The sequence below is a fragment of the Xenopus laevis genome, chromosome 3S (assembly GCF_017654675.1).
Source record: "Xenopus laevis strain J_2021 chromosome 3S, Xenopus_laevis_v10.1, whole genome shotgun sequence".
NCBI classification, from domain to species: domain Eukaryota; kingdom Metazoa; phylum Chordata; class Amphibia; order Anura; family Pipidae; genus Xenopus; species Xenopus laevis.
In genome coordinates, this window is record NC_054376.1 from 1,655,265 (window position 1) to 1,799,443 (window position 144,179).

General features: G+C 43.7%; 4 protein-coding genes and 2 long non-coding RNA genes across 17 annotated transcripts; 1 reads left to right on the forward strand and 5 right to left on the reverse strand.

The window, feature by feature from the left end:
* Positions 1-1,772: 1,772 nt before the first annotated feature.
* Positions 1,773-28,109, reverse strand: pacsin2.S (protein kinase C and casein kinase substrate in neurons 2 S homeolog). 5 transcript variants are annotated; one of them, XM_041587522.1, is made up of 12 exons: positions 27,957-28,109; positions 11,143-11,272; positions 9,459-9,615; positions 8,716-8,951; positions 8,026-8,181; positions 7,526-7,701; positions 7,303-7,423; positions 6,525-6,530; positions 5,602-5,726; positions 5,238-5,336; positions 4,541-4,731; positions 1,773-2,556 (listed from the first exon to the last, which is right to left on the reverse strand). In XM_041587522.1, exons 2-12 carry the CDS (start codon positions 11,200-11,202, stop codon positions 2,444-2,446), a joined length of 1,440 nt encoding a protein of 479 aa, XP_041443456.1. In that variant the 5' UTR covers positions 11,203-11,272; positions 27,957-28,109; the 3' UTR covers positions 1,773-2,443.
* A 2,505-nt stretch (positions 28,110-30,614) lies between these two features.
* On the reverse strand, positions 30,615-38,987 carry ttll1.S (tubulin tyrosine ligase like 1 S homeolog). Its single transcript, NM_001097727.1, is given in 10 exon segments — positions 30,615-30,837; positions 30,922-31,085; positions 31,434-31,520; positions 33,630-33,773; positions 33,949-34,057; positions 35,195-35,329; positions 35,662-35,842; positions 36,888-37,096; positions 37,232-37,348; positions 38,941-38,987. Coding segments are annotated over 9 exon segments (1,272 nt in total). The 5' UTR covers positions 37,345-37,348; positions 38,941-38,987; the 3' UTR covers positions 30,615-30,707.
* Positions 38,988-49,022: 10,035 nt separating this feature from the next.
* On the reverse strand, positions 49,023-51,068 carry mcat.S (malonyl-CoA-acyl carrier protein transacylase S homeolog). The gene is given in 4 exon segments (NM_001095465.1): positions 49,023-49,634; positions 49,974-50,191; positions 50,403-50,490; positions 50,574-51,068. Coding segments are annotated over 4 exon segments (1,167 nt in total). The 5' UTR covers positions 51,012-51,068; the 3' UTR covers positions 49,023-49,211.
* Positions 51,069-51,260: 192 nt separating this feature from the next.
* On the forward strand, positions 51,261-53,286 carry LOC121402085. Its single transcript, XR_005966527.1, has 2 exons — positions 51,261-51,610; positions 51,694-53,286. It is a non-coding gene; the product is annotated as an uncharacterized LOC121402085 (long non-coding RNA).
* On the reverse strand, positions 53,142-70,192 carry ppara.S (peroxisome proliferator activated receptor alpha S homeolog). 7 transcript variants are annotated; one of them, XM_041587555.1, is made up of 10 exons: positions 69,844-70,187; positions 65,714-65,818; positions 61,862-62,058; positions 60,058-60,101; positions 59,325-59,579; positions 58,877-58,951; positions 58,231-58,369; positions 56,637-56,836; positions 55,693-56,140; positions 53,142-55,110 (listed from the first exon to the last, which is right to left on the reverse strand). In XM_041587555.1, exons 5-10 carry the CDS (start codon positions 59,409-59,411, stop codon positions 54,863-54,865), a joined length of 1,197 nt encoding a protein of 398 aa, XP_041443489.1. In that variant the 5' UTR covers positions 59,412-59,579; positions 60,058-60,101; positions 61,862-62,058; positions 65,714-65,818; positions 69,844-70,187; the 3' UTR covers positions 53,142-54,862.
* A 5,138-nt stretch (positions 70,193-75,330) lies between these two features.
* On the reverse strand, positions 75,331-110,767 carry LOC121402086. 2 transcript variants are annotated; one of them, XR_005966528.1, is made up of 6 exons: positions 109,118-110,767; positions 108,542-108,624; positions 98,216-98,676; positions 93,537-93,590; positions 82,009-82,063; positions 75,331-75,751 (listed from the first exon to the last, which is right to left on the reverse strand). It is a non-coding gene; the product is annotated as an uncharacterized LOC121402086 (long non-coding RNA). The 2 variants fall into 2 exon arrangements; XR_005966529.1 differs by lacking the exon at positions 75,331-75,751 and adding an exon at positions 77,848-79,049.
* Positions 110,768-144,179: the final 33,412 nt, after the last annotated feature.

Sequence of the window (144,179 nt, forward strand, 5' to 3'; positions counted from 1 at the left end):
CCAATGGGGTAAAGCTCCGCCTTCAGGAGGCAAATCCAGTCATGTGACTTTATCCAAATATGAGAATGGAACGAGTTTGGGATCCCCGGCTACAGGGGCCATTGGGAGACCCCACTTTACCTTTTGGGCCCCCCTGTGATAGTCGCACGGGCATCAGTAAGTGAATTGTCAGCTCCTCTGCAGCCTCACATCCACCCACCACATTTTATTCCAACTCCCCCCCCCTTTGATTTGGGAATAAATATCCAGCATGCATCTGTGCCTCTAGCTCTGCCCACTACAAGGCCTCTCCATCTCTCGGGTACATTGAGTGGCCAGTGGATGGTACAAGTGCTCATGAGTCACAATACACAGTGCACAGGAAAACTATTGATTTAGTGAGTCCTGGAAGAGGCAGTAGGACGGGTCAATGGCTGGAGCTGCTGAACAATGAGAGACCAGAGCAAAAGAACCAGGAAGTTTCACATCCAATCAAATCACTGCTCTTATTAGAACATCTGAGATACTCGACGTGGCACAACTTACCTGCCCCACAATACTGATGTCACTTATTTGTGCCACTGAATTTAATCTTATTTAATATACACCAGGGAACCTGCTAAAGCTCCGCCCATTCCTCTGCTTCACTGGTCAGCGGCACTGCACATGCTCAGTAGACTCTGGGCTGAAAACGGAGTAAATTTAGTGCCCTGGACACACAACAGGAAACAGGAAGGGCAATTTCAGTGGTGAACTGGTCTGTTGTGATCATCAACTGTGGCCCTAGTAGGGGCCACTTGGCAACAGGTGGAGAAAGTCCACTTCTGGTTTGTGCTGCGCTGCTCTCCTCAACTGGGTCACACAGCTATTTATTACACTAGGAACCTGCTTCTTGGATAAGATGAAGCCTAACCATGGGAAAGAGAACAGCCCAGAATCCGAGCTCTGGTAAGTACTGGGGGAGATTGGATTCACTTACCCAGGGGGAGGTTCCTGTCTGACCATGGGAAAGAGAGCAGCCCAGGAGCAGGAAGTGCAGAGAATCAGAGCTCTGTACCTGGGTAAGTACTGGGGGAGATTGGATTCACTTACCCAGGGGGAGGTTCCTGTCTGACCATGGGAAAGAGAACAGCCCAGGAGCAGGAAGTACAGAGAATCAGAGCTCTGTACCTGGGTAAGTACTGGGGGAGATTCACTTACCCAGGGGGAGGTTCCTGTCTGACCATGGGAAAGAGAGCAGCCCAGGAGCAGGAAGTACAGAGAATCAGAGCTCTGTACCTGGGTAAGTACTGGGGGAGATTGGATTCACTTACCCAGGGGGAGGTTCCTGTCTGACCATGGGAAAGAGAACAGCCCAGGAGCAGGAAGTACAGAGAATCAGAGCTCTGTACCTGGGGTAAGTACTGGGGGAGATTGGATTCACTTACCCAGGGGGAGGTTCCTGTCTGACCATGGGAAAGAGAACAGCCCAGGAGCAGGAAGTACAGAGAATCAGAGCTCTGTACCTGGGTAAGTACTGGGGGAGATTGGATTCACTTACCCAGGGGGAGGTTCCTGTCTGACCATGGGAAAGAGAACAGCCCAGGAGCAGGAAGTACAGAGAATCAGAGATACAGGTTTAGGGGTTTTTACCCAATTTCGGAAGCAGGACAAACATTAAAAGGGGTAGAAGTACCTTTTAAAGACAAAATAAGCCATAAAGTGCAGCCACTCCCAGCAGTAAAGTACATTATATTACATTATAGTTAGAGGGGTCAGTGCAGTCGGTAAGAGAACGTGAGCTCAGCGCTGGGTCGGCATTTAGTTCTGCCACGTGACTGCGTAACAGACCAGTGTTTATTAAATACATCATCATCATCATCAGGAGAGCCGGGGGCAGCCAATGGAAGCCCAGACACAAGCTCATCATTTACACATTTCTGTTAACCCATAAAGGCAAAGACTCAACAAAAAAAAAACCTCATCTCGGCTTCACCTTTAAATAAGACGTAAATCTGATAAAAACGAAAAAAAGAGGAAAACAAATCAGAACAAGTAACGGCAGCGCTTAAAAAAATAGAGATATTCACCTTACGGAAGGTCACTTAAAAGAAACGGTTTCCGTGGATACAGGGTCGGCGCCAGGCGGTGACCCGCCCTTCCGACAGTAACGAGGGGAGGGGGGACATTAACTAAAAATAGTTCTATTATATTATATATAAAAAATAAATTGCGTGGGGAAGGAACGGAGGCTGCGCAGTTAATAACCAGTGTTGCACAGACATGTTGGCCCTGCAGGGGTTAAACACAATACAGGAGGGGGAGGAGTCAGTGAAGATGTTGCTACTGTAGTCCTAGTGTCGGCCTCATTCCCTTACACTGTTATATATATATACACAGACACATACTGTATTGTCTCTCGCCAGTGAATACATTACAGGTTACACAGGGGGTGCAGGGTGGGGGGGGGGTACAGTTGCTCCGGTCACTGCACGGACTCCACGTAGTTTGCGGGGTATAAACCCACTTGGCCCCCCTCCAGGCGCCCTTTGCACCAACCCTGTTCATCCTCGTCTTCTATCTTCGTCAGCTCCTCCCCTGCAAGAAGCAACAAGTAACCAATCAGAGCAGAGCGATGACACAAGAAACGGATGAGGAGGGGTTAATAAGCATTACTCAAATTACCCAAATTGTTTTAGCTGCACTTCCCCTTTAATAATAGGAATAAAGGGAACACTAGAGCTACAATGAAAAATTATACGACTGGGCCGCTAAAGCAACGGGAGGGAACAAGTCACATGTCATTCACAGACACGCCCCCATTATCACTGTTATGTCGTTACTCTGGTTTAGAAGACGAGAAGCAGCAAATATTGACGTTTATTACCTGCGCCACAGCTTTTGTTTCTACATTTATACTCTACATCCTACTCAACAACACTCTTCACTCACACTCAATATACTTCTCATAATCACATGGGGTGGGAGCTTTAATATTAATTGTACAATTAGCAGTGTTAGTACTTCCCCTACTGTCTGCAAATCTACTCATGTCCTCAACCTTCTATTAGTAACTTCAATATACTTATGTATTTCCTGGCGGGGAGTGTATTTCCTGGTACTCGTGTGACTGTCTCTACTTCCTCTGCACGGGGGAGTGTATTTCCTGGTACTCGTGTGACTGTCTCTACTTCCTTTGCACGGGGGGGTGTATTTCCTGGTACTCGTGTGACTGTCTCTACTTCCTTTGCACGGGGGGGTGTATTTCCTGGTACTCGTGTGACTGTCTCTACTTCCTTTGCACGGGGGAGTGTATTTCCTGGTACTCGTGTGACTGTCTCTACTTCCTTTGCACGGGGGAGTGTATTTCCTGGTACTCGTGTGACTGTCTCTACTTCCTCTGCACTGGGGGAGTGTATTTCCTGGTACTCGTGTGACTGTCTCTACTTCCTTTGCACGGGGGGGGTGTATTTCCTGGGTACTCGTGTGACTGTCTCTACTTCCTCTTGCACGGGGGAGTGTATTTCCTGCGGTACTCGTGTGACTGTCTCTACTTCCTTTTGCACGGGGGAGTGTTATTTCCTGGTACCTCGTGTGACTGTCTCTACTTCCTTTGCACGGGGGAGTGTATTTCCTGTACTCGGGTGGCTGATGTCTCTACTTCCTTTGCACGGGGGAGTGTATTCCTGGTACTCGTGTGACTTGTCTCTACTTCCTTTGCACGGGGGAAGTGTATTCCTGGTACTCGTGTGACTGTCTCTACTTCCTCTGCACGGGGGAGTGTATATTTCCTGGTAACTCGTGTGACTGTCTCTACTTCCTTTGCACGGGGGAGTGTATTTCCTGTACTCATGTGACTGTCTCTACTTCCTTTGCACGGGGGAGTGTATTTCCTGGTACTTCGTGTGACTGTCTCTACTTCCTTTGCACGGGGGAGTGTATTCCTGGTACTCATGTGGACTGTCTCTACTTCCTTTGCACGGGGGGGAGTGTATTTCCTGGTACTCGTGTGACCTGTCCTCTACTTCCTTTGCACGGGGGAGTGTATTCCTGGTACTCGTGTGACTGTCTCTACTTCCTTTGCACGGGGGAGTGTATTTCCTGGTACTCGTATGATTGTCTCTACTTCCTTTGCACGGGGGAGTGTATTTCCTGGTACTCGTGTGACTGTCTCTACTTCCTTTGCACGGGGGAGTGTATTTCCTGGTACTCGTGTGATTGTCTCTACTTCCTTTGCACGGGGGAGTGTATTTCCTGGTACTCGTGTGACTGTCTCTACTTCCTTTGCACGAGGGGAGTGTATTTCCTGGTACTCGTGTGACTGTCTCTACTTCCTTTGCACGGGGAGTGTATTTCCTGGTACTCGTGTGACTGTCTCTACTTCCTTTGCACAGGGGAGTGTATTTCCTGGTACTCGTGTGACTGTCTCTACTTCCTTTGCACGGGGGAGTGTATTTCCTGGTACTCATGTGACTGCCTCTACTTCCTTTGCACGGGGGACTGTATTTCCTGGTACTCGTGTGACTTGCTTCAGACAGCAGTTGTGTGATGCTTTATGGCACATCAGTAGTAATGGAGTTACCTGCTTTAAAGCTCAGCTCGTCCAGTTCTTGTCCGTCGTAGTCGTACAGGGCTCTCACTCGCACTTCCAGAGTCGTCAGCGCATCTTCATCGAAGGGGTTGTTATCGCCGTTGGTGTCGCTAGGGTTGAAGGGATTGTTGGATTCGTCGTCGGACCACTCCGCGGGGTGCGTTTTCTCGTAGCTGCCGACACTGGACAAAGAGAATGAGAAACAGAATTGGGGGAGGTCCCTTGTGCAGGGGGCGGGGCTTTAGCGCTGATACAAAGTCACAAGTTAATGGAGATGTTATTGAGGCAGCAGAGAAGAGATTCCGATAACGAGTTCCCCTTAAAGTGACAGCGACGTTTCTAGAACAGATAAAATCATGTAAGGGTAACTATGTAACCAAAGAGAAAGACTGGGAGTGAAAGGGTTACAGATCTCATGTTGCTCCCGGTCAGCTGCCAAGTTGTTAACGCACAATCTGGGCTGCAGAGCTCCCACTTTATTTAGCAATGGGGTACAGGTTATCACATGCAGAGACAAAGGTTAGTTCCATTCCCAGCAGCAGAAGCGAAGGATAAAGAAACCAGTTAGTGCAAAGACTTGAGGCAGAGCTTCCCATTGTCCTGTGTTTACAGGGAAGGAGGAGTTTCTGACGCACACAATAAAGAAGAGGAGGAAATAAAAGGGAAGGGAGAAATTCGGATCACCAACTTTTCAATTTTTTTGTTCTCTGTCTCATTGATACTGCCGGTCTCTTCTTCGTCTTCAAAGGGATTGTTAGTCGATTGCGCTGATTGGACGCTAAGGTGGCTATGGGGGAGGGGAGGGAAAGAGAGAAGCAGTAACATCAGTCCTAAGAAAAATTCAAAAATGATATTAGAACACCCCGTTTTCACCAGCCCTGGGCACCTGTAACCCTTCCCCCACCCCCTGTATTACAGGTATTCACGAGTCATAACAGCTGGTTACACTGAGCCTGTTTGTTGCCAATAAGTGAGGGGAATGACACGAGTGTCAGTATTAAGCCCAGTCAGTCTCCTGCAACAGAACAAGGCACCGACCCCCCGGCACTTACCTGCTGTGCTGGTTCTGTATGGAAGACTGCTCGCCTGATTGGCTGATTCCAGTCAGGGTCACACCGTCCGTCGGCTTCTTCTTCTCTCTCCTGCTGAGGGTGCGGTTCAGATCAGCAGACCAGTCCTACAGAGTGAGAGAGAGAAAGAGTGAGAGAGTGTGTGAGAGAGAGAGAAAGAGAGTGAAAGTGTGCAAGAGAGTGAAAGAGAGAGAGATAAGAGTGAGAGTGAAAGAGTGTGAGAGAAAGTCAGTGTGAGAGAAAGTGAAAGAGTGTGAGGGATAGTGAAAGAGCGTGAGAGAGTGAGTGTGAGAGAGAAAGTGAGTGTGCAAGAGAGTGTGCAAGAGAGTGAGAGAAAGTGAGTGTGAGAGAGTGAGTGTGAGAGAGAAAGTGAGTGTGCAAGAGAGTAAAAGAGTGTGAGAGAGTGAAAGAGTGTGCGAGAGAGTGAGTGCGCAAGAGAGTGAAAGAGTGTGAGAGAAAGTGTGTGTGAGAAAGTGAGAGTGAAAGAGTGTGAGAAAGTGAATGTGAGAGAGAAAGTGAGTGTGCAAGAGAGTGAAAGAGAGAGAGATGAGAGTGAGTGAGAGGCGAGGATCAAATAGAGGGTGAGAGTCACTGCAGCTCTACATTGCTCTACTAGAGGGCAGCAGTAACCACTTTGCTCGGTGCTTAAAAAAACCCAAAATCCTTTAATTTATGGGCCCCCCAATATAGTCATTTTTATACTAAAAATCTTCATTTCAGTATCTGCCATTTATCACAACACCTCTTAAAGGGGAAGTAAAAATGGCTTCCCTCTGGACTAGATGTTCATTGTCAGAGGTCGGACTTCAATAATCAGGATTTGAATTCTATTTTTAAAGCATCATCCATCTTGTGTCGTATACCCCCCCCCCCGCTATAGGTGACAAGAGCTGACAGCCACTTACTTCATCCTTGAGTCAATGAGAGCATGGGGGGATAGAAAGGGCAGATGTTAATTATAATGCACAGAAGCATCAGCCAATGACATCAGCCCCTCATCACCCATAATGCACCAGGAGATAATGCCGGGCCCCGGGCAGGGAATTTAATCACCAACTGTAACTTTCTTTTGTGAGTGTAATTATATATAGAATACACTAGAGCCATGAATATCCTGTAAATTATATCACTATAAATGGCTCTTAGTGATGTCATCGGTTATAAACAGAACTAAGTGATGTCATTTTTGTCCCATGATTCACTAATAAATAACGTAGCCCCTTTTGGAAAGTATGAGGACATTAGAAGTCACCTCGGCCTTCAGCCTCCTGTTTTTATATGGTCATGGAACTCCTCAGTGACTTGTGATATCCTTATATTGTACAATAGGGGGTATATATATATATATTGATATAGTCCACGTGTTAGTGAGGAGCAGAGCAGTAGCCTTGCCACACACACTGGGGTAGACATGCCGGCCAATGAATGCTTCAATGATGCGGCTGTAGGTAGAACTCCTGCTCCACACGTGCTCCACCTAATGGGAAACATTCCAAGAGACAACGGCCCATATTAACCCCTCCCTGCAGGATCTGGTCCCAAATAGAAGTCCTGCAGTCAGTCAAGGGGCAACGGTGAGGCTAACAGACAAGCGATCACATAGCCGCTACCCATGTACCCACTTCTCCAGCAGCTACAGAGATATCCGGCCTTATCGTTATTAAGAGCCTCCTCTATTCTTACCTCAAACTGGGGCCAGTTCATAGACATCCCTGGACCGTGGTTGTTTCTGAACCATTTGAGATCCTCCATAGCATCGGCAGACTTGATGGCGTACTCCAACTCTCTGTAGATACTGGCATAGCTGATCAGAGAGAGAGAGGGAGAGACACAGAGATCCCAGTAAGACTCTTCTCTAGGGAACTGGCACAATACAGTAACATCAGGGCCATAAGAACTCTGGTACCTCTCTACGTTGGACAGATCAAGGTGCTTCTCCACCTCAAGCAGCACCTCCCGGAAGAAGCTCAGACGTTTATCCTCAAACTGTTGGCATTGCTCAAACACCTGCTCCATATTCTCCATGTACTGCGGTGTTGTGCCGTCCAGGTCCTTCAGGGACTTCTCGTACTTCTCTTTGGTCTGAAGGGGATGAAGAAACCAGGATGAGAATCACCTGATGCTTTTTGGAACCAGCCAACAGATTTATTACTACAGTTTGTTTACAGGATAACCCAAGAGCCACTGAGGCTCATTATAATGCCTGGGGTGGGATACAGATGGGCGACGGCTTGTTTAGACAACAGATAAAAGTGGTCTCCATGTATGACATAGTCCATGGAGGCCTGGAGGACTGCAGGTTGGACAATGATGTTCTAGGACTTGCACACTGCAAACCAAGGTTGGGCAGAGAAAGTTCTAGGTCCTTGCCCATTGCAATTCGTAGCTAGGCAGAGGGAGGCCTACCTTTTGAGAGTCCTGCTTGCTCTTTTCCACCTTGTCCTGAAGCTTCTTCAGCTGTTCTGGGTTCATGGCCGGATCGGCTTTGCTGTTGGTTTCCCGAGACGTCGCCAGTTTCTCCTCTTTGCAGGCGGCGTGATAAGACTTCTTGGCAGTTTCCACCTACAGAAAGAGACTTAAATTGGTCAGTCCATGTATATTCCAACATCTTGTGTGGAACTTATACAGGAGCTCAGCAGACTACTCGTTGCCCCACTGGGGTAGTTGTGGCTCCTCATGCCCCTGGAAGAACGACTTCTATAACATCTCTCTGTCCATAACAAAATAATTCTGTAATAAAACCTGTAACAGAACATTCTTCTAAATGCCCATGACAGAAAAAATTCTAGGTGGCCCTAAAATGTTCTAGTCAACACCCATAACAACGAATTCTAGATCACTAGGGTTCCTTATTGCATTGGTGTAAATGTCTATAATAGAAGCCGGTGATGTTCCTCTTAACGTCCACCATAATGTTCTTCTAATGTCCATGACAGAAGGGAAGTGGCCCTCGGATGTTCTTCTGATTAATTGTAGAACGTGCCTCCACAGGAAGACTTCTAGCTGTGCCGATAAAGTTTGACTATTACACAAGAGGCCCTGCGAGTCCCTATAAACTTCCACATTGGTTCCACCATGGTGACCCTGCAAAATTACCTCCTTTAGCTTTTTTGCCCATGGCTTTTGGGCTTTTCTGAAGCCATCATCGGCTTCTTTGGTCTCCTTAAAGCCGCCCATCATTTGCTTGTGGAAGGCTTCTTTCTGCCAATTCTTGATCTTCTCAAAGTCTTCGTTCATTAATGCATTTTTCACCTCGAGATGCAGTTCGCTCACTTTTTCGGCCTCTGTCATTAAGTTGTGCCAGGCCTTCTCCACAGTTCCATACTGGGGACCTATCACAGAGCAGATCTTTCAATTGCACTTTAATTACACAAGGAAATAAGTAATTATATATATATATGTATATAAATACAGGAATGCTGTGGGCACACAATAAGCTATACCCTCATACTGTAACGAAGGACGGAATGATCTGGGCTATGCCCCCACAATTAATTCAATTTAGGAATTCCTTTAATCAGGTTGGGTATATATTGTTAGTGAAAGTCAAGCAGGAGAGGTTATTGGAGTGGATTGTGACATGGAGCAGTAAGAGCTCAAGGGGAACTTACAGGGAATCTTGTGGTTTATTTGTGGATAATCCAGTGCTTAAGTAAAGATCTCTGCGTTATCTATAGATATATATATATATAGACAGAAGACACAGAGATAATGGAATAGGAGAGATTTCCCTGGGGCAGTGCCCGGCTCCCCATTACCCCACGGCACCAGCTCTGCCCCATGTCTTGAGTAACTGCAGAGTAACTGCGGAGTAAGCGCAGAGCCCGTGTGACTCTTACCCCTCTCCACCAGCTGTTTCCACCTCTTTGCCCACTCTGTGAGCTGCTGGGCATAGACTTTCTCGATCCTCGCCCGCTCGTGAATACAGTTCATCAGGTCATTGCAGAGCCTGTGGCCGTCGTCGATCCGTTTCACCGTGCGCTTGTAGTTTCCCACCTGCAGGGGGCACAATCCTTATCAGATAAGCACTGGAGGAACTGTGGCTACCTAGTCCTATCGTATTTATTAAAACAATTAGCCATAAATGAAGAGATCAGGCCTGCTCTCTTTCCGACAGCCTGGTTGCCCTGGTGAGTTAGCCTAGCAACCAGACTGCAGTTAATGGGCCAAACTGCAAAGCTATAATACGATGGATGAGCCTTAGCAAGAAGTACAGTCAGTTCTATAACACGGCAGGTAAGTGACAGACAAACAGAGAGATCCGGTTCAACCAGTCTGGGGTTATGGATGTGCAATGTAATCTCATGTGTTATTGGCACCGCCACAGACTCCTACTCCTTCTCTACACACGTGTTACACAGTGATCCCTTCTACACAACAACACATTCCTGCCCCTTAAAGCTACACACTCACAGTGTCATCAAGGGCAAGACGTGAAGTATTTGCTTTTCATTTAAAGCGGAAAAAGTGGTTAAATTATGCACAATGCTTTAGTCTCTGATTGGATATAAAGCCGAGTGAAATGTGTAAGTGAGTGTGAGTGTAAGTGAGTGTGAGTGTAAGTGTGTGTGAGTCAAGTGTTAATAAGCAAATAAGTGCCCCCCCGGGACCTCTAAAGGAAAGAAGCGAGTGTCACACTGTGACCTACATTAATGCTTCTCTCTGATTGGCCGGGAGATGCAGCCAGCCACAATATAGATGTACACAACCCTCTAACCCCCAGTCTCATCACAAAGGAGCATTCAGGGGAATATTGTGAAAAGCAGCAATGGCCGATGCCACATACAAGAGATCTAGATGATGTTGCAGTTGGTCTTCCTTGGGGTCCATGTGATGGATATTATGTCACTTCTTGGATCTCGAGACTTTGTATGAACTGCAGAATGAAGCACTGGAGCTGCCCCTCATTACCCAGGTCTCCCCCATATAATACTCTGTCCCTATATCCCCCGTTCCATGCACAGAACCCCCTCACCAGGAAACAAAACATTCCCATCGCTCCCACCCAATCAGGATAAAGCCCCTCTCCTCTGTGATTCTCCCCATTTTGTACAAGTGCCCCCCCAATATCAAGGGCCGTTTTCTCACTCTCTTGCCTTTGTTACCCCTCTCTTTGCCCCCAGACTCGGGGGTGGGAGGGTCAGCAGCAAGTTTATGAATTGTCACACTGACCCCCTAATTGGCTGCGACCCGAATGTGAAAGGCCCGGCACTTCCCGTGGGTGAGGAATCCTCTATCCCGGCAGCTTCTGACTCACCAACATGTTTCCTACACAATTGCCAGATCCCCCGGATCTTCCCGGTAGGACAATACAAACAGGAGGCTCGCGGGAACGTTCAGCTCTTCTGTAGCAACACCAGCAGGCAGCCCCCGGGTCTCCACAAATAACAGAAGCCCCCCAATAATCTGCTGCATGGAATGTCCACAGACCCCCGGCCTCAACACCAATAAGTGTGTGCGGGGGCCCTGGCGTGTTTTAAAAGCCCAAATCAGAAGAATAAACAGAAATAAAACTGCCGTTACCTCCCAAAAGCTGTCGCTGGAGACTTCGACCCCGACGGAATCATCATATGTTCCCGACATGATCCTACGGAGCAAGAGGGCCGGAATGGGTTAATTACCTTGTTGCTCCCTCCTATGATTGGCTCAGAACCTGCAAGAAAAACATGGGTCACTAATGATGAAATACCGCTCCCGGGCTCACTAGCAGAACTCTCACTGGCCCTGAGAAAGGACCTGCTGTCCCAAAGAGCATGCAGTCTAATTAGTGACCTCTGCTGGATAAGCTGGAGGGGTATTGTGTCCACCTGACTATATAAATACAGGCATGTTCTGGGCACACACTAAGCTATACCCTCATACTGTACTGTCTAAGGGAATCAATATGGTACCTCCTCCCATATGTATAAATACAAATATACAGAGAAGGAATGTTTGGGCAACAATAAGCTATACCTCATACTGTACTGTCTAAGGGATAATATACCATGCTCCTCCACTGTTAAATAAATATAACAGAGAAGGAATGTTGGGCACACATAAGCCTATAACCTCATACTGTACTATTAGGGAATAATATGGGATTCCTCACTCGCATATGTTATTAGAGGTAATATATAGGAGATGAAGGGGATGTTATTGGCACAACGAAAATAATAGCTATAAGTGTATCTGTGTACGTCTATAAGAGAGGTAAATCAGATTGATGGCACATAGGAGCCTGATTAGTGGTCCGAAAGTTAAATGAATGGTTATAGAAGGTAACAAATAATAATTCTAGATAAGATTAGTTATAAGACGATATTGATCACTATCAACTAGAACATATAACACGTACTAGCGATACATATCGAGACACTACAGTCTCCCATTATTGTATAATACAAAATATACAGAGAAGGAATGTTCTGGGGATCACAATAGCTTTATACTGCCATACTGTATGTCTAAGGGAATCAAATATGGGCACTCTCTCCCATAGTATATCAAATATACGAGAAGGAATGTTCTGGGGCACACAGATAATCTATATCCTCATACTGTGAAGTTATGAAATATGAAGAAAGAGGGTTCTCCTCCCCATATTGGATATAAATACAAATTACAGAGAATGGAATGTTCTGGGGACATAAAAGATTAAAGACGGAGTACAGAGAGAACGAAATTTGCCGCAGATCATGTAGACGGAGAAAATTATCGATTCTCTCTCAGTTCGTTATATGTATGGAGGAGGTTCACAGCTTGCATGAGAGGAAGGATGATGTCTACAAACGGTGCCGAACTATAAGATGATCTATGAATCATAAATAAAAGCTAAAAATAGAATAAGTTTCTTGGTGAGCGCACTTGGTAGGGTCCTTTATTAAAATTGTCCCCGATGAACGTGTACAGTATGAAGGCTGGAATTGTAGTAAGAGAAGGGTAAGTAGAATTGCTTGTTAGAGGGTCTGATACGCTAAAAGAAGGTGGGAATAGTAATTAAAGAAGAAGCAAGAAGAAGGCAAGAACCTGCCGGAGTAACTGTCAGAAAATGGTGATGGATAGTTGAGAGGAGGTGTCAGACTCAAATGCACATGAGCCTCAGCGTGCAAGCGGAAACTACAGGACTCTCATGTCAACGCAACAATAAGCATGTTTAACAACTGACGGGTCGCTGTTTAAATAGTAAAGGTGATATTGGCGGCTAGGGTGATCGGTTGGCCAGGTTCAGGCAAGGAGACCCGGATACGAACATGCAGGAAGGGTTAATTATGGAACAGGGTGAAATACACACACTTTATACTAAGGGCTGCATTTGTAACAATTTGTGACTAATTGATAGATGAGAGCAAGCACTATTTGGAAGCCATAGTGGGCTAATGCTTTGTTGGCTCGGGGGTCACTGTCCTGGCAAAGACAGCAGACATATCACGACATACGTAGAAGAGGCTTATTTAGAGATAGCAGATTGTTGATTTTAAAGATGGGGTCGACGTCATGGCAGCATGATGGAATCATTGACGCGTCGATCCGGAGCTGGTCAGCTGTGCCCAGTTTAGATCATCACTTGGGGGGTCCTTATGCCAATTCTGCTCAGGTCTCTGCCACCACGAGACCGAGCGGGTCCTATGTCTCAGCTAGAAAATCATATTGGACTGTTAATCGTTGACGACTGCATGGGGCAATAACTCAGGGTTAGGCCAGCGCCTTGGTCAACCGAGCAATCAGTGGATGAAGGATTAAATTGTCGACGTAGAGGTAAGAAAGTTATGAAGGTCGCTTAGGGCTGCTAGCTGAGTCGGGGGGGGGCCACAATATATTCCTTCGACATGAGCGATAGCGAGATAGCGAGCGTGTGTAAGTGTCTCGCTGGGAAGTCTAAAAAATAATGAGCGCTCTCATAATGCCAAGCAGTCGTGACGAGCTCCGTAGTGACAGAAGTGAGCGGATCATGAACCAATCAGCAGGGAGTGGACGGAAAAATAGATGAGCAATTAGCTGATAAATGTGAGGTATAGCGAAAGACTATCTACTCCGCCCCAAAGATAGAACTGAATGCTTACCTTTTATAGACATAATTTAAAAAACACACACAAAAAAAAAACAACCTTTCAAGGCTTGCCCCGTGCACCCACAATCACTGCAAACTGGGTTCACAAATAGTTCACAAATAGTTAAAGGGGAGATAAGAAGGGAATTCATATTTTGCTATTAAACTGGATTTAGTCAGGGTTATGGATATATTATATATAACTATCAGCTATGTGGACGTTTTGAGACTGTAATCAGTGGATATGACTTCATTTATTTCGTATGGATAAAATCACAGAGAATGCGAAGCGCTAATTTGATAAAGATCGACAATCTAATATAATAATAATAATAATGGCTGACATAGGAGGCTGCACTTTAGGGCTACTTACTATCAGATTCCACTAGTCCGGAATCTTCAATCATTTAGATGACTGTGGCTATGGAACAACACATGTGAATGTGCAATAGCCAGCAGCAAGGACTTTATTCCCATTGAATGTGAGAGTATGATTAAAATCATAAGTTCCTCTCCCAGAAGCACCCTGAGCGCTTGGCAAGCTTCGCCGTACAGACATAATGGCGGCTTTTCAACATTCCGAAAAAATTGCACTTCCAAATAAACTGGCCACAGATATTATATATAGGGACAACGGTAAATAATATTATGTAGGATGAATATAGTATATATATACTATAATGATAAATATATGATAATTATAACATGGATAGTAATATATAGTATATAATTTGAAGCAAGGAGTATGTTAGTAGTTATAAGTGATATCGATATATAAGGTATAATACAGATATAGCGATACGTCTATGAATTGTTAGTGAGTTTAAGTTATTACGTCGGACTATTTTATGTGTAGATGAGAACAATGATAGACATCGTGTTAAGAGCTATCAACAGAGACAGCGCACGCTCCTTCGGATGTATACAGGTAGTTAGATAATGGCTGGAAGTGCACCATTTGAGTGGGGGCTGGCGATGTAACGAAGATCAGGGATAGGGGGGAAGAGAAGTATTAGTGTACTTGGTGGTTATTTTCATCTTATGAGGCGTGCACGCGTTTCGAGGTAGCTACGGAACCCGGACCAGACACGATCACGTCTGCACTGAGCGACTAGCGATGAATGAATCCGAAGCCTCGGATAGGAATTGGAGCGGCTCACATGAAAAGCACACTAAAGTTTGGGCCCGAGCATAAAGTCATAGCGCATCAGAAGTTTTATGAAGATTGCACTGTTAAGATTCAAGTAACACGAGATCTAGATGGAGATACGTGTGTGTCCTGAGCGAGGTGACGTTAAATATATGATAGAGGCGTATGCGGTCTCTCTCCACTCTGGTTTAAAACTTACACAGTCTGAAGAGGGAGGCGATCGCCATGGAACTTGAAAAGACTGAGGACCCCACAAGCTGATAGGCTAGTGGAGAACAGTGTAACGGGGTCGATAGGGGTTGACGGTTTTATTGCTGGATGTCTGTGTGGCTTTATACTCGGTGGGGTGGTGGGTCTAGTGGGCACCCCAAGAAAATTGCATAGGGTCCTTCTCGGAGGTGGATTTTTAGTTTCATTACATGAGTAGAGGAGGCTCAGCTGTCATAGTGATATATCGCGGAAGTAGATATAGTGCGCATAAACAGAGAAGAAGGTGACCTAATCTGTATCTTAAAGTTTTGTGAGATTGTGGGGATGGAGATGATATCTATATAATGACCGATTAAACTACGGATAGTCGTAAGTAAAGTAATTCTATTCAGTAAAAAAAAAATCGAGTGCATATCGAAGTCCGGAACTAAAGGAATACTAGACACTCGCATAAAGTTGTGTAGTTTAAAATGAAAGATATTAAAAAGGGATCAATACAACTTGAAAGTTAGTCTACTTCTCTGTATGGAAACGGATTATTGTGGTGCCAGAACATTACTTCTTGTATATTTAGTATTTTATAACATAATGGGAGGAGGAAAGGTGCAATATTTGATATCCGCATATATATCGAGTAATGACGATAGTATTCGGCGGTAAGCATTCTTCTTCTGTAGAATTTGTATTTATACAATAGGTAGGAGGAGGTAGTGATTAATATAAGTTGATTAGGAACTATAGAGACAGTAACAGATAGAGGTATAATGGATTATATGTGTGCTGCCGAAAAATTGCTTCTCATGGAGTTATTTTGATAATTATATAATATGGGAGGAGGAGGTGCGTATTGATTCCTTAGACAGTAAGTATTAGGGTATAGCTTATTGTGTGCCCAGAACATTCTTCTCTGTAATATTTGTATTTATATATGAGGAGGTCATATGATTCCCTTAGACAGTAAGTATGAAAGGTATAGCTTATTTGAATAATTAGCAGGGTGATGGGGCGAGGCGATAGCAAAGTAAGATATAATCGACCAGTTGATGGACTTAGCGCATGGAGAACAAAATAAGTTTGAAATGATAATGGAGTGTACAACTGAGAAGAGAGGTGCATATTGATTCCCTTAAGACAGTACAGTATAGGGTATAGTTATTGAAACCTCAGGTAGGAATGATGTGGTGCGTCTGAGTGCAAGTAGATTTAGATGAGTCATGAATTGGGAGGAGGTGCTCATCATGTAGAGATTCGCTATAGATGCAGTGCAAGAGGACAGTATGAGGGTATAAGTGATATCATATTATAGACATACAACAGAAGATTCCTTTCTGTAAGTATTGTATATTATATATAGGGAGAGGAAGGAGGTGCAAAAATATATGTATTCGCTCTTAACAGTATCAGTATGTAAGTAAGGAGGTATGAAAGAGGCTATTGAGTGTGGCCGCAGAAGCGTCTAACTGTATATTTGATATTTGTTAGCATAGTGGGAAAGGTAGGAGGTGATTTAGATGTCTTAGACGTACAATAGTAGTATTGTAGTGGAGACTTTGGCTTGTTGCCGAGAATTCTGTTTGATGAGATATGTATTTATACTATGGCAGGAGGTGCATATTGGAGGGTGTATATAAAAAGAGGTAGGAGATGATAAGAAGCTTTATTGTGTGCTCCAGAAATTCTTCTCTGTATAATTTGTATTTATACATATAGGAGTGTGCTTCTTAGAACGTAAGGGGTATGCTGGGTATTAGCTTATTGTGGTGGCCAGAACATTCTTCTCTGTATTTGTATTTATACGATATGGGAGGTGAGGTGCATTGGGATTCTTAGACAGTACAGTATGAGGGTATAGTTATTGGTGTGCCAGTAATAAATCCTTCTCTGTATATTTTGTATTTTAACATATGGGGAGGGAGGTGCCTTATAATTTGATTCCCTTAGAAGTAAGTATCGATGGGTATAGGCTTATTGTGGTGCCAGAATAACGAAGTCATACTGTATTATTTGTATTGTTAGCATATGGGAGGAAGGTGCATATTGATTGTTGCGCGCTGTAGCTCGTGTAAACAAATGAAGGGTATAGTTGAATTGGTGTGGCTAGCCAGGAAATTTCCTTTCTCTAAGATTTGTAATTTATACATATGGGAGGGAGGTTGCATATTGGTTCGCTTTAAGGACGAAGATACAATGTATGAGGGTGAGAGGTGTTAGGTGTGCACAGAAATTCTCATCTCATACTGTATAATTGTTTGGATGTTTATAGAGTTAGTGGACGAGGCAGCGCTGATCATACGTTAGAGACAGATAACGTATGAGGAGGTAGATAGGATGATTGTGTGCCGCTATAGAGAAGCGAAGTTGAGTATGTTCCTTCTCTGTATATTTGTATTTATTACACTATGGAGAAGGAGGTGCCCATTATGATTCCGCTAGACAGTACAGTATGAGGGTATAGCTTATTGTGTGCCCAGAACATTCCTTTTGGAATTTGAATTAAATATACAGACAGATAGTGTGCAGAGCATTTATGGTGCAGATAATGGGGCACATGTTTACTGAAAGGAATATGTAAGTTTTTTCTCTAATCCGGTTTGTACCTGGGAACTGGCAATTTAGCAAAATGACTGTTTGGGAACATTGTGTCGGCCCATTGTGAGTGAGCGCTGAGAGGAGTCACCAGATTTTCATACACACCACGTGAATGTGCGTCAGGCAGTGCCAGCAGCAAATAACATCTGACCCAAAAGCTCAATACATAGGAACCTGTGGGATCCAGGGGATTTGTCTCCTGTTGGGGCAAAGTGATTGGTACTAGGGGGCTAAGCAGTGTCCCGACAACAGGCAACAAACACCGTGATGTTTATTGAATGGGGGGGTTAAAAAATAGAAAGATCAACCCAACATCAAAGGTTACCTGTATCATTCAAACTCTGCTCCTCCGGACGTGCTGGGAGGACTGGTTCCCTAGTTGGTTGAACAATGAGCAGACATCAAAGCTGGAGATGCTGACCCCCCCCCCACTATAGGGAAATGTCATGCTCAAAGCTCCAAAACACGGATCCTACCATCAGTGTCCCTTACAGAGCCCCCCATTAAGGTGGGTTGGAATAAGTCCAGCTATTGGGGGATAGGGGTTGGGTACGTTTGGAAAGTAGACCTCTCCACTGCTCCCAAAGATTCCCCGTCTTGGAACCAGAGATGCACAAAGAAGTAGAGAGCAAGAAAGAGTTCAGTTGAATTTTTCCTAACCCAAAAATCATGGGAAAATTCAAGCCTAAAATGATATTAAAACACAGCCTGCCGTTCTATTTCTTTATCAAAATCCTGCCTTTCCAACCCCTGAGCAGAGAGGTGACCTCAAATCTCCAAAGGTAATTTGTACGGAAATGAGAATTCTTCTTCCCATCAAAATAGGCCGAAGTGAGAGAAGCTGCAGCCAAAAGAAGCGGCTGGGGGAGGGGGGTGCATCTGCTACACCAGCGATCAATGGTTTGAAGGCACCTTTATCCCCCTCCCCAAGTTTCACAATTCCCCGCTCCGTGATCCACTCTGTAGAAGGTTCTGGAGCCTCCGGGCCTCAGGCGCAATTCACTCAGTACAAGTCATGGTTTGTCTTAAAGGGACAATAAAAACCTTTGTTCCGCTCAGCCCAACAAACACAGCACTTGTTACTGTTACACAGTTGTTGAGTTACACACACACGCCTGGCCCATCCACTTCAACCCTTCCTTTCCCTATGTTATTAGTGGTACCTAGAGGTCACACGCTGTACCCCAAGTCTGTAGAGTCACTTTCCAATGCTCGACCCCATAACAACTCCCTCTAACCCACAAAGCGAACTCCAGCCGGCCAATTCCCCACCTCAACTGGCCACTCACATTTGAGTTGGTAAAAACCCTTCTAAAAAAAGGTGGAACCCCTAGTGTGAAGTTCTCCCTGATCTTCTTTGCCGAGTGTAAACTATTCCATTGCAACATAGTCTCAAACCAGGAAGTTCATTCACAAGGCGGTTACTGTATATATAAATTATGTCTGCCGTTTATATCCGGCCACACCAAAACCAGCTGAAGGGCTGGACCCCCCACTTACACGTTCCATTGTAAACTCATAAATCACTCCATGATCCAAAATTGTTAGACGGAAACAATAAACATTGTAAAGAAACAAGAGCCCGAGTGCCCATTGCCGTGCAGTTTTCATACAGGTTTGCCTCTAAGGAAGGGCTTTTAAAATAAAGCTGGCCATAGATGTTGAGATTTTTAGAAGATCAGATCCTGATCGTGAGACCACGATCTTCTCGGAACGATCGTACGAATTTACCATCAACTAAAAAGACCAATTTGCCAGGAAAACAAAGGGGAGCTGATTGACCCTGCAAACATAGATACATTGCATGGGGACCGACAACGATTTTTTGACCTGGCCGATCAATTTCCTGACAGATGTCGGCAGAAAAATCGTAAGATGTACTATCGTTCGAATCCCACTAACCGCACGATAATTTTGAAGGATTGGTCGGGCTTCCCTAAAATCAGTAGTTCGGCAAGAAGAATCGTTGCGTCTATGGGGAGCTTAAAGGGGAAGGAAACCTAGTCGGCGCAAACCCCCCACTCCCCCTCCCGTTTGTTGCCCACCCTCCCTCCTCCCCCCTGGCCTACCCGTCCCACTGGGCAAATGCCCCTAACGTGTTACTTACCCTTCTGCGCAGGTCCAGTCCAGGGAGTTCACAGACGACATCTTCTTCCACGCGATCTTCTTCCTGCTGTGAACGGCGTTTTGGCGCATGCGCAGGAGGATCATTTCGCTGGTACGGATCTGCTGCACATGCGGCAAGTCACGCGCATGCGCAGTAGATCATACCGGCAAAATGATCCTCCTGCGCAGAAGGGTAAGTAACAAGTTAGGGGCATTTGCCCAGCGGGACCGGTAGGCCAGGAGGGAGGGTGGGGAACAAACGGGAGGGGGGTGGAGGGTTTCCTTCCCCTTTAAGAGTACAATTAAATTGCACAAAGGTGTTATTAATTGTGCAGGAGGCCCCTCACTTTGCCCCTAAACAGCAAAGATATGGGATATTATACAGCAGCGCTGCGGGCAGGGTAGAAACACATTGCTTAGAGCAGACACATAGTAAGAGTCCAGGTTGCCTTGTGCAGACGATTAATTTTTATAGTGCCTCCAATACCCTCCCAATTTACAGGTGGAGGGGCTGTTGGCTCAGATTAACTCAGAGGGGGAAGAATCCTTCCTTAGGAGTTACCATTTTTTTATGAAGGGGGGGGAGGGTATCCTCCAGAATGATGAAACGTAGCCTTGTAATTCAGCACATGGAAAGCGTCTGCAATTAGAGAAAGGCAGTAATTAACCGAGGTACTGAGCTTTGGCCCTAAAGACCACAGACGCAAAGATAAAAGTCGTACGAATCGAAGGGGTGTGTCCAGACATTTTTCGTACCATGGCGATCGGTTGTTTAGTCGATGGGACAGGTTCGAGGATTTCTTTTGGCTAATGATAATATCAATGGGACAATATCAATGGGTGACTGTCACTTCTACATAACTTTCATACGATCGATGTCGCACGGCAGAACATAGTCTGATTTGTTCTTTTACTACTTTATTTAATCTGAATGATTAGTGGTGGGTCGGAAAATTGTGACGTCCCAACGTTTGTTTGGGTACAAGGCTAAAATGTGCACGTCTATCATCAGCATTCAGTAACATTCCACTGAGTGAGGCAAAGACTTCTGGGTGGGGAAGTTTATACAGAGTATGAAGGGCTGCAAGATCTGCCCAAATCCCTGGTGTCCCCTACGGTACATGGGAAGCTCATACAATGCCGTTTCAATGCCACAGGGCACAGTGATACACAAAGTCAGCATGATTTTACTCTAAAAATAGTAAAAATCACATGGAGTCACAAGGCAGAGACATTTTCCCTCTGTATAACAGATCCTTACAGTAAAGTGAGATGAGCCAGTTACCCAGGAAAAGCAGGCATTAGATATGAGAGAGAGCGGCCATTTACTACTCTTTAAACCAAAGTCCACGCACTGTAGCCTACTGCAAATACATCTACATTCTGACTGAACTTTATACATTCAGTTCCCGCAGCCAAAGGGCTGCATTAAGCACTAGTGCCAGTCAGCAGAACGACTGCAGGGGTCAAAAACCTTGAAGTGACAGTAACCGGCTTTCTAATAGGGCTGTGTATCCCTTAACACAGAGGTCCCAAACCTTTTTGATCCGTGAGCCACATTCAAATGTTGGAGAGCAACATAAACAGGCAAAATGTTCCCGGGGGTGCCAAATATGGGCTGTAATTGGCTAATGGTAGCCCCTATGTGGACTGGCACCCTACAGGAGGCTCTGTTTGGCAGGACATGTTGTTTTCATACAACTAAAATGTGCCCAGAGTTCTAAGAGAAGCACTTGGTTTGAGATCATTGGGAGCAACATCCAAGGGGTCGGAGAGTAACATGTTGCTCATGAGCCACTGGTTGGGGGATCACTGCCTAAAGGTGGCCATAGACACACAGATCCTATCGTACGAATCGAGGATTCGTACAATTTTCGGATCGTGTGTGCCGACATCTTTCGTCCTGGCGGAGATCGGTCGTTTGGTCGATCGGTCAGGTTTGATTTTGACCCGACCAATCCCGTCTGAGCCCTCTGCACATCGTAATCGGATCGTTCGATCAAATTACCCCAGATATATCCATGTTTGTTAATGGCATATCCGGGAAAGATCCGCTCGTTTGGCGATGTGGCCAAATGAGCGGATCTTTGCATCTATGGCCACCTTTAATGTCTCCAGCTCCAACACAGGGCTAAATCAAAGGTCAGTAGCAGCCCAGGACAGGGTTGCAGCAGCAAATTAGGATCAGCAGCAGCAAAATACCAGAGGTTTTGATTTCTTTCAAATAAAAATATGAAAATTAATGCTCAGATAAAATATTTGCGAAAATACAGAGATTATGGAATCGGTGCATCTCTAATGAGATTTTATCTTGTCGCTGCCAGAAGTTGGCACACCCCGGGGAATTCCAGGCATAGAGTGTCTATCCCTTCTTTTAAATTAAAAGAATGCAGAAACAGAGCATTTATGGCAGAACTGATCCACAGACCGGAGCTCCAAAAAGGTGAGCCCAAAAAGGTGAGCTCCAAGCTTAATGCAAATGCTGTTTTAGATAAGCCTTGAAGGCCCGGGGGGGGGGGGGGGTTTGGGGCAGAAGGAGACACTTCTCATGCCCTAAGACCTCTTTGACAAATTGCAAACACTTCAAGGCAAAGTATCCCAAGAATGTACTTAATACTTTAACCATTAATTGAATAAGTGGGTACAGAGTGCAACACTCCACGGAACTGGCCTACACAACATCTTCTTATGGAAGTTGGAAATGTGGACAAGGGGCGGTGGGTAAAAAAAAAAAATAAAAAAAAATAAAGTGCTTCATACAAAGATTCAACGCCCCTACAAAAAATCCAGTCAGGGGTTTCAGCCCCTCGGAATTGCCCCACGCCCCAGCGCTGGGAAGTTACCTGTTCCCTGTGTTGGATCCCAAGCCCATGCTGTCCCACCCTTAGTAAACAAGGACAGCTGGGCATCACTCTCTGCTTATCTTCCCAGAGAAACAGTGTCTGCCATTGTATCAGTGTTTTGGCAACAAGAAGAAACAGTTTTTCACGCAGTCACACCCTCTGTTACAGCTAAACATCCCCAGAGTTCAAAAGCGAAAAACTGAAAAAGGAAAGAAGTTCCAGAAAACCAAACTCTGTGCTAACGAAACCAAATATATACCTTTGGGCCCAAAAGGGGTAATGAGACTTCCCTTTTACACATGAAACCATATCACATTGAATCCTGTATTAATCTCAAATGGTTCCGCAGTCAATAGGATTTTTTCGGCTGGTAATTACTCTGGTTCTATTACGTTGGCCCTGTATGAGCACCTTGACTGCTGACCTATGATCATATGTTGCCTTGGCATCACAACAGGCATACAGTAAAAGAGATTATTGTCCCTCTGAATAGAACCAGGATGATCTAAAGATGTAGTCGGGATACCAAGAGTCAAGGAGAAGAAAACAGAGGCTGTGGGTTAAAAGGAACAATATGAGCGAAGAGCTGATATATGAGAAGGACACACGGTCACTTACTCCATCTTCCCTGGAGTCTGAGCTCTATAAATTGCCCAAAGCTCATGTCCTAGCAGGCACCCACTTTCACAGAGGGGCACATTGGTCAACATTTTTTTCTTTTCAGCTCGTCCTTCGACAAACAGAAATGTTTCTCCCGCAATAAGAGGTTTCTTGTTATTTCAAATCGGATTCGCTCAGGTCTCCTCACCGAGACATTCTAGGTCATCGTACGGGGACCAGAGAATCCTGGAGGCTTCTGGAAAATTCTCAAGCTGGTTAACTATATGTGAACCTCCACAAATTAAGAAATACAGGACTTCGCTTGAGAAAACCGAAGCAGAAAAGCAAATGCAAGAAATGTAACAAGGGATTCTGAGATCGGGGGGAGGCTGGCCAAGAGAACATAAGCCCTTTCGGCCACCTCAGACCCCTGCAGGACCTTTTCCCCCTTCTGCTGAACCTCACCACCTATGTAAGCCAAAAAGGCCCTGCTCCCCTGTACCTCATCATACAAGGCAGAGTTCTATAGCTACACCACCCACAATTCTATGGCAGCCCAGCAGAACCAAACTATTTGCCCAGCATCTCCAAGAGTAGGACATGTCACAGAGCTGGGCTGGAGCGGTGGGAAGGGAATCTGCTGACACCGGCTGAATAAAAGCTGCTTGCTCATGAGAGCCTGTAGGAGATTTAATCCTAAAGACGCACAAAAGAAGCAGCGTGGGCATTTCTGGCATCCTCACCGACTTTCAAACACATTTTAACTAATGTCGATGGGCTGCTGAATATTCACACAGGAGATCAAAAAGGGCCTGGCTCACAAGAGCTTGCATTCTATAAACCTGCCACAGAAATGTTTCTGTAGCCACTGCTCCTCACTTTTACCTATGTTTGTATCTCTGGCTCCATTGCTTTTCAGGCACCTACTTCTCATTACAAAGGCAGATTGCTGAAATCATTGAACCCGAAAAAGGGACCATTGACTGGAGGGGGGTCGGCCTTCTGAGAGTGAGGTTTAAAATAGATTGAATGCCTGAAAGGCAAGAGGAGCAGCAAATGATGGGGACATATTGACACGTGTAGGGGTGATAGCTATTAGAGTGCATTGCCTCCAGCAGGCGTATATAGCAGCTTCACAGCTGTAACTCTGAGGCTTCCACGCCCAGCCCGTACCTACCCGCAGGCTACCAGGGAAAGCAAAATATTATTTTTAGGAGCTTTCTAAAGGACCTGAAGCCTGTAAGAAAGTGATAGTAAGCAGCTCAGGAATGCACACGGCTCCTTCCTATCACTCAATAGGGATACAGGGGTCAGGTGATAAACCAATACCGACTTGACTATAGCTTCAAAGTACAACGAACTGCGGCAGAATAGGGGAAAATGATGCTGCTATGTATTGGTCACTGTGGGAAACTGATATCTTCCAAAAATTCCAGCAAAATCTCTACCCATGTCATAGCTTCTACCTGTGTGACGGGACCCAGATAGAAAGTCCAGAAAGAGGCAGTGGCAGAAGTGCAAAAGTCCCGGCGCTGGTCGAGTCTTTCTGTTCCTCTTGGAAACTGTGTTATGATCTTCTTGATTTATACAAAACAACACACAAGTCAGTTCCCATAGGCGTCTCCTGTACTGGCAATTGCCTCGTGGCTATTTCACATTATAAAGCTGATCATTTTACTATTTATCCCCCCCCCCCGCCCTGTGCCGAATAGGAGCTCATATCCTTATATGCGGTTCAGACAGAGGTGGACTCAATGTCAATAATTGTGCAACACTGATGTTTGGGAGAATAATTGGCACAAGCGTAAGCACAGATCACAGGGGGCTTGGGTGCCAACTGAAGACCCCCCCCTAGAACACAGCACACTCAGTCTCTGCCCCAGCAACACAACTCACATAAGGCAGATGGCAGCTGTGGTTTATCGCTGACAAGTACCATCAGTGTTGACTTTTATCTGCCACTTGCACTAATTCCCGGGGGGGGGGGGATGCACGTTGGTTTAATCCCATCTCCGCAAAGGAATGGCTACACAGAACAACTAGACCTCCCCTGAAATAGTTACTACTGCAGAAATGCAGCACACGGCTCTGGCACATAACCAAAGCGGCACACTCAGAGCTATTAACTTTCCCTTTCATTGCACGATGAAGATTCTGTTATTGGACAGCAAGGTCAGTCCCTGTAAGGGTAGCAGTCCCTACACCATGCTCCCGGTCAGTAGAATTTTGGTGTAGGCAAAGTTACACCTGCACTGCATATACCCTAAACTTGCCCATGACAGTTGCCATGCAGCAGAACAATGATCCTAAACAAACCAAACAGCACTAGCTTGACTCAAGAGCAAAAGTACGAACGTGTCCAACAATGGCCGAATCTTGACCATAATCTCAATCCAGTTTAAGGGAAAGAGACATGTTCTGTGCCACTACACCCATTTCTGCCCCTTCAGACTGAGTCACCCAAGTCATGGGAAAAAATTTTTTTTCAAAATGAATCAGTTACTAGTGTTGCTCTAGCAGAATTCTGCACTGAAATCCATTTCTCAAAAGAGCAAACAGATTTTTTCATATTGAATTTTGAAATCTGACATGGGGCTAGACATATTGTCAATTTCCCAGCTGCCCCCAGTCATGTGACTTGTGCTCTGATAAACTTCAATCACTCTTTACTGCTGTACTGCAAGTTGGAGTGATATCACCCCCCCAGCAGCCAAACAACAGAACAATGGGAAGGTAACCAGATAGCAGCTCCCTAAAGGTGGCCATACATGGATAGATCCGCTCGTTTGGCGATGTCGCCAAACGAGCGGATCTCCCTCCGATATGCCCACCTTGAGGTGGGCAATATCGGGCAGATCCCATCGTGGGCCCTAGGGCCCAACGATCGGATCCTAGCATTCGGCAAACGGGCAGTCGGATCGCGGGACCGCATCAACGAACAGATGCGGCCGCGATCCGACGGGATTTTCTGTCCCATCCGATCGAGATCTGGCCGACTTTCGGCCAGATCTCGATCGGGGAAGCCCGTCGGGGGCCCCCATACACGGGCCAATAAGCTGCCAACACAGTCTGTCGGCAGCTTTTATCGGCCCGTGTATGGCCACCTTAACACAAGATAACAGCTGCCTGGTAGATCTAAGAACAACACTCAATAGTAAAATCCAGGTACCACTGAGACACAGTTACATTGAGTAGGAGAAACAGCAGCCTGCCAGAAAGCATTTCTCTCCTAAAGTGCAGGCACAAATCACATGACTGGGGGCAGCTGGGAAATTGACAAAATGTCTAGCCCCATGTCAGATTTCAAAATTAAATATAAAAAAAATCTGTTTGCTCTTTTGAGAAATGGATTTCAGTGCAGAATTCTGCTGGAGTAGCACTATTAACTGATGCATTTTGGAAAAAAAAAACATGTTTTCTGATGACAGGATCCCTTTAAAAATCAACAGCTTAAAGTCAGCCATAAAGTCGTACGAATGGAAGGTTTGTGTGATTTTCGGACCGTCCTGACATTTTCCAATACCATGCCGATCGTTCGTTTAGTCAGTGGGACAGGTTAGAAGATTTCTGTTGGGTAACAATGATATCTCAGCATTGACAATATCTCTGCATCGGACGATAGCAGTGGGTGACTGTCGGACATAACTTTATTACGATTGCTCAAAACATCGTCTGATTTGTTCTTTTACTACTTTATTTGATTAGTGTCAGGTCGGAAGATTGCGACGTCCGATCGTTCGTTGGATACGAGGCTAAAATCTGCACGTCTATGTCCAACTTTACTCCGTAGGCAGTCATTTGGATGTTTCGAAGCCTTTCATGGGGTATTATACTCTCCCGGACTGGTCTTTCTCAGTGTTGGGCACCATTTCTAACTGACAGACCACCCGTTTGACTGGCAATACCATCGGAGCTACGACTGGATAACAGCACGGAGGAGATGGGTGACTATTACGGACGTACGGTGGGGTCAGGCGGAGAGAACATTGTGTATTACATACCAAGGCGATTGCATCACACACACGGGGAGTCGGCTGCCAAATCCTCCCCATCAGCAGTTGCTATTCAACATGAATCACAACTTCCAGTGTTGCTGGGAGTGGGGATTGTCCCAGCGGCTCCGTCACACAGACAAACGTAGCCAAGTTGCACTTGGGTGGCTGAGCATTCCGCAGCCCTGCCATTATACTAATTAGCCCACTAACCAGCCATTGAACAACATCAGCCGCCCCAGGCAGGGAAGGAGAATAGTGATACGAGACGGATACACCAACGTTACATGAAGTGGAGCAGCTGGGACTTGCAGTTCTGCGGCAGTGGGAGTTGTAGTTCAGCAAGGTCTGCGAGTTAATAGTGAAAACTTTTTATGGAACAGGGATTAAAGGATTCTACGACCTCCCGACCCTCTGTTCATGTAGATTAACCCTTGGCACACAGGGTGGTAGTGTTTTGGGCTCAGAGCTGCCCAGTCTCTTCCAATTCAAGTGAATCACAGAGGCCTCTGGGAGCCCAATTGCCTCCAGTATTCGCCCAGACTAACCCCCCCACCCCCCTGTAATCATTTAAAGCTGTAGTTCAGCAACACCCCACTGACTTGGGTCTCAGGTTTACAGGTGAGGAGGAGTTCATAGGGGGAGGGGTTAAGCAGGAAGAAGAATGGGTTTTGTACCAATGATGTTACAGACGAGTTAGAGAGGCCAATTCACCTCAGCCCGAGAGGAGAGAGAATCCCCTGTATAAAGTGCAGCTTCTCTGTCCCACAAGCCCAATGTAACTGCACAGACACACGCCCTGTAACCCCGGTACTTACCTCCCTGTCCGTGTCCGGTTACTCACGGGTCCCTGTCAGGCTCGAGCTCCCGCTGCCTCCCGGACACTCCCTCCCTCACACCCACATACCACGACTGCTGCAACCTGATTGGCTGCCTGCGGACTCCTCCCGGAGCGGGGGAAAAGCCTCTAATTCAAGCCTCGCTTTCACCTCTTACCCTGGGAATCTGTCTGACATCGAGGCCTGAGACGCACGTGATCACAGTCGCTCATGACTCGGTGAGAGCTCTTTGGTGTGGCCCCTGTGTGGGGAAGGTCGCCGAGTAGAAACAGAGGAGCCTCTCTTGTGTTGTCTTGTTGTGTGCTAATAATTACAGGAATTCCGTGTAAATCTACCCCCACTGCAATCAGTTCCCTACTCCCACTGACATTCATACCTCTAGCTGGACTGTACCACCCACTTCCCCAACAGGGAGGCACAGCCCACAAGTTTACATAGACTTTAATACAAACTGTTATACTGTATATACCATTAGTGCTTGAGCGAAAAATCCCTTATACACGACTGACTTTAATTTCATGGGGAGTGTATTTCCTGGTACTCCTGTGACTGTCTCTACTTCCTTTGCACGGGGGAGTGTATTTCCTGGTACTCGTGTGACTGTCTATACTTCATTTGCACGGGGGAGTGTATTTCCTGGTACTCGTGTGACTGTCTCTACTTCCTTTGCACGGGGGAGTGTATTTCCTGGTACTCTCTACTTCCTTTGCACGGGGGAGTGTATTTCCTGGTACTCTCTACTTTCTTTGCACAGGGGAGTGTATTTCCTGGTACTCGTGTGACTGTCTCTATTTCCTTTGCACAGGGGAGTGTATTTCCTGGTACTTGTTGACTGTCTCTACTTCCTTTGCACGGGGGAGTGTATTTCCTGGTACTCGTGTGACTGTCTCTACTTCCTTTGCATGAGGGAGTGTATTTCCTGGTACTTGTGTGACTGTCTCTACTTCCTTTGCACGGGGGAGTGTATTTCCTGGTACTTGTGTGACTGTCTCTACTTCCTTTGCACGGGGGAGTGTATTTCCTGGTACTTGTGTGACTGTCTCTACTTCCTTTGCACGGGGGAGTGTATTTCCTGGTACTCGTGTGACTGTCTCTACTTCCTTTGCACGGGGGAGTGTATTTCCTGGTACTCTCTACTTCCTTTGCACGGGGGAGTGTATTTCCTGGTACTCTCTACTTTCTTTGCACAGGGGAGTGTATTTCCTGGTACTCGTGTGACTGTCTCTATTTCCTTTGCACAGGGGAGTGTATTTCCTGGTACTTGTTGACTGTCTCTACTTCCTTTGCACGGGGGAGTGTATTTCCTGGTACTCGTGTGACTGTCTCTACTTCCTTTGTACAGGGGGAGTGTATTTCCTGGTACTCGTGTGACTGTCTCTACTTCCTTTGCACGGGGGAGTGTATTTCCTGGTACTCGTGTGACTGTCTCTACTTCCTTTGCACGGGGGAGTGTATTTCCTGGTACTCGTGTGACTGTCTCTATTTCCTTTGCACAGGGGAGTGTATTTCCTGGTACTCGTGTGACTGTCTCTACTTTCCATCTCTTAAGGGACACAGAAATTCAAACACCCAATAAGAATGTGACTCCAAAACCTCTGCCCATAGTTTAGCCTCATTCTGTGTTGCGACTCAGTAGAGACAGTAAGATTAAAGTCCAAGGTACAAGTGCTCACATTCCCCACATGCCACTAGAGTTCAGAGCAGCAGAGAAATCTGTTGGTCAGTGTACAATCAATGGTCGCTGGAGCATTTCTGTGGGGGGGGGGACCCTGAGGAGAATGTAGGGCAGTTGATTCAATAATCAGAACCAGCAGTGCAGAGAATAGAACCAGCCAGCAGCAAGAGCAATGTGTAACAGGCCGTCCCTTTATCACCAGCACATACTGGTCATCAGTGTTCTGGGCACACAATAAGCTATACCCTCATACTGTACTGTCTAAGGGAATCAATATGGCACCTCCTCCTCCCATATGTATAAATACAAATATACAGAGAAGGAATGCTCTGGGCACACAATAAGCTATACCCTCATACTGTACTGTCTAAGGGAATCAATATGGCACCTCCTCCTCCCATATGTATAAATACAAATATACAGAGAAGGAATGTTCTGGGCACACAATAAGCTATACCCTCATACTGTACTGTCTAAGGGAATCAATATGGCACCTCCTCCTCCCATATGTATAAATACAAATATACAGAGAAGGAATGTTCTGGGCACACAATAAGCTATACCCTCATACTGTACTGTCTAAGGGAATCAATATGGCACCTCCCTCCTCCTATATGTATAAATACAAATATACAGAGAAGGAATGTTCTGGGCACACAATAAGCTATACCCTCATACTGTACTGTCTAAGGGAATCAATATGGAACCTCCTCCTCCCATATGTATAAATACAAATATACAGAGAAGGAATGTTCTGGGCACACAATAAGCTATACCCTCATACTGTACTGTCTAAGGGAATCAATATGGCACCTCCTCCTCCCATATGTATAAATACAAATATACAGAGAAGGAATGTTCTGGGCACACAATAAGCTATACCCTCATACTGTACTGTCTAAGGAAAGCAACATGGTAGCTCCAGTATACACATATAAACAGAGACAAGGGAATGCTTTAAGTGCACAATAAGTTATTTATAGAATGTACATTGAGGACTGAAGAGAAAATAAAAATGATTGGTTGATTTCCTCCCATCAGTGGGCGGGGCCAACCTACTTCCAAGTTGTAATGGCAAGTCTCCCAGAATCCCTTGCTCGGGTGCCTTTCACACCAGCTGGTTGCCCTCCTCGGCTCTTCAGGTCTCGCTCCGCCCCATCCAACTGCGCTGCCTCCTCATCGTACCTGTAAGACACCCCAACTCAAGGGTCACATCTCCAGCTGATTGTGCACATTGTATAAAATATGAACATTTGTGCTGCAACGTACAGTAAGTCGTAGTGGCCGAGCACCTCTCTGGGCGGGTGTTTGTTCATCTTGCAGTCGGGGATCTCTCCGTTGGGCACCACGATGTTTAGGGTGTCGTTGATGAGGTTGTATTTGAGGATGCGGTCGTTGGCCGTACTCGATGTCAGGGACGGAGACGCATTCACCTGTGAGATAAATAGATAAATATTTACTGCAGACTGTGCCACTCTGCTTGTTGCAGTTGGTCCTTCTGCCTGTTGTGTTATAATCATAGCCATGTTCTGATTGGCTATAGGTTGCTCTAGCCCTTTGATGCTCCCATTGCCTACAAGTGCACTATGATTGGCTACAAATTGGTCTGTGATTTTTCTAATGTTCTGATTGGCTGCAGTTTAGCCATGTGATTGTTCTAATGACAAGAAATCATATTCTCGTGTTCTGATTGGCTACGAGAAGATTCTGATCCAACCCACTCGAAATCAAACTACAGAGTGAATGTCCAGTGTATTCCATACAATGATACAAACCCTCACCTCAATGAGCCATGGCTTCAACTTGTCATCAATGATAATATCATATCCGTAGCACTCGAAGCAATGCTTGTCATTATTCATTACAGGCTGCAACACAAAATATTCATTATTATATATACAAGATCTACAGCTAGAATCTCAGCTGCCATAAAGCAGGACAGTACTGCTGCTTACAATGGGGATCAGATAGGATCTGTGCAGCCACTGGGACAGAATGTTCTGTTATACAGATAGCTAGAATCTCAGCTGCCATAAAGCAGGACAGGACTGCTGCTTCCAATGGGGATCAGATAGGATCTGTGCAGCCACTGGGACAGAATGTTCTGTTATACAGATAGCTAGAATCTCAGCTGCCATAAAGCAGGACAGGACTGCTGCTTACAATGGGGATCAGATAGGATCTGTGCAGCCACTGGGACAGAATGTTCTGTTATACAGATAGCTAGAATCTCAGCTGCCATAAAGCAGGACAGGACTGCTGCTTACAATGGGGATCAGATAGGATCTGTGCAGCCACTGGGACAGAATGTTCCGTTATACAGTACAGTATGAGGGTATAGCTTAGTTTGTGCCCAGAACATTCCTTCTCTGTATATTTGTATTTATACATATGGGAGGAGGGAGGTGCCATATTGATTCCCTTAGACAGTACAGTATGAGGGTATAGCTTATTGTGTGCCCAGAACATTCCTTCTCTGTATATTTGTATTTATACATATGGGAGGAGGAGGTGCCATATTGATTCCCTTAGACAGTACAGTATGAGGGTATAGCTTATTGTGTGCCCAGAACATTCCTTCTTTGTGTATTTGGGTGAGGTTTCCTAGAAAGCAATCATTAAATGTATCACACACACACACACACACATATATTACATGTATATGACAAAACAAGCAGAACAAATGGAATTTGGCTTGGAGTCTCCCAACAACGGATTGTGGTTAATGATCCAGACTGTACAACAAGAGACTGAGATTAAACACCAACTATCTCCTTTATCTGGTATTAGTTATAGAGCTGCCCACAATCCTGGCACAATAACTGAATCATGTTTTAAATATTCTTTGTACAAGAGCAGACACTTCTGCAGCCGGACAGAGAAATCATAAGGGGTACCCAGGGCACAAATAATCACTCACCCCAAATCTCCCCCTAACTGACCTTCAGACTGGGCCCCCTTAGCTCATAACAAGGTTACAGATATATAGAAACATTGGGGTGTCACCCTGCTATAGTTCCAGGGGTACCCAGGGTACAAATAAGCACTCACCCCAAATCTCCCCCTAACTGACCTTCAGACTGGGCCCCCTTAGCTCATAACAAGGTTACAGATATATAGAAACATTGGGGTGTCACCCTGCTATAGTTCCAGGGGTACCCAGGGTACAAATAATCCCTCACCCCAAATCTCCCCCTAACTGACCTTCAGACTGGGCCCCCTTAGCTCATAACAAGGTTACAGATATATAGAAACATTGGGGTAACAGTCACCCTGCTATAGTTCCAGGGGTACCCAGGGTACAAATAATCACTCACCCCAAATCTCCCCCTAACTGACCTTCAGACTGGGCCCCCTTAGCTCATAACAAGGTTACAGATATATAGAAACATTGGGGTGTCACCCTGCTATAGTTCCAGGGGTACCCAGGGTACAAATAATCACTCACCCCAAATCTCCCCCTAACTGACCTTCAGACTGGGCCCCCTTAGCTCATAACAAGGTTACAGATATATAGAAACATTGGGGTGTCACCCTGCTATAGTTCCAGGGGTACCCAGGGTACAAATAAACACTCACCCCAAATCTCCCCCTAACTGACCTTCAGACTGGGCCCCCTTAGCTCATAACAAGGTTACAGATATATAGAAACATTGGGGTAACATCTGCTATAGTTCCAGATAGCCCAGATAATCTCAATGTAATGAGGTCCTGTAAGACCACTAGCACCCTCTGCTGGCAGATGTGGGAACAGACCGTATGTTTCAGAGCATTTCTGCCCAATGGAGACCCCACAGAGGCTTTGTCTGGCCCCAGGACTAATCAGAGCCCCACAATAATTTGTTTAACATCATCAGTTTAATTAATTAATTGCAGTATTGTACAACTTACCCCCCCCATGCCAGGCAACTTGTGAGATCGCCACCCAATTCAGCCAATTTCCCAAGATGCCCCACGACCCCAATAAAACGACTCACCGCAACGGCCTTCAGCGATTGGACAATAATCCAGTGAATCTCATCAAAAAGTTTGTCGGTCACTTCTCTGCCCCGGGTGCTCTCCAAGTACAGACGCAAATTGCTCACCATCCATTTCCCGCCATGGACGTGATTATAGTCGTCCTGATAACAGAGAAACCGCCGGAATCAGCCCAAGGGCGGCTTTACATTTTAAATATTTTTGTCAAAAAATTAGAATTTTTATTAGCGAATATACAGCGAGCTGCTGCCTATTTATGTGTGAGAGCACAAGCAGCACAGCGTGTAAGCCACAATGGGAGATGAGGCTGGCGCTCACCCCGTGCTTCTGAATGGCGACATTTGTGAGATGCACGAACATGTTGTCCAATTCGCTGGTGCTCGGCGTGTACTTCACGGTGCAGAAACGACAGAACCCCAACTTGTACCTGGAACCAAACAAACATAAAGCGACGTCTATATTGGGGGCGGGTTCTGGCCCTTATACGTTTCATTGTTACTTTCTTGTATTTTTAAAGGGATACTGTCATAGGAAAAAAAAATATTTTCAAAACGCATCAGTTAATAGTAGGGATGCACCAAATCCCCCGAATCCTTCGTGAAAGATTCGGCCGAATACCGAACCGAATCCGAACCTTAATTTTCATATGCAAATTAGGGGTGGGAAGGGGAAAACATTTTTTACTTCCTTGCTTTCTGACAAAAAGTCATGCAATTTCCCTCCCACCCCTAATTTGCATATGCAAATTAGGATTCGGTTCGGCTGGGCTGAAGGATTCGGCCGAATCCGAATCCTGCTGAAAAAGGCAGAATCCTGGATTCGGTGCATCCCTAGTTAATAGTGCGGCTCCAGCAGAATTCTGCACTGAAATCCATTTCTCAAAAGAGCAAACAGATTTTTTTATATTCAATTTTGAAATCTGACATGGGGCTAGACATTTTGTCAATTTCCCAGCTGCCCCCGGTCATGTGACTTGTGCTCTGATAAACTTCAATCACTCTTTACTGCTGTACTGCAAGTTGGAGTGATATCACCCCCCCCCCCCCAGCAGCCAAACAAGAGAACAATGGGAAGGTAACCAGATAGCAGCTCCCTAACACAAGATAACAGCTGCCTGGTAGATCTAAGAACAGCACTCAATAGTAAAATCCAGGTCCCACTGAGACACATTCAGTTACATTGAGAAGGAGAAACAGCAGCCTGCCAGAAAGCATTTCTCTCCTAAAGTGCAGGCACAAGTCACATGACCAGGGGCAGCTGGGAAATTGACAATATGTCTAGCCCCATGTCAGATTTCAAAATTGAATATAAAAAAATCTGTTTGCTCTTTTGAGAAATGGATTTCAGTGCAGAATTCTGCTGGAGCAGCACTATTAACTGATGTGTTTTGAAAAAAACATGTTTTCCCATGACAGGATCCCTTTAACTTTTAATTGTAGATCCTGTAAGTGGCCACTAGGGGGAGCATGCAGCTATGGATACTCTCAGAACTCTTGTCACTGCTGCAAAGACTCCCAACGTCATCCAGATATTGCTCTGTCTCTACAAGGAAGGGGTAACTTACATGTAGCACTTGAGCGGCCGATATGTGGTGACCAGGACGTACAGGCGCAGATCAAACTTCTTGCCCCCGATCAGCAGTGGGTTGTCGATATACAGGGAGATGACGTAGGCTTCTTTAGATGACTGTGATACAAACCTGGAGGAAGAGGGTTGGTCTCAGTTAGATTCGGTTCGGTATTCGGCCGAATCCTTTTGCCTGGCCGAACCGAATCCACATATGTAAATTAGGGGCGGTAGGGAAATAGTGACTAATAGTGACTAATTTGCATATGTGGATTCGGTTCGGCCAGGCAAAAGGATATGCAAATTAGGATTCGGATAGGTATTCGGCCAAATCTTTCACCAAGGATTCGGCCGAATCCCAAATAGTGGATTCGGTGCATCCCTAGTCTCAGTATAATACAGCAATTTCCCAGCATGCCCTCTGCCCCTCACTCCCCTGAGTCCCAATTTAGGGCCCCGACTCACGATGACGTTTTGCTGTCCCTGGACCATTTTTTGATCTGCGACAGTTTGTTGATGAGGAAGATTCCCTTCCCCTGGGCTTTGCCGCACGGCTTCATGATCCACGTGCTGGAGGGGTTTTTCCGGAATTCTTCCACAAACAGGTTGTAATCGGCCGGAAGCATGAACGTGACCGGAACAAAATCTGTAGGAAGTCATGAAAGCAGCCCGTGAACTCCACTTCCTGCTTGTGGGCTGAACCCTGCCTGCCAAGGCCTTAAAGGGATACTGTCATGGGAAAACATGTTTTGTTCAAAACGCATCAGTTAATAGTGCTGCTCCAGCAGAATTCTGCACTGAAATCCATTTCTCAAAAGAGCAAACAGATTTTATTTTGAAATATGACATGGGGCTAGACATATTGTCAGTTTCCCAGCTGCCTCCAGTCATGTGACTTGTGCCTGCATTTTAGGATGGAACTACTTTCTGGCAGACTGTTGTTTCTCCTACTCAATGTAACTGAATGTGTCTCAGTGGCACCTGGATTTTACTATTGAGTGTTGTTCTTAGATCTACCAGGCAGCTGTTATCTTGTGTTAGGGAGCTGTTATCTGGTTACCTTCCCATTGTTCTGTTGTTAGGCTGCTGGGGGGATATCACTCCAACTTGCAGTACAGCAGTAAAGAGTGACTGAAGTTTATCAGAGCACAAGTCACATGACTGGGGGCAGCTGGGAAACTGACAATATGTCTAGCCCCATGTCAGATTTCAAAATTAAATATAAAAAGTAGGGATGCACTGAATCCACTATTTTGGATTCTGCCAAACCCCCGAATCCTTCGCGAAAGATTTGGTTGAATACCGAACCAAATCCTAATTTGCATATGCAAATTAGGGGTGAGAAGGGGAAAAACCTTTTTACTTCCTTGTTTGGTCACAAAAAGTCATAGGATTTCCCTCCCCGCCCCTAAATTGCATATATTTGGATTTAGTTCGGCGGGAAAGAAGGATTTGGTGCATCCCTAATAAAAAGATCGGTTTGCTCTTGTGAGAATTGGATTTCAGTGCAGAATTCGGCTGGAGCAGCACTATTAACTGATGCGTTTTGAAAAACAAAACGTGTGCCCCTATTTATAGATGTTTCTGTTCCAGTTGTGTTCTAGATAGCCATTCCTTGGTTCTAGGTCCATCAAGAGGAAGTGATAGAACACATGGAAGGAAGGGTGACACGTAGAAATGGAGGCACTTACCTAAATAGAGGTATTTTCCATTCTCATCTTTCTCGGCCAGGGGGCTCCCCTCTTTCTCCTGCTCTTTGCGGTACCTCTTGATGTTCTTGACCATCAGGTCCTTCCTGGTGAGCTCATAATGGTTCGGGAAATGATTGACAAGCTGGTCGTCCGAGAGGCGGAACCCGTTCTCCACGCTGAAGCAGTTGCGGATGGTCTGGACGCTCATCCTATGTGTAACAGACAGGTGAGAACTATAGACCCTATATCTCTCCTTATACCCCCCCCCCAACCATATATATTTATCCATCTCACTTCTAGAACTAGCGCCCCCGTGTGACCAGTTCAAAGCCATGAGAACTCACCAATAGAAGTTCCAGTCTTCACTCTCCGTCACTTGCACCCAGCCTCTCTTTTCAAAGTTATTAATGAGCACAGACTTCTCAATGTCCGTCACCCACTTCAGTTTTCCGGCCATAGTGCTGGGGGGGGGGAGAAAGAGTTTTTTTCTGAATTTTATAAATGAGTACGGTCAGTTCGCCACAGGGTAATAACAGAACTTGCCAAACCTCTTTACTTGATTTCCCAGAATTCTTTAAGTTCTGGCATGGTGGTGAGAGAATGACCAATTGCTAATGTGCTGCCATTCTTCAGAAAGGGATCCCGCTCTTAGCCTGAACACTATAGGCCAGTTAGTCTGACACGGGGGGGATGAATCATGTGATTGACTGACTGAAGCTACATCTGATTCTGATTGGCTGACTTCTCAAGCAGCCAATCACTTACCTTCTAGTGTCCCACCTTGGCCCAGTGAGCTGCCTGAACCCTTCCAGCCTCAGCCAAAGGTCCCCAGCACCAGTTTCATACACAACTTCTAACTGTGATTGTTTCCTCCTCTTCCTCATGTATATACTGTATATTTCTATACACATCCCCCACATTTATAGATTGTTATACAGTCCCCCCAAGTGATAGATTTCTCTACATTGGCCCCCAAATGATACATTTCTCTACATTGGCCCCCAAAATTATAGATTTTTCTACATTCCCCCCAAATTATAGATTTCTCTACATCCCCCCTCAAATTATAGATTTCTCAACATTCCCCCCAAATTATAGATTTGTCTACATTCCCCCAAATTAAAGATTTCTCCACATTGGCCCCCAAATTATAGATTTCTCTACATTCCCCCAAATTATAGATTTATCTACATTCCCCAAAAATTTTAGATTATACACATCCCCCCCACATTTATAGATATTTATACAGTCCCCCCAAGTGATAGATTTCTCTACATTGGCCCCCCAAATGATACATTTCTCTACATTGGCCCCCAAATGATACATTTCTCTACATTCCCCCAAATTATAGATTTTTCTACATTCCCCCCAAATTATAGATTTCTCTACATCCCCCCTCAAATTATAGATTTCTCCACATTGGCCCCCAAATTATAGATTTCTCTACATTCCCCCAAATTATAGATTTATCTACATTCCACAAAAATTTTAGATTATACACATCCCCCCCACATTTATAGATATTTATACAGTCCCTCCAAGTGATTGATTTCTCTACATTCGCCCCCAAATGATAAATTTCTCTACATTTCCCCCAAATTATAGATTTCTCAATATTCTCCCCAAATTATACATTTCTCTACATTGGCCCCCAAATGTTACATTTCTCTACATTCCCCCAAATTATACATTTCTCTACATTGGCCCCCAAATGTTACATTTCTCGACATTCCCCCAAATTATAGATTTCTCCACATTGGTCCCCAAATTATAGATTTCTCTACATTCCCCCAAATAATAGATTTCTCCACATTGGTCCCCAAATTATAGATTTCTCTACATTCCCCCCAAATTATAAATTTCTGTACATTGGCCCCCAAATGATAGATTTGTAGCCCCCTATCCGTTTCTATAGACTCCCCCATTATATATATTCCTATACATTCCCCACCTGCCCTATATCTATCCATATTAAACAATAGGCATTCTGATAGTATGGGATGAATACGGATATAGAAGAATTATATATATATAATAAATACAATAGACTTACCCATGGGCTGATGCACCAATATCTCAGAGCAGCTCCCAGGCAGTTACAGGCGGAGCTGATGTCACCACTTCCGGGGGTGTCTCTATGGCAACGGCTGACACCTGCAGCCCACACCCTTTCCCTGCTGGAGCTTTTTGCACTTCCTTGTTTCCTTACTGCGATGTTGATTTTAACCCCCGCCAACTGTCAGATAAAAGTGCCCACAAGGTGAATGGCCGCACGCAGTTCTTTTTGTTCCTCTGCAGTTTGACAGGCTGGCAAAGGATCTTGGGAGTTGTAGTACAACAATATGTATAAAATATATAGAGGAATAATTCCCCCCTCCCCATTTTCTGAAGGGAGGGGGGGGGCTGCCGAAATGTGTCCCTGCTCCCCGCAGCCAGTGACAATGACAGTGGGAGGTGCGACCGCTCCCCTCCCCCGGGGCACAGCTCCATCAATAGGGAAGTAAAAGCAGGAAGAGTAGAAGTGCTTAAAGCGACGCTGCTGTGAGTACCCCCTCTTCCCCGGCTGCTGGAAATCTCCCCAATATCTGCCCCCCAATGGGCAACAATGTAACCCCCTGCTCTTCTCTCATTACAGGGCAGCTGTCGCCTCCGACCACAACAGGTAAATATTATTTGTTTGTTTCATATTCACTTGTATCCACCCGCTCTGTGCAGAATTCCTTCTGGTTGGACTACAATTCCCAGCATTCCCTGAGAGCCCACACCCTCCTCTACTCTCTATTTTGATACATGTTAAAAGCCCCTTCCTTTTAAAGTGCAACAATATTTCAGGGTTCTCCCCAAATCTCACCCTAATTGACCTTCAAGCTGCATTTCCACTAATCTACTATTGCCCCCCAATCTCACCCACTAGCCTAGGGCGAGGGGCAAAATATAAAGAGCTCCCCCAGCTGAGGGAAGAGACTTGTGTTTATCACTAGTGACATCCCCCCCCCCCCATGGGACTAACCCTGTCTCTTCTCTGTTGCAGTTTCCCATTGTGAATTAGTTGTGACGCCGTTTATAAACAACAACCAACAATATGGGGAGCGGTTGGGCTTTCCTTTATTATTCCCTCTATGAAGGTGCGATTGTTTCATACAGACTGCAGGGTACAGATATATACAGTCTATATATATATATATATATAATACACATTGGGTACAGTATATGTTTTACTCTGGGGGGGGAGGGGCTACTCAGGCAGGAGCCGCACTTGGGCACATTGTAGCCGAGCATTAGACACACCTGTGCTCTGGGCCATTTGCTGTTTGTGTCTTTGACGGGTGTTTGTTCAACTGCACAAATTGATCCGTGTCATGTTATCTTTTATTTATATATTCCCAGTGAGCTTACAATCTACTGCCCCTATCACATTCCCATCATTTTCTGCCCTAGTGAGTTTACAATCTAAGGCCCCTATCACATTCCCATCAGTCCCTGTCCCAGTGAGCTTACAATCTAAGGTCCCTATCACATTCCCATCAGTCTCTGCCCCAGTGAATTTACAATCTAAGGTCCCTATCACATTCCCATCAGTCTCTGACCCAGTGAGCTTACAATCTAAGGTCCCTATCACATTCCTATCAGTCCCTGCTCCAGTGAGTTTACAATCTAAGGTCCCTATCACATTCCCATCAGTCCCTGCCCAGTGAGCTTACAATCTAAGGTCCCTACCTCATTCCCATCAGTCCCTGCCCCAGTGAGCTTACAATCTAAGGTCCCTATCACATTCCCATCAGTCCCTGCCCAGTGAGCTTACAATCTAAGGTCCCTATCACATTCCCATCAGTCCCTGCCCAGTGAGCTTACAATCTAAGGTCCCTATCACATTCCCATCAGTCCCTGCCCCAGTGAGTTTACAATCTAAGGTCCCTATCACATTCCCATCAGTCCCTGCCCAGTGAGCTTACAATCTAAGGTCCCTACCTCATTCCCATCAGTCCCTGCCCCAGTGTGCTTACAATCTAAGGTCCCTACCTCATTCCCATCAGTCCCTGCCCCAGTGAGCTTACAATCTAAGGTCCCTATCACATTCCCATCAGTCCCTGCCCAGTGAGCTTACAATCTAAGGTCCCTACCTCATTCCCATCAGTCCCTGCCCCAGTGTGCTTACAATCTAAGGTCCCTATCACATTCCCATCAGTCCCTGCCACAGTGAGCTTACAATCTAAGGTCCCTATCACATTCCCATCAGTCCCTGTCCCAGTGAGTTTACAATCTAAGGTCCCTATCACATTCCCATCAGTCCCTGCCCAGTGAGCTTACAATCTAAGGTCCCTATCACATTCCCATCAGTCCCTGCCCCAGTGAGCTTACAATCTAAGGTCCCTATCATATTTCCATGAGTCCCTGTCCCAGTGAGCTTACAATCTAAGGTCCCTATCACATTCCCATCAGTCCCTGCCCAGTGAGCTTACAATCTAAGGTCCCTACCTCATTCCCATCAGTCCCTGCCCCAGTGTGTTTACAATCTAAGGTCCCTATAACATTCCCATCAGTCCCTGCCCCAGTGAGCTTACAATCTAAGGTCCCTATCACATTCTCATCAGTCCCTGCCCAGTGAGCTTACAATCTAAGGTCCCTACCTCATTCCCATCAGTCCCTGCCCCAGTGAGTTTACAATCTAAGGTCCCTATCACATTCCCATCAGTCCCTGCCCCAGTGAGCTTACAATCTAAGGTCCCTATCATATTTCCATGAGTCCCTGTCCCAGTGAGCTTACAATCTAAGGTAGCACATACTGGATACTGGTCTGTACTAAGTCACCCTCAGGTGATATTGCTGAGCTGTATATAAAGCTCTAATTAAAGCTACAGTGTCCCTATTGCTGGTCTGGCCCCTGTACATGGAATAGGCAGGACATGTGCCAAACTGGAAGATCTGCTTTAATTAATGTTATGCCCTGAGTGCCAGGCTGTGGAATGGGCAGGATTGTGCCCAACTGAAGTTGTGGGTGGGGCAGTGAGTGGCAGAGGAGATTGTGATATTTAACCCCCCCCTCCCTGGAGGAAAGCCGACAATGTTGATGGTTGTTGTGCTGGTGTAGATGCTTTGGGTTCCGTGTGGAGCAGACGAATGAGCTCATGATATAATGGCAGGCTGGTGGCTACGTGTGGATGCAAATGGGCACGTGGTTATTTGTTTTTCTGTCTGAGCGGCAGTTTGTGTCAGAAACTGGAAAAAGTGGTTGAGAAGCTCTCCCTCCTCCGCCTGCCCCTGAAACTGCACAATACCACCCCTGCCTGGGACTTGTTCCTATCTGTAAGAAGGGGAGGCAGCTGCATTTAAAGCACAGTGTATACGACACCCAGTTGGGTGCAGAGAAGAGAGCACAATCCCAAACCCCTTTTATGATGCTCCCCGCCATAGGGCCCCCCTTTTTCCATGACACCCCCTTGCTGCAGTACCCTCTGAGGATGGGCTCATTCTAGATTGAGGGATGTCATGTGCTTTCAGAAAGAGCCAGCACTTTAGGATGGAACTGCTTTCTGGCAGGCTGTTGTTTCTCCTACTCAATGTAACTGAATGTGTCTCATTGGGACCTGGATTTTACTATTGAGTGCTGTTCTTAGATCTACCAGGCAGCTGTTATCTTGTGTTAGGGAGCTGCTATCTGGTTACCTTCCCACTGTTCTGTTGTTTGGCTGCTGGGGGGGAGGGAGGGGGGTGATATCACTCCAACTTGCAGTACAGCAGTAAAGAGTGACTGAAGTTTATCAGAGCACAAGTCAGATGACCAGGGGTAGCTGGGAAATTGACAATATGTCTAGCCCCATGTCAGATTTCAAAATTGAATATAAAAAAATCTGTTTGCTCTTTTGAGAAATGGATTTCAGTGCAGAATTCTGCTGGAGCCGCACTATTAACTGATGCGTTTTGAATTGTTTTTATTTTCCCATGAGAGTATGCCTTTAAGAGTTGAAATGAGGTAAAACAGGGTCTTTTTACATTGTAATGGTGAAGAGACAGGGCCAGGAGGTGCAATGTCTTTGTCCCAGTGGAACGTGCCTAAAGGGGAGAGTCCCAAAGGCTGTGCAGGCACCAAACAATAACTCTGGCCCCCCTCCCAGAGCCGGCAGTATCCCGGGTGTCTGAGCTCTCGCAGCTGCCGTCTGCTCATTTGTTTGTGGTCTGCTCCAGCCTTGGGCTATAGGATCTGTCTGATTAAAGGGAAAGTCCAAGGTGCAGCAGTGCAAGTGTCTCGGGTTCCCCTGCTGCCAGAATCACTATGGTAATGGAGGTTGTTACACTCAATGGGGCTCATTTATAAACACTGGGCAGTAACCCATAGCAACCAATCAGTGATTGCGTTTTTTTCAGCCGGCTATTGATTAAGCAATGATTTGATTGGTTGCTACAGGTTACTTCCCAGGGGCAAACGTGCCCCTATGACTCCACCTGCTGATTGTGACATCACTAGGCTTAAATAAGAGGCACCTAGAGGCCCATTTATCAAGGGTCAAATTTCGAATTCATGTGAGGTTTTGTTTTTTTTTTTTAAAAACTCCCATAAACTCCCCTGGACTCGAAATGCGACCAATCAAAATTTATTATAAAAATCAAATTCTTTAAACTCGGGTGAATCGGATCAACCCGAAAACTTGAATCGAATTCAATTCGAATTTTAAAAACTGGATTCTAGTTTTCGTGAACAACTCCGAATTGATCCCCGAACGTCTCCCATTGACTTAGGGTAGAACTAAGCGAGCGTTTTCGGTCCGATCCAACGCTCTCCGACAAAACGCAGGCGTCAAATCAGATGCACCGGAAATAAGGTAAGAGAAAGAAATGTCGGATGATTGCGGCGACTTCATCCGACATTTCTTTCTCTTAGCTTATTTCGGGCGCATCCGTTTTGACGCCTGCGTTTTGTCGGAGCGCGTCGGATCGGACCGAAAACGCTCGTTTTAGTTCTACCTTTAAACAGCAATTTGGCAGGTTTTAGGCGGCAAATAGTCGAATTCGATTTCTTAAAGGGCAAGTGTATGATAAATCTTGAAAATGGAATTAGAATTTTTGGAAAAACTCGAATTGTATTCGAATAACTCCCTAGTCGAATTTGGCAGTTTTGACCATAAAAAAAAAATCTAAAATTTGAATTTCGAATTTGACCATTGATAAATCTGCCCCCAAGTGTCTTTGTAACGTATCTGGTATCAGTAACGGTTTCAGACATTTCCAGGGCAACATGTGACTGTGCGAATGGGTGAGACCCCGGTAACAGGCAAATATACTGCAAAAACATGGCGGTTTATGATCTGGAACGTTCTCATTCTGTGTCTGTTGTTCAGTCTGGCAGCACCGACACGTCTTCTTCTCATTGTACAGACAATGTCGCGGCAAAGTCACCCCACATATCCCCAGTGTCACCGTGGCCCCCAGACTGAGCACGACGATGGGTGTCCCACGCACCCCAACCTGGATACCTCACCTTCAGTGGAAGCCACTCTCAGGTACAGCACTAGGGAATACAATATTGGGGCGCACTGTACAGTCTAAGGGAATCAGTATGGCAGCTGAAGGAGTTTGTCAATTTAACCCCCTGTTGTGTGTTTGGAAGCAGTTCTGCTGCGCTGATTGGCCACAGACTCTCGGTGATCGGAGACGAGTTTAACACAATGTACGCGGCTTCTTTCCCGAGCAGAATCGGCCGGATTGTCCGCACTACAGTGTAAGTCTATGGGGAAAATCCTCCAATTAATTCTTTGCAACATAAGGATTTCAGAGCATGTTCCTTAATTGCTCCGCCTCCCAGCGGGGCCAATGACTAACGCAAAGGGAGTCTGGCCAGGCTGTTACATTGCCTTTTCACCACTGATACTGTTGTTTAATTCTAAGCACTATTATTCCTAATTACTGACATGGCTCAAATACCAACTGGTCTCATTATATTCATTATATTCTCCAATCTGCTCCAAGCAACAGTCCTGAGCCTATAAAAAATTAAACGTATAATTTGCCTTTGGGGCTATACCTTCAGTTTTAAGTACAGACTGCTAATTGGCTCTGCTGCTCACACTCACTATTTACTCTACATAATATTCTAATTGCCTGGCGCTTATTGTACAAGTCTTTATTTGTGCTCCTGCTTTGTGTACTTACTGTCACCCTCCCCCACTGTTTGTTTTTCCTATTGCTAAGCCTCTATCCCTTTATATAACCAACCACTGAAACTCCATCTGCTGGATATTGCCTGGACTTCTGTGACCATATATAGAGTTAAGGTGGCCATACACGGGCCGATAAAAGCTGCCGACAGACCGTGTCGGCAGCTTATTGGCCCGTGTATGGGGGCCCCCGACGGGCTTCCCCGATCGAGATCTCGCCGAAAGTCGGCCAGATCTCGATCGGATGGGATTAAAAATTCCGTTGGATCGCGGCCGCATCTGTTCGTTGATGCGGTCCCGCGATCCGACTGCCCGTTTGGTGAACGCTAGGATCCGATCGTTGGGCCCTAGGGCCCACGATCGGATCAGCCCGATATTGCCCACCTCAAGGTGGGCATATCGGAGGGAGATCCGCTCGTTTGGCGACATCGCCAAACGAGCGGATCTATCCGTGTATGGCCACCTTTATACAGGGAACTTTAAGTATCACTCATGTATTATAAGGGATAATGTACCCCCTACTGTAAATGATAAGGATATTAGAAGTCACTGAGGGGTTGTTCTGTGACCATATAAAGGCACAAGGCTGCAGGCTGAGTTATACAGGGAACTCTGAGTATCACTCATGTATTATAAGGGATAATGTACCCCCTACTGTAAATGATAAGGATATTAGAAGTCACTGAGGGGTTGTTCTGTGACCATATAAAGGCACAAGGCTGCAGGCTGAGTTATACAGGGAACTCTGAGTATCACTCATGTATTATAAGGGATAATGTACCCCCTACTGTAAATGATAAGGATATTAGAAGTCACTGAGGGGTTGTTCTGTGACCATATAAAGACACAAGGCTGCAGGCTGAGTTATACAGGGAACTCTGAGTATCACTCATGTATTATAAGGGATAATGTACCCCCTACTGTAAATGATAAGGATATTAGAAGTCACTGAGGGGTTGTTCTGTGACCATATAAAGGCACAAGGCTGCAGGCTGAGTTATACAGGGAACTCTGAGTATCACTCATGTATTATAAGGGATAATGTACCCCCTACTGTAAATGATAAGGATATTAGAAGTCACTGAGGGGTTGTTCTGTGACCATATAAAGGCACAAGGCTGCAGGCTGAGTTATACAGGGAACTCTGAGTATCACTCATGTATTATAAGGGATAATGTACCCCCTACTGTAAATGATAAGGATATTAGAAGTCACTGAGGGGTTGTTCTGTGACCATATAAAGGCACAAGGCTGCAGGTCAAATAGAAAGATATTTCTTGCCTTGCCAAGGGTGGAGAAAAAATATGATTTGTACCTGGTTTGGCAAATAAAGCTGATGATAAAGGTGCCACTGCCTTTCCCTCTGGCACCTCAGAGTGCGTGGGCAGCTGTTACAATGTTATCAGTAATAATCAGCATTTTCCAGACGGCAGTTACCAGAAACATTTTCTAACGACCCAGGGAGGCGCCAGTGATCACTCAGTCTCTGTTCAGCGCCGTAGAAAAATGCCACCTGCCACCCTCCCACCCTGTTGCTGAACCGCACATTTCCAATGCCCACCACAAACGCTCTCCCCCAACCTAAGAGAAAGCATGCTGATGGAAGGAAGGCGAGCGACTGTATAAGCTACATACGTGTTCTTTGTGTGTTTGCAGAAGGGTCGCCAGTGACTGCTGGGCAGATGTACGCGATGCTTTAAGAAGTGTTAGAAATACGGCAAACCGCGTGGATCATGGTGCCTCTGGTACTGCTGGGCAGTGGACCCTGGTAAGGGTGAGGTCTCATTGATTGGGTGTTGGTGGAAAACCTCAGGGCACAGTGGGAGAGGATCTTCGCCAGCTTAATAAGCCACAGCAACCAATAAGATTAGTTGCTATGGGTTACTAGACCCATTTAGTGGGTCCCAATAGGACCCATTGATTGCTAGGGGGTTATTAGAGCTATTTGGTGGGTCCCAATAGGACCCATTGGTTGCTAGGAGTTATTGGACTCATTTAGTGGGTCTCAGTAGGACCCATTAGTTTCCTGTGGGTTACTAGACCTATTTAGTGAGTTCCAATAGGACCCATTGGTTCCTATGGGTCCCAATAAGACCAATTTGTTCGTATGGGTCCCAATAAGACCCATTGGTTGCTATGAGTTACTAGACCCATTTCGTGCCACAAACATGACATAACAAACCAAGCACCCCTGCCGTTTATATTGTTTTTTTCTGTTCTTCTTTGGTAACCAGTTAGATTTCTAACTTGTCATCCCTCTCTCCCTGCGCAGGGGCGTGCTGCTGAGCCTGATGGCAAGTGTAGGAAGCTGCTTCTTGCAATTGGTCTGATCGCAGTCTCCGGAATCCTCATGAAGTTGGGACTCGGTCATTAAATCCCAGAAAGCCACGGCGGGACTATGGCAGATGCTTGGTGCCCTGGTGGCACCGTCATTTTTATTCTCACCTTAATTGCTACTGAAATCCTTTTTGTACTTCACTTTTGGTATAGTGCTGGGTCACTGTGATGTTTTTTATAAGAAAAGTTTAAACATATGGGTGGTTGCTAGCTGACTTCCTTCTGTTCATTGTGATTTGTACTGTTTGTTACATATGCATCGGGATTTTACGGGCCCCTCTGAGCTTTGTGCAAGGGACCAGATATGGCGGACAAGCGTGAGTGAAGGATTGCAGGACGTCCTCCTCTCGCTTCAACTAATAACTATCTGACCAATCACTGATAAATAAATCTGATAAAATTATTCCAGTTGGTCTTTCTTGGAGTGCAGTTCTCTTTGGGAGTGTTGAAGTTTTTCTGGGGAACTAAGCAGTGCACAGTGAACGAGTGCTGAAGTACAATATCAATATATGTGTGAGATATAGATCATTATCCCCAAGGTTTGGGGGTGCAGGAGTATAGAGGGGACAGTGGGGTTCCTGACTGATGTACAATATCAATATATGTGTGAGATACAGATCATTATCCCAAGGTTTGGGGGTGCAGGAGTATAGAGCGGACAGTGGGGTTCCTGACTGATGTACAATATCAATATATGTGTGAGATACAGATCATTATCCTAAGGTTTGGGGGTGCAGGAGTATAGAGGGACAATGGGGTTCCTGACTGATGTACAATATCAATATATGTGTGAGATCCAGATCATTATCCCAAGGTTTGGGGGTGCAGGAGTATAGAGGGAAAGTGAGGTTCCTGACTGATGTACAATATCAATATATGTGTGAGATACAGATCATTATCCCAAGGTTTTGGGGTGCAGGAGTATAGAAGGGACAGTGGGGTTCATGACTGATGTACAATATCAATATATGTGTGAGATACAGATCATTATCCCAAGGTTTGGGGGTGCAGGAGTATAGAGGGACAGTGGGGTTCCTGACTGATGTACAATATCAATATATGTGTGAGATACAGATCATTATCCCAAGGTTTGGGGGTGCAGGAGTATAGAGGGGACAGTGGGGTTCCTGACTGATGTACAATATCAATATATGTGTGAGATACAGATCATTATCCCAAGGTTTGGGGGTGCAGGAGTATAGAGGGACAGTGGGGTTCCTGACTGATGTACAATATCAATATATGTGTGAGATACAGATCATTATCCCAAGGTTTGGGGGTGCAGGAGTATAGAGGGGACAGTGGGGTTCCTGACTGATGTACAATATCAATATATGTGTGAGATACAGATCATTATCCCAAGGTTTTGGGGTGCAGGAGTATAGAAGGGACAGTGGGGTTCATGACTGATGTACAATATCAATATATGTGTGAGATACAGATCATTATCCCAAGGTTTTGGGGTGCAGGAGTATAGAAGGGACAGTGGGGTTCATGACTGATGTACAATATCAATATATGTGTGAGATACAGATTATTATCCCAAGGTTTGGGGGTACAGGAGTATAGAGGGGACAGTGGGGTTCCTGACTGATGTACAATGAATGAATGAATGAATGAATGAATGAATGAGAGACTGGCAGATGAATAGGAGAGGAATAATCTTTAAATAAAACAGGATTTAGAACATTATTCTGGTGACAGAAATGTGACACACAAGGAAGGCTAGGATAGTCCATCTGGTTCTCTTAACTTATAAATAAAACCATATTCCTGGGAATATAAACCTAAAATTACGGTGTATATAAATAAATATAATATATATATATATATAAAATTAGGTTTGTCCCGACTCCTGTTCTTCAAAAACATCAATGTCTCTGTAGGAGCGCCACGCCTTCAAGTTGCATTTTTTCAATATGGATCCCAGCTGCTTCCCGGGACCCACTTCATAGGTATACGGGAAATCTGTTCCACTCTTCCTCTCATAAATAGAGTGCATTGTCTGCTCCCATTTGACCGGCGACACCACCTGTTTGGCCAGGAGCTGGTGGATGTTGGACGCCCGTTTGTACCGTTTCCCGTCCACGTTGCAGAAGACGGGCACGAGCGGCTGCTTGAAGTTCAAGTTCTTTAAAACTTTATACAGAGGCTCCGCGGCCCGTTCCATTAATCTCGTGTGAAAGGCGCCACTCACGGGGAGCATTTTGGTGCGCAAGAAGCGGTATTTCCGAGAATTGGACTGTAAATATTTCAGGGCCTGGATTGAGTGTTGGAAAGTAAATGTGTTATTTTCTAATGCAGCTTTAAAGCAGAAAGTGGTCCCCAAGGTAACTCCTGGTATCACACGCATGCTCACAATGATCCAGCTGGGGGGTGCTCTCTAATGAAGCACACGTGTATGACAAAACATGGCCACCTGCATTTGGGGATCCCCACAGGTGCTGACGGCAAAGCCCCCCATCATTGCTTTGCCGTCTGCAATAGGAGGAGCTCCTGATGCCGGTGGCCATGTTCCGTCATATACATTCACATAATCAGCATGTTGGGGGGTACAACAATGTATCTTGGTTCCGAATGGATTAATAGCGACACTCACCTCTATATGTCCAGCAATCACCCGCCCATCTGGGAACAGGTAGTTTGCCACCTCACACACGGGATCCTCCAAGCCAAGGGAATGACAGTGCTCTCGGGCTTCTGCGCAAGCAACGTTGTACTTGGTCTGGGGGTGCCCAATCACTGACAGCATTCCGCTCGGCACCATTTCAGATGCCTCCTGCATGGCCTCCGCCCGAACCTTCACTGCGTACAGAGCTAGAATGGAAGAGACGGGGGGAACAATGAAAAATAGAGGCTATTAGAAGCTGGGAAATAGCAGCATAATAAGAGCACAAAGCTGAATACTGGTGCACAGAATAAAACCACGGGGCTGGGATGCTGAAAGTGGAACAGAGATAAAGGATGATGTTTAAAGCTGTGAATAAAAACGTGCGCAGACGCCATGCGCCGCACAAGCTCCTCTTACCTTCAGTGAAATCTAAAGCCCCAGCAAACACGAGAGCAGCAAACTCCCCGACGCTGAATCCGGCAGCAGCCACGCACGACTCCACGACCTGGAGAGGAAGAGAAAGCAGAGGGTTAAAGGAATATCCGGTGGGGGGTAAATACACAGGCAGCGACAGAGAGGGGCACTTACCTCAGGATCCTCTTGGCTGAGTTTCTCGGTGGCTGCCAGGGAGGTGACAAAGATGGCGGGTTGGCAATGCACCGTCTTATTGAGGGTCTCCTGGGGGCCCCGCAGGCACAGCTCCAGCAGATCATATCCCAGCAGCCTGTGCGCAACATCAAACATTTCCCTGACATTGGGGAACTTGAGGAGACCTCTGGCCATTCCCACCTGCTGACTGCCCTGCCCAGGGAACAGCACAATGCTGCTTGATTTAGGGGGTCTCCTGGGGCCTCTGGGTGGTCCCCCCTCTGTTCCTTCCACTTCAGCCTCCTCCAGCAGCTTTTGGATATCACCCCCAGAGACCCCCCTGTGCCCCAGTCCCAGCAGCTTCCCATTCCCCAGGGGGAGCACAACCTGCCTGAGGGGGCCACACAGGCACTTCCTGTACAGACACAAGGGCCCCATATCGGATAATAGAGCTGCCCTCGCTGGTTACATGTAAAGCCACAGCGGCCACTCCTGAGAGAAAAATCTAAGTGAACTAGGGTAACTTGTGCCCACAGAAGGTCAATCTCTCCACAGGGACTTCCCTCAGAAGAACTTCCGGTTCCCTGTCTATCGCGTCCCCTTTGTAATCGGATCCGTCCGAAACCAGCAACTTGCGCACAAACGTTCCAGGGGCAACAGCGCTTTTAGACCCACCCCTTTACCCAATAGACCAATCAGGTGGCACGCGGGAAGCCACTTTGGTGATTTAGCCAATGAAATGTATCCTTGCTCACTGAGCCACGCCCCCATATCTATCCTCTTGTCCTGCAGGCTTGAGGGAGAGACAGTGAGTCGGTGTGAGGTACAGAATGAGGAAAGTGAGGAAGGGGATTCCAACAGAGGCGCGAGTAATAGGGGGAGACTATGAGGGACTGGACGGATAGACAAGGGAATGGGGAGCTGCAGTCAGAGGCCTGTGGCCAAAGGCTTTATATACTTATATTTATATACTTTATTCAAGTCACATGTTTTTTTCCTTCTGTCAGAGTGAATTTAGCCAACGACCCCAACAGCACGTGTTAGAGCTCAGCAGATTTGAGTGTTAGAGTTGAGCAGGTTCTGCAAGTGTTAGAGCTCAGCAGGTGTGACAGTTCCACAGGTGTTAGAGCTCAGCAGGTGTGAGTGTTAGAGTTGAGCAGGTTCGAGAGTTCTGCAAGTGTTAGAGCTCAGCAGGTGTGAGAGTTCCACAGGTGTTAGAGCTCACCAGGTGTGAGTGTTAGAGTTGAGCAGGTTCGAGAGTTCTGCAAGTGTTAGAGCTCAGCAGGTGTGACAGTTCCACAGGTGTTAGAGCTCAGCAGATGTGAGTGTAAGAGTTGAGCAGGTTCGAGAGTTCTGCAAGTTTTAGCGCTCAGCAGGTGTTAGAGCTCAGCAGATGTGAGTGTTAAGATGGCCATAGACACAAAGATTCGATCGTATGAATCATCGTACAATCAGACTTCCCCATCTCCCGACCTGCCACTTACCATTCCGATCAAATTCCTTCCATCTCCAAGTCCCATTACCAACCCATTCACCCACACGAGGTCCCCTACCGGAGGTTAGACGGTAGTGACACAACGGTCAATAGGCAACAGCGGGTAACTTATCTAGTCAAAGTGCAAGCCTTCGCCTCAAAGTGTCTTCCCAGCAGCTAATTGGTAGCTATGGATTGTTACATGGAGAATGCCCCTCCGTGTTCTGTAGATCTACAACCCCTTCACCTACAGAGCATCCCCTTCCAGAGGTAACAAGCCGAACTCATGCAGCCGTGAGAACAGTTGGATTGTCTGCCTGCCTGTAGTGCTTCCCTAGGATCTGAAGCACTTTCCGGTGTCTGGGTAACGATCAACGTCAACTACCCCTTCTTAAACCAATGAAGCCAACACAAAACATCCCTCCCGTTAAGGTGGTAATCTTTTGCCCCTATGAGTCTTTTTCAGACGCCCTGCCCAACCGTTATTAAAAAGATGCGCATTTTGCCTGCTTGCATGTGGGCTTTGTCAACGGCTGTGAGAGTTAGAGTTCATCAGGTGTTAGAGTTCACCAGGAGCCAAAGTTGTCAAATTCCAGCTTGTTTCATTCGTTGTGACTTCCTTTGTCGCCAGCTCTGATCCTAGATTCCCGTTTCTCGGCACCCGTCCCACATTGGAGTGTTAGTCAGAGACCAGACGATGTGATGGATATTTGATTATACCTGAAATAATGACCCAGAGCTGTTTCCATGGTTGGGCCTTTGGTTCCAGTGAAATCTTAAAGCTACATGGAACAAGGATATTCCGGATAATTCCATGCTTCCTACTTTGTTTCCTACTACTGTTTCAGCACATTAATGCCCCCCCCCCCATGCAAAGAGCCAGGTCCCTACAGAATGGGTTTTCCGGAGATGGTAAGAACCTGACTGCACAGAGGCACGAAAAGAGGAAAAACACGACCTCAAATTTTAATAAATGTGTTCCTTAGATGATTATATACCAAGGATCCCAGTTTAATGCATCTGTAAAGCCAAATTACCTCTGAATTTTCCCAACATTAACTGGATCGGCGCAAATCATTGACCACCAGACTTTGTTACCGGAAAACAGATTTATCAAAGACAAATTTTTCTAAAGCAGCTTGTGACTTAGAAGATCACAGAAACATTCAGAACATCTCATGAAGGTGCTTGTTTGACGGACGAGAAACATTGAAGCTTAAAAACTAGGCCAAAAAAACACCAAGAATTGACAAAAAAGGTGATCCCTGAGAACAAAATACCATTTCTAAGTGATAAGCAGTGCATTTGGTATAAATACAGTCCAAATTCATCCATCCAAGATTATCTGAAAATAGAAGTGGCGAGTCATTTCAAAAATAATAAGTAACCCGACAACATCAGAAAATAGTTTTTCTCTTCTGTTCATTCATACGATAGTGGTTCATAGCCATAAAATCTAAAATTCATCCAAAAAATATATTCCTCCAAAAATAAAATAGTATAAATTCCTGTCTTTTTTCCCCCCAATCTTTAGTTTATTGAGGTTTCGATGATTCGCCGAAGATTCCCAAACGAAATTAGGAAAAATTTCAGAAATTTCGTTTATGAAAATTCAGAAATAAGGATGGTTCAATAACCCTGGAGTCAATTTGCATGACAACTGCCACCCCCGCCAGTCTCGGGATTCTGGAAGAAGCAGTTCATTAGGAGCAATTACTAATGGAGTCAAAATATTCATGAATACTCGAAATAGGAAGTGGCTTGCGCAAAGTGGTATTCAAGCAGCCTCCTTCTAAGTTCTTTGACAGTGACAGTCAGTTGTGCATATGAGCTAGCAAACAGGATTAGCGGAGCAAATGGTTTTCAGCCCAAACCCCCAAAATCTTTTTCTACCTTGAAATCTTTGAAAACTTTTTTTGTTATGTTCATTTATTCCTGTTTTATGGTTTCCCGGTTTGGCATTTAAACAATTACCTGGTTGATATGGATACCGACCAACATCCCTTCTAAGCTGCTGCATTGGTGATTATCGGAGCACACAGTATGGCAGCTACCGCACATATTACTGAACACAATTGGACACTGCGTGCACCTTCGCCGCAGTTTCCCGATTAAACATTTCAAGGAAATTATATTAATAAGGTACATTTTCCCTTTAAAAACAATCCACCTCATGTGCAAAAGATCCCTGTTCCTTTAACGGAAATCATCTAAAATATGGGTATACTGGCAAAAATCCTCCCTTATTACACCAATAGGATTCAGCAACCATACGCCCGGACACAATTCGAATAATGTGCAGCTGTGAAGCCTTCCAACATCATTTGACTACGGAAAAAGTAGAAATTGTAGTATTTAAGGGGGAGGGTGAAGCAGATCCTGTTACCCAATCAAAACATCATCTTCAGATAGTACCCTTTGTACATTCAGCGGAGGCGCTTAATGAAGCCGCCATCGGAGCTTATCGGAAATTGCTATTTACAAACAGGATTAAAAACTTTTGGACGGTCGCCTCAACACTGACGCCACATGGAGAGTCGATGTACAGTATTTACGCCATAAAAAACTCGTCTTCAGTCAAATTGCATAAAAATAATAGTTGTAAATATTCTAATCCAAATGTCGTGGTTGTGTAGTGTCACCCCCCCACCCCGGCAGATTGTCTGTTACATTCGCAGCAGGAACTGTAGTGCACATTGTCAGAAGTGTCACTGCAGCTGGAGAAGGCACAGGAAAAAAACCCTAATTCTGCAGATTTTGCTCCCATACAGAAAACCGAAAAAAATATATATATAGCATGAAAACCAACGAGCTCTCAGTACATGTCCCTGTAGATTTCTTGCAGTAACGGATGGAGGGCGGCATCTGTCTCAGTCTTTTTGATGGTCTGCACGAGCTGCGCGTGTTCCGTCACCAGCTGCCGCAGGTCGGCCATTTTCTGCAGCAGTTTAGGGAAGAGGAAGCTGTCGTCAGGGTGATTTGACTGGAGGTGGAGTTTAAGGACATGGACGATGCTCTCCTGCATTTTCTCTATACTGGGAATGTTCACCAATCCGGGGCGATCTGGGGAGGGGGGTGAATGGTACAAGATAATGATCAGGAATCTCATAACCTATGCTAATGGTAAAAATCAAAAAATCACTCGTTCTCCTTCTCTTGGTAGGGAACCCCATAATCTGACTGCCCTTACAGGAAAGGACCCCTTCCTATACTAATGGTGCGATCTCCTTTCCTCCCCACCAATTAATCACTCATTCCCAGTCTCTTGGTAGGGAATCCCATAACCTGACTGCCCTTACAGTAAAGAACCCCTTCCTATGCTGATGGTGAGATCTCCTTTCCTCCCCACCAATCAATCACTCATTCCCCCTCTCTTGGTAGGGAATCCCATAACCTGACTGTCCTTACAGTAAAGGACCCCTTCCTATGCTGATGGTGAGATCTCCTTTCCTCCCCACCAATGAATCATTAATTCCCCCTCTCTCGGTAGGGAATCCCATAACTTGACTGCCCTTACAGTAAAGAACCCCTTCCTATGCTGATGGTGAGATCTCCTTTCCTCCCCACCAATGAATCATTAATTCCCCCTCTCTCGGTAGGGAATCCCATGACCTGACTGCCGTTAAAGTAAACACTTTTAGTTACCTCCACAGCAAATGAGTGCTGCTACAAACAGAGATAGGTCACTGTCGTCCAGCTCCAATGCGTTGAACTTCATGGCAAACTCAAACTTCGGCTCCATCATGTCCCCGATCGGCTTCCTTAGGCTCTTCAAGAACTCCCGCGTAATGAAACCGTTCCCGTATGCCACCAGCATCCCATCTTTGTTCATCACAGACGCCAGCATGGCAAACATGGCCTCGTAGACCCCGTATTTTAACAAAGTCACTTGATCATTGAGGTCCAGCTCGGTGAAGCCTGGGATGGATTTGGCAAACTCTGTCAGTTCTGTGACCGTCTCCACTGAGGTGCACTGGCAGCAGTGGAAGATCCGCACCTCCGCCTCCTTGTTCTGGATGCCATTGGCCACCAGCTTCGCAACCAATGTTTTCTCCGCCATGCACAGCGTTTCCATGTCGTGTATAACAAAGGGCTGCAAAAAAGTAAAACTCTATAGTCAGAATCAATTCTGCCAAGAGACCTTATTTCCATTTATCTGCCCAACAGCCGTGGGGAGATATAGGTCCATTTGCTGCCAAGCAAGCTAGAGCCATCATTCATATGAAGAGGCATGCTTATGTGCAATATCACATTCAACCAGCAGATGGCCATTCTATCTGTGTAATTGGCTTCACTTAAGCTGTTTGAACTTTGTTTTTAACAAACGAGCTCTGCACTCTGTACCCGTGCGATTGCACCATATTTGTTTAGTGAATACAGTCAATAAAAACCAGCAGAACAGTCACTGTTGGTAAATACAGTGTGGGGCAATTGCCCGATATCGCCAGCTGTGCCCCTTACCCTGCAAACCTGTCATCTACTTTCAGTTATGTGAAATGTAATTCCAGTGACTAGCTATGCACTACTGGTTCTGACTCCTAAAACGATGTAGGAGCAGCCACCTGGGGCAGAACTGATTGGGCACTTACCGGATTGCTGGCTTTCCCCGTCAGGATGGCTCTGGCTTTAACTTTGTTCATGTTGAAGTTCTTTAGATAGGCATCGTAAATGAGCCTGGCGAGTGAGAGGAGGTCGGCCATCTGCGTATCCTTCACATCCTGGTCACACATTAGGACTTCCGCTTTCAGTTTCGCCTTTTCCGACCGTGGCATTCTCCCAAATCGTATTGCTGGAAACAACAGTGGCACAGTTGATAGTTGTAGCCAACTATGTTTGAAAATGTCACTAATAAGCCTCATTCTCTATGTGACCATGGGACAGAGAGCAGCAGGTCTAAGTATAGAATCAGAGGTCCGTACCTGGGGAAATTGGATGCACTTAGCAAGACCGCAGTTGATGCTTGGCCATGGGAAAGAGAGCATCCCAGCGGCAGGAAGTACAGAGAATTGATACTACGTGGGTTGATGGCATTCACTAACCCAAGGGGGAGGTTTCTGTTTGATCACAGGAAAGAGAGCAGTCCAAGGACAGGAGGTGCAAAGAATCTTTGTCCCTGGGTAAGTACTAGGGGAGATTGGATTTGATAAAGGGCTGGAATAGTCCGAAACGTTGCCGTTGTTGCACGAATAAAAAGTTTTTTGATCAAATATCGGAGTGGTGCTGCAATTGTTTAAAGGTGGCCATACACGGGCTGATAAAAGCTGCCGACAGACCGAGTCGGCAGCTTATTGGCCCATGTATGGGGGCCCCCGACGGGCTTCCCCGATCGAGATCTGGCCGAAAGTCGGCCAGATCTCGATCGGATGGGGTTAAAAATCCCGTTGGATCGCGGCCGCATCTGTTCGTTGATGCGGTCCCACGATCCGACCGCCCATTTGCGAACATGAAGGATCTGATCGTTGGGCCCTAGGGCCCACGATCGGATCAGCCCGATATTGCCCACCTCGGGGCATATCGGAGGGAGATCCGCTCGTTTGGCGACATCGCCAAACGAGCGGATCTATCCGTGTATGGCCACCTTAACCCAGGGGAGATTGGATTCCATTGGCATAGTAAGGCTCATAATAGACAATGGGAAAGAGAGCAGCCCAGATGCAGGAAGTAGACTGGCCCCAAAAACATGATGACACTACTTTCTGATTGGGCCTGATCAAAAGTGACTGTGGGTGTATCATATTAGATCCCCTCTTAACTGGGGCTGTAGTACTTACCTGCTTTCTGTCGCTACCTACTGATCCATTTTTTGTCTCTGTGCCCACTCAAGCTTCACTTACCCAAAGTGGAGGGGGTCCATAAAGGCGCATTTCAGGCTATGGCACCAGTAATGTATCCTCTTTCCGGCCGGGTGGAGGATGAGCATCCCCACCCCTCCAGACGCAATATTTTTTTTACCGCATTCACCATGGTGTAGCCCCCGGTGGGCGCGGGTGCAATCGCACCCCATGTTCCCCCAGTAGTTACACCACTGTATGGCACCTATTACATTAGTATTTAGTAGTGAGCTCACATTATTCTGCATCTCAATAAAACAAGCCATATGGCAGCTCCCGTGCCAGGAGAACCGTATCTAGATTTCCACACAAACGCAACTCCTGTCAGTCGCACCAAACAGCTTAAACTCACCATTGTGGGACATTCCAACATTAAGGCACTTTTCGAAGCGACAGTATTGGCACTTGTTGCGGTTCTTCTTCTGTATCTTACACATTCGCTCACACCGGTCGTACACCAGCTTGAGTCTGATCGTCCTCCGGAAAAAGCCCTGTGTATGTGTGTGGGGGGGGGGGAAAATGGAACGATAAAAAAGGTGGGATAGATTCAGACTTGTAGCGAGCGTAACATACCGAAGGGCAAGTCTGAGCAGTTAATGATTGTGCAACAAACTGCAAATTGTGCGGATAATGAGTATCTAGTCATCTGAACAAGATACAAAGACTGTTGTTACTTTGCTTTAAGGTGGCCAGTCACAGCTAACGACCAATCGGGTGAAACAGACAGATACCAGGGGCCGCACACAATATGGCTGCCTTTCTAATGCCCGATCCACTGACTGACCAATATCCATAGTACAAGAATATCAGCCAGCTGCCATATGATACAGATTGGAACTTTTGTAACTTTATCGCAATTTGTGCCCAATTTAATTCAAGGGGATGTTGAAAACAAAGGCGAGAGGTATGTACCTTGCACCCCTCACAAGCGTGAACTCCATAATGGAACCCAGAGGCCTTGTCACTGCACACCCGGCACTCGAGGTTTAGAGACTTACAGGCCGCGTCTTCTGCGCTACCCGAAGCCGCAGGGAAGGTGATGGAAGCCGGACTAGATGCGGGAGATAAGGTGTCTGCAAGAACAGAAACATCACAATGTTCACTTTGCTCTCCACTGGAACATCTCAGCAGCTTTAATTGACTCTACTCCTTTAAATTATAGATATTGATGGATTCTCGTTAGAAAAGCTGGTGACGATTGCACCAGTTAGAACTAAGCAGCTGAACTGGACTTTCTGGTCGGTGGAATGGTAACTTTAGATTCGTAGTGATACCTGGGTCTTTGCTAATACTCGGTTTTAGCCCCAGCCTTCCTGCTGCATGAGACACCAACAAATCCGAAGGCTTTCAGCTGCTCATGTAAATTGCCCCATAGGGAACCATGAGATGTAAATTTCTGGTTAAGGGAGATGCTGCTACGGTACCGCCCTCATTCACTGCTCTTACCTGTAAGGTCAGTGCTGACAGATCCGATCGACCCAGGGCTGTTTCCGAAGAACTGATGCTCGGAGGCACCAAAAGGTGTTGAGCCATCGTCCCCAATGGTCTGAGTGATGTCCTGAATGTCCACAATGTCCTGCAGGAACTCTCCCGACAGCGGACTCTCTAGATCATCCTCGTCCAAAGGGGTCAAAATGCACAACTCGCTGTTTGTGTCTACCATGATGGTGGACATAGCAAGTCTGGCCCGAAACCATCACACTGACGGGAGAAGGAATGGAGGACACAGCTAAGTTATTCTGTGTATTGTGCCCAGAACATTCCTTCTTTGTATATTTGTATTTATACATATGGGAGGAGGAGGTGCCATATTGATTCCCTTAGACAGTACAGTATGAGGGTATAGCTTATTGTGTGCCCAGAACATTCCTTCTTTGTATATTTGTATTTATACATATGGGAGGAGGTGCCATATTGATTCCCTTAGACAGTACAGTATGAGGGTATAGCTTATTGTGTGCCCAGAACATTCCTTCTCTGTATATTTGTATTTATACATATGGGAGGAGGGAGGTGCCATATTGATTCCCTTAGACAGTACAGTATGAGGGTATAGCTTATTGTGTGCCCAGAACATTCCTTCTCTGTATATTTGTATTTATACATATGGGAGGAGGAGGTGCCATATTGATTCCCTTAGAGAGTACAGTATGAGGGAGAGACCATGTTAAATACTTACTAGTTAATCGGTCTTTACTTCTTTGAAAGCTTCATTAGTCCAGTCTGTAAGACACAAAACAAACCAGTTATAACCGGATGTATCAACTCGTGTGACCATGACCCCCCCCACCCAAGAAAGGGTTAAACTATCTTTGGCTTTTGTATTAATGACTCCAAGGTAGAAGCTAATTAGGCCCCACCTGTCATGATAGAGCGATGGGGGCGGTTCTTGCACATGGCCTGCTCGTTACCTAATTAGAGTTGTGTAAAGAGGGAGGTGAGGAGATAAAGCTCTCCAAGGACAAAGCAGCTCACAGGGAGATTCCAATAGATTTTACTCGTCTGCGATCAATTCTGACCAACAGGAAACTCAGTTTCACCGATTCCAAGGGAAAAACACGAGACGCTCTCTGCCTAAACATAAAGCCCGTGGCGCTGTTCTCTTGCAGCCCAATAGGAAACACTGCTCGCTGGCCGATAGTGATGAGAAGAGGAACTGCAACTCACCGCCTATAAATCAGTTTCTCTAGAATCAGATGGCAGAATTCAGCAAACATCAGCATTTTAAAGGGGAACTTAGGAGATGGCAGGAGGCAGCCGGGGCCCATTCAGCACAGGAATGAGAAAGTTGCCGTGGGCTCAACAGACAGTTCCTGCTGGGCGACATTCCCATGTACCATAAAAGCCCTCCTGGTCCAATAGCGTCCATTCTCTTGTTCCCCCAAAGACAAACAAGGGAGTGAGTTAAACACAATGCTCAGGAATGCGCCCCCCTTTCAAACCAGAAAGACCAGTTTGATCCTGAAACGAGGACTGAAATTTACTAAACGCTGGTAAAAAAAAATCCAAGATGACGAATCAATATTTGCGGCTACTAATTATGAACCCCATAAATGCAGAGTCGGCAACATTTTCAGAATGCCAGGACTTCCCCTGATGTGGAACAACTATGACCAGTTATGTATAGCCCAGCCTCTAATCTATCACAAGTCCCTCCCATTTAGATATGCCCCACCCACTTTATAGTAAGACAAGATGGAGACAGTAGGGCAAGATGATGGAGACCGTAGGGCAAGATGATAGAGACAGTAGGATAAGATGGAGACAGTAGGGCAAGATGATGAAGACCATAGGGCAAGATGGAGACAGTAGGGCAAGATAGAGACAGTAGGACAAGATTATGGAGACAGTAAGACAAGATGGAGACAATAGGGCAAGACGGAGACAGGGCAAGATCATGGAGACAGTAGGACAAGATGGAGACAGTAGGGCAAGATGATGGAGACAGTAGGGCAAGATGATGGAGACAGTAGGACAAGATGGAGACAGAAGGGCAAGATGGAGACAGTAGGACAAGATTATGGAGACAGTAAGACAAGATGGAGACAATAGGGCAAGACGGAGACAGGGCAAGATCATGGAGACAGTAGGACAAGATGGAGACAGTAGGGCAAGATGATGGAGACAGTAGGGCAAGATGATGGAGACAGTAGGATAAGATGGAGACAGTAGGGCAAGATGATGAAGACAGTAGGACAAGATGGAGACAGAAGGACAAGATTATGGAGACAGTAAGACAAGATGGAGACAATAGGGCAAGACGGAGACAGGGCAAGATCATGGAGACAGTAGGACAAGATGGAGACAGAAGGGCAAGACAGAGACAGTAGGGCAAGATGATGGAGACAGTAGGGCAAGATGATGGAGACAGCAGGGCAAGATGATGGAGACAGCAGGGCAAGATGATGGAGACAGCAGGGCAAGACGATGGAGACAGCAGGGCAAGACGGAGAGGAGGAAGTGATATTTATACCAGTATTTACCAAGCTGTCCAGTTCAGGTTGCTGAGACCAAACAAAAGGAATTCAGAGTCCCATAATAATCCGTTCCTGGAATAGTAACATCTTATCGTTTCTTGGCCAATGAGGCGCTGTCAGAAGACGTTTCCCTGGTCATTCTGGTTCTGTCTTTTTTTCTACACTGCTGAGAATTCCGTTCCCTCGTGTCGGGAGACCGGTTTCTGCAAAGAAATGGAAAAAAACTGCTAATTCAGCAAGAAAAATGTGAAAAACTCCAAGGGTTAAACCGTGCTGCAACTCCACAAAGTGACTTTGAGAAAGAGAGAGAGACGGCGCCTCGCTGAGTGACAGAGCGACTCACTGACAAGTTCTCTCGGCAAGTGATTAGCAGAGGTTAATAGATTAATTATTAGAGCTCACTGTCAAATCATTAACCAGCCGACAACACGTAGCACAGGAGCCGGCACTCTGCACCTATTAAAGGGAACGTAAACCCCAACTGTTCTGCCAATAACATACAGTATCTCTATGTGAAAACAGTTTATGGGTATTGTTCCCCCTTCAGGGTCATGGAGGGGCCGACATTTATGTACCGACATTTCAATGACATCTAAATGGAAGGTACAGGGGGTCAGGCCTCCCTCAATAGCTGCTTCTTCAAGTTCCCCTTTAAATTAATTCAGCATGATGTAAATTGGGACAGTGACCCCCAGCAATGCCAGGGACAGTGACCCCAGCAATGCCAGGGACAGTGACACCAACAACGCCAGGGACTGTGACCCCAACAACGCCAGGCACTGTGACCCCAACAATGCCAGGGACAGTGACCCCCAGCAACGCCAGGGACTGTGACCCCAACAATGCCATGCAACAGTGACCCCAGCAACCAAACACAAGGCTGATTAAGAGGATAGCCATTTTTATTTTTACTACTCATGTTCTATCATTACAACACCTGCCATGTGTTGCTAGGGTAAGTGACCCCAGCAACAAGATTGCAGTAGAAGCACCAAAGGGGAAAGGTACGACCTGATTTAACGGTGAGGATTTGAAATGCTATTTGGTGGCACAAAACTGTGGTGCACAAATGCTGTGCCCAGATTATAATAACTCCCAGTAACCTCCATTTGTTCTGTTGTATCGTGATGTTACCCTGGAACATTCTCACCCACTAAATTTCCCCCTCAATTTCCCATTTCAAGTTCCCTTTTAAATTCCAGACAGCAACTGAGTTCATCCCATGCCCCTAGCGCTGGTACCTTTCCACCTGCCCCCCAATCCCCCCGCGCCCACTCACACCAACAAGCATAAACTTTTATGTCCTCTAATCCCATTTTAATCAGTAAGACGCTGAGTGCGCAGCTTGTAAAGACTTTACGCTAATCCGCGTCCCATTCGCTCCCAACACGAAACAGATGTTCCGACTTTACTTTCAAAGGTACCCGGGCCGTTCCTGATAAACACTCAATAATACTGGGGCCCAGAAATTAGCCTGTCACTGGCGATTTCACCCAATTTGGAGCATTTATAGGCCACGGCGGAGCAGTAACCCTCCCTGCGCCAATTTGGGCAACGCTGCAAAATCAGGTTCAGCTCCAAAATGGATCCAGTGATATGGTCTATGGCAGCTGCACAGAGAAGGAATGTTCTGGGCACACAATAAGCTATACCCTCATACTGTACTGTCTAAGGGAATCAATATGGCACCTCCCTCCTCCCATATGTATAAATACAAATATACAGAGAAGGAATGTTCTGGGCACACAATAAACTATACCCTCATACTGTACTGTCTAAGGGAATCAATATGGCACCTCCTCCTCCCATATGTATAAATACAAATATACAGAGAAGGAATGTTCTGGGCACACAATAAGCTATACCCTCATACTGTACTGTCTAAGGGAATCAATATGGCACCTCCCTCCTCCCATATGTATAAATACAAATATACAGAGAAGGAATGTTCTGGGCACACAATAAGCTATACCCTCATACTGTACTGTCTAAGGGAATCAATATGGCACCTCCCTCCTCCCATATATATAAATACAAATATACAGAGAAGGAATGTTCTGGGCACACAATAAGCTATACCCTCATACTGTACTGTCTAAGGGAATCAATATGGCACCTCCTCCTCCCATATGTATAAATACAAATATAAAGAGAAGGAATGTTCTGGGCACACAATAAGCTATACCCTCATACTGTACTGTCTAAGGGAATCAATATGGCACCTCCCTCCTCCCATATGTATAAATACAAATATACAGAGAAGGAATGTTCTGGGCACACAATAAGCTATACCCTCATACTGTACTGTCTAAGGGAATCAATATGGCACCTCCTCCTCCCATATGTATAAATACAAATATACAGAGAAGGAATGTTCTGGGCACACAATAAGCTATACCCTCATACTGTACTGTCTAAGGGAATCAATATGGCACCTCCTCCTCCCATATGTATAAATACAAATATACAGAGAAGGAATGTTCTGGGCACACAATAAGCTATACCCTCATACTGTACTGTCTAAGGGAATCAATATGGCACCTCCTCCCATATGTATAAATACAAATATACAGAGAAGGAATGTTCTGGGCAAACAATAAGCTATACCCTCATACTGTACTGTCTAAGGGAATCAATATGGCACCTCCTCCCATATGTATAAATACAAATATACAGAGAAGGAATGTTCTGGGCACACAATAAGCTATACCCTCATACTGTACTGTCTAAGGGAATCAATATGGCACCTCCTCCTCCCATATGTATAAATACAAATATACAGAGAAGGAATGTTCTGGGCACACAATAAACTATACCCCTCATACTGTACTGTCTAAGGGAATCAATATGGCACCTCCCTCCTCCCATATGTATAAATACAAATATACAGAGAAGGAATGTTCTGGGCACACAATAAGCTATACCCTCATACTGTACTGTCTAAGGGAATCAATATGGCACCTCCTCCTCCCATATGTATAAATACAAATATACAGAGAAGGAATGTTCTGGGCACACAATAAGCTATACCCTCATACTGTACTGTCTAAGGGAATCAATATGGCACCTCCTCCTCCCATATGTATAAATACAAATATACAGAGAAGGAATGTTCTGGGCACACAATAAGCTATACCCTCATACTGTACTGTCTAAGGGAATCAATATGGCACCTCCTCCCATATGTATAAATACAAATATACAGAGAAGGAATGTTCTGGGCACACAATAAGCTATACCCTCATACTGTACTGTCTAAGGGAATCAATATGGCACCTCCTCCTCCCATATGTATAAATACAAATATACAGAGAAGGAATGTTCTGGGCACACAATAAACTATACCCCTCATACTGTACTGTCTAAGGGAATCAATATGGCACCTCCCTCCTCCCATATGTATAAATACAAATATACAGAGAAGGAATGTTCTGGGCACACAATAAGCTATACCCTCATACTGTACTGTCTAAGGGAATCAATATGGCACCTCCTCCTCCCATATGTATAAATACAAATATACAGAGAAGGAATGTTCTGGGCACACAATAAGCTATACCCTCATACTGTACTGTCTAAGGGAATCAGTATGGCAGTTCCAACCGATGTGCTTTATTTAAACTACAATTCCCAGCATCCCTTAAGCCTCACAACACATTCTCATCAATACAATGACAGAGACTACAGAGAAAGTCACGAGTGTCAGGGCAACGGCAAGTGCTGAATCAGGTGCCAAGGTCCCTTCCCCTCCTTATGAGGTCCCTTATCAATGTGTAACCCTCTGATAAACATTGACCCAAATCCTCCCCAGCGCGGCACAAGGCAGAACCGTGTTTGGTTACAAAGGGCAGAACTGACCAGACAGGAAAAAGTTGTTCTCCGAGGATTTAATGTTCTCTGCACTGCTGTTTCTGACTCCTGAAACCAGTCCCATGGGGTGAGGGGGTTACACGCCTAGAAATACTGCCGATATAGAAACATAATCAGTAACAAACACACAATGTGCAACTCAACTGGTCACTTATCTGCCCCCCCCCCACACCCCATAATGTGGCACCTTTATCTCTGCTGCTTCAGCTCTGACCTCCCTGTCACCCCCATATCATATATGCACATAATGTAAGTGTATAATATATAGGCACAGCCCCCCATCTTTCCCCTGTCACCCCCATATCATATATGCACATAATGTAAGTGTATAATATATAGGCACAGATATACCCCCATCTTTCCTCTGTCACCCCCATATCATATATGCACATAATGTAAGTGTATAATATATAGGCACAGATATACCCCCATCTTTCCTCTGTCACCCCCATATCATATATAAACATAATGTAAGTGTATAATATATAGGCACAGCCCCCCATCTTTCCTCTGTCACCCCCATATCATATATGCACATAATGTAAGTGTATAACATATAGGCACAGCCCCCCATCTTTCCTCTGTCACCCCCATATCATATATGCACATAATGTAAGTGTATAATATATAGGCACAGCCCCCATCTTTCCTCTGTCACCCCCATATCATATATTGCACATAATGTAAGTGTATAATATATAGGCACAGCCCCCCATCTTTCCTCTGTCACCCCCATATCATATATGCACATAATGTAAGTGTATAATATATAGGCACAGACATACCCCCATCTTTCCTCTGTCACCCCCATATCATATATGCACATAATGTAAGTGTATAATATATAGGCACAGCCCCCCATCTTTCCCCTGTCACCCCCATATCATATATGCCACATAATGTAAGTGTATAATATATAGGCACAGCCCCCCATCTTTCCTCTGTCACCCCCATATCATATATGCACATAATGTAAGTGTATAATATATAGGCACAGCCCCCCATCTTTCCTCTGTCACCCCCATATCATATATGCACATAATGTAAGTGTATAATATATAGGCACAGCCCCCCATCTTTCCTCTGTCACCCCCATATCATATATGCACATAATGTAAGTGTATAATATATAGGCACAGATATACCCCCATCTTTCCCCTGTCACCCCCATATCATATATGCACATAATGTAAGTGTATAATATATAGGCACAGCCCCCCATCTTTCCTCTGTCACCCCCATATCATATATGCACATAATGTAAGTGTATAACATATAGGCACAGCCCCCCATCTTTCCTCTGTCACCCCCATATCATATATGCACATAATGTAAGTGTATAATATATAGGCACAGCCCCCCATCTTTCCCCTGTCACCCCCATATCATATATGCACATAATGTAAGTGTATAATATATAGGCACAGCCCCCCATCTTTCCTCTGTCACCCCCATATCATATATGCACATAATGTAAGTGTATAATATATAGGCACAGCCCCCCATCTTTCCTCTGTCACCCCCATATCATATATGCACATAATGTAAGTGTATAATATATAGGCACAGCCCCCCATCTTTCCTCTGTCACCCCCATATCATATATGCACATAATGTAAGTGTATAATATATAGGCACAGATATACCCCCATCTTTCCCCTGTCACCCCCATATCATATATGCACATAATGTAAGTGTATAATATATAGGCACAGCCCCCCATCTTTCCTCTGTCACCCCCATATCACGGGGGAGTGTATTTCCTGGTACTTGTGTGTCTGTCTCTACTGCCTATTTAGTGGAAACACAGCAGACCAGACTTGCTTTACTGCAGGGATTCCAAGATCAGAAGAATATGACAGAAGGGAAGGGTGAGTTACCCTTTACATGAAGGGCTTATTTCCGTTTAGGCAGGTGATTATAAGACGCGGAGGTATAGAGTGATTCAGGAGTCAGATGCAGCAGTGCAGAGACTATAAAGAGACAGACAGACATCACAGTTACAGCAGGAGCTCCTTGCTTTACTACACACCTGCCCCACAGTTACAGGCAATGCAGCTGCAGGTTCAGTGAAAGGAATAAGAGAAATAAGAGGAGGGTCATTGTTTGTGTCTGACCAATCAGTGCCTCCGCTCCTATGTTTGACTGTTCATCCAATAGACAAGTCCCATATGAGCTTCTGTAGATTCCCCAGTGTAACATCAGCTCAGGCTGCTGCCGGGGGCTCCAGTATCACATGACACAGCTGAGCCCCCTCTGGAAACAATAGAACCCCCCCCCCCTCACTGCTCAGCATTTAATTCCTGAAACATCTTTACTTCCCCTTGAATTTACTCCCAGGCTAACTCCGCCCACTCCCCCAGGTTTAACATTTACAGGATTGTTAGTCTGACCCCCAGGTTAACCCTCCCCTCCCCTCTGTATATTGTACCCCCCCCCTTACTATTTTCTTTCCCGGCTCCTGGGGGGGGGGCTCAACCACTAAACTCACCCCCCTCCAGCTTCAAATTCATCCCTCCCCCTCTCCTATAGAACAATGTAGTGACCCGCTGCAGACTACACTGATACTTGTGCTGCCCGTCTGTGCCACTGATTGGTCTGTGAGTGAGAGGGGAGAGCGACTCGGCCAATCACATGAGCTGAAGGGACTGGGGAGACACAAGTGGGGGGTCAGTGAGGGGCTCTGGGAGTGGGAGTAGCGAGTAGTGCGTGAGTCAGTGAGTGAGTGAGTGAGTGAGTCAGTAAGTGAGTAAGTCAGTCAGTAAGTGAGTGAGTCAGTAAGTGAGTGAGTGAGTCAGTAAGTGAGTGAGTCAGTGAGTGAGTCAGTAAGTGAGTGAGTCAGTAAGTGAGTGAGTCAGTAAGTGAGTGAGTCAGTAAGTGAGTGAGTCAGTAAGTGAGTGAGTCAGTAAGTGAGTGAGTCAGTAAGTGAGTGAGTCAGTAAGTGAGTGAGTCAGTAAGTGAGTGAGTCAGTAAGTGAGTGAGTCAGTAAGTGAGTGAGTCAGTAAGTGAGTGAGTCAGTAAGTGAGTGAGTCAGTAAGTGAGTGAGTCGTAAGTGGTCAGTAAGTGAGTGAGTCAGTAAGTGAGTGAGTCAGTAAGTGAGTGAGTCAGTAAGTGAGTGAGTCAGTGAGTGAGTGAGTCAGTGAGTGAGTGAGTCAGTGAGTGAGTCAGTAAGTGAGTGAGTCAGTAAGTGAGTGAGTCAGTAAGTGAGTGAGTCAGTAAGTGAGTGAGTCAGTAAGTGAGTGAGTCAGTGAGTGAGTGAGTCAGTGAGTGAGTGAGTCAGTGAGTGAGTGAGTGAGTGAGTGAGTCAGTAAGTGAGTGAGTCAGTAAGTGAGTGGAGTCAGTAAGTGAGTGAGTCAGTAAGTGAGTGAGTCAGTGAGTGAGTGAGTGAGTCAGTAAGTGAGTGAGTCAGTAAGTGAGTCAGTAAGTGAGTCAGTAAGTGAGTCAGTAAGTGAGTCAGTAAGTGAGTCAGTAAGTGAGTGAGTCAGTAAGTGAGTGAGTCAGTCAGTAAGTGAGTGAGTCAGTAAGTGAGTGAGTCAGTAAGTGAGTCAGTCAGTAAGTGAGTGAGTCAGTAAGTGAGTGAGTCAGTAAGTGAGTCACTAAGTGAGTGAGTCAGTAAGTGAGTGAGTCAGTAAGTGAGTGAGTCAGTAAGTGAGTGAGTCAGTAAGTGAGTGAGTCAGTAAGTGAGTGAGTCAGTAAGTGAGTGAGTCAGTAAGTGAGTGAGTCAGTAAGTGAGTCACTAAGTGAGTGAGTCAGTAAGTGAGTGAGTCAGTAAGTGAGTGAGTCAGTAAGTGAGTGGGTCAGTAAGTGAGTCAGTAAGTGAGTGAGTCAGTAAGTGAGTGAGTCAGTAAGTGAGTGAGTCAGTAAGTGAGTGAGTCAGTAAGTGAGTGAGTCAGTCAGTGAGTGAGTGAGAGACTCACAGGTCACAGTATTATCCCCTCTCCCCCAGTGTGTGGGCTCAGTACAAGTGAATGAGTGGGGGGGGGTTGCTAGGGGAAGGAAGGCATAGCAACCAGACATTGTCCCATATCATTAGAATAAAAGAGGAATGTGAGTCGGTCGCTGGTGTTTGTTCCTCGGGGGCAGATCGTTGAGGTGAGTGCGGGGGGAGCGGCTCTTACCCGGGATCAGTATTTGGCTCCCCCGGTCTCTCTCTCTCCCCGGCGCGTCCTTGTTCTCGCTGTCCTGTGACAGCTCCGGATGTGACGTACGACTGCCGCCCCCCGGGATTCGCTGCTCATTGGCTGCCCGTGCCCTGCCCCTTTGTGGGCGGATGTTTGTGTGTGAGCGAGGGAAAGAGAGGCTGGAACTGCCTGAGGCTTCTGGGAGTGCGGCGGGGGCGGAGTCGGCCGATATAGAAGGCTGAGGGGGTCCCGGGGCCCGTGTCCTTAGCAACCGGGGGGCGACTCAGTGTCAGGAGAGAGAGACCAGGGCAGAAAAGAAGAGAAACTGCAGAAGGTTCAGCTGCCCCTCCCTGTGCTCAGAGTTCAGCACGTGCAGCAGCACAAGCCCCGCCCCTCTCTGAGCTCCGCCTCCACTGCCAGCCTGTGACTCCGCCCTGTTAAAGGGAAAGTTCCTGCTCGGAAGTGGGTTCCTCAGGTTGTATAGGAAAGAGCCCCCCAAATGGGCCTCACAGGAGCATGTGATGCCCAAATAAGCAGCAATATCGCAAAATATTGGCGCAGGAGGGTTGGGTGCAGGGAGGTTGGGTGCAGGAGAGTTGGGTGCTGGGTGGTTGGGTGCAGGAGGGTTGGGTGCAGGGGGGTTGGGTGCTGAGGTTGGGTGCAGGAGGGTTGGAAGGTTGGGTGCTGGGGTTGGGTGCAGGGGGGTTGGGTGCAGGAGGGTTGGGTGCTGGGTGGTTGGGTGCAGGAGGGTTGGGTGCTGAGGTTGGGTGCTGGAGGGTTGGAAGGTTGGGTGCTGGGTTGGGTGGCGGGGGGTTGGGTGCAGGAGGGTTGGGTGCTGGGTGGTTGGGTGCAGGGGGTTGGGTGCTGAGGTTGGGTGCTGGGGTTGGGTGCAGGAGGGTTAGGTGCTGGTGGTTGGGTGCTGGGTGGTTGGGTGCAGGGGGGTTGGGTGCTGAGGTTGGGTGCAGGAGGGTTGGGTGCTGGGTGGTTGTGTGCTGGGGGTTGGGTGCTTGGAGGTTGGGTGCTGGGGGGTTTGGTGCTGAGGTTGGGTGCAGGAGGGTTGGAAGGTTGGGTGCAGGAGGGTTGGGTGCTGGGTGGTTGTGTGCTGGGGGTTGGGTGCTGGGGGGTTTGGTGCTGAGGTTGGGTGCAGGAGGGTTGGAAGTTTGGGTGCTGGGTTGGGCTGCAGGAGGGTTGGGTGCTGGGAAACTCCCATGAACAGCTGAAGTGACTCATTCCTGGGTGGCATAGGAATTTGTGCCAAGTGATTGTGGTGTATCAGTATCAGCAGCAGGAGGGCATGGTCCAACTTGTCACCGAATTAACAGGGTGAGCCCCATGTGCCTACAGATACTGACCCAGGGAATAGTTTGCTGATAAAGGCAGGAGGGACCACAGGCGCGTCATTAAGTGCAGGGGGAACTGCAGGAGGGTCGGTAACTGTCCCAGTGACGTCAGATCCACGTTACCCCCTGGGACTCTGACCCAAACCCATTTCTCTGTGTAGCGAGTATTTATGTAGCGCCGACATATTCAGCAGCGCAGTACAGCAGAACTGATTATTATATTTGCAGTTGGTCAGTTTTATCAGCCTTAAAACAAAAACAAAAAAACCACCTTATTGTGAAATGCAGCGAGTGTTGCCCCAGAGGCTCATTCCCTGGCACAGAAGCTGCTGATGTTGCACAAAAGTCATGTCAGGCTCCTGGCGCAGGTGGGAAACGTGCGAATTATTCCACTGGGGGAGGGGAAACGGCATCTTTTTATTGGTGAGAGTTACAGTTCTGCTCACTCCTCCTACTGTGCCATTAGGGACTGTGTAAGTGGAAAAGAGGGGGTTCATTATTTTACCCTAAATCTCCCCTGTCTCTTTCTGCTTCTAGAATAATCCGGGGCCCCATAGGGCCCACACAGAGTAAAGACTATAATGTAACTGCAAGAGATAATGCTGCCGCCATCTTGTGGCCGAGTAAATGAGGCGCAGGTTATCACATTAACGAGGGGTTGTTGGGCCCACAAATAATACCCCCCACCCAGCAGAACATGGACCCCAAAGCCCTTGTAGTGGGGGAGGGTAATTGTATCAAAATGTGTTTATTCTCCGGCCCTGTGTTTCCCATATTCATCTCTCCTAACCAACTTCTCACTGAAATTCAGGGAGAAACGAAACATTTGCAAAACATTTTTTTTAATGAATATTTTATGGCAATGATCTTATTGGATATAATGGATTGTGCCCCCCCCCCAACACTAATCAAATTGGTTGTGTCTGCCATCATTTCTGATAAAAATCCTACACACCGAGCTCTCCCTTGTGACTACGTGCCGGTTTAGCTGATGAAACAAGGGGCTTCCCCCGTTGCATCATGGGTGTTACTGTTAGTGATTGCTGTGACTATAGAGGAATAGGAACCTATAACTGTGTATAAGGGACATAAGTGATGTGTATACAGAGCACTCAGTAACAGTATAAAGCCATCGACATATTCTATTGACCTCAAACCACCATAAGTCCCGGGGTGGCCCACAATGGGTTAAAATGCATTCACAGGGTTACACTTTGTCTTGTGTCCGACAGACATGTCTGTGCTTCCTCCTGCACTGGCGGTTCCACCTGCGACCACCAATCAATCTGCACCCAGAACTCTCCACTACTACTGCTTTACTCTCCCTTGTGCCTATATATTATACACTTACATTATGTGCATATATGATATGGGGGTGACAGGGGAAAGATGGGGGTATATCTGTGCCTATATATTATACACTTACATTATGTGCATATATGATATGGGGGTGACAGGGGAAAGATGGGGGGCTGTGCCTATATATTATACACTTACATTATGTGCATATATGATATGGGGGTGACAGAGGAAAGATGGGGGGCTGTGCCCATATATTATACACTTACATTATGTGCATATATGATATGGGGGTGACAGAGGAAAGATGGGGGGCTGTGCCTATATATTATACACTTACATTATGTGCATATATGATATGGGGTGACAGAGGAAAGATGGGGGATGTGCCTATATATTATACACTTACATTATGTGCATATATGATATGGGGGTGACAGAGGAAAGATGGGGGTATATCTGTGCCTATATATTATACACTTACATTATGTGCATATATGATATGGGGGTGACAGAGTAAGATGGGGGGCTGTGCCTAATATTATACACTTACATTATGTGCATATATGATATGGGGGTGACAGAGGAAAGATGGGGGGCTGTGCCCTATATATTATACACTTACATTATGTGCATATATGATATGGGGGTGACAGGGGAAAGATGGGGGGCTGTGCCTATATATTATACACTTACATTATGTGCATATATGATATGGGGTGGACAGAGGAAAGATGGGGGGCTGTGCCTATATATTATACACTTACATTATGTGCATATATGATATGGGGGTGACAGAGGAAAGATGGGGGGCTGTGCCTATATATTATACACTTACATTATGTGCATATATGATATGGGGGTGACAGAGGAAAGATGGAGGACTGTGCCTATATATTATACACTTACATTATGTGCATATATGATATGGGGGTGTCACTGTGACAGGGGAATACAAATTGGTAAATATATAATATGGGGGGTGCGTATGGGATATTGGGGGGTTATATCAGTGTTTCGTTGCTTCTCTGGATGAAGAGTAAAGGAGGCGCTGCGGGTGGAACTAATGAGATTTCGGAGGTTGGTTTCTTTGTTCTGGACTTAATTAAGAAGCTGTTAGTGAGTTGTGCAGTTCTGCCCCTCGGGGGAAACACGTTTAATTACCAAACTTACAGAGAAACGTGTAATTACTGGGAGGGGAGTGAGACTGAGGAGACGACGCTGGGCTGAGCCAAACACTGAGAATCAGAGCATTCCCTGGGATTCATTCCCTTTATATTTTCATTGTTACTCTCTGTACTTTATTGAGAAATAGGGGGATAATAGGAGAGAATCAGCCAGTTTCAGTGGGTCATAGATATATATATATATATATATATATATATATATATATATATATAAATATATAATGTATATAGTTTTCTATCCCACTTGCAAATCCAAACGCTGCCTGTTGCTAGGATCAGTGACCTTGGCAACCAGTGATCAGACTGAGCACTAGGTTAGGGTCTTATATATAGTTTCCATGTTCTCCGTGCAGCAGGGGGGCCCCAGGGTTTTTTCAGCCTGAGCTACTAAGGCGTCTGTATGTGATTGAGGACAGAGACCAGTAGATGGCGCCGCAGCTCCAATGCAGAAATCCTACTACTTGTAACTTGTCCAATATTAATATCATTAAAGGGGAACTCAGGCTTCCAAACCAAAATTTGATAAAGAGGCCACATAACACAGGGACCCCTAATATACCCATCACTGTCACCTGTTTCTTCAAAATGTAAGGGACAACAACACTGATGAACAGCTACTCCACAGTTACAGACAGCATGCAGGAACTACATAACCCACAATGCATTGCACTGGGATGTTCCTTTCCTTATTGAAATCACGTGAGCAGGGAATTGTGGGGTTTGGAGGATGCAGGCTGAGGACAGATGATACAAATTAACAGTAGTCAGACAGCTCAGCAAAGTAGTCAGACAGATCAGCGCAGGGGGCTGGGCTTAGGGAACCATTAAAAATCATGAAAAGTCTGCATATTTTTTAAATTATGTATATTGTAAAGTTGCTTGACATTATGTTTACGTTTAAAAAAGTTATGTTTTTGTGGAGTTCCCCTTTAAACATGGAGGGGGGAGGGGCTTTGTCGTGACTAACCACACCCTCTCATTAGTAAGTGGGGCTAAGCAAGACCAGGACGCACACAGGCTCCCTTATATAGCACCAACATATAACTAAGCGCTGCACATTCACATTGAACCCAAAGTCTGAAGTGTAGAGTCGCCCCGTCTCACGCTCCCCTGTATGAGAACAGAACACGCCGGGAGTCGGAATCATAGTTATGAAATTGTAGGTTTTTATTAAAATGGGGGAGCGAGTTATTGGGGGGGCCCACTGTGTGACACAATAGGGACCCGATCAACCTGCAGGTTCTTCAGATTCCGGAGGACGTTCTTCATGAACCCCCTATTTGGCACAGACATGGCGCCCACCAGGGAAGGCAGTAGGTTGTATAGTTATCTCCTGATTGGGGCAAAAATCACTGCCCTGAAACCACACAACCTACTACCTCATCCCGGCAAGGCGGCGGCAGCCAAAATAGAGAAATTAAACCTAAAAAACTCCCTAAGCCAATAGGATAATATATATGTACATGGGAGGGTCCCCTAACTCCGCCCATAATTGTGTGACTTAATGGCAGGAAGTCAGAAGTGCATAGGAAAATCTCCCATGATCCCTAGGTTACCAGCATCTCTCGTATCATTCGTAGCTCAATTTTAGCTTTTGTTGCCGTTTAATCTTTACCGGCGCCGCTCCAGCGATGACATCACAGCCACTTCAGGAAAGACAGTAGATTGTATAGTTCTCCAAATGTCGGGGTGCAACCCACAACTAAACAACCTACTACCTCACCCCAAAGGGCAGTTGGAATCTGGGAAGAGCCGTGTCCCGCGGAGCTCACCTGGGGGTTGAAATACAGTCAGCTGTAAGGATCCCGTATAACGGGGGACAAAGTTACCTGGAAAAGCAAATACAAACCATGATGGGCCCTTAGTAAGAGAGCGAGGGGCCAAACAGGAAGCAGGTTGTCACCTTTATCCAAAATGGCTGCACAGAAATGGGGTTTATTTACCCTTTAAATAGCTAAGGGAGTTCAGAGGATCAGGAAACATGATGATGATGATGATTATTATTAAGTATAAAGCACCAACATATAGGGCAGCGCTGTAGCACCCGTCGTTCTTCTCTTCTCACCAGCGTCAGAGAGTCTGAGAATGACAAACAAGGGATTGTGGGAATTAATCGTCTGCTGCATTTACTGCACAATTTACACATTTCTGTCCCCATGCGCCCCCCCCTGCCACAAACTGCCCCCCCAGAACAGCCAGTGACCCCGACTGTGCCATAAACAGTCAGTAGCCACTAGCCCGTCTTCAGTAGGAGGAAGTCCAGCGTATTGGCCTATAAGAATGAATTGACTGGAAACATTCATATGATATTTGCTGCACCCACAAACCATGAGATGGGGGTTAGGATATTAAGACACTTCCTTCCTCTGCACAATCTTCCAGAAAATACCCCCGAACTTCAGAAATTCTAATAATTCAACTCACAAAATATGATTAAGTAATTATTCACTTCATGTTTGTCGCTACTTCCTGGTCTTTACTTGTGTATTTCCTCTATGTGACTGTCTCTTCTTCCTTTGCACGGGGGAGTGTATTTCCTGGTACTCATGTGACTGTCTCTACTTCCTTTGCACGGGGGAGTTTTTTTCCTGGTACTCGTGTGACTGTCTCTACTTCCTTTGCACGGGGGAGTGTATTTCCTGGTACTCGTGTGACTGTCTCTACTTCCTTTGCACGGGAGAGTGTATTTCCTGGTACTCGTGTGACTGTCTCTACTTCCTTTGCACGGGGGAGTTTTTTTCCTGGTACTCGTGTGACTGTCTCTACTTCCTTTGCACGGGGGAGTGTATTTCCTGGTACTGTGTGTGACTGTCTCTACTTCCTTTGCACGGGGGAGTGTATTTCCTGGTACTCGTGTGACTGTCTCTTCTTCCTTTGCACGGGGGAGTGTATTTCCTGGTACTCGTGTGACTGTCTCTACTTCCTTTGCACGGGGGAGTGTATTTCCTAGTACGTGTGTGACTGTCTCTACTTCCTTTGCATGGGGGAGTGTATTTCCTGGTACGTGTGTGACTGTCTCTACTTCCTTTGCACGGGGGAGTGTATTTCCTGGTACTCGTGTGACTGTCTCTACTTCCTTTGCACGGGGTAGTGTAATTCCTGGTAGTCATGTGACTGTCTGTACTTCCTTTGCACGGGGGAGTGTATTTCCTGGTACTCATGTGACTGTCTCTACTTCCTTTGCACGGGGGAGTGTATTTCCTGGTACTCATGTGACTGTCTCTACTTCCTTTGCACGGGGGAGTGCATTTCCTGGTACTCGTGTGACTGTCTCTACTTCCTTGGCACGGGGGAGTGTATTTCCTGGTACTGATGTGACTGTCTCTACTTCCTTTGCACGGTGGGAGTGTATTTCCTGACGTACTCATGTGAAACAATGATAAATATACTAATCCTAATAATGAACAGTCAAGGAGAGAATGTAATTTTACACTCAGAGAATATACTCGTGATAAGAGCATGAATCTCTACTTCACTTGCACGGAAGAGAAGATAGATATAATCCATAGTATAAATGTGACTGTCTATGTTCACTTCTTGCACGGGGGAGTGTATTTCCGGTACTCCGCTGTGACTGTCTCTACTTCCTTTGCACGGGGGAGTGTATTTCCTGGTACTTGTGTGACTGTCTCTACTTCCTTTGCAACGTGGGGAGTGTATTTCCTGTTTACTCGTGTGCAACTGTCTCTTTTCTTCCTTTGCACGGGGGTAGTGTTTTTCCTGGTACTCGTGTGACTGTCTTCTACTTCCTTTGCACGGGGGAGTGTGTATTTCCTGACTCGTGTGACTGTCTCTACTTCTTTGCACGCGCGAGCAGTGTATTCCTGGTACTCGTGTGACTGTCTCTATTCCTTATGCTACTGCGCCGGAGTTTTTGCCTGGTAACTCGTGTGACTGTCTCTACTTCCTTTGCACGGGAGTGTATTTCTGGTACTCGTGTGGACTGTCTCGTTCTTCCTTTGCACGGGGGAGGTGTTATTTCCTTGGTACTCGTCGTGACTGTCTTCTACCTCCTTGCACGGGGAGTGGTATTTTCCTGAGTACGTGTGTGACTGTCCCTCTACTTCCTTGGCATGGGGAGTGTATTTCCTGGTACGTGTGTGACTGTCTCTACTTCCTTTGCACGGGGGAGTGTATTTCCTGGTACTCGTGTGACTGTTCTTCCTAACTTCCTTTGCACGGGGTAGTGTAATTCCTGGTAGTCATGTGACTGTCTGTACTTCCTTTGCACGGGGGAGTGTATTTCCTGGTACTCGTGTGACTGTCTCTACTTCCCTCCCCAAGTTTTCCTGAAGGGGAAGTACAACTTTCATTATTAAATTGCAGGGGCCCATTGTCTGTAATGGTTGTTCAGTGTTGTTGGGGCCAGTCAGTGTCAGGTGAAAGGAGAAGGAGGAGCCAGTGCGTCATTTCACAAGGCTCCGCCCAGACTCTAGCGTCAGCGCTTGGTTTAATCCAATATGAGACAGTACCAGGGAGCAGCCACTAGGGGGTCTCACTGCCATAATTTAGGCGCCAGTTACTGTTCCTCTATTCAGCTCTCTGCCCCTCAGCCAAATTTAATTAACCCTTTCAGTTCAGGAATAAGAGATGGTCAAGACATTTTAGAACACTGGTTACAACTCCCTGCACCCACCAGCGGCTAGTGTAGAAGCTGAAGTCAATTTCAGGAAAGTTTCAGTTCAATCAGTGGTTGAAATTGCTCATTAATTAGGGTCTCACTGGGCATTCTACACTGGTGCCCCCCTGTACCCCATAATTGTGTGCCCCTCATTGGCAGTAACAGTTTGGTGGGTTCCAGCAGGTTGGTCATATGGTTCCGGCATTGACCGGCAACTCCCATGGTTCCTTAGGAATTCAGTGAGTCAGAAGAGTTAAAGTGAAATGAGGGTAATTGTCTGGTGGGTTTTGCCTCAGATGACAGTTTGTCCCTCAGATGACAGTGAGAGGAGGGCCCCGAGTGATGTGAATTTCACTTGCACCACAATCACCAGTGATGGATCCGACTCACATGAGAACCACAAGTTCACTCTCCCTGCAAAGGGCAACGTATCCACCTGGGCAAACTGTCAGGGCAATTATAGGGCAGAGCTGGGGGTTTCACTATCCCTGAAAGAGCAAATCAATTTTATTTGTAAGGAACCAACTCCCAGCACCCCAACACCCACCCTCTGGGTCTCACCACCCTGTCACCCCAGCTGCTCCCACATCACTGCCCAGAGATGGATTTATCTCCCAGAATTCCCTTCCTTCTAGTGAATCGCTCAGTCCATTACCCAGAATTCTCCATTCTGATTGGAAATCACTGATCTGCCAAAGCCACTTACCTCCTGTGATTTTGCCCCATGTAAATTCATTGCAGCACAGCCAGGGGCACCTGTAATAATATACAAGGAACAGCCTGTCTCACATCTGTATTTAAACTGCAATTCCCACGACTGACAGTTTAGCAGCAGTCCTGTCCTGCTTTATGGCAGCTGAGATTCTAGCTATCTGTATAACAGAACATTCTGTCCCAGTGGCTGCACAGATCCTATCTGATCCCCATTGTAAGCAGCAGTCCAGTCCTGCTTTATGGCAGGCTGAGATTCTAGCTATCTGGTATACAGAACATTCTGTCCCAGTGGCTGCACAAGATCCTATCTGATCCCCATTGGAAGCAGCAGTCCTGTCCTGCTTTATGGCAGCTGAGATTCTAGCTATCTGTATAACAGAACATTCTGTCCCAGTGGCTGCAACAGAATCCTATCTGATCCCCATTGTAAGCAGCAGTCCTGTCCTGCTTTATGGCAGCTGAGATTCTAGCTAATCATGTATAACAGAACATTCTGTCCAGTGGCTGCACAGATCCTGTCTGATCCCATTGTAAAGCAGCAGTCCTGTCCTGCTTTATGGCAGCTGAGATTCTAGCTATCTGTATAACAGAACATTCTGTCCCAGTGGCTGCACATCCTCAATCCTCTGATCCCCATTGTAAAGCAGTAGTCCTGTCCTGCTTTATGGCAGCTGAGATTCTAGCTATCTGTATAACAGAACATTCTGTCCAGTGGCTGCACAGATCCTATCTGATCCCCATTGTAAGCAGCAGTCCTGTCCTGCTTTATGGCAGCTGAGATCTAGCTATCTGTATAAACAGAACATTCCTGTCCCAGTGGCTGCACAGATCCTATCTGATCCCATTGTAAGCAGCAGTCCTGTCCTGCTTTATGGCAGCTGAGATTCTAGCTATCTGTCATAACAGAACATTCTGTCCCAGTGGCTGCACAGATCCTATCTGATCCCCATTGTAAGCAGCAGTCCCTGTCCTGCTTTATGGCAGCTGAGATTCTAGCTATCTGTATAACAGAACATTCTGTCCCAGTGGGCTGCACAGATCCTATCTGATCCCCATTGTAAGCAGCAGTCCTGTCCTGCTTTATGGCAGCTGAGATTCTAGCTATCTGTATAACAGAACATTCTGTCCCAGTGGCTGCACAGATCCTATGCACAGGCTGAGTCTGACTGGGGTGAGGGGGAGCAGGGGAGTCAGACCCAGGAGGGCGAGGGTTAAGGGTGTAACATAAAGCGGCCGCAGGATTAGGGGGAGAGGCTAAATGGCTGTTGAACAGGTGAGTGTGTGACGGCCAATTATTCGGGGTGAATGGGGCACCTGTTGGGGGAAGAGGCAATGGAAGTGGCCTCTGTATTGTCTCCCTATAGGGAAAGATGCAGCTGACGTAGGGTTAACACTTCCCAATCCAGTGAAAGTTCTCTTCTGTCATTTTCTACCCCCCAATCTGGTGCTAAATTCAGTCTCCAGCATTGAGTACTAAGTAACCAGGATGTGGATCTAATGACATTACTCTGGTTCCTAAGGATCTCAGAGGATTCTGGGAGTTGTATTTCAGCAATGACTGCGGCACATTCCCTACGTGTAACAGCGACGTGTCTCAGAGAGACCAACTGCAGACGGGAGGAATTCAGACGAGTATTTCAACTGTTTAACATACGAAACGGGTCTGGCGAGAGCAGCGAGGGAACAGGTGGCAGTTTCTATATGAGGGGGGGGGGGGGTTAAACTGGCAGGAGCCCCCAGAGCTGAGAATGTGACAGTCAGACATTGTAACCTCCTTGTAACCTACTACTGACACACTACTCACTGATATATTTATATATATAAAGCACCCCAACTCCCTACAGTTACTAATACATCCCTGCACTGCTGGTTCTGACTCCTGATACAACTTCCCAATATCCATTCATTCCTCATTCTCACTGGGTTTATAGTTCTGTGTAACTGTCATTGTGTCTGTCCCTTTCTCTTCTCTGCACTGCTGCTTCTGACTCCTGATACAACTTCCCAATATCCATTCATTCCTCATTCTCACTGGGTTTATAGTTCTGTGTAACTGTCATTGTGTCTGTCCCTTTCTCTGCACTGCTGCTTCTGACTCCTGATACAACTTCCCAATATCCATTCATTCCTCATTCTCACTGGGTTTATAGTTCTGTGTAACTGTCATTGTGTCTGTCCCTTTCTCTGCACTGCTGCTTCTGACTCCTGATACAACTTCCCAATATCCATTCATTCCTCATTCTCACTGGGTTTATAGTTCTGTGTAACTGTCATTGTGTCTGTCCCTTTCTCTTCTCTGCACTGCTGCTTCTGACTCCTGATACAACTTCCCAATATCCATTCATTCCTCATTCTCACTGGGTTTATAGTTCTGTGTAACTGTCATTGTGTCTGTCCCTTTCTCTTCTCTGCACTGCTGCTTCTGACTCCTGATACAACTTCCCAATATCCATTCATTCCTCATTCTCACTGGGTTTATAGTTCTGTGTAACTGTCATTGTGTCTGTCCCTTTCTCTGCACTGCTGCTTCTGACTCCTGATACAACTTCCCAATATCCATTCATTCCTCATTCTCACTGGGTTTATAGTTCTGTGTAACTGTCATTGTGTCTGTCCCTTTCTCTGCACTGCTGCTTCTGACTCCTGATACAACTTCCCAATATCCATTCATTCAGTCTGCACTGCTGCTCCTGACACAATATGTATCTGTGACCTTTCATGTGACTTCACAGGTCAGTGAATGTGATATTTTGTTTGACGAGTCAAAAGGCCGGGAAGTGTAAGAGGTGGAAATACTCGTCTGTCTCATGTAAGCGGCGCCTGAGCAAATATGATGTCACTCCCACAAGTGAGTCACACGATGAGATCAAAGGCACCGCGCTGCCCGTATTTACTACACAATGAGATGGTGAAGGGATTAGGACTTTCATGTGTTTCATATGAGAGTCAGTAAACAACCAGTTTATTAAGCCTTAATAAGATGTCGCTGCGAGTCACTTACCTCTGTCGCCATGGCTGTAGCATCCGAAGGGTTAATCTGAAGGCCGGTGTCTCTCCTGTAGAAACACATTGGCAGAGGTTACTCAGTGCAGGTATTTACTCCAGGCCAGATCCCAGGTGTATCTGCTGCTCAATGTACTGACTTGACTTCCTGTCTGGCTAAATACAACACTTCTGTCTTGCTTTATGGCAGGGATTCTAGATATACTCTTAGCAATGTCTTTATAGGTGATCAGAGGAAGAAACATCAACGTGCACCCCGACTTCAACCCAACTGAACCCCTGTGGGATGAACTGGAACCCCAACTGTGAGCCTGAACCCCGACATCACAGGCCGGCCTCACTAATGCTCTTGTGGCTGAATGGCAGCAACTCCCAGCAACAACTCCCAGCAACCATATTCCAACATCCGGTGGGAACCTTCCCAGAAACCCTGGTGCAGTTATAGCAGCAAAGGAAGGGGCAACTGCTTATTAATACCTGGATGTTGGGGCACAGGGGTCCCCATTCTTTTTCCTATGAAGTGGACATGAACCTTCTAAATGTGACGACAATTAGTTCAGAAAACACTAAGGGGCCGATTCACTAAGGGTCGAATATCGAGGGTTAATTAACCCTCGCTATTCGACTGGGAATTAAAATCCTTGGACTTCGAATATCGAAGTCGAAGGATTTAACGCAGATAGTACGATCGAACGATTCTTCCTTCGATCGAACGATTAAATCTTTCGAATCGTTCGATTCGAAGGATTTTAATCCAACGATCGAAGGAATATCCTTCGATCAATAAAACTTAGGAAAGCCTATGGGGACCTTCCCCATAGACTAACATTGACTTCGGTAGCTTTTAGATGGCAAACTAGGGGGTCGAAGTTTTTTTAAAGAGACAGTACTTCGATTATGGAATGGTCGAATAGTCAAACGATTTTTAGTTTGAATCCTTCGATTCGAAGGTCGAAGTAGCCCATTCGATGGTCGAAATAGCCCAAATAACACTTCAAAATTCAAAGTTTTTTTACTTCGAATCCTTCATTCGAAGTTAGTGAATCGGCCCCCAAATAACGAGGCGGAATCTGACGAAATTAATTCATTCGGACACAATTAGTTTTCTAGTTTTGGGGTTATTTACAGAATAGAAGGTCCCCCCTTATTCTCTTTCCCGTATTGATTTAACCCTGGCGCTGCTGGAGGGTCACACAGTAGGACGGAGGGAAGGGGGGGCTGTAACTGTCAGTAACGAGGGCTTTTGCCAAGGGAGAGGGAAGGGTTAATGGCACCATCCCAAGGTTGTCCTGACAAATGTCGGAGTTGGTTTTTGGCCAAATTCTCTCCCTTTTTCTCTCGCTTTTTCCTTCCCCCCCCCATGCCCAGACTCCAGCAGCCCCCTAACTAAATGGAACAGGAAGGTTCTGTGTCTCTCCGACCCCCCTCTCTCCTGAGCGGATGCGTTTATTCACGGTGAACAAAAAAAAAAAAAACAGGGAGGAGAGAATTTCCAACGACAAAATGGCGGTAGGGAAGCGGTGGACATTTTGTGTCTGAATCTCCTGGGGACCCCGATGTCACTCGCTGATATGAAGGAACCAGTTTGCCCCACGTCTGAGCCAATGTGCCACTGGGCTGTCTGTATGTCAGTCTGGCACGAGAGGAAGTGAAACTGCAGCCCCCGCCCTCTATGTTTAACTCTTTCATTTCGATAAAGAGCAACACAACGTCTTTATTTGTTCTGGGCAGGGATGGGTTAACGCCATCGTTAAAAGTGCAGCGACAGATGCAAAGCTGAATAGGAGCAATTACTTAGCTAAAGTTCGACTGATCTGCCTATGGCACCTCAGCTGACGTTGAACTGCAACTCCCAGCACCTTGATCCTCATGTCAACATAATCTCTATAGGCTGTAAATTACTCCATTCTTGTCCTAATGTCTCCATCTTGTCCTACTGTCTCCATCTTGCCCTACTGTCTCCATCTTGTCCTATTGTCTCAATCTTGTCCTACTGTCTCCATCTTGTTCTACATGTTCCATCTATCGTCCTACTGTCTCCATCTTTCCTATTGTCTCAAATCTTGTCCTTACTTGTCTCCATTTCTTGTCCACTGATTCTCCCATTCTTGCCCCACTGTCTCCTCTTGCTCTCAGACCGTCTCCTCTTGTTACAAACCTGTCTCATCCTTGTTCCTACTTGTTTCCATCTTGTCCTACTGTCTTCCATTTGTCCTATGTCTCTCATCTTGTCCTACTGTCATCCTATCTTTACTCTATACTTCTCTCGCATCCTGCTCTACTGTCTCCATCTATATGTCCATTAATGTCTCGTCATCTTTGCCTTCTGGTCCTCATGTTGCTCCTACTGTCTCCAGTCTTGCCCTTACTGTCTCCATCTTGTCCTACTTCTCCCTCTTGTCACCACTGTCTGCCATCTTTGTCCAACTCGTCTCATCTGTCCTAATCTGTCTTCCAATTTCATATAACGTTATGCGCGCACCATATCTGCACGGCTTGTCGGGATGATTGGCGAGCACACGGCATTAGATATATTCTACGTTGAATCTCACCACTCTACACCGCGCGGAGCGCTGCGTCTGCCCACTCTCACGCAAGTAGGCCGAGTAGGCCATCAACCCCGAGTGTGTCAATCGGCGATCTGCTCATGCCATCGTTCCGTCCAGGGGAGTCTCTGACGTATCTCTCGCCGGTGTCTTTCTCATCTTCTACGACCTGCCCTACGGCGCTGCGACATCCCCCTTCTAGTGCCTATAATCTCTTACATGTCCTATCAGTTTCTAATGTCTCCATCTTGCCTACTGTCTCCATCTTGTCCTACTGTGCTCCATCTTGTCCTACTGTCTCCATCTTGCCCTTACTGTCTCCATCTTGTCCAACTGCTCTCCCTCTTTCACCTTACTGTTCTTCCTCTTGTCCTACTGTCTCCGCATCTTGTCTACTGTACTTCCATCTTCTCTTACTGTCTCATCTTAGCTCTTATTGTTCTCCACTTGCCTACTGTCTCCCTCTTGTTCCTACTGTCCATCTTTGTCCTCTCTCCATCTTCTCTTACTGTCTCCATCTTGGCTCTATTTGTCTCCATCCTTGTCCTTACTGTCTCCATCTATGTACCACACGCTCTCCATCTTGCCCTACTGTCCTCCATCTTGTCCTTTACTGTCTTCCATTCTTTCCTACTGTCTCCATCTTGTTCCAACCGTCCTCCATCTTGCCCTACTGTCTCATATTGCCCTACTGTCTCCATCTTGTCCTACTGTTCTCCATCTTGTCCAACCGTACTCCATTCTGCCCTACTGTCTCCATTGACCCCCTCGTCTCAATCTATGTCAACATTTCATCTGTGTTTCAACCGTCTTCATCTTGTCCTACTGTCTCCATCTTGTCCTACTGTCTCCATCTTGTCCAACCGTCTCCATCTTGTCCTACTGTCTCCATCTTGCCCTACAGTCTCCATCTTGCCCTACTATCTCCATCTTGTCCTACTGTCTCCATCTTGTCCTACTGTCTCCATCTTGTCCTACTGTCTCCATCTTGTCTTACTGTCTCCATCTTGTCCAACTGTCTCCATCTTGTCCTACTGTCTCCATCTTGTCTTACTGTCTCCATCTTGTCCAACTACACCTTCTCTCCCTCAACTGCAACTTTTGCTTTGCAGGGCCTCTCTGTGTAGGGCCCAAAGCAGTTGATCCTATTTACCCCCCCAAAGCTCAGTTTGTGGAGCAGTGTGAGAGGCAGGGTAAACATGGGACTGGCATGAACCCACATTACTGTGTTTTAAGGCTGAAATTAAACGTTCCCAGGGGCGTCTTTCTCCAGTAAAGAATCCCGGCACATTTGCCGCACACCTGGGCTTTTTCCATTACACAAACCCCTCAGCCTGCGTGCGTGGCCCCTAGAGCTTTAACCCCTTCCCCAGCCCCTGCCCAGCACAGAATTCTGCTCATTCAGGTTTTGTGCACAAGTCTAGGAACGTGAATTATATGAATCACTTTCTATCTACTTTCCTTCTGTACATTGCTCAGATTGAGAGGGATGAATGTACAGAAGCTGCAGGATACTATAGTGATACGAGTACCACTATGAGTAACTTATCTCTGGCCTGTTCAGGTCAAAGCAGAAAACCCAAAAGCTGTTGGGGGGGTTAAGAAAAACAGTATGGCAGCTCCCACCCACACACACATATGTCTGGAGCTGTGAAGGTGTTAATTGCAGTCCGGATGTAACTGTGGGACTTGTGATAATAAAGGGTTAATGTGACAAGATCTGAATGACTCGGGTGGGGTTCAGTTTAATACACACTCTGACTATTTTATCAGTTTTAAAGTTCCAAACACTCCCTTATCTGAAGGGCCACAGACACGAGCCCTTGTGGTTTGAGATTTGTGGCCTCTAAACAGGATGCCGAGCCCCCACCTCAAAACGTGTCAAACGGGAAAGACCAGGGGCTGAAATAAACAGACATTTCCTAACACAACGTTAGTCTATTTAGAAGTGAAAAAAAATCTTTGATATATTATTATAAACCATCTACTACAACTCCCAGAATCCCCTGCAACAGTATTTACATTTTGAACCTGACATCTTGGGCCCACCACAGAGTCTGACATCTATGGTCCCCAGACTTCTGACATTAAACCCAACAGCCCAACAGAGAACCTGACATCTAGGTTCCACTAGAGAACCTGACAGTTAGGGCCTACCACAGAACCTCATATCTACAAAACACAAGAGAACCTGACATCTAGGGCCCACTGAAGGACCTGATATCTACAGACCACCAGAGAACCTGACATCTAGGTTCCACTAAAGAACCTGACAGTTAGGGCCTATCACAGAACCTCATATCTACAGACCACCAGAGAATGGGACATCTAGGGCCCACCAGAGAACCTGACAGCTACGGCCCACTGTAGGACCTGATATCTATAGCCTACCAGAGAACCTGACATCTAGGTTCCACTAAAGAACCTGACACTTAGGGCCTATCACAGAACCTCATATCTACAGACCACCAGAGAATGGGACATCTAGGGCCCACCAGAGAACCTGACAGCTAGGGCCCATTGTAGAACATGATATCTATAGCCTACCAGAGAACCTGGCATCTAGGTTCCAGTAGAGAATCTGAAAGTTAGGGTCTACCACAGAACCTCATATCTATAAAATAAAAGAGAACCTGACATCTAGGGCCCACCAGAGAACCTGAAGGCTAGCGCCCACTGAAGGACCTGATATCTACAGACCACCAGAGAACCTGACATTTAGGACCAGCCGTAGAACCTGGCAGAGATACTCACTGGTGATGCAAATTGTTCAAGTTCGGGGCCCTGCGAGGGTCGGGGTCAGCAGTTGATCGACTGGTGCTCTGCAAGAACATGAATGTGTTTCTGTCGAAGCTTCATATTTCTGAGGTCAGTGGCTTTAGTGGGGGGTGGAATTAATTCCCTTGGGGGCAGAAGCTGAAGACTAAGGCCGGATACAGGGATATTGGCAGATAGAGAACGTCCGGCCTCTGTGGAACTAAAGAATATGGTTTATAGGTGGCCGGGGACAATCTGTTATTATTATAATTATTATTAATAACATGTATTTATATCGCACTAATATATTTTACAGCGCTGTAAAGCAAGCTATTAGTCTGGGCTTAGGGAGGATCCTGTTTATTCTGTATCTGGAGGCAAATAAAAACGATGCAAATAATTTTTTGTCCTTAAAAAAACTCTGCATCAGCCCCTTGGGGGGGGGAGGGTCAGGAAGGCACCTACTGGCTGGAGGTCTATACAAAGCTCTGCGTGTTCCAGCCTGATCACTTTATTCATAAACAGGCGGTTCCTGCATGAGGAGCACAAACAGGAGCAATACACTGACACTGCACATGTCACAATTCATTCAGTGTAGGCTGCAACTGTTTATATCAAACTACAAGTCTCAGAACACTGTGCCGGCACTCACAGGGTTAACGTTGAGCCCCAGGATCATCCTATTCTTGTCCTGTGTTTGTATGGAAAACATGTTCTGTGTCGCAATCAGCAGATAAGCAAACATGCAGCACTTCTGCCCATGCGACCGAGGTTATTTAAGGACGGGATCTGCCCCCTGCAAAATGTATCGGCCCCTGGGACTAACAAACAGCCACTGCCCTGGGCAAATATCGGTTCTACGATCCCTTACTGACACCAGGATACAACGTCTTTCCTTCTGTAGATCATTTACTCCGATTATTACTCACTGGGGTTTTGTAAGGTCAAACCTCCCCTTTCTACTTTTATATTATATGCACTGAATCTCAGCTGCCATAAAGCAGGACAGGACTGCTGCTTACAATGGGGATCAGATAGGATCTGTGCAGCCACTGGGACAGAATGTTCTGTTATACAGATAGCTAGAATCTCAGCTGCCATAAAGCAGGACAGGACTGCTGCTTACAATGGGGATCAGATAGGATTCTGTGCAGCCACTGGGACAGAATGTTCTGTTATACAGATAGCTAGAATTCTCAGCTGCCATAAAGCAGGACAGGACTGCTGCTTACAATGGGGATCAGATAGGATCTGTGCAGCCAACTGGGACAAGAATGTTTCTGTATACAGGATAGCAGGAACTCAGCTGCCATAAAGCACAGGACAGGACTGCTGCTTACAATGGGGATCAGATAGGATCTGTGCAGCACTGGGACAGAATGTTTCTGTTTCGTATACAGATAGCTAGAATCTCACGCTGCCATGAAGCATGTGACAGGCATTGCTGCTTACAAATGGGGATCAGATAGGATCTGTGCAGCCACTGGGACAGAATGTTCTGTTATACAGATAGCTAGAATCTCAGCTGCATAAAAGCAGGACAGGGACTGCTGCTTTACAATGGGATCAGATAGGGTCTGTGCGACGCCACTGGTGACAAATGTTCTGTGTATACAGATAGCATAGAATCTCCAGCTGCCATAAAGCAGACAGGACCTGTGCTTACAATGGGATCAGCATAGGATCTTGTGCAGCCACTGGGACAGAATGTTCTGTTTATACAGATAGCTAGAATCTCAGCTGCCATAAAGCAGGACAGGACTGCTGCTTACAATGGGGATCAGATAGGATCTGTGCAGCCACTGGGACAGAATGTTCTGTTATACAGATAGCTAGAATCTCAAGCTTGCCATAAAGCCAGGACAGGACTGCTGCTTACAATGGGGATCAGATAGGATCTGTGCAGCCACTGGGACAGAATGTTCTGTTATACAGATAGCTAGAATCTCAGCTGCCATAAAGCAGGACAGGACTGCTGCTTACAATGGGGATCAGATAGGATCTGTGCAGTCACTGGGACAGAATGTTCTGTTATACAGATAGCTAGAATCTCAGCTGCCATAAAGCAGGACAGGACTGCTGCTTACAATGGGGATCAGATAAGATCTGTGCAGCCACTGGGACAGAATGTTCTGTTATACAGATATAATATAGAGGAATAGGATCAGTCTATGGATATATCTGGATAAAATCAATATAAGCAATGAAGCTGTTATTAGAGCTATTACTATTGGTTGGTGACAGTTTGGAGGCTCAGACAGGCTGATGACCTTTAATACAGAGATAAGATTAGTTGGCCTTTCTTCGTTATCCAATAAAATGGATGTGAGTTGCTTTATATATATATATATATTACCCTTTAATGAAATTCAAGCCTGGGATTACAAACAGCCTTTCTGCTAATTATTAAAGGCTCAAATATGTGCTCAGCGGGCGTTTTATCTTGAAGTGACCTTAAGTGGCCCCCGTGTCCTGGGCGGGTCTGACGTGGGACCCTGAGTCCTGGGGGGAAAGTACAGAGGGTCTTTGTGCAGCCGACACATTGTCTCTCGTGGGGACCCCCCTTCCCTGTCACCCCATTCACACTGACACATCTTAAAGTGACACTATAAATATGTGACTTGCCGTGTCAGATTTATGGCTAAAGTCTCATTCACATAAAGTGTATGGCCAGATCTGCTACAATCTCTGCTTTCTGTCTTGTCCTCTGATTGGCAGGCTGGAGTTGACTGGGGAAAGCTACAGAAGGAAGGAGTGCAGATGTCTCCTAACCCAATGTGTGTGTGTTTGTGTATATATATATATATATATATATATATATATATATATATATATATATACCATCTCCATCTCGCCCAACTGCAGTGTCGGACTGGCCCACAGGGATACCAGGAAAAGCCCGGGGGCCCAGGTGTCAGTGGCCCCCTCATGCTGCTAAACTTTTGGCCTATTTCATGGTCATTCCCTATTTCTATGAGAACAAAGAGACTAAATAGATGAATAACAGATTATAGTAGTAAAGAAAAGCAGTCACCTTGAAGAGAGGAACTCTTGATTGAGCAGTGAGCGAAGGAATTGGGTCGAGATTAGATGTGTCGCAGGTACATACGCTTCTGAGCCTAGTGCTACTAATATTAGAATTTGTGGGCCACCTGGGTCATAAGGTTTTTGGGGCGTAGATGTAGGCCATTCGGTTTCCTACAGCTTCTGGCCGCACTGCCATACTGGTCTCGCATTCATAATTTGTCATTACGTGCGTCTCCCTTCTTATGTACTCTCTGAAAGTGTCTCTCATTCTGTCAACTACTAGTCTCCGATATAGATCTCCGTGCTGTCTCCCTATATCTTCTGTGCTGCCCTCACTGTTGTCCATCTTGCCCTAGAAGTGCCTGTACCATCATTCGAGTTCCGCCCGTACTGATCTCCATCCTCATGTCCTTACTGGCTCAACATCTATGCGCTACCTCGATACTTATAGCATATGTTCCACTGTCTCCAATTCACTTGTTCCTAAGACTCTGCTTCTCTATCTTTTCTGAAGGGGAACCATACTTGATTCCATCTCTCGATGCCTATATTAAGTCTCCCATTCGTATTGCACAGACTTAGAATGTCATAGCCCAGAGATCGTGAATGCCCTCTCACACTGTCGCCTCCATCTTTCCTCAATTAACTGTTTGTACTCCATTCTTTGTCCTACTTGTACTCCATTCTTTGAAGTCGTCTCTTCCTTAACTCTAATCTATAGTCACTCCTAACTGTTATGAATTTACCTACTTGTCGCATCACTTCTAAGTCATCCATTGTGATCCTAGAACATGGTCTCACTCTAAGCTTACCACTCCTGTCTCACCATCTTGCTACATAAGTCTCCATCTTGTTACCTACTGTCTAATCTTCATGTCGCTCTTCAAGATCTACCACTTGTGACGAAAAAGCCTAACATGTCTCAATTCTCTCGCCTAGTGGTGCTCGTCATTCTCCTCTGGGTCTCACTATTTGTATTCTGTCGCTTTGTGCTCATCGTCCATCTTCTATCGATTACATAGAATCTCGCCACTGCTAATTGTGGCGTAAACACTGTCTCACTCTTGTTAGACTCACTGTTCATCCCACAATATTATGAGTGGCGTAGTACTCCTAATATCTGTCGTAATGATTATATACTCTCGCAGATCCCTCAGAGGTGTTGGCCTCCTCTACTCCTATGAGATACGAAATGAGGCAAAACATAGGATTTGGTCGTCCTACACCTAAGTTCAGATGTCGGCACTAATCACTCTAATTTAAAGGGTGGCGACCCTATGCCTATCTGTCTTGGTTCTGAGACCATCCCCAGGCAGTAGGATGTGTGATTCTATCTCAGGACAGAATGCGAGAAGAATCACAAAACAAAAACGCCTCTAAACGATCAGCAGATAACTCGATCTACGCTCACTCGCCATAGATAGGTCGCATAGAGGCTCGCGATTAATCCTCTATTCCTTATACAATACTGACTTTTCTCGCACCTCTTTTGGCTGCCAAATTACTAGTCATTTTCGGTGGCTTGAAATTTGTAACTGGCTCGTTCTAAAGGAAATTTCCATTTTGTCATTGCAGATGGGCTGCGGCAGGCAACATTGGGGTGCGTTTATAGAGAAGGAGGCGCAGGGCTCGGGCGGCTGTAAAACATTCATTTCATCAAGGTATAAGGTTTTGTTTTAACAGTAATTTGGTACGGGACCTGTATCCCTCCGGCAGCCCAAGGACACGGGGCGCGTTACAGCTCGAGAGAAAGTCTTAAATCAATTTTCAATTTCCGATCTTTTTGTGCCAAAAGTTTACTCTTGTCATAAAAAATCCCTCCGTTTTGGAAACAACTCCCCCACCCCATCCATTCTCTTCTCTTTGCTACAGTCAATCGAAATATTTCAGATTTACGCCAAATCCACAACTGGTTCCAGATTCCACCGGATCCCAGAAATTTCTTATCAGAAGAGTCCGAATCTTTAGGGTTCAGATTCAGTTCGGCTGAAACCATTTGCTTCTAAAGATCTGGACAGTTGAATGGGAAATTGAAAATTTGTTTGCAGAAATTTCTATTGTCAGGTTTGAATTATGGTTGAGATTCAGTTAAATATTTGGCCAAAACTTTTTTGGGAGAATTTTTCCCATTCCAAAAATTAGCGATTCAGTGCAGCAAAAAAGAGAAAGGCCAATGAATCTGGGATTGAATCCCACAGAATACACCCAAAATTGCAGTAATTAGAAATTCTTACCAAACATCACATGACATCCATGAGGAACATCAACAAATCTCAAGCTAAATGGCCAAGAAAATGGAAAATTCACAGTCTTTGGGTCAACAAAACAGTAAAAATGAAATCAAGACAAACTTGGGGTACTAATCAGTCCCATAGAATACACCCAAAATTTCAATCACAATTTCTCCCTAACATCACATGACATCCATGAGGAACATCAACAGATATCAAGCTAAATGGCCAAGAAAAGGGAAAATTCACAGACTGTCTTTGGTTCAACAAAACAATAAAAATGAAATCAAGACAAACTTGGGGTATTAGTGAGTCCCATTGAATACACCCTAAATTTCAATCACAACTTCTCCCTAATATCACATGACATCCACGAGGAACATCAACAGATCTCAAGCTAAATGGCCAAGAAAAGGGAAAATTCACAGACTGTCTTTGGATCAACAAAAAGATAAAACTTAAATTCAGACAAACTTGGGGTATAAGTGAGTCCCATTGAATTCAGCCGAAATTTCAATCAGAATTTATCTCTCACATGACATCCATGAGGAACATCAACATATCTCACTGTAAATTCAAGAACAAGATCAAGATTTGGTTCAACAACAAGATAAAAATGAAATCCAGACCAACTTGGAGTCTCATTAAATACACCCAAAATTTAAACCAGAATTTATCACTAACGTCACATGACACCCAAAGGGAACATTAATGGATCTTATTCTAAAATGGGCAAGAAATATAAGAATTTGCACACATTTATGGAGTTTTTCCAGCCTTCTACATAACAGGTCCAAAGGTAGATGAGCTTTAATACACTCTATCAGGGGGCGCTAGGGGTGGAGTCAAGACAGTTAAAGCTCCTCCTGCCACTAGTAAACGCAGTCCTGTGATCGCTCTCCCATTACGGGGTTCATACATGTATATATATATATGTTATATATATATGTGGGTACAGTACATACCAAGTGTCGCTCCTTTCTGCCTGTACTCGGGGGGATCATCCATCACGGGGGGCTCTAGTAGAAGAAACAGTAGATTTGGGTTAGAACTGGGACACATAATTCAGTTTACAGAGTTGGAACTGTATGAAGGCAATAGGTTCCCTACAAGTGCTATGAAATTAAAGGGTAACTAAAATAAATCTTGTTATGTGTGTCTCAGAGCACAGGATTGCCCTACAGCTTCATGGGCCCAAATTGTCGCTTTTTTTATTGCCACTGGGTCCTTTCATCCCTCGGAGCATACTCAGGGTTAATGTCACAGAGATGGGGGCGTGTTCATATGGGAGACCGCCCACAAGATAACCATCAGGGTGGCTGTACCCGCTGACACATTTTAAAGACTTTTTAGTTGACCTTGAATAACCTGTTAGATCAAACAGTCTGGTCTGACAAAGAACATCATGAGAAACTGAAGCTAAAGAAACAGAACAATCGGTCCAGGCCTCGCCGGCTACAGTGTTTCAGGAGTCAGAACCAGCACTGCACAGAATATAAACAGGCAGTTTCCCCCCTATGTGAACAAGTCATGTGTGTTGTTTATACCCAGATATTGTGCCCCAGGCAGGGGCAGCTGGTGTCATTGCGTCTGACTCGTTAATGAGAAACAGAGGTTGAACCCCTGCGGCACAAGACTCCGACTGTCCTTAGATAAACCCAGTCTGTGCAGCAACCAAACCCATAAACTCACTCCCACATTCAGCCCGGGGCAAGATTCAGCTTCTCATCAGCCTACAACTCCCATAATTCTCAGCCAGCTTGGGGGTGGGGCTGATTGCAGACATGTGACTAGAGGGCTCGGTGCAAGACACACTCATCAATGTGGCTTCATGACGATACAGAATACAGATAATTCTATTGGTTCTCATACAGGGTCACAGGGAGTTGTTTCTGTATTTTGGGGACTGCAGGGTCATCCTGGTGTCATTGGCACAGAATAAACCCCTTTATAAGGAAGTGTTGTTTCCACCAATGATGTTTGTTTCTAACATTATTATTGCAACACTGTCTCCAAGAGAAATGTATCTGTTTCATGTTTCTTACTACCCTGTCCCAGTGGCTGCACAGATCCTATCTGATCCCCATTGTAAGCAGCAGTCCTGTCCTGCTTTATGGCAGCTGAGATTGTAGCTATCTAGAGCTGTTTAGTTGATGAGTATTTACATCAGGCCGAGAGGAGAGGCAGATGCATCAGGTGATGGGACACAAGACTCGCCCTGTATTAACTCACAAGTTGTGGTTTGAGCAGGAAACACAGAGATCAGACCAACAGACTGAGAGGCAACAGATACCACGAGACAGAATCTAAAAGGCCCATAACATTCCTATCTATGGAAATGCAGGGGGGTAAGTGGCCCTAAAATCCATAGTCTGTAAAATAATTTGCTATAGAAAACAGCACAGTGTCCCTATTAACACTGCTTAGTGGCCATTGGGAACCTCACAGTCTATAAATAAGAAACACACAAAGCAGGGCCCTAATAATAAAAATAATAATAATAATAAAGTGCCAACTCTGATCAGTCTAAACATTCCTATAAGGACAATGTAACAGGAACCTACACATCCAACATGTTACTCATTGGGGCAGTATATCTGTGCCTATATATTATACACTTACATTATGTGCATATATGATATGGGGGTGACAGAGGAAAGATGGGGGGCTGTGCCTATATATTATACACTTACATTATGTGCATATATGATATGGGGGTGACAGAGGAAAGATGGGGGGCTGTGCCTATATATTATACACTTACATTATGTGCATATATGATATGGGGGTGACAGGGGAAAGATGGGGGGCTGTGCCTATATATTATACACTTACATTATGTGCATATATGATATGGGGGTGACAGGGGAAAGATGGGGGGCTGTGCCTATATATTATACACTTACATTATGTGCATATATGATATGGGGGTGACAGGGGAAAGATGGGGGGGCTGTGCCTATATATTATACACTTACATTATGTGCATATATGATATGGGGGTGACAGGGGAAAGATGGGGGGCTGTGCCTATATATTATACACTTACATTATGTGCATATATGATATGGGGGTGACAGGGGAAAGATGGGGGGCTGTGTCTATATATTATACACTTACATTATGTGCATATATGATATGGGGGTGACAGGGGAAAGATGGGGGGCTGTGCCTATATATTATACACTTACATTATGTGCATATATGATATGGGGGTGACAGGGGAAGATGGGGGGCTGTGCCTATATATTATACACTTACATTATGTGCATATATGATATGGGGGTGCAGAGGAAAGATGGGGGGCTGTGCCTGTATATTATACACTTACATTATGTGCATATATGATATGGGGGTGACAGAGGAAAGATGGGGGGCTGTGCCTATATATTATACACTTACATTATGTGCATATATGATATGGGGGTGACAGGGGAAAGATGGGGGGCTGTGTCTATATATTATACACTTACATTATGTGGATATATGATATGGGGGTGACAGTGGAAAGATGGGGGGCTGTGTCTATATATTATACACTTACATTAAATACCAGGTGGAGGTGACACAATAACTTTAATTTTGTTGGTAGAAATATTTGCTCCCTCTATCAGACAAAACCCCACAAAACTTCTCTTTTAGTTCTTTTACTGATCCGTCCTCTTTAAATGCCTCATTTTCAAGTTCAAGGCTTCCTACTCTCCCGCCTGCCTTCTGGCTTATGTCTGAGCTGCGTCTCTTGCACTGAATTCACTCCTGTTCTTTTTCCACTCCATGTGCAGCTGCGGCTTTTTCCCCTCACTGCTTCATATCTCTGGGGCTTCCTCATACCCAGCGCACGCAAAACAGCCTCCCTGACTGCAGTTAAAGGGCCAGTGGCATAAAAAAGAAAGTTCACCTTATAATAGCAGTTATCTTATCTGATCCCCATTGTAAGCAGCAGTCCTGTCCTGCTTTATGGCAGCTGAGATTCTAGCTATCTGTATAACAGAACATTCTGTCCCAGTGGCTGCACAGATCCTATCTGATCCCCATTGTAAGCAGCAGTCCTGTCCTGCTTTATGGCAGCTGAGATTCTAGCTATCTGTATAACAGAACATTCTGTCCCAGTGGCTGCACAGATCCTATCTGATCCCCATTGTAAGCAGCAGTCCTGTCCTGCTTTATGGCAGCTGAGATTCTAGCTATCTGTATAACAGAACATTCTGTCCCAGTGGCTGCACAGATCCTATCTGATCCCCATTGTAAGCAGCAGTCCTGTCCTGCTTTATGGCAGCTGAGATTCTAGCTATCTGTATAACAGAACATTCTGTCCCAGTGGCTGCACAGATCCTATCTGATCCCCATTGTAAGCAGCAGTCCTGTCCTGCTTTATGGCAGCTGAGATTTGCTATCTGTATAACAGAACATTCTGTCCCAGTGGCAAATACACTGACACATAAATACAGTCGTTTTACCCCCAGTTACTACGAATGGACAAGGTGCAGATTACAAACAATCTCTGACACATCATCCAATTACATCCAATTTAGTTTAGATGAAAAGGGAAAGTTGGACTTGCACATTGGTTGTGTCAGAATGTTTGTGTAATGGATCTGTCTTGCTGGAGAAAGTGGGGTCTAAAATAAGTTTGTATTGGGTCAGCGAGGAGCTGCTGTGTGTATTTCCTAGGAGTAGGTGACACATGAAGTACTTACCTACACCCGCACTGTCGCACCCTAGACACATCCCTCTTCTAATCTTATCCTAGTTCCAGACCTGTCTTAGTTGTCTCATTCCTCCTTCAGAACAGCGTGTGATAGGGTAATTACTAACAGATGAGCCTATAACCAACTCGCAGCACTACTGCACTACTACAGGCATTCTGCTGAATGTGCACTAATTGTGAACTTACTATATACAGTCAACGATCTCACTTTGTAACACTGAACACTCCACCCCAATACAAAGTATATCTGTTTAGTGCACTAATAATGTATAACGGCCCCATGTAGCAATTACTAACAGTGTAGCAATGTAGTGCTGGATTAGTAACAATATGTTTATTTCAATGTGCAGCCATTCCCACTCCACTTAGGAGGTACAATTATTCACCCAAGAGATGTCAATATACATATAAACCTGGGTACCTCTGCTAGTTCCAGGGGTACCCAGGGTACAAATAAGCACTCACCCCAAATCTCCCCCTAACTGACCTTCAGACAGGACCCCCTTAGCTCATAACAAGGTTATAGATATATAGAAACATTGGGGTGTCACCCTGCTATAGTTCCAGGGGTACCCAGGGTACAAATAATCACTCACCCCAAATCTCCCCCTAACTGACCTTCAGACTGGGCCCCCTTAACTCATAACAAGGTTACAGATATATAGAAACATTGGGGTGTCACCCTGCTATAGTTCCAGGGGTACCCAGGGTACAAATAAACACTCACCCCAAATCTCCCCCTAACTGACCTTCAGACTGGGCCCCCTTAGCTCATAACAAGGTTACAGATATATAGAAACATTGGGGTAGTTCTGATACAATAATTACCCATTAGGGGGCACCTTACAGTTTGGGTACACGTGTCACTAATAGGGATCACACTAAATCTGATTATTATTATTGGGGAGCATGAGCAGTAAGTGAAAGTGCACCTACCTGTGGTGAGGAGATCACATTCCGGGGGTCACTACTATAGTGAGGAGACAATAAGGGAATGAAGTTGCACATCCTTAAAGCACAAAATGTCTCACAACCCTAAAAGGGGAGTTGCCAAAGTCTTCCCAGTGAAATCCCAGATATCCTTAAGGTTGGGCATCACCACATCTCTTAAAGGCAAGTTCTGTGAATCTCTTAAAGGGATGGTTCCAACTGTCCTTATCCTTGATGGTTATTGGGAATTCCCATTGTGATGTCATTACGAGATACAGTAAAACTCTGCAGACAACCAACAAAAGGAAGATCACAGGTGGATCACAAACTCACACATTGCCAGGTAATTGTGCTGAGGCTCATGGGATGCCCATCACAGGGGAATGCTGGGAAACGTGATCTATTTTCATATTCATCAAACCGTTCCCTGTAACCACACTCTTTCCCATCTGTGAAACCATTCTCACCTGTGAATAGAAGAAAGATTCATGAATATTCAGTGATTGTGCCAAGTTTGCACTAGTAATGTATCGAGGGAGGAGACACCCAGAGAGTGGAGAGTATGACATGGCTGCCAGTAACTGGAATATATATTTGAATTAATTACAATTTTGGGCACATAGAAATGCACCAATGGACACTCACTCTCTAGCCCTGGAAAGGTTCTAATGCTCTGATTGGCTCCAGGTTGGTCTAACCCTGGGAATGTTCTAATGCTCTGATTGGCTCCAGGTTGGCTAACCCTGGGAATGTTCTAATGCTCTGATTGGCTCCATGTTGGCTAACCCTGGGAATGTTCTAATGCTCTGATTGGCTCCAGGTTGGCTAACCCTGGGACTGTTCTAATGCTCTGATTGGCTCCAGGTTGGTCTAAACCTGGGAATGTTCTAATGCTCTGATTGGCTACAGGTTGGTCTACCCCGGGAATGTTCTAATGCTCTGGTTGGCTCCAGGTTGGCTAACCCTGGGAATGTTCTAATGATCTGATTGGCTACAGGTTGGTCTAAACCTGGGGATATTCTAATGTTCTGATTGGTTACATGCACACAAATGCCATTATATCCATATCTGCCAATGAGAAAAAAGAGCCCCCAATGAGAAAGATCAATAAATCATCATTAAAATGCCTGCACAGGTAAAGTTCTTGCACTGATGCCACGTTCTACATTCCAGAGAATGCCTCTCCCTCGTCAGCATAAAGGCGCCGGCTGCCGATGCATGGTGCGAATCACTTGCTCTTTTTTTGGGGCTTTTATTTGCTAGTCCTATAAGTGGATAAGGGGCTGTTTCTAGGAAATTCTGGCAGTGTATGATCCCCCCCCCCAGAAACTCACGACTTCTCCAGAAATTGTAATCCCAGGTCTTTCCTAGAACCCATCCCAGCAGCATTTCTTTCATGCTAAATATAGATCTTTTCCTGAGGGGATTTACTTAAAAAGCTGCATTTTCAGCAAACTGCCGGCCCACCGCATACAGAAAAATCTGTAACTCTAGGGAACCTGAACTGCCGGGGGATCTGCTGAAACCTCAGAATTCAGACAGACAGATAGAACAGACAAACAGATGGATAAAGGGATAGATACACTGAGAGGAAGAGTGATAAAACAACTTACACACCTCACAAAGTTTGATCAGTTTACAAGATAACCACATTAATATATGATTTATATTCTTTGCAGCCTAATGAATAAATAAAAACGACTTATTCCTTTGCCCCCCATAAGCCACTGTAAGCTTCCATCAGAGTGTTCTAGTCCCACACACTGCTTGAGTCACAGACTCCACACCTTTCCTCCTGTAGGCTGCCATCAGAGAGTTCTAGTCCCACCCACTGCTTGAGTCGAAGACTCCAACCCCTTCCCCTATAGGCTGCCATCAGAGTGCTCTAGTCCCACCCACTGCTTGAGTCATAGACTCCACACTCCTTCCCCTATAGGCTGCCATCAGAGTGTTCTAGTCCCACCCACTGCTTGAGCCACAGACTCCACATCCCTTCCCCTATAGGCTGCCATCAGACTGTCCTGGAATCCCTGGCCCTCCCCCTGTAAACAGCCATCATGCCTCCTATTGGCTTCTTGTTAAGAGAAAATAACTCTACACAAGGACTATGGCAGTTCAAAAGGATAATTGTAGCCATTAGACACAATGGAGACTTATGTAAGACTGAAAATGCAGTTTGGGAAATATATTGTATGTCCCAAAAAATGTCAAAACCCTTGTTACAATCAACATATCTAATATATTTATATAGAAGCAGAGTTGAGAATAAAGTCAATGCAAAATTTTATTTTTGTCAGATAAAAAGTCTTTTCTGCAAAGATATTAAATCCGTCAGTTTTGGATTTATCTGTATCTTCCAGAAACCATGTCCAAGCTCTGAACTGAATCCGAGCCCTAATTTATGTTTTCGTGAAAACGGATTTATCCACAAACATTGACATTAAGGGGCACATTTACTTAGTTCGAGTGAAGGAATAGAATAAAAAAAAGTTTGAATTTGAATGATTTTTTGGGCTACTTTGACCATCGAATTGGCTACTTCGACCTTTGACTACGACTTCGAATTATACGATTTGAACTAAAAATCGTTCGACTATTCGATAATCGAAGTACTGTCTCTTTAAAAAAAATTCGACCCCCTATTTCGCCATCTAAAACCTACCGAACCTCAATGTTAGCCTATGGGGAAGGTGCCCATAGGCTTTGTAAGCTTTTTTTTGGCCGAATAAAAATCGTTAGATCGATGGATTAAAATCCTTTGAATCGAATGATTGCGGTAAATACTTCGATATTCAAAGTCGAAGGATTTAACTTTGGCAGTTGAATATTGAGGGTTAATTAACCCTCGATATTCGACCCTATGTAAATCTGCCCCTAAAGGTTCAGGTTTGGTTTGGGCTGGCACTCTGAATTTTGCCAAGTTTGAATCCTGCAAAAATATGGTTTTATCCTGCATTTCCTAATATTCAAACAGGCAGCTTCTCAATAGAGACCCCAACCTGGTTAGTAATATATATATATATATATATATATATATATATATATTTATATATATATATATATATATATATATATAATTGTGCCTTAACGAAAAGAATGTGGTCCTTTCTACCATTATTGTATTTTATGTTTATTAGGGTTAGGGTTAAAATTAGGGTTAGGAATAGGGTTAAGGTAATGTTTAGGATTAAGGTTAGGATTAGGGTTAAAGTAAGGGTTAGGATTAGGGTTAAGGTTAGGGTTAACGTAAGGGTTAGGATTAGGGTTAAGGTTAGGGTTAGCATTAGGGTTATGGTTAGGGTTAGGACTAGGGTTATAGACACCATATGACAAGGCAATGACAGGAGAGACATGACATATGCTAAAATAAAATCTACATTTTTTGGTCTTAAAGTGTGGAATTTCAACAACAAAGCTCCAACTCATCGCTCAGATTGCCTGATCCCCACAGCACTGTGTTCAGCTCTTACAAAATGGCTTCCCTGTTGACTCTGTTCGAAATTTTTTTATCACGAGAGAGCACAGCCAGACACAAGACTGCTAACAGGCTAGCAGCTAGAGAGCTCCCCTGTACCCATCTCCAATCTTCTTCTATCAAATATACCAACGCACAGTCAGTTCCATCCTTTCTGCCCCAGTCTGTCCCTTCTGCCCCCGACAATAAAAAAACCCATCCTTTGCTGGTCTGATTCTGACCACTTCTGCCAAGAGACGGTACAATGTCATAACTCACTTTTTAGAAATTAAATTGAAATGAAGAATGTCTTTACATCCCATAAACGGATGCATCTTATTTGCAGTTAATGTCATGGTAGCACCATATGGAGTCATCACCTGCAGTGGTAGGCAAAATGTTTCCTCTTCATTCAATCTCCATTGGCTCCCTGTGATCTCTGAGTGTGTTTGATTGGCTCTGGATAGTTTGTGTAATAAAAATTCACCCGGGTGGTCCAGTGGTGTGGCGGGGATGCCGGCCGCGCCATTGGCAGGGACACCCACCACACTACATCTTTCCTCCTCAAACGCCGGTTCCTTAAGTCGCATGCGGCGCGTCTCTGCGCATTTTATAGCCACAGTCACACTGGTGTAATGACGCCAGCGCGCATTGGCATGAAAATTTAAAGGTATTTAAAGGGCACTGGGGCTTGTGATCATTGCCCGTTATCATGGTGCTTTGTGCTATTGAGCTTCTGTTTATTATCTGATCTGATTCCTGTTGTGACCCTTAACTGGCTTTTGACGACTCTACCTTCTGTATATTGACTCCTGCCTGATAATCGACTACCTCTTCTGCTTAACCCTTCTGATTGACTTCCTGGTTTGACCCCTGCTTGCCTGACTTCGTTTGTACTCTGCCTGCCCCGACCCGGCCTGATCTGACTACGATTCTGTTTAACGCCTTGTACCGCGACCTTCTGCCCCTAAGACTTTGCTTTACAGATATGCCCCTTCGCTTGTCCAGAACCCCTTGCCTTGCACCTCTCTTTATAAGACCTGGTGGCATCTGAGGGCTCCTCCCGAGGCCAAAGGCGGCTGCTACAGGTAGAAGCACGAGCCGAGACCAGGGTGCCTGCCATTGGTTCTGGATTTAGGGTGCCAACCGTGACAGTTTGCCCAAGGCCAGTTGGTAACCAGCAAGTTATTTTTATCTCTTATTTCTCTAAACTTTTTGGAAAAGATGCTAATTACATATCTAGTCAAAAAAATTTGAGGTTGGGGTGTCCTTTCCCAAAATAGTTCATGTAAATCCCATACCCTCAAAAAAAAATAAAAAATCACAATCCACCCAAATTAGAAAGAACAGAAATCCTTATAATCTACTTATACATATTCATAAATGCCCCCCCCAAGGTTTTCCCCAAATCGTTCTGTCTGGAGAAGCAGGTGCTTGTCATTATAATAACGAACGCTTCATTGTGTCTCATGTCACCATCGTCATTGATCTCGTGTTCCTAGAGGAACGTCTTACCGCCTCGATTTTCCTGCGTCGACTGCAACAAATTTCTCAAGGTCAATTCTTTTCACCCCCCACAAAAATTTTCAAACATGATATGTTGGCGACACAACCCTGAATTTGAAAACTGATTTAGCCTTTTTAAAAAAATCTTAAATGAATTTCCTTGTTTGAAATATTTGGGGGGCAGTTGTTGCATTTGAGGCAATATAAATAATTAAAAATCCTTTATACTTGGGGTACGTAGGTAAGAATGAGACCCAAAATATAATGCCATGAAGGTGGATAAATAAACTATGGGTCTAGATAAAACATAATTTTAAGGTTTAACCCCCAAAATTCAATACAAACATAAAAATCTGTTAATTTTATCTTTTGCCCAGTATGACTGTGAATTTAATTTTAATTTTTGAATTTAATGGTCCCAAGTTTACACCCTAAACAAGACTAACTGTATAATAAACATTATTACACTGAATTATTTACTCTTGAGGAACCAAATATACTTCCCAACCCTAAAACCCTAAATCCAAAACTTTACGGATTTTATGTCTTAAGAAATTTGAGTTTGGGCATCAATTCCCTCCCATTACACCTCCTTCCCAGTGATGTTTCACAGTACACCATTCAATAAACACGGTGATCTGAGATAATCATTTACATGTTGCTCTCCAACCCCTTGGATGTTGCTCCCAGTGGCCTCAAAGCAGATGCTTATTTTTGAATTCCAGGCTTGAAGGCATGTTTTGGTTGCATAAAAACTAGGTGCATTGCCAAACAGAGTCTCAATGGAGGTTGACAATCCACATAGGGACTAACAAATGACCAATCACAGCCCTTATTTGGCACCCCAAGAACATTTTTGATGGTAGTGTTGCTCCCCAACTCCTTTTACCTCTGAATGTTGCTCACAGGTTCAAAAGGTTGGGGATACCTGCTATAGAGCATCCCCACTTGTTTTAAAGTAGGAAGAGCTTCCTATACCAAAGTCTTAGGGGCAGATTTATCAAGGGTTGAATTTCAAAGTAATGGGAGTTTTTTTTTTATCTTCCATAACTTTGAAATTTGAATACAAAAAGACCAATCGAAATAGGCTGTATTCGAATCGTTCAAATCGAAGCATTTGCTCCAAAAAAACTACAATTTTTCAAAGTCCACCAAATGACTCCAAATAGGTTCTAAGAGGTCCCCCATAGGCTAAAACAGCAATTCTGCAGGTTTTAAATGGCGAAAAGCCGAAGTTTTAAAGAGACAGCACATGATAAATTTCGATATTTGATTGGTCAAATTTTTATCAAGTTCGAATCAAATGTTGGCCTATTCGATAGTCGAAGTACACAAAAATAGCTTGAAATTCAAATTTTTTTACTTTAAAATTTCCCTTCGACCCTTGATAAATCTGCCCTTAATTTAATAATATATATTAATATCTAATATTTACAGTATATATATATATAAAGTCTAAAAACGTTCAGCACATCACTTAATAGAATGACCCAGGTCCTACTCACTAGTGCTTCGTACAAAAATCAAAAGGAGCACACTGGGAACTGAGAATTTTAAAATCTAATCATAACTTTTATTTAACATGTATTAAAAGAAGGTCAACCTTTCGGTCTGTTCATTTTAAAATTTTCGAAAGGTTCCCAGTGTGCACCTTCGTTCTTTTTGATTTTAATATATATATATATATATATATATATATATATATATATATATATATATATATATATATATATATATATATATATGTATATATATCTTATATATATATATATATATCTTATATATATAATATGCCAACTGTGTATTTGTGTATATATTAGTCATTTCATGCATATAAATATAATATTCTGCTTATACATTTCCAACTAACATTTATATATATATATATATATATATATATAGAGTATGGCGACGGCAATATATTTCTTAAACAGTCAAATTCACATCATTGCATCGTTAAATGGTGATCGTTATGCCGGATACACTGCATTTATTGAATGGACTTTGGTTTAAAAATGTGAATTTGAGGAATAATTTTGTAGCCACCATACTCTAGATATGTTTTGATGATTTAATGTGGTATTTTGTTTTTTATAGACTGCTGCCCCACATTCTACAGATATATATATATATATATATATATGGGATCTATGATCCAGAACGCTTGGGAATTAGTTTTTTCTGGATAAGGGGGTCTTTTTTATAAGGGAAACACCAGACGTTAAGGGCAAGGGCACATTGGCAGATTGGGGGAGATTTAGCGAACTGGCGACTAATTGCCTCTACTTTGGGGCGACAATCTCCCCGAACTGCCTTCTCCCTGCCTTCTGCCTGCTAAAATGAAAAATTGCCTGCGCCAATGCACTCATGGCGCTTCGATTTCCGAAGTCGCCCGAAGTTTCTTCATGAGGAAACTTCGGGCGACTTCGGATATCGAAGCGCTGTGAGTGCCATTGCGCTGGCGTTTTCTCGTTAGAGCAGGCGGAAGGCAGGGAGAAGGCAGTTCGGGGAGATTGTAGAGGCGACTAAATCTCCCCAAATCTGCCCGTGTGCCCCTGCCTTAAGGCTTCCAGAAAACAATTGGAGGTGATAAGAAACCTAATTGGATTGTTTTGCAACCAACGTTCTTAGAATTTACAGCTTACAGCATGAAAAATAGAAAATGTCTAAAAACTGTCCAGAGATCCCATAAAACATTTTTTAAATAAGAGTTGGGGGGGGTAAAAAAATTCAGACCATTTTCTCATTTTTTTAAAAACAAAAAAGTTGTTAGGGGTGAAATTCCACTCAAGGGGGCAGCACCAACGAGGCATGTATCTACACCCTATTGCTTACCTACAACTCCCAGCATCCCCTGGGAGACACACAGGGTTCTACAAATGAGCAATGGCTGGATATACCCCCAATGCTATTATGTGATGTAAATGAACACAGTGAATAAAGGGAAAAAGAGGGCACTCTGGGAATATAATTGTAACACAACAGAAGTGCAGATGCTAATGCCAGTTAGTCCGGTAAGTCCGGTAAGTGCTCCCACTTAAGCTAACACAACAGAAGTGTATCACAGTGTAATTAACTTCTTTACCGCTGCAAAAAAAGACAAAAAGTCCTACATGGTAAAATCATTTTACCCTCACGACAAGGTTTAGAGAACGTGCTTTGGTTTTTGTACAGGTACATTAACCATTTCAGTGCCAGGCGGAATGCTGCATTTCGGAGCTGTGATTGTCGAGATATGATGCAAAAATAGATCCTGCTCACCATTCTGTAAATGTGATTATTTTATTTTTTTTACTAGTAAATGAAAAATGTAATTTTCTTTAAAATCTAGGGGTATTGTAAACCCATGAAAAAATAGTCAAAATGAACAACAAGAACGTAGAAAAATAACGAATGTTCTCAGGTTAAGGCACACCCCGATAGCCGCTGCGTCTTTCGCTAGCAGCCATCTACCGTGCCGTAGGCAGGAAAGGGTTAAATATTAAGACTTGTGTCAATTACTGTAAAGAAAAAAATAATCAGATGATCAAGAAAGAGGTACATTGATGACAAGTGGCAATAAAAATTCCACCGTATCAGAAAGATAATGAATATTCTGTTATAAACATCGCCATCGGCCATTTGATAAGCAACACAGCTGTATCGGAAGGCCAGCCGGGAAAAACCTTACGTGGGGAGTTGTTAAATGATTTTTGTTTTTTTTATATACAGAGAGATCCGTTCCTGACGAAAACGTTGTTATTTGAATACAAACTAATTTATGTACAATAAATCCTCCTTATTTTATTTAGTGGTAAAATCTGTCATTTCTATGGGACTGGGATCTCATATTCATAACTTAGTTATATATATATATATATCTCAGCTCCCCAATATACAGAGGACAAACATCCAGCTATAAACGAACACAAATACACACTAGTAGCTGATACAGGTAAATCAAAGCAATTCTGGGAAAAACGTTTGCCTTTCCTGCAAGGTACGGAATCATACTGTGGTTTTTACATTCGCACGACATGATATAATCCCACTGAGGAGATGGAAAATCTAATTATTCTTCACTTTATTTTAGTTAATAATAGAGGACTTGTCTAGGCCCCAGTCTGTCGTTATCAGATGTCAAAAACCCTTGGCGTCTCCCACCCAACAGCGTGTGAATTTTTATTAAGTGCAACAAGTGCAGCCGAGTGTTTCTGACGTTCCTGCACCTTCTCTCTCTCTCGATGCTGAACGGCACCGGCTCATGGGGGACACAATGGGAAGGACTAAAAGAGACTTTATCCAGGCCATCCTTTCATTAAATCTGCCCTTCCCCTAATTGTCTAATGGGCTAATAGTGAACTCATTGCTGACGTCGTCTTAATACACCAGATCTTGCCCTATATAATCTGGGTTGTGTCTACTCAACTGCCTTTATGGGCTTTGCAACCCACAAATCAGATGAGAATTGGATTAGAATAGCCGTTCATCCAGTGTATTCCCAACAGAAAAATATTTTATATATCACTCCCCTCCCCCAGAGAATTTGGAAAGCAATTTCAAAAGATCGTTGTTGCATTAAAACATTTACATGAACATGGAAGACAATGACATTGACGATGACCGGCACTCCCGATCCGAATTAAAAGCCAAGAACGTCATTCTTTAAAACACAATTAAAAAATAATAAAGGAGCGATGCAGGGGAACTTTAATGGCTTCCGCGGTTTAAGCCCCGTAAAACATTTTTAAAAATGTTAAAAAATTCAAATAAATTTTTCAGAATGGCCCGTGTACGAAGCTGTTTTATTGTTGAAGTCACGTTAAAAACCGCAGATAAGTGTGTTCATAAAGACATGTATCAATCTATATATCTTACACATAGGGTTAGGGTTAATATCTTACAAGGGCATTGGACGGGAAAAAGACGTTACTGTACATTTCAGTCACTGGCAAGGCCCAAAAAAAAAAAAAAAGCTATGTATGTATGTATGCCAATGGGTACAAATAGCAAACCAATGAAATAGACAGAAAGAACAAAATCCTTCCATGGCCTTTGCTGTCTGAAAATGAAAGTAAGCAGATTAAGTTGCTACTGGGGACAGAAGGTTTGGGAGATAATTGAGTCATATGACTTATCATCTGCAGGATTAAAGGGGAAGATACATTTCTCAAAAATCCTTATTTATCGGCGGCTAGAAGAAGAACAGAAGAGTGGAAGACAAAAAAAAATACAATTCAATTTCCTTATTTAGTAATTTAGTATTCAGAGGGGGGGGTTTATAGAGACTTCCCAAATTTTTTTGCAGCTGCAGTGTGAGGAGGGCGGGGGGTTAATAGTGCATAAAATTCATGAATAAAAATCAGAACATTGATTTGAAGAAACAGACTTACCCTGCAGGAGGTGGGAAGCAGCCTTGGGCACCTACAGACGGAGGAATGGGGGAGAGAGAGAAGCTTCACCTTGCAGCCCCCTCCTGTGGAAAGCAAGACAAGAACAGGCTCAAATTTTTTATTTTTTTTGGGGGTTTTACAAGTGCTTGAAGGCCTAGCAGAACTAAGAGGCAGTTCTTACCTAGAAACTAGCCGCTGTCACTATGTGTCCCCCCTTGGCCACCACTAGCCCTTCCCTACCAGCACCCAGGAATGACAGAAGGCTGAGAGGGGTGGCCCATATGGAACAGAGACACATCGGAAGAGACATCGGAAGAGACATCGGGAGAGACATTGGGAGAGACATCGGGAGATCAGGAGAGAGGGGAAGGGAGTGCAGAGCTTACCTGGCAGTTAACTAGTCCTGACTGAGAAACGTTAGCAAAGAGACACACTGCATATCTAGTGCTAATGGTCTTACTTCACCACCTCCATTATGAATAATTCAGCACACACACAAACACACCCTCCGCCCCCTCCGCCATAAAAAAAACTCACAATACCCACAATAATAATAATTTGAAAAAAAATTCTTACGGAATCGGAAAACATTTTCTTGACACCTCGACAGCTCAGAGCCTGACGCACCACCAGTCATTTGTCGATTGCGTTTTTTTTGCGTGCGTATGAGTGCGCGCTGCCATTTTCCATGTTTGCCGCCTATTTTATGTCTTTTGTTTTCACGCTGGCACCTATCCCAGGCAGTGCACACGCCATTTCCCTCCCATTCCAAAAATACATTGCAATTGGTGGTGGGGGGGGTTTAAAAAACAACCCTTCAGCCCCAATATTGTAAATGGAGATATAAAAAAAAAAGAAAAGGGAAATAAAATGATTAATCTGATTCTTATTGGAAACCGCGGGAAAAAATATAGGCGGCGGACAAGTGCGTCACATTGGGAAATATAGAAAGGAATCAAATGGCGAATACCCCATTGGCAGAAGAGAAGCTTAGGGAAAAAAAATCAATTTCTCTAATAAGTGGGCACAACCACAAATCCCCCCACAGCTCAGGAGAAAAAATAAAGAAGCAGAATTTTTGAAGGATTAACCGCCCCCCAAAAAACATCAGTCCATGATATAAAAAAAGGGGGGTTTAAATAAAAGCAAAAAAAGCAAAAAAAAACCCCAAAACCAATTTCTGCTATTTGCTGCAGTAGAAAAAGTTCTACTCTGAAGGGGAGGCCCTTGCAGGCAGAATGTAACTAGCAAAAAGCAGTCTTTTTCCCAACTCCCATCTCCCCCTTGTGAGCAAGCGAGCAGTCTGCCTCACAAAGAGGAGGAGCCAAAGTGCCAGCCAATCAGATGCCTTTGTGCTGATGATGAAAGCAAGGTCCAGCCCTGCTCTCTTTAATCACACAGCCCCTCGCACAGACCCATCATGCCTTCCCTCTGCACAACTGCCACCCTCTCTCTCTCTCTCCCTCTAACATTCGCCCGCAGATTTCTCGCCATTTTTAACAAAATTGTAAAATTTCACTTGAATATTTGCACAGCTTTCCTGTCTCTTCAGGGGAGGGGGGGGGATGGAAAGAACATTCTCTTTGATGTCCTATTTTTTTTTTTTAACCTAGACAAAAAATCTGCTCTGAAAAATTTTATTGATGTCTCACGTGAGCTTCCAAAACGCAAGGAGAAACGTGAATGTAACGTTAAAAAAAAACCCAAAACTTAAAAAGGAATAATTTTTTTTAAAAAAAATTAAAAAAACATTTATGGGAGAGGAGTCACCCTTCCATTTTTTTTCTTTTCTTACTGTGCATTGTGGTTAATTGTAGCGCCACGGGCAAAATGCAGTGTTTTCTAGAAAATAACGATATTATTGTCTGTCGACAACCGCGGTTTTTAACTGGTGGCTTTCCGGTCATGCCGGAGTTTTAACTGGAAACTGCGGAAGCTCTCAGGGAGGTGAGGGGTTAATCCGCATCGTCCGCCATTAAATTTTTTTTTAGACGTACGGGGTAAAAATAAAAAAATTATAACTTGGGCATGTGGCTGCAGCAGATATTCACATGCCCCCCTACAAATCTAACCGTTTCCCATGCGCCCCAATTTTCACGAGGTCACATTGTCTCACCTTGTCAACACCCAAATGACACGTAGTTTTCCCCTACACTGTTTCGGCATGAGCGGGTGCCCTTAAATGCTGCTCCCACCTCCCCAAACTCACACCCACACCCCTTTTCTCCTCCCCTGCCCTCTTTTTTAGAAGCATCTGCAAAAAACCCCATTGGAGGCTGCACGGGCCTTTCTCTAAGTCTGAGTTGGCAGAGAGTCAAGAGCTGAGAAGCATTTGAGCGGCTCCATTGCCGGGGCAGAAAGAAAAAACAGCTGCTGCCATTGCATTTTCGGCTGAGAGCATCTAGGAAAAAGGGTGGTGGGGGGGAGAAAAAAGGAAAGGGGGTGGTGGGGAAATCAGATTGACTGGTCCCAAACACTAGGGGATTTCGGCGGCAGATCCACTGTGCTTGGAGCGAGGAGAATGCGTGTCCTCCATTTTCTCCCTATGAGCGCCGCCCCCTGGAGAAAGCTCGGCCGTTCCTTCTTAAAGTCACGTCGCTCTTCGCCGAACGACTAGTTCTCACCGGCCCCCTTTCCATTCTTCTCCTTTCTTCAAAAACAAAAACACGAGGAGGTTTCCAGGGTTTTTTTTGTTTTGGCTGCACCTCGGCTGGGAGACCTGTCCTTTTAACCCTTTCCATCCTCACAGTCACCACGTTGTGCAATTAAGCGTCTAAAATCGAAAATATCTTTTTTCCCACAAAAAAGCTGGGCTTTTCTTTTTATTCTTCCCCCCCCCCCGTCGGTGGCAGATCACTGTAGGGATAATGTAAGTGAAAGATCCGGCCTCTTTTGGGATCCGTTCCAAGGACTGTTCAGCGAAGTTCAGTGGAAGAAACTTTCCCCCCTCCCTCCCTCTCTCTCCCTCTCTCTCTCTCTCTCTCTCTCGCTCTCTCTCTTTCCCTCGGCCGAAGCAGCAAGACAAAAAAAAAGTTCTCCCGGCCATTCTCCGCGACCGCTATTTTTATTATTATTATTATTATTATTATTAATAAGACTCTTTTTTTTTGGCCACCAAGGAGTTAAAGCGGAAGGTTTTCGGAGCTTCTAAAAACTGACATCTGCAGCATTGAAAATCGAGGTGGGGTTCTTTTTTTTTTAACCCTTTCAAAAAGTGAGCGTCGGTAATATCGTATGGCTGCTTGATATGCTGTATAGCTGCTTATCTTGCCTCCCCTCACGCTCTGCCTCCCTTACTAACCTGTCTCCCCATTTCCCCCCATTCTAAAGAAACATTGGACCGTTCCTTTGCTGCTTTGCTCTGAACGTGTTGGTGGCACAAGCCAAAAGGGAGAAAGAGTGGCCACTACTAGCCAGTTCTCTCGTAGCAAGACCATTTCTTGCTATAGCTGCTTTGGCACCAAATCTACATTTCTACCCGTCCAAGTGTCCCGCTGCGTCATCTCTCGCCATTTCCCTCCACCAATTGAAATCGCTCTTCTGTAATCAAAAATATATACGTCTGACTTCATTGGTACATTTGAAGGCAAAAAAAAATAAATACATCAAAAATAACTAGAGAAAGAAGAAGAAGAGAGAGAGGGGAGACTTCATACTTGATTTCGTTTTTTATTATATTTTATAGGACCTCGTGATTTGCCCACATTGGGAATGGAGGGGGAGGGGAGGCTGGAATTTGGGGTGAATCTCTGCTGCTTTCTGTCTTGTCTTGTGAAGCTCTTAGAGGCTTCTCCAGTGATGGATCGACCAGAAACAATAATGTGCTATAAATATATTTATATATAGGTTTGTCCATGGACGTGTGACATTTAGGAGGGTGCCTGGAACTTTCCCAAATGTACACGGAGGAGATAAGACCTTCTGTGAAGTTGCAAATTCAATCATATCCGCGCCATAGCAGAGGGGGGGACACGGAAAAATAAGGAAAATGCTAAAAATAGTGGCAAAATAGTGGACCGGATGTGAGGGGCTTCGGTTCCAAGGAACTGGCTATTTTCTGCAGTGGGACGCAACTGCCTGTCCTTAGAAGGCTTCCAACTGCCGCCCAGTATAATTATTATAGGAGCAAAGACACAGACTTCCCCCTCGCCCCGGCTTGTGGGTAATTAGGCCTACTCTTAAAATTCTACCCGACAGCCGGCGTTTCTTTAAGATCCAAACAGATGAGAGCGAGGAGCCCGGATTGTCCGTCACGTTCTGCCCCAAACCACAAAAGGTGACTCATGGCTAATAACTCCTTCCTTTCATTAGCCAGCGCTTTATCCTTGGGGCTGCACATTTATAGAGACACCACGTTGAGGTATAAGTGGCGGAGAGAGAAAGGCCTATGTAAATATTAAATAAAATCTGCTGCTTTAATACACCACTTGGGCAGGGGGGAAGGAATATCTCGCTGGGGCCTCATATTTGAGATCAAATGTCTGTGCTGAATCGTCATCGAAATTCACTATTTTGTATTTGTAACAGCTTCCCCCCCAAAAAAAATAAATAGAATATTAAGGATAAATATTAATTCTGCTGTGGTCTTTAAGCATTTTATCATTTCTCTCAATATTTCCATAGACAACGGACAGGTGATCGGCCCAAATAAATATAGAGATATAAACCATATAAATATATATATATAATATTAGATATACTTTTAACACATGGACTGTCGTGTCATTAAGTGCAGCCAATATCGTATTTTTTTAATAGAAAATAACCTCCAAAATGTGACTGTGTCATAAAATATCATGATCACTTGTCATTAGTTCCTATAATAGGCATTTTAATAAAGCCTGTAATTATATTATAGATGCAGAGAAATATTATCCCCCCAAATCCAACGCCCCCTCGGTTATGAATTTATATTATATTAAGACATTAAAAGTCAACAGGAATATTTGACAATATAATGCAAAGAAATTTAAAAAATGTAAATACAGGTATGGGACCTGTTATACAGAATGCTCGGGACCTGGGGTTTTCTGGATAACGGATCTTTTTGTAATATTAATCTTTATATCTTAAGTCTATTAGAAAATCATATAAACATAAAATAAAGCCAATATTCTAGTTTTGCTTCCAATAAGGATTAATTATATCTTAGTTGGGATCAAGTACAAGGTATAGGTATGGGATCTGTTATCCAGAATGCTTGGGACCTGGGGTTTTCTGGATAAGGGATCTTTCCATAATTTGGATCTTCATACCTTAAGTCTACTAGAAAATCATATAAACATTAAAGAAACCCAATAGGCTGGTTATGCCTCCAATAAGGATTAATTATATTTTAGTTGGGATCAAGTACAAGCGACTGTTTTATTATTACACAGAAAAAGGAAATCATCATCATGGATTATTTGGATAAAATCGAGTCTATGGGAGACAGCCTTTCTGGATATCGGGTTTCCGGATAAGGGATCCCTGTATATACAATTTTATGAAATATTTAGCAAATTCACGGTGAAGGTCAAATTGAAAAAGAATACATTTTTGGAAAAAACTGAATATTATTCAATAATACCGTCTCACCAATTCCGAATGTTCTCCTTTTCCGGATTTCCCCGTTCCAAATGATTTTGGGCCTCTAAAGAGTTTCCTTTCCATAACTTGCTTATTAAATCGTCCCCAGCATTAATATGAGCTCGGCCGTATGACAAGGCCTCCCCCCCATCTATTTTCTAATCCAGAATGAAACCATTTTGGAACCAGATCGGCATGGAGTGCAGCACTTGTAGGGTGGAGGCGAGAGCTTGAAATGAGCTCAAATTTGTGAAATTCCTGCTTTTTAGATTTTTTTTGGCAAATCTATAGGAAAGGAAACAGGGAACAAAAACAGAAAGGGGTTTCTCTCTTGTCCGAGGCTCAGGTTGCCCCAAAGAGCCGCACAAGGCTACGGTTTTGTAGAAATGGCTCTTCAAAGGGCCCTTGGGCTTCTGTGATCTCCGAAAAGGCAAATAAACAAATAAGAAACCCAGTCAATCGATACATTTCTTCCCTAAATCTCGAAACTTTCAATGAATTTGTTTTTTTAAGGCTTTTTCTCTCTGTTAACCCTTCCGCCGCTGGTGTGAGCAACAAATCCGAAGCATTCAGGGCTTTGAAGCTGTTAGTGAGGAGGGGGAGGTGTTTCACTGAGTTAGAAGCAGGGCAAGTGCTCATGTTCATAGTATATTTCAGAGATGAGCATTACATTATAACAATATCTGTATATCTGCTTATGTTTGTACCCACCTAGAGAGGAAAATGCTGATATTCCAGTCCCAGCTGTAGGGTATCGATCCTGAAAGTGCAGCCGTATCAGCGTCTTTATGAACAAACAAGCTCCCCTTAAAGGTGGAAGGGACCCCTCATAACAAGGTTACAGATATATAGAAACATTGGGGTAACAGTCACCCTGCTATAGTTCCAGGGGTACCCAGGGTACAAATAAACACTCACCCCAAATCTCCCCCTAACTGACCTTCAGACTGGGCCCCCTTAGCTCATAACAAGGTTACAGATATATAGAAACATTGGGGTGTCACCCTGCTATAGTTCCAGGGGTACCCAGGGTACAAATAAACACTCACCCCAAATCTCCCCCTAACTGACCTTCAGACTGGGCCCCCTTAGCTCATAACAAGGTTACAGATATATAGAAAAATTGGGATGTCACCCTGCTATAGTTCCAGGGGTACCCAGGGTACAAATAATCACTCACCCCAAATCTCCCCTAACTGACCTTCAAACTGGGCCCCCTTAGCTCATAACAAGGTTACAGATATATAGAAACATTGGGGTGTCACCCTGCTATAGTTCCAGGGGTACCCAGGGTACAAATAAGCACTCACCCCAAATCTCCCCCTAACTGACCTTCAGACTGGGCCCCCTTAGCTCATAACAAGGTTACAGATATATAGAAACATTGGGGTGTCACCCTGCTATAGTTCCAGGGGTACCCAGGGCACAAATAAACACTCACCCCAAACCTCCCCCTAACTGACCTTCAGACTGGGCCCCCTTAGCTCATAACAAGGTTACAGATATATAGAAACATTGGGGTGTCACCCTGCTATAGTTCCAGGGGTACCCAGGGTACAAATAAGCACTCACCCCAAATCTCCCCCTAACTGACCTTCAGACTGGGCCCCCTTAGCTCATAACAAGGTTACAGATATATAGAAACATTGGGGTGTCACCCTGCTATAGTTCCAGGGGTACCCAGGGTACAAATAAACACTCACCCCAAATCTCCCCCTAACTGACCTTCAGACAGGGCCCCCTTAGCTCATAACAAGGTTACAGATATATAGAAACATTGAGGTAACAGTCACCCTGCTATAGTTCCAGGGGTACCCAGGGTACAAATAAGCACTCACCCCAAATCTCCCCCTAACTGACCTTCAGACTGGGCCCCCTTAGCTCATAACAAGGTTACAGATATATAGAAACATTGGGGTAACAGTCAGAAAAGCTCCCCTCCAAAATTCCAATCTTAAAGGGATGGTTTACCTTTTAGGTAACTTTTGATGTAATAGAATGACTTATTCTAAGCAACTTTTCAATTGCCCTATAGTTTTTGAATTATTTGCTTTTATCTGACTCTTTCCACCTTCGAGTGGGTGTCACTGAGCCCTTCTAAAGACCAATGCTCCCTAAGGCTGCACATTTAATGTAATGGTTACTTTTTCTGACTCGTCTTTTTATTACGGCCTCACCTATTCATGTTCCAGTCTCTTATTCAAATCAGTGCATGGTTGCTAGGGTAATTTGGATCCTAGCAACCAGATGGTTGAAATGACAAATGGAGAGCTGCTGAATAAAAAGCTAAATAACTCAAAAACCACAAATAAAAAAAATGAAGACCAATTACAAATTGTCTCAGAATATCCCTCTCTACATCATACTAACAGTTAAATCAAAGGTGAACAACCCCTTTAATTGGCTTTCATGCTACCATGAGTATATAGGGGAGCAAGTGTCAGAGCCTGGACTTCAGGGTGCAGATGTAATGTTTGAAGTGTTATACATTGAGCCAAGCTGGGGGGCAACCAACTCCTCACTTATTCCTTCTATCAGGGCAAATTGGTGGGCTGGAGCTAAAATCAATCTGAAGAGAGCACATGATACGTGATGTGCAAATGGAGAGTTTCTTTAATTTTACACGTGCAATGAAGTAATTCAACATTTAGAGGGTTATCTATTACAGTCCAAATGCTAAAAACTGTAAAAATTCTAATTTTTTTTTACTATAAAATCTGAATTTTTAGTGGAAAAGAAACTTGAATTTATCGAGATTTTTTTATACCCTGAGGCTGCAAAAAGTCAGAATCTGAAAATCCGCCATCTCAGACCTGCCGAGGTTGTATATAAGTCAATGGGATAGGTCACTATCCTATTTGGAAGTGCACTGGAATTAGCCCGAAAATCCAACTATTTAAGACTTTTTGGTCAAAGATCCAAAAAATGTGGGCTTTTTGGAAAAAAGGCCAAAAAAAATCAAGGGATGCAGAAAAAAAAATGATATGATTCTGGCTTTGGCTCGATTTTTTCCCTGATCCGATTAAATTGTACTTTTTGAATAATAAGTAAAGTCAAATCACGGACTGTAGTTTGGTTGGACTTTTTTATCTGATACATTTGGATCTTGATAAATAACCCCCTGAAAGAGATAAATTATTTATATTTTTAACATATTATGGAATTTAGATTGTAAGCTCTTTATATGTGTAATTATATATACAAACATATATTGTAATGCTTGTACCCTGTCTGTACTTTTAGGGGGCTATTGATTAAACTCAATTCCCCCCTATTATTTTAATAATAAAAATTAGACCAAACTCCCATCCACGATCTGGCTTGATTTGCTAACAATTCGCATGTTCGTGCGAGAAAAGTCGCAACACAAAATTGAGCGGTAATTGGAATCTTTTCAAATCGGAATTATTTGAAATATCGAACGAAAACCAGCCTGAAACTTTCGACACTCATGAAGGCAAAAAAACATATTCTTGACTATTACATGATTTCTAGAGTTTTTTTTACTCTTTAAAAACTTGACCAGAAAAATGTGAGGCTTACGAAATAGGACCCTTAATAAATAGGCCCCTTTAAAATACGCCCTATAAATAGGTGTCCGATAAAAATTCTCTAGTGCTGTATATTCAGCTAGTGCTCTATAAATAAAGCTCTACATACATTGATTCCGCATGACTGAATTACAAGGACGGTCTGGAGAAAATATGAACACATTTAATCGTGTCCACAAAAATGTATGATTGAAAATATTGTATTTTGTATATATTTTATTTTTTAGAAAATATTACTCGAAGAGGCGGCTACGCTTGTTAAAAATAAAAAATATATTAAATAAAAATGTAATTCAAATGATAAAACGATATTATATTGTTTAAAAACATAGATATACAGAAGCTGCAATTCCATATATTGGGGCCCTTCATTTTTTAAAATATATTAAAAATCTACAGTAGTCGCACCTATTTCAATATTTTCGAAATGAAAGAAGAAAAATCTGATTTAGTGATTTACATCAAGAGCACAACTTTTAAATAAATTGCGTAAATTATAGAGAAATTTTTATAGACTATGCCCCACCACCTAGAAATACTGACACCTTAGCATTGGTCATGGCTTCTAATCTGCGTCATTAATTAGAGGCAAATGTTTTTGTTTTTGTTTTTTTTTGCAAAGTGTTTTGTGAGCTAATGTGTCGGTTTAAGACAAAAACAGTGGTGTTTGCCGATTAATTTGGGCATTCAGGATTGAGTCCAACCACCTCAAAATCTCATCAAGGGCTTTAGGTTGGATGGAAAGAAGTTGGATCCCTCAAAAACAAGAAATGACTCAAAACAATGTGAACTTGGCATTTTTGTGCTCTTTTTATTTGCAGATGATCTCCGTCAACTTCCCAATTTTTTTAATTCCTTAGTAATAACAAACGGAATGAATAGAAAGTTTCCCCCCTGCCGGTTTCGTGTTGGTGAGTGATTTTACAAAGAAGGAGTTGAATACAATTTCATACAAATTTTTTTTTCTGTTTTGAGCAATATATTTTTAATGACGAAGACTTTTGTAAAACCTGGGTAGGTCCACCTGGGCAACCAAGAGATAAAGAAGCCAAGTCTGGGATGGATCCGGCTCTCCTTCTTTCTCAGGCTCTTTCACATAGATTACAACAGTGATGATTCGATTTATTACACATTCTCAGATGAGATTCTGCCACTATTTTATTAGGGTAACCACAGAATTTTATGGGGTACCCTTCTTTTGTTGTGGGCTTGTCTGTCCTCCATGGTGTTTCGGTTTTATCAGCTGCCTTCTCAAAGAACACATTTTCAGACCTTGCCAATTTTAAAATGTCATGGTTGGGTTTCAAAAGAAATTCTTACTGACCTAGTTTTCAGCTTTCACAAGAGATTCTTTCCCCCCAGTCAACGGCTTGTCCAACAAATACGAATCTGTTCTATTTTGTATTATTTGATTCCACTGACTGGAATGGTACGGGGCAGGCCATATAAAGGTATCCACTGGGACTTGAAACATATATTTCCCTTGATTTAAACACTTTAATGAAGTGTAACATTGCCTCTACTTTGATCATGTTGTTCTTGATGTATTCTTTTTGCTAACGTGTATAATCAGCAAATGATCAGCATGGAATTTGTATCCACTCCCTATGTTTGTGCTGGGCCTTGGATTCCATGGTGACCAGGGCATGGAGTCTTTATATTCTCCCTGGGTCTCCTCTGGGTACTTTGGTTTCCTCCTAAAGCCCACGGACCCTTTAAAATTAATAAGTTGAGTAAATGGTTGGTGTTTGGACTCTTTACTTCCACAGAATCAGTTTCTGGTTGCCAATACCCAACAATCGACCCATGTTCTTGGTTGGCAAGAAAGAAATTGGGATATGCATGAAATTATCTCTGTACACAGGGAATGACAGATATATTCTTCTTAACCAATAGGATACTGATATAACATACACTGATACAACCTACCAATTTATCATACTTTGATCAGTGCTAATTGATTAGTGGGTGCTCAGCGCATTATTAACTAATAGTCACTTAGGTTTTCTCTTGAGCTTTAGGAATTACCCAAGTCAACAGTACGTCCTACCTTTTAATTACATTGCTCTTAATTATGCAAAATGGTCCTGATTATCCATATATATGTTTATATACTGCTATATCAGATAGATGAAAATGATTAAACTCCGTCTTTGGATGCCTCCTTGCTATGAAATGTTCTACTGCTCATATTTGTGGCTCCATTTAAATGTGTCTCATTATCTGCTCTTTAAGCCCAGAGTGATAAAATAACCAGGCAACACGGCGTATGAATGCAAAACTGTTGCCTGGTTTCCAGACCTTTTAGAGAAACACATCAGTCTTCCTCTAATAATTAGCTGCTACTGTACCTTGTGCTCCAAATCAAAGGAAGAGCCGCCAGTGTAGAACATACAGACGGTAATAGGTGCCATGTCGCACTCATTCCCGGAACTGATTTCCATGGTTGCATCCAAATATAATCTGGGTCTTGTAAGAGTCATAGTTGGTGGAACAGTGCCACCAGGACAATGCCCTGGCAGCATTCATTCCCGGTGATCACCATCCTTTATAACGAGCTACTTACAGAAATGGTAGGAGAGGGGGAAATCTCAGTTTACTTCTCAAAAGGTCTCTCAGGAGACCGAGGCTTCTCAGGAAGTACAAGAGAAGGGTTCAATAATGCTAAATGCAAAATACATTTATAGTCTATATAACCAGATAAATGGAAATAAGGGTGGGAGAAAGTAAGATACAAATTGGGGGGTAAAAATAAAAAATGTAAAAAATCACCACCAGGTTAAACCAGTGATCACTTCCTATCCCAAAACCACCGCTCAATGTAAAGGAGTCTAAAGGAGGCCATAGACGTAACAATTATGATCTTTCTTGGAAAAAATTCTTCCAAGAAAGATCGTTAGTTTCAATACATACGTGTAGAGCTGAATGGTCAGATAGAAACGATAGAATTCTACCAGTATTTGACAATTCAGCACTAACAATGACCGATGTTTTGGTGCCTTCAAAGGTGCCCGATCCAAATTTTCCATCCATCCCGATCGATGAGCCAACTGACATCCAAGTCTCCCGGCTCTTTTTCTACCATACACCCACCTAATATCGTACGAAAATTTTTTTGTACGATATAATCTGTGCGTCTACGCCTTTTGTCAACTAGGTTGACAAAACCCAATGAGCCACCAATAATGTAAGGAAGGTTTATTAGTCAGCCATTAGAGTTGTCCCACAAGTAATAAAAGATTTGCAGAAAGATATACTTTTTACATAGGCCACATGACTAATGAACACATTCACATACAAAGTCTATCTCAGTCTTTATCTCTACTCTAATACAACTTTCATTTCTGTAACCCGCAGGCTTATCAATTAGGAGGATGTCGGGAACGACAACGTCAGATGTTTTCCGGACGAGGCGACAAGATGAGTAATTTAGAACAAAAAGAAATGGCCAACTTCACTATGTAAATTTTGCTAAGGAGTCATTAATTTATTCATCGATCAGTTAAATAAAAAGGAAGGAAATCCTAGAAAATGCCCTGCATGATCGCGTAATGTTTACATGACAATTAAGTTTAATTTTTTAAAATTTAAACTGGATTGGCTTTATTTATTTATTTTATTTTTTCCCACCATTTTTTTCCACAATGGCTTAAATTTCTGCAAAATTTTAACTTTTTGTTTAAAAAAAAAAATCACCCCAACCCATAGTATAAAGGAAAAAGTTTTCAGCATTTAAAAGAGGTTTTCTGCCTCATTAAACCTGATACCCTGTGACTTTCAACACACGTGCCTAAATTAGTTCTCTATTTTGCGATATCCCTTTGAGAGCAGCTCCCATTGAGAACGGAACAAAGGCCACGACCCAGAGGTCAGAGAGTAACTGAGAAAGTCTGACCTTCCTTTGTTGGAAGCCGTCTATGTTTATTTGCCTAAGTAAAGATCACTGATACATTAAGTAAAGAGGATTAAAAAGGTTATACCCCAAGGGATGTGATTCAAACAAGTGGCTAAACATCACTTAGAACAGTAGGAGCGGGCCTTACGCGGCAATGCATCCTAAAACATGCACAATATGTAAAATATCTTAAAATTTATGGAAGAAATTCTGATATTTGCACAAAAAAGTAACATTTAAAATAAAAATTTACATTTCAAAAATATTATATTTTTAGAATTAGAAAAATTATCGTACAATACACTAGGGGGGTTATTTACTAAACTCCGAATGCAAAAATCAAGAAAAATTTGTGATTTTTTTTTTGTATAGAATCGGACTTTAAGGGGCCGATTCACTAACTTCGAGTGAAGGATTCGAAGTAAAAAAACTTCGAATTTCGAAGTGTTTTTTGGGCTAATTCGACCTTCGAATGGGCTACTTCGACCTTCGACTACAACTTCGAATCGAAGGATTCGAACTAAAAATCGTTCGACCATTCGATAGTCGAAGTACTGTCTCTTTAAAAAAACTTCGACCCCCTAGTTCGCCATCTAAAACCTACCGAACTCAATGTTAGCCTATGGGGAAGGTCCCCATAGGCTTTCCTACTTTTTTTTGATCGAAGGATATTCCTTCGATCGTTGTATTAAAATCCTTCGAATCGAACGATTCGAAGGATTTAATAGTTCGATCGAAGGAATAATCCTTTGATCGTTCGATCGTACTATCTGCGCTAAATCCTTCGACTTCGATATTCGAAGTCGAAGGATTTTAATTCCCAGTCGAATATCGAGGGTTAATTAACCCTCGATATTCCACCCATAGTGAATCGGCCCCTTAAAAAATCACAAATTTTTCGGATTTTATTAAACCCCGAGGATGGAAAAGTCTGAATCAGAAAATCCGGCATCTCAGACCTGTCGAGGTTGCATATAAGTCAATGGGAAAATCCCATTGTTTTTTTTGATCCGCATTGGGTTTCGTGCAATACAGTTTTCTGAGATTTGGGCAAAATGTATAAGAAATCTGAAAATCTGATTTTTTTTCCCGCATAGCAAAATGTCTGGAAAATCGAATAATAAATATGGTTAAAAAACCTGTGCGGATTAGATCGGAGTTTGTGGCTGGAAAAATTGAGATAAATTCGGAGATAACTCCCTAGATGTATTTAATGCCAAAACCAATTCCTATGTAAGATCAAAATTAACATCATAATTAATCCTTTTTTACTATAAGAATAAAGAATTAATATTATTATCTGGGCAATATCTGGGCAATATCTGGGCAATATTCTCATTATCTTGCTTTTTTTCTATCTTTGTAAAATTATAACTAACTAAATAAAAATAAGGAGAAATAACCTTGTTGCCATAACTTGTTCTTCAAGGCAAAACTCCTGTTTTTTAACCTACATTTCAGAAAGACGCCATATCTGGAAAACTCCAGGTCCAAAGCATTCCCTATAATAGATCCTATCCCTGTAAAGAGTTGTATTCTTTTTAACCCTTTAAGTACCATAGCTCATAGACTCGGTATCAGAGTTTGTACTGATTCTAGGTTTCTGGATTCTTATTTGTTTCATGGAGGAACATTGTGGCTAGCACTTGAAGGGTTAATCTAGTGTCAACACATTCTGTAATGCTTTATAGATTTACTCCTGCCCCTGTGATGCTTAGAGTCAAGTAGGCATGCAGAATAGGGTCATTCGCCTTCCCCTGGATCAACTAGAAGTTAAGCAGGTTAAAATAAAGTTAAAAGGTTCAACCCACCATAATATTATTAAATTTAAAATGATCTTCGAATATTATAAATATGAACTGAATAAGGCAAACTTTTATTCCATTATAACTCCAGATCATCCATAAAGAGTTAAACTAAGAAAAGGTTTTAAATGGTGTCAGATGGGATGAAAAGACACCGATCTTTATTTTTTTTACTTCGTTTTTGCTTGAGTCTGATAACTGGGTTCCTTAATTGCATCATTCTGTGTGTAATAATAGATACTGGTGAGTGTTTGACTATATATCCATCTAGTTCTATCGAGATTAACTATTTCACACTAATAAGTTCCGAATTTTCTGGAAAAAAAACGCAGACCAAATCCGCACTGTTTTTTTTTTTGGCTTATTTATCAATACACTTTGGCAAAATTTTGTTTGTGGTAAAAAATCCGAAAAATCATAAAAAATATGAATATTTTGAAATTTTGCCTGAAAACTTTGGATTACTGCACGAAACCCAGCGCAGATCAAAAAATCTTTGGGACATCTACCATTGGCTTATATGCAACCTTGGCAGGTCTGAGATATCGGATTTTCTGATTCAGACTTTTTCCATCCTCAGGGTATAATTAATTCTGAAAAACTTGTGATTTTTTTTCCACCAAATATTCAGATTTTATACTAAAAATTTTTGGGGGTTTTGCCATTTGGAGTTTAGTAAATAATCCCTTAAGTAATTTTTAGTAAAGGTCTACAATTAAAAAACAAAAAATTACATTTTTAATTGAAAAATAATGGAGTTGTTTGTATTTATGTCACAAACAATGCTTTAAAATATTTTTCCCAGTATCATTTATATTTTAAAATGATTCCATAACATTGAATACATATGGTATTCCAATTTCTTATTTTATCAAGTATTTCTTAAGGAAAAAAAAAAAGGGAAACAACTTCCAAAAAATCTGTTATTTTCTAATTTACTTAAGGTTTTGTATATTTCTCAAATGTGTGTTGCACAGATTATTGAATAACCAGTATTTTAACATCATAAATGTAACTAATAAAAAAGATAAAGCTTATACAATGGGCATCAATAAGAGAGACAGAGATAATTATGCTGCAATTTTATATAGTCAATAAACTATAGCATAGGAACATTTTAAAATAAATTCACACAATTCTTGGTCTTTACACATTCTCTCATGTGTTATAAACAATATATATTTTCACACAAAGATATTAATTTTTTATAATTCCGTTCACACACAAATTCACCCATGTAAATGGGCTTCAGTGCAATTAAGAAGCTGAAATCCTAATTCGTCATAGAATTTAAAATCTGAATTATATAATTAGAGTGCTTAATAATAATAATAATAATAATATTAATAATTATAACTATAAATAATAATAATACCTATTCATAACAAAATGTGTACTTGTGCAACAAATGCCACGATACTTGCAAATATTTAATAATATTATTACTACACTTACACAAAGCAATTACCTAATGTTTAGCATATTAATTGGATTTAATTTAGTTTCTATGACAGTGACCAAATGAATATATTTATAATATACAACATAAAAAGCAAAATTAGAGAATGCCTACTAATAAACCCTAATTCAACAAGTATTAGGATTTGTATTGTATTGTATTTCAACACTTGAAATTGTCACACTGGTTCTGAAATTTTGAGATCCTAATAATTTGTCTTCCATTATTTATTATTTCGCATTCGACTATTACATTAAATTGAATATTTAGTGGTTCTGGGAAATGTGCTAAAAGTTCTACGTTATTGTTATATAAATAATTATTCTTATCCATCTTTAGTATTTTTGACAGAAATGAAAAAAAAATTACGGAAGTTGGCTGTAGTGTATAGTAAAATGGAATGGTTTATGAATTTCTAAAAAATGTACTTGTTCAGAAAAATGTAACTGCTAATAAGCATAGGCTATAAATTCGATAAATGATATCATTGGGCAATTTATAAATAAAATACAGGACTGCAAACACCTGAAAGTCAAGTAATGTTTTTTTCAAATGTGATGAATGTTTTTTAAAATGTAAAAATCGGCAATTTTATATTACTTTTGCTATTTGTGTTTTGAGAGGCACATTAAAATGTATTTATAAGACATTTATAGAATTTTTGTGTGAGCCAATTTATAAAATGATATGTTCTTTTGTGCTGTTTGAATGTATTTATATTGTTAACGGATATGAATTATAATATATTTATACACTAAAATAAGATTAAACTGTATCTGAATTTAAAATATATATATATAAAATTGCATTTACATTTTCATAGATGCTACTGTTAGCCGAGGGTGTAGTACTTTTAATGTAATACTGAATGTAAATATATATTTAATTTTTTATGTATAGAGTAAAATCTTAGTGGATAAACACTTTTTATTTACTTTGATTTCGTTTAGTTGGTGTGATTGTGTGTTATATGATTTTTATAAGCTTCACTGGGGATGGGACTAATGTGAAAAAATCTAAAAAGGTCTAAAAAAAATCAAAGTACTAGATAAATGAACATGTTAGCCATATCTATCTATATATGAATATACACACATATATATATATAGCATAATGATAATAAAATGCTTTTAAATATATAGTAGAACCCCCAATTCACATTTTTCAGTAGACTAGAAACAAAATGGTGTAAAATCACTTTATTTAGCATGATCTCTTCCAAAGACTCCATTAGGTGGGGGTTGGGAGAGCGAGCATTTAAGGAGAGAGCCACCTCCCCAAAAAATATCGTTTTTTAAAATTAAACAAGCTGAAATGCCGCTCTTCACCTTTCTTATTGGGTGCACGTGGGCAAGGCTTAATTTACATACTAAACAAGTATATATATATATATATATATATATATATATATATATATATATATATATATATATATATATATATATATATATATATATATATATATATACACATTTATTTTACAAATGCCCTAAAATAAAGCTGGACATCTAAAAAAAAATATTTAATTGTATCATTCCATTAGTACCAAACTACATCCAAACTTGTAATTTTTTTTCTTTGTATTGTGCACATACTTTTAAAAAATAATTAAATTTAGAATGAAATAAAATAATGTAAATCTGTACCCTGAGTATATATATATTACGGGGGTTATTTATTATGCCCCGAATATCCGAAATTCAAATAATTCGTAGTTTTCGGACTAAAAAAAAACCTCAGAATTTTTCGGAATTTATTAAAGCCTGATGGTCTTAAAGGTCTGGCTCCGAAAATCCGTCATCTCAAAGCTCTCGAGGTCCTGTATAAGTCAACGGGGAAGGTCGCAGTGTCTGTGCTGCTGTCCGTACTGATATCCAATCATTTCACCAAAAAGTCAGAAATCTCGTACTTTTCAGGCAAAGCTCCGAAGTTATCGGATTTTTTGCCTGACCCAATTTTTTTGGAATTTCTTAATGATAAATAAGGTCCATTCGGTCAGTTGGAGTTGATCGGAATTTTTGTTAGAAATACTTCGGACCTTGATAAATAACCCCCTACGACTATGAAACCAGGAAAATCCTCTAAATGATTGCTGCTTTTGAAACCAAGAGTGGAACTGTAGCAAGACGCTAACACTAAATGGTTAAAAAAAAAAAAACAGACTGAAGCTGGCACCCGTATAGTTAATTTAAAAAAAAAAAGATCTTGTACAGAATAGAAAATCTGCACTGTTAAAAAAAGATTGACAAAAGGACAGAGTAGAACAGAGCACTCAATGTCTGGGACACCAGTTTAAGGTTTGGCAGCTCTCGATTCGTTGGACTAACCCTTGAAATCTTAATCCACAGCTATTGCTCTGTTTTCTCCCATCGTAGCATCCAAACTGTGACTAACTCCCTCATTATACAACTGCTGGCAGATTCTGAAGCAAACTTATTGTGCAGACTCACAAAACACCTTAACCCTGTAAAGGCTGCCACTTAGCTCTGCATATCATCTGCCTTCTCAGCCATCAAGGGTTAATTGATAAATCCCTATGACTAACTCTGGTGCAAATATCTCCATTCCCGTATTGTATTTCTCTTTCTAATTTACTTTATTTCTCCTCTGCTTCTCCTACATTCTACACGTCTTCAATTCTACAACGAAAAATGATAACTTTGACTGCTATTTTGATGTTTTTTAAGGAAATATGTTTTACCCGGTAGGTGAAAACATTATTAATAAAAAAGAAGATAATTGTCAGCGATTTGCAAGTTTAAAAAAATTTGATGGAAACAAAGAAAATAATGTTTAAACAAAGGAGAAACCAAAGTAAATAAAAACGCTCCTTCCACAAACGGCGTGAGATTTCCTCTGAATACATTATGCAAATAAAAGGCCGGAGGAATAGAAACACTAATAAACAGCAATAATAAAAAAAAATATTGGATTTCAGCAGATTCATATAAAAGCTTCCTTCTAAATAAGAATAAAATGTGCTGAGCTGCAGTTTTGGAAAATGAAAAAAACCCTGTTTTTCCTTGACGGCACTCTTTCCTAACCACACCCAAGCCTGATCTCTCTGCCTTTCACATAATATAGTAACTCTTACATTAACCCTCGCGCAGGGCAAGACACTTTAAGACACAGAGCAGACAACGACCCTTTAAATATTTCCAGCCCAGAAAGGTAACATGGAAAAATAATGAGAATTAAGGAAATTTATTGTATAATCTCAAAGATGTTTAGAACAGTGTATTATGGGAAAATGTTGCAAAATGAAAGTGAATTTTATATATATATATATATATTTTTTTTTAAAAAAAATACAGTTATATATATATTTAATGAAAAATACATTTAAAAAAAGTTAGCGTTAGATTTGCTGGTAAGCCTGTGGGCCCATCGAGGGTTAATTTATTATAATATGGTCACCTAGATCACTTAGCCCTACCCATGTTTTTCACTGAAGTATCCCTGCCAGACAGGAAGTGATGACAGCACCATAAAATACCCTCCCCCATACATTTAAAATGTTTTTTTTTAAGGATTAAAGAAAAATGTAAAATATAAAAATGTGACATAACTTCACGAAATACTACACAACACTGTTTTTCATAGATATAATAAGAATTTTTCATGTTGAAGGCAACGTTATTGACTTAATTTGGAAGTTGTAGCCCTACTGCCCAGAACTGAGCAAACCGACCGTGTAATCAGGTTACTTTCACTGGTCAGAGTGGAATTCAGGGGGCATTGCTGTGATATATATTCATCATGGTTGAGGATATCCCATGCAGAAAAGAAAAAAATGTGGCTCCATAAAGTATTCTAATTGCCCCCATATCCTGGCATGACTGCTCTAAGCCAGTGTAGGGTTTGAGGTGGAGCTGTGGTTTCTCGACTAACCATACCAAATCCTAAAACCTGGCCTTGTGAAATGTTTAGCAGATCAGAAATCAGCTGCTTACTCTACAGTAATGATGTATAGGGGGGCCACTGATCTATAATAAATGCTTGTTTCATTATATTACCACGGAGCTCGGTGCCAAGCTTCTCGTGGCGAACATCCAGCAAACAAGACAAGGGCCAATTTCTACAGGAAAAAATATTTCATGATCTCTTATGAAATAATGTGAGAAACCATGATACAGTGGTGAAGCAGGAAAAACCCAGAGTGCAGTAGAACTGTCTGACTTCACACCCGTTGGCTGCTGGTATGAATAATTAATGGAATACCCAAGTAAGGGAGAAACAGAGTTATGGAAGGATGAAATGACAAGATCAATGGAAATATAAAGAATAACAGAACCAGTGGATCTCCTTGTGTTGTTGGACTTCAGATCATGGCATTCTTAGTCAAAAATGTATAGGACAAGATGGAGACAGTAGGACAAGACAGAGACAGTTGGGCAAGATGGAGAAAATAGGGCAAGATTGAGTGAGTAAGACAAGATGGAGACAGAGCAAGATGGAGACAATAGGGCAAGATGGAGACAGTAGGGCAAGATGGAAACAGTAGGACAAGATGGAGACAGTAGGACAAGATGGAGACAATAGGGTGAGATGGAGACAGTAGGGCAGGATGGAGATAGTAAGACAAGATGGAGACAGTAGGGCAAGATGGAGACAGAAGAGGACGATGGAGATAGTAGGACAAGATGGAGACAGTAAGACAAGACAGAGACTGTTGGGCAAGATGGAGACAATAGGTAGAGATGGAAACAGTAGGGCAGGATGGAGACAGTAAGACAATATGAACACAGTAGGGCAAGACGGAGACAGTAGAGCAAGATGGAGACAATAGGGCAAGATGGAGACAGTAGGACAAGATGGAGACAATAGGGCAAGATGGAGACAGTAGGGCAAGATGGAGACAGTAGGACAAGATGGAGACAGTAGGACAAGATGGAGACAATAGGGCGAGATGGAGACAAAAGGGCTGGATGGAGACAGTAAGACAAGATGGAGACAGTAGGACAAGATGGAGACAGTAGGACAAGATGGAGACAGTAACACAAAATGGACACAGTAGGGCAAGATGGAGATAGTTAGACAAGATGGAGACACAAGGGCAAGATGGAGACAGTAAGCCAAGATGGAGACAGTAGGGCAAGATGGAGACAGTAGGGCAAGATGGAGACAGTAGGACAAGCTGTAGACAGTAGGGCAAGATGGAGACAGTTGAATAAGATAGAGACAGTAGGGCAAGATGGAGACAGTAGGGCAAGATGAGACAGTAGGGCAAGATGGAGACAGAAGGCCAAGATAGACAACTCTACCTTAAAGTATATAAATGACAGGTTCTTGCAAAATCTGTTCTGGCTGCCACAGAGTCCCACTAATAGCCCTGTCCTGTATCTCACACATATATTGATATTGTACATCAGTCAGGAACCCCACTGTCCCCTCTCTACTACTGCACCCCCAAACCTTGGGATAATGATCTGTATCTCACACATATACAGTATTGATATTGTAAATCAGTCAGGAACCCCACTGTCCCCTCTATACTCCTGCACCCCCAAACCTTGGGATAATGATCTATATCTCACACATATATTGGTATTGTACATCAGTCAGGAACCCCACTGTCCCCTCTATACTCCTGCACCCCCAAACTTTGGGATAATGATCTGTATCTCACACATATATTGATATTGTACATCAGTCAGGAACCCCACTGTCCCCTCTATACTCCTGCACCCCCAAACCTTGGGATAATGATCTATATCTCACACATATATTGATATTGTACATCAGTCAGGAACCCCACTGTCCCTCTATACTCCTGCACCCCCAAACCTTGGGATAATGATCTGTATCTCACACATATATTGATATTGTACATCAGTCAGGAACCCCACTGGCCTCTCTATACTCCTGCACCCCCAAACCATGGGGATACTAAAAATAAAAAATATGTGTGCATTATAAGAGTATATATATATATTTGTATAAAAAATATTATGAAATGTTATTATTTATTTATTTTATTATCGGCACAGCTTCGTCAAATAACATCAGAGAAATCTCTAGATTAAGAAAATTCTCCCATTACCACAAATGTATTAATAATAATATTTTTTAAATATTAGAAGAGAGAGGAACCTAACAAGAAAAGGTTATTACTTCATGGAAAGGAAAAATATTTGGTCAAAAGAAAAAAGTAGTGGAAAGGTAAAGAGCAAAGTAGAGGAAGACTAGCATGGGCGCCATCTAATACGGAAGTGGTTGGCTCTCATCTGGGTACAATCTGCGTGGGGTCCCTGTGTTTGTACAAGGACACAATCTGCAAAGACCTTTTGAAGTTTTTCTTGTGTTTGTGTGGGACGTTGGGTTTGGTCTGACCAGGGCACGATCTGTGTCAGGTCTGTATGTTCTTTCTTGTGTTTGTGTAGGTCTTTGGGTTTGAGTCATAATTTGTTTGGAGTCTTTTTTTTGTTCTCCCCCTGTGTTTGTGTGGGTTTCCCTGAAATACAAAATGTTCCGGATTGGCTCCTTATGAAACAGACTCTAGTGTTCATGTGACATTGGTCTGAACTTCAAGTGGAAGTCATACTTGGGTAGAGTCTTTAGTGTTCCTTCAATGTTTTACTAATCATTTTCTGGCCATTTGCAGGTATTTTCTTCATCTGGATTTTAATGGGATACAGTTTGGATATTCCTAATCTAGGGTGATGCATAGTAAGAAAAACTAAATGCTTATGCAATGGGATATCAAGCCTTGAGTTCCCTGTATCCAACGGGACCTTATATACCACTGCTTTCATGGAGTGATCATTGGTCCTTGATATCTGCTTAAGATTGGCTTCTGAACTTAACAATGAGAGGAACCCATTGATAATTTTCATAGGAAGTTAAGAGGCAAGAAAAGATAAACAATAAAGACCTGTTTGATGGAACAAAAGGCCTAATGAAGAAGAACAAAGAGAACGGCAGGTGAGGTCTTTGAAGACCCTAATAAGTAAATGAGTAATAAGTATATATACTAATGAGCAAATGATACCGCTCCTACACTCCGACCTTCAGCTAAAGAATTGTCAAATGGACATCAGAGCTACATAAAAAAATTGCATTTATTTGGTGTCCAAATTTCTTAGAAATCACTGAAAAATCAGTGCCATGTATTTCCAGTACTAAGTCGGCTTCTTAACAAGAGTGGGGTTCAACCAACAGTAGCTGGGTTGCTGGGCATCTGGGGTGACTGCTAAATAATATTTTTAAACCCTGTAGGAGATGTTCTCTAGCTGAGAATAAAGAGCAGGATCTCTTTATTGTAACTGCCTGTTTCTAAAGGTCAGCAGGCTTTTTCTTCCCCCCTTGGAAGGGCTTCAAATAGTCAGTGTGTCCAAGCAACGGGCAGCTGGGACTCGGCCAGGAGGTACTGGCCAGCCCTATTGGTTGGCAGAGGCTCTACATGGAGGCAACGCGGCTGGTCTCTGAATGCACAGTAACCTTGAACGGACTCCATTAACCCCCTAACTCCAGCCACTGTTTGGGATTTCCAAAATGCATTTCCATATTTTAAACAAAGCTGATATTTTGCTAACAGGCACCTGACTTGAGAAGTGGGACCTGACAAGAGTAAGAATGAAACTGCTCAGTGTCATTCACTTCTGATTTCGCTGAGTTATAGTTACTACAGCTGTCCATCAATCACGACAATGCTTCTGTAGAATCACACAATTACTGCATATACTGCCTATAGTAATAATAGTCTCTGGGAAGGGAGTGTGACTGTGGGATAGAAGTATAGTAGGGAGAGATGTGTCTATAGTAACAGTGGGATAATAGTCTCTGGGAAGGGAGTGTGACTGTGGGATAGCAGGTATAGTAGGGAGAGATGGTGTCTATAGTAACAGTGGGATAATAGTCTCTGGGAAGGGAGTGTGACTGTGGGATAGCAGGTATAGTAGGGAGAGATGGTGCCTATAGTAACAGTGGATAATAGTCTATGGGAAGGGAGTGTGACTGTGGGATAGCAGGTATAGTAGGGAGAGATGGTGTCTATAGTAACAGTAGATAATAGTCTCTGGGAAGGGAGTGTGACTGTGGGATAGCAGGTATAGTAGGGAGAGATGTGTCTATAGTAACAGTGGATAATAGTCTCTGGGAAGGGAGTGTGACTGTGGGATAGAAGTATAGTAGGGAGAGATGGTGTCTATAGTAACAGTGGATAATAGTCTCTGGGAAGGGAGTGTGACTGTGGGATAGCAGGTATAGTAGGGAGAGATGGTGCCTATAGTAACAGTGGATAATAGTCTCTGGGAAGGGAGTGTGACTGTGGGATAGCAGGTATAGTAGGGAGAGATGGTGCCTATAGTAACAGTGGATAATAGTCTCTGGGAAGGGAGTGTGACTGTGGGATAGCAGGTATAGTAGGGAGAGATGGTGCCTATAGTAACAGTGGATAATAGTCTCTGGGAAGGGAGTGTGACTGTGGGATAGCAGGTATAGTAGGGAGAGATGGTTCCTATAGTAACAGTGGGATAATAGTCTCTGGGAAGGGAGTGTGACTGTGGGATAGCAGGTATAGTAGGGAGAGATGGTGCCTATAGTAACAGTGGGATAATAGTCTCTGGGAGGGGAGTGTGACTGTGGGATAGCAGGTATAGTAGGGAGAGATGGTGTCTATAGTAACAGTGGATAATAGTCTCTGGGAAGGGAGTGTGACTGTGGGATAGCAGGTATAGTAGGGAGAGATGGTGTCTATAGTAACAGTGGATAATAGTCTCTGGGAAGGGAGTGTGACTGTGGGATAGCAGATATAGTAGGGAGAGATGTGTCTATAGTAACAGTGGGATAATAGTCTCTGGGAAGGGAGTGTGACTGTGGGATAGCAGGTATAGTAGGGAGAGATGGTGTCTATAGTAACAGTGGATAATAGTCTCTGGGAAGGGAGTGTGACTGTGGGATAGCAGGTATAGTAGGGAGAGATGGTGTCTATAGTAACAGTGGATAATAGTCTCTGGGAAGGGAGTGTGACTGTGGGATAGCAGGTATAGTAGGGAGAGATGGTGTCTATAGTAACAGTGGGATAATAGTCTCTGGGAAGGGAGTGTGACTGTGGGATAGCAGGTATAGTAGGGAGAGATGGTGCCTATAGGAACAGTGGATAATAGTCTCTGGGAAGGGGGTGTGACTGTGGGATAGCAGGTATAGTAAGGAGAGATGTGTCTATAGTAACAGTGGATAATAGTCTCTGGGAAGGGAGTGTGACTGTGGGATAGCAGGTATAGTAAGGAGAGATGATGTCTATAGTAACAGTGGATAATAGTCTCTGGGAAGGGAGTGTGACTGTGGGATAGCAGGTATAGTAGGGAGAGATGGTGTCTATAGGAACAGTGGATAATAGTCTCTGGGAAGGGAGTGTGACTGTGGGATAGCAGGTATAGTAAGGAGAGATGGTGTCTATAGTAACAGTGGATAATAGTCTCTTGGAAGGGAGTGTGACTGTGGGATAGCAGGTATAGTAGGGAGAGATGGTGTCTATAGTAACAGTGGATAATAGTCTCTGGGAAGGGAGTGTGACTGTGGGATAGCAGGTATAGTAAGGAGAGATGGTGTCTATAGTAACAGTGGATAATAGTCTCTGGGAAGGGAGTGTGACTGTGGGATAGCAGGTATAGTAGGGAGAGATGTGTCTATAGTAACAGTGGATAATAGTCTTTGGGAAGGGAGTGTGACTGTGGGATAGCAGGTATAGTAGGGAGAGATGGTGCCTATAGTAACAGTGGATAATAGTCTCTGGGAAGGGAGTGTGACTGTGGGATAGCAGGTATAGTAGGGAGAGATGGTGTCTATAGTAACAGTGGATAATAGTCTCTGGGAAGGGAGTGTGACTGTGGGATAGCAGGTATAGTAGGGAGAGATGGTGCCTATAGTAACAGTGGATTATAGTCTCTGGGAAGGGAGTGTGACTGTGGGATAGCAGGTATAGTAGGGAGAGATGGTGTCTATAGTAACAGTGGATAATAGTCTCTGGGAAGGGAGTGTGACTGTGGGATAACAGGTATAGTAGGGAGAGATGGTGCCTATAGTAACAGTGTATAATAGTCTCTGGGAAGGGAGTGTGACTGTGGGATAGCAGGTATAGTAGGGAGAGATGGTGTCTATAGTAACAGTGGATAATAGTCTCTGGGAAGAGAGTGTGACTGTGGGATAGCAGGTATAGTAAGGAGAGATGATGTCTATAGTAACAGTGGATAATAGTCTCTGGGAAGGGAGTGTGACTGTGGGATAGCAGGTATAGTAGGGAGAGATGGTGCCTATAGTAACAGTGGATTATAGTCTCTGGGAAGGGAGTGTGACTGTGGGATAGCAGGTATAGTAGGGAGAGATGGTGTCTATAGTAACAGTGGATAATAGTCTCTGGGAAGGGAGTGTAACTGTGGGATAGCAGGTATAGTAGGGAGAGATGGTGCCTATAGTAACAGTGGATAATAGTCTCTGGGAAGGGAGTGTGACTGTGGGATAGCAGGTATAGTAGGGAGAGATGGTGTCTATAGTAACAGTGGGATAATAGTCTCTGGGAAGGGAGTGTGACTGTGGGATAGCAGGTATAGTAGGGAGAGATGGAGTCTATAGTAACAGTGGATAATAGTCTCTGGGAAGGGAGTGTGACTGTGGGATAGCAGGTATAGTAGGGAGAGATGGTGCCTATAGTAACAATGGGATAATAGTCTGTGGGAAGGGAGTGTGACTGTGGGATAGCAGGTATAGTAGGGAGAGATGGTGTCTATAGTAACAGTGGATAATAGTCTCTGGGAAGGGAGTGTGACTGTGGGATAGCAGGTATAGTAGGGAGAGATGTGTCTATAGTAACAGTGGATAATAGTCTCTGGGAAGGGAGTGTGACTGTGGGATAGCAGGTATAGTAGGGAGAGATGTGTCTATAGTAACAGTGGATAATAGTCTCTGGGAAGGGAGTGTGACTGTGGGATAGCAGGAATAGTAGGGAGAGATGGGGAGAGCAGGTATAGTAAGGAGAGATGGGGAGAGCAGGGAATGATGGTGACGTGTGAGTAAAATCGCTACATTAGGCTAAAGGTGGCTGAACACGATAAGATCCACTCGTTTGGTGATCTCTGTCCTGAATTTCTTGGCCAATTATGAATCAGGCAGAGCCGTTGGGATATTAAACGTAACAATTGTACTGTAGGGTGAGCACCTCCCCTTATTATATCAGTAAAGCAGAAGACAATGAATTTGGATATAAATGGGGTATAAGGAATGTGGGAATGAGACACATAAGGTGCCGTTATTATGGGATGGGAACTCAAAGCCTTATTTCTAGGCCCTGCTATTTGGTCCCATGTGGCTCAGAGGGGCAGTAATAAAAGGGAATTTGGCTTTAAAATAACTGTTAGAATGTTGCGGCTGTGCAGTTGGTTTTATTTTAATATTTCCTATTTTATCCAACCTAAAACTTTATTATTCTCTCTCTATTGTTCAGGGGATGAAAACAGTTTTATCAACATTTCTATTAACTCATTTTTACCAACGAAAATAATTTCAGGTTTGTTGTTTTTTACATTTATTTTTTATCCCACAGTTTCTCTGTCTGTAAAAATATGGGGAAAATGATGACACAATTATTTTTAAAGGTAAGTTACATTTTCCCATCGCTTAAACGCGTTTCACGTTCAATTTAGAACAAAATTGTGAGGTTCTGCCCCATAAAATAATTTGGGTTTCACCTGCTCAAATCCGTGAGGAATAAATTTAAATTTGATCTGAATTTGATTCGTAAAAAGATTTCTCAATGTGAAAGGCAAAAACATTGACCACGCAGTTTTCATTAAAAAAAAGTTTAAATAATTATGAAAAGTAATTTTGAAAAAAACAAGTTTGAAGACATTTTTACAATGAATCGTAAAGAAAAAAATATATAAGGAAACAATGGCAATTTGTTTCTAAACTGTCATTTCCATCGTACCTGGGGCTCATGAAATACAAAAAGAAACAATATTTTAAATTAGTATTTCAATATAAAAAGTTTAGGTTTTGACATATGAATACATAGTAAATGAGGTTGAAAAACTCGTCCATCAACTTCAACCTTTCGACTTTTTTTTAACCTGCCTAACTGTCAGTTGATCCAGATGGGGTTTTTTTTTCTGGATCAACTGTCAGTTAGTTATTGTAGCCTTTATTGCTCAATTCAGATCTGCAGAGACTTTAGACACATCTTTAGGAATTTTTTTTTTTTTTCAAACAATTTTTTTTTCAAGTTTCCAGATTTGGGGAAACCTGAGCCGGATTTGTTTTTGTAAAAAAATCCAATCAAATGAATTCTAAATGTTCAAAAAAACTTACATAGAATTGGTATAATAGATTTAAAAAAAAAAAAATATTACCGATGTAATGGACTTGAGTTTCTTCCCTTTCTAATTCAGCAAATTTCGTAATAAAAAATGGAATTGTGTTGGAAAAGAATGGGGTGGTGGGTGATTGTTAATTACAAAATGATTATTACAAGACATTATACGCACAGCTGAGCAGCAGCTTAGGCTTCTTTCTGGCAGCTGAGTGGTTAAAGTGTGTGGTGTGTGTGACTGTGCCTTTAAGAGGAGGGTGCGCTGGAGATGCCATGTTGCTTTCAGTCAGACGTTTCCTACATTCCACCCTGAGATGCTCCATCTGAATCTGCCCAGGAGGCTCATGTTTACTCTTCAATACGTGGATCTCTGCCAGCTTGGCACCATACCCACTGTTTGTACATTTATATTCAGGGCATGAGTCTGACTTCCAAATGATCCTCTCAAATTACTGCTCATTTCACTGAACGCACCGACCACATGTGACAAATCTGCGAAAGGCCTTAGAGAAAATATTAGGCCTCGCTTTAACCCCTCCACTGCCACAACACTCTCTGAGGCTCCTGCACTTAATATTCCTCATCATTTTCATGAGACTAAATAGTCCCGAAGTTTGCTCATAGTCTGTACAGAGAGATCCCATAAAACTATGGCAGCATAGGTATTCCCCTGTACTAAGCACAATTCAGCAGGAACAGTCCCTAAGTTTGTTCATAGTCTGTACAGAGAGATCCCATAAAACTATGGTACATAGGTATTCCCTGTACTAAGCACAATTCAGCAGGAACAGTCCCTAAGTTTGCTCATAGTCTGTACAGAGAGATCCCATAAAACTATGGTACATAGGTATTCCCTGTACTAAGCACAATTCAGCAGGAACAGCCCCTAAGTTTGTTCATAGTCTGTACAGAGAGATCCCATAAAACTATGGCAGCACAGGTATTCCCCTGTTCTAAGCACAATTCAGCAGGAACAGTCCCTAAGTTTGCTCATAGTCTGTACAGAGAGATCCCATAAAACTATGGCAACATAGGTATTCCCTGTAATAAGCACAATTCAGCAGGAACAGCCCCTAAGTTTACTCATAGTCTGTACAGAGAGATCCCATAAAACTATGGTACATAGGTATTCCCTGTACTAAGCACAATTCAGCAGGAACAGTCCCCTAAGTTTGCTCATAGTCTTTACAGAGAGATCCCATAAAACTATGGCAGCATAGGTATTCCCTGTACTAAGCACAATTCAGCAGGAACAGCCCCTAAGTTTGTTCATAGTCTGTACAGAGAGATCCCATAAAACTATGGCAGCACAGGTATTCCCCTGTTCTAAGCACAATTCAGCAGGAACAGTCCCTAAGTTTGCTCATAGTCTGTACAGAGAGATCCCATAAAACTATGGCAGCATAGGTATTCCCTGTAATAAGCACAATTCAGCAGGAACAGTCCCTAAGTTTGCTCATAGTCTATACAGAGAGATCCCATAAAACTATGGCAGCATAGGTATTCCCTGTAATAAGCACAATTCAGCAGGAACAGTCCCTAAATTTGCTCATAGTCTGTACAGAGCGATCCCATAAAACTATAGCAGCATAGGTATTCCCTGTACTAAGCACAATTCAGCAGGAACAGTCCCTAAGTTTGCTCATAGTCTGTACAGAGAGATCCCATAAAACTATAGCAGCATAGGTATTCCCTGTACTAAGCACAATTCAGCAGGAACAGTCCCTAAGTTTGCTCATAGTCTGTACAGAGAGATCCCATAAAACTATGGCAGCATAGGTATTCCCTGTACTAAGCACAATTCAGCAGGAACAGTCCCTAAGTTTGCTCATAGTCTGTACAGAGAGATCCTATAAAACTATGGCAGCATAGGTATTCCCTGTACTAAGCACAATTCAGCAGGAACAGTCCCTAAGTTTGCTCATAGTCTGTACAGAGAGATCCCATAAAACTATGGCAGCATAGTTAACACCTTTGAGTGTGATTGTGTTACCCCAGCAGACAATTACCACTAGGGGGCATTATTATTCTGCAGACAAATGAGCCATATTATGCCCCGCTGGGGGTAGATATGAGTGGGTTGGGGGAAGGGCACACGTCGCAGGGAAACACTCGCATTACTGACGCACGGTGCAGCTCGGTTGCCACTAGTTTAAGGGTCAGTTACAGGGAGTGGATGGAAGAAGCAGTAATTGAGATTTCTCAGTGCAGTTAATTAAGAGCTAATGGGACATCACTCACTGGGGGGGGGGGTTAATGGCAGAACTGAGGGGGGCAGCGCTGGGCAAAGTGAGGGGCAATAAGATTACAATATGGCTGTGGACACACAATTCCCTCATTACATTCTGCCTTTTAAGGGGACGCAGAGATTTTCAGAAATAAAAACGTGTCCCCCAGAGCCAGAGAGTCACAGACTCTGTTTTATCCTAAACTGCCCAAAAACAAGAGGGAGTCTGCCCAGAACTGGGGCACAATCACAAATTTATTACTGACTCCTCTGTAACCTGAACCCCTGTATTATCCCTAATGTAACTACAGCCGCACCCACGGTACCCCTGGAACTATAGCAGGGTGACACCCCAATGTTTCTATATATCTGTAACCTTGTTATGAGCTAAGGGGGCCCAGTCTGAAGGCCAGTTAGGGGGAGATTTGGGGTGAGTGCTTATTTGTACCCTGGGTACCCCTGGAACTATAGCAGGGTGACACCCCAATGTTTCTATATATCTGTAACCTTGTTATGAGCTAAGGGGGCCCAGTCTGAAGGTCAGTTAGGGGGAGATTTGGGGTGAGTGTTTATTTGTACCCTGGGTACCCCTGGAACTATAGCAGGGTGACACCCCAATGTTTCTATTTATCTGTAACCTTGTTATGAGCTAAGGGGGCCCAGTCTGAAGGTCAGTTAGGGGGAGATTTGGGGTGAGTGCTTATTTGTACCCTGGGTACCCCTGGAACTATAGCAGGGTGACACCCCAATGTTTCTATATATCTGTAACCTTGTTATGAGCTAAGGGGGCCCAGTCTGAAGGTCAGTTAGGGGGAGATTTGGGGTGAGTGCTTATTTGTACCCTGGGTACCCCTGGAACTATAGCAGGGTGACACCCCAATGTTTCTATATATCTGTAACCTTGTTATGAGCTAAGGGAGCCCAGTCTGAAGGCCAGTTAGGGAGAGATTTGGGGTGAGTGCTTATTTGTACCCTGGGTACCCCTGGAACTATAGCAGGGTGACACCCCAATGTTTCTATATATCTGTAACCTTGTTATGAGCTAAGGGGGCCCAGTCTGAAGGTCAGTTAGGGGGAGATTTGGGGTGAGTGCTTATTTGTACCCTGGGTACCCCTGGAACTATAGCAGGGTGACACCCCAATGTTTCTATATATCTGTAACCTTGTTATGAGCTAAGGGGGCCCAGTCTGAAGGTCAGTTATGGGGAGATTTGGGGTGAGTGTTTATTTGTACCTGGGTAGCAGAATGATATAATGATAATTATAAGTAAATGACTATTTTGGGACATACACAATGGGCCCCAGAAGTTTATATATTTGAGAAGGCAGAGGAATTAAAGGGAAAATGATCGGGAATGAGGACAGGGCGGGGGCCCCAGGATCAGTCTCACTCACCAGACCCACAATCCCTGATTGACTGGAAGAAATGCAAATGAGTCTGAGTGGGTCACACAGAAGTGGGGGGATTGAGACGGAGTTGTGTCTGGCCAATAACAATGTCCCACTGTGACAGTCAATGGTAAAGATGCCGCCTGGGAAAAAACCACAACACAAAACTCTTCTACCCCCGAGACTCTTCCCTTTGTCTCCCAGCAGCACCAATGGGCCCGAGAGCCTCACGCACTTCCATGGAAGTCAAAATAACGGATTTTTCTTTTTCTTTTTGGAAAGGTTGCGCTAAGAACAGCAAATAAAATACTCACGAAACTCCTTGTTACATTTACATATGCAAATGAGACTGGCATTTGCTTAATTAATGAAATTGGCACAGACAAGGCAACCCGGGCACCATGAAGCACTTTATAATGAGGCCAGTAATGACAATACGTGATATTTCTGTGCTGAGACTGAGAGATAGAGAATCATTAGGGATGATGCAGCACGAAAGATACAGTACAAAGAGCTGCCATATTGATTCCCTTAGACAGTACAGTATGAGGGTATAGCTTATTGTGTGCCCAGAACATTCCTTCTCTGTATATTTGTATTTATACATATGGGAGGAGGAAGTGCCATATTGATTCCCTTAGACAGTACAGTATGAGGGTATAGCTTATTGTGTGCCCAGAACATTCCTTCTCTGTATATTTGTATTTATACATATGGGAGGAGGAGGTGCCATATTGATTCCCTTAGACAGTACAGTATGAGGGTATAGCTTATTGTGTGCCCAGAACATTCCTTCTCTGTATATTTGTATTTATACATATGGGAGGAGGAGGTGCCATATTGATTCCCTTAGACAGTACAGTATGAGGGTATAGCTTATTGTGTGCCCAGAACATTCCTTCTCTGTATATTTGTATTTATACATATGGGAGGAGGAGGTGCCATATTGATTCCCTTAGACAGTACAGTATGAGGGTATAGCTTATTGTGTGCCCAGAACATTCCTTCTCTGTATATTTGTATTTATACATATGGGAGGAGGAGGTGCCATATTGATTCCCTTAGACAGTACAGTATGAGGGTATAGCTTATTGTGTGCCCAGAACATTCCTTCTCTGTATATTTGTATTTATACATATGGGAGGAGGAGGTGCCATATTGATTCCCTTAGACAGTACAGTATGAGGGTATAGCTTATTGTGTGCCCAGAACATTCCTTCTCTGTATATTTGTATTTATACATATGGGAGGAGGAGGTGCCATATTGATTCCCTTAGACAGTACAGTATGAGGGTATAGCTTATTGTGTGCCCAGAACATTCCTTCTCTGTATATTTGTATTTATACATATGGGAGGAGGAGGTGCCATATTGATTCCCTTAGACAGTACAGTATGAGGGTATAGCTTATTGTGTGCCCAGAATATTCCTTCTCTGTATATTTGTATTTATACATATGGGAGGAGGAGGTGCCATATTGATTCCCTTAGACAGTACAGTATGAGGGTATAGCTTATTGTGTGCCCAGAACATTCCTTCTCTGTATATTTGTATTTATACATATGGGAGGAGGAGGTGCCATATTGATTCCCTTAGACAGTACAGTATGAGGGTATAGCTTATTGTGTGCCCAGAACATTCCTTCTCTGTATATTTGTATTTATACATATGGGAGGAGGAGGTGCCATATTGATTCCCTTAGACAGTACAGTATGAGGGTATAGCTTATTGTGTGCCCAGAACATTCCTTCTCTGTATATTTGTATTTATACATATGGGAGGAGGAGGTGCCATATTGATTCCCTTAGACAGTACAGTATTAGGGTATAGCTTATTGTGTGCCCAGAACATTCCTTCTCTGTATATTTGTATTTATACATATGGGAGGAGGAGGTGCCATATTGATTCCCTTAGACAGTACAGTATGAGGGTATAGCTTATTGTGTGCCCAGAACATTCCTTCTCTGTATATTTGTATTTATACATATGGGAGGAGGAGGTGCCATATTGATTCCCTTAGACAGTACAGTATGAGGGTATAGCTTATTGTGTGCCCAGAACATTCCTTCTCTGTATATTTGTATTTATACATATGGGAGGAGGAGGTGCCATATTGATTCCCTTAGACAGTACAGTATGAGGGTATAGCTTATTGTGTGCCCAGAACATTCCTTCTCTGTATATTTGTATTTATACATATGGGAGGAGGAGGTGCCATATTGATTCCCTTAGACAGTACAGTATGAGGGTAAAGCTTATTGTGTGCCCAGAACATTCCTTCTCTGTATATTTGTATTTATACATATGGGAGGAGGAGGTGCCATATTGATTCCCTTAGACAGTACAGTATGAGGGTATAGCTTATTGTGTGCCCAGAACATTCCTTCTCTGTATATTTGTATTTATACATATGGGAGGAGGAGGTGCCATATTGATTCCCTTAGACAGTACAGTATGAGGGTATAGCTTATTGTGTGCCCAGAACATTCCTTCTCTGTATATTTGTATTTATATATGGAAGGGAGAATTTGCAATTGGTCTTCATTTTTTTTAAATAAACTGTGTGTGTGTGTTTTTTGTTTTCTTATTTAGCTTTGTGTTCATCATGTGTCCAGTTTGAAATTTCAGCAGCTATCTTGTTGCTAGGGTCCAATGCACCCTAGCAACCAGCAAGTGATTAGAATGAGAAATATATAATATAAAGTTACTGAAATTTCACTACAATAGAAGAGTGTAAGGCAGGTTTATAAAGCTGGGGGGTTGCTGCAGGGGGGACAGTGTGAATCAGCCAAGGTCAGAGCTGAGGCTTTTGTCAGACAAAGTAGCAGCTTCTCGTCGACGCATCTCTCTTCTCACATATTCACAGCAAATCAATGGGCAGAGCGAGTGATTATTGACACAAGAACAATAAAGTGCCAGAGGGGCGGGATCTCTTATCCTCAGATGAACTGCCATCTCATTAACCCTTTAAGATCCAGGGCCTGTGTTTATTCCATGTACAGTTAGATGCACGTCCTGGTGCAAGTCAATTCTAGCAGAGGTGTCGGCAGGAGACTGATATTTGTATTTATATATATTGCTGGGAGCTGCCATATCAGTTATCCAACACAGTAGGAGGTTTCCTTGGGCTGATTGTGGATCAAGGTTGGTGACATAGAAGGGACCCTGACACCATAATTCAATATACTAATATCCTTATCATTTACAGTAGGGGGTACATTATCCCTTATAATACATGAGTGATACTCAGAGTTCCCTGTATAACTCAGCCTGCAGCCTTGTGTCTTTATATGGTCACAGAACAACCCCTCAGTGACTTCTAATATCCTTATCATTTACAGTAGGGGGTACATTATCCCTTATAATACATGAGTGATACTCAGAGTTCCCTGTATAACTCAGCCTGCAGCCTTGTGCCTTTATATGGTCACAGAACAACCC

What these genes read in the sequence shown, in the direction of transcription:
- pacsin2.S (XM_041587522.1), bottom strand. Translation starts at nt 11,202, where the DNA reads ATGTCGGGAACATATGATGATTCCGTCGGGGTCGAAGTCTCCAGCGAC. An exon ending in GGGCAAAAAAGCTAAAGGAG is followed by an intron (nt 8,182 to 8,715) that starts GTAATTTTGCAG and finishes CTCTTTCTGTAG; the next exon opens with GTGGAAACTGCCAAGAAGTC. An exon ending in CGAGCTGAGCTTTAAAGCAG is followed by an intron (nt 2,557 to 4,540) that starts GTAACTCCATTA and finishes TGCTTCTTGCAG; the next exon opens with GGGAGGAGCTGACGAAGATA.
- ppara.S (XM_041587552.1), bottom strand. Translation starts at nt 59,553, where the DNA reads ATGTCCACCATCATGGTAGACACAAACAGCGAGTTGTGCATTTTGACC. An exon ending in CGGGGAAAGCCAGCAATCCG is followed by an intron (nt 56,141 to 56,636) that starts GTAAGTGCCCAA and finishes ACTTTTTTGCAG; the next exon opens with CCCTTTGTTATACACGACAT. An exon ending in AGCACTCATTTGCTGTGGAG is followed by an intron (nt 55,111 to 55,692) that starts GTAACTAAAAGT and finishes CCCCCTCCCCAG; the next exon opens with ATCGCCCCGGATTGGTGAAC.